This window comes from Ammodytes marinus (genome assembly GCF_949987685.1).
Source record: "Ammodytes marinus genome assembly, chromosome: 16".
Taxonomy (NCBI): domain Eukaryota; kingdom Metazoa; phylum Chordata; class Actinopteri; order Uranoscopiformes; family Ammodytidae; genus Ammodytes; species Ammodytes marinus.
In genome coordinates, this window is record NC_137220.1 from 11,983,089 (window position 1) to 12,127,267 (window position 144,179).

At 40.6% G+C, this 144,179-nt stretch overlaps 6 protein-coding genes across 11 annotated transcripts; 5 read left to right on the plus strand and 1 right to left on the minus strand.

The window, feature by feature from the left end:
* The first annotated feature begins 2,557 nt into the window (after window positions 1-2,557).
* On the plus strand, window positions 2,558-23,767 carry plcd3a (phospholipase C, delta 3a). Its single transcript, XM_080043587.1, has 15 exons — window positions 2,558-2,808; window positions 10,152-10,319; window positions 15,084-15,312; window positions 16,687-16,816; window positions 17,482-17,707; window positions 18,461-18,662; window positions 19,040-19,184; window positions 19,410-19,562; window positions 19,951-20,103; window positions 20,560-20,710; window positions 20,862-20,978; window positions 21,225-21,403; window positions 21,790-21,925; window positions 22,192-22,341; window positions 22,434-23,767. The coding sequence occupies exons 1-15, from the start codon at window positions 2,709-2,711 to the stop codon at window positions 22,574-22,576; spliced, it is 2,382 nt and encodes a 793-aa protein (XP_079899713.1). The 5' UTR covers window positions 2,558-2,708; the 3' UTR covers window positions 22,577-23,767.
* A 1,466-nt stretch (window positions 23,768-25,233) lies between these two features.
* On the plus strand, window positions 25,234-44,081 carry nmt1a (N-myristoyltransferase 1a). The gene is made up of 12 exons (XM_080044198.1): window positions 25,234-25,347; window positions 35,345-35,453; window positions 35,891-36,035; window positions 36,439-36,557; window positions 37,074-37,165; window positions 37,353-37,469; window positions 38,954-39,124; window positions 39,234-39,342; window positions 40,807-40,977; window positions 41,411-41,575; window positions 41,685-41,822; window positions 42,380-44,081. Exons 1-12 carry the CDS (start codon window positions 25,244-25,246, stop codon window positions 42,398-42,400), a joined length of 1,461 nt encoding a protein of 486 aa, XP_079900324.1. The 5' UTR covers window positions 25,234-25,243; the 3' UTR covers window positions 42,401-44,081.
* Window positions 44,082-45,093: 1,012 nt separating this feature from the next.
* retsat.2 (retinol saturase, tandem duplicate 2) lies at window positions 45,094-53,652 on the plus strand. 2 transcript variants are annotated; one of them, XR_013845241.1, is made up of 12 exons: window positions 45,094-45,328; window positions 46,212-46,394; window positions 46,813-47,054; window positions 48,346-48,547; window positions 48,748-48,945; window positions 49,024-49,143; window positions 49,984-50,122; window positions 50,253-50,362; window positions 50,451-50,620; window positions 51,069-51,228; window positions 51,551-52,166; window positions 52,214-53,652. XR_013845241.1 is itself a non-coding variant. In XM_080043177.1 (11 exons), exons 1-11 carry the CDS (start codon window positions 45,169-45,171, stop codon window positions 51,697-51,699), a joined length of 1,833 nt encoding a protein of 610 aa, XP_079899303.1. In that variant the 5' UTR covers window positions 45,094-45,168; the 3' UTR covers window positions 51,700-53,652. The 2 variants fall into 2 exon arrangements, 1 of the variants encoding a protein (XP_079899303.1); XM_080043177.1 differs by having other exon boundaries at window positions 51,551-53,652.
* A 959-nt stretch (window positions 53,653-54,611) lies between these two features.
* cdk21 (cyclin-dependent kinase 21) lies at window positions 54,612-60,618 on the plus strand. Its single transcript, XM_080044196.1, has 8 exons — window positions 54,612-54,680; window positions 54,985-55,217; window positions 55,997-56,129; window positions 56,498-56,665; window positions 57,235-57,344; window positions 57,483-57,533; window positions 59,281-59,413; window positions 60,344-60,618. The coding sequence occupies exons 2-8, from the start codon at window positions 54,988-54,990 to the stop codon at window positions 60,419-60,421; spliced, it is 903 nt and encodes a 300-aa protein (XP_079900322.1). The 5' UTR covers window positions 54,612-54,680; window positions 54,985-54,987; the 3' UTR covers window positions 60,422-60,618.
* A 1,226-nt stretch (window positions 60,619-61,844) lies between these two features.
* svilc (supervillin c) lies at window positions 61,845-93,697 on the plus strand. 5 transcript variants are annotated; one of them, XM_080044752.1, is made up of 33 exons: window positions 61,845-61,917; window positions 65,014-65,484; window positions 66,754-66,912; window positions 67,282-67,449; window positions 68,308-68,342; window positions 71,756-71,817; window positions 74,170-74,315; window positions 74,796-75,024; window positions 75,351-75,889; window positions 76,837-76,939; window positions 78,515-78,562; window positions 78,726-78,788; window positions 79,794-79,886; window positions 79,996-80,089; window positions 80,392-80,469; window positions 81,042-81,240; window positions 81,663-81,829; window positions 82,439-82,540; window positions 82,624-82,760; window positions 83,436-83,583; window positions 83,789-83,934; window positions 84,601-84,776; window positions 86,018-86,162; window positions 86,367-86,685; window positions 87,348-87,490; window positions 87,812-87,914; window positions 88,440-88,644; window positions 89,061-89,194; window positions 89,518-89,673; window positions 90,238-90,381; window positions 90,778-90,890; window positions 92,001-92,159; window positions 92,383-93,697. In XM_080044752.1, exons 2-33 carry the CDS (start codon window positions 65,201-65,203, stop codon window positions 92,470-92,472), a joined length of 4,887 nt encoding a protein of 1,628 aa, XP_079900878.1. In that variant the 5' UTR covers window positions 61,845-61,917; window positions 65,014-65,200; the 3' UTR covers window positions 92,473-93,697. The 5 variants fall into 5 exon arrangements, with proteins under 5 accessions (XP_079900878.1, XP_079900880.1, XP_079900879.1 ...); XM_080044754.1 differs by lacking the exon at window positions 80,392-80,469; XM_080044753.1 differs by lacking the exon at window positions 78,726-78,788.
* Window positions 93,698-94,633: 936 nt separating this feature from the next.
* tmem98 (transmembrane protein 98) lies at window positions 94,634-99,320 on the minus strand (the record flags this gene model as incomplete). Its single annotated transcript, XM_080043684.1, has 7 exons — window positions 99,275-99,320; window positions 96,762-97,020; window positions 95,919-96,050; window positions 95,795-95,828; window positions 95,590-95,705; window positions 95,429-95,488; window positions 94,634-94,835 (listed from the first exon to the last, which is right to left on the minus strand). The coding sequence occupies exons 2-7, from the start codon at window positions 96,890-96,892 to the stop codon at window positions 94,634-94,636; spliced, it is 675 nt and encodes a 224-aa protein (XP_079899810.1). The 5' UTR covers window positions 96,893-97,020; window positions 99,275-99,320.
* Window positions 99,321-144,179: the final 44,859 nt, after the last annotated feature.

Consider the following 144,179-nt stretch of genomic DNA (forward strand, 5'->3'; position numbering starts at 1 on the left):
TGGTTGGTTTCTGTTCAATAAACTGGTGGAATTAGTTATTGTTTATGTAGGCTCAAAATAAATACACATAGGCTAAACCTTTTAATGGAGTATAGCCTATACCCATAGACCTACATCATTGCTTTTTTATTGTTTTATTGCACTTTTTTTAAAACATACTATTGGAATGAATACTCCCAGTTAACTATACAAGTAACTCAATGCACTGAATTCATATTTGCATGTTTCACTATAGGCTGCTACCACATAGCATGTAGCTTGTTTCTCCACAGTTCACACAAAGCATTTTATTTGTACTAATGTAAAAGATTCAGTCTGTTGCCTCTTATGGTGTGTGGGTCTCTCCTCACACTGCTGGTAAAGACTTGGGAGTCCAAGGGTTGCAAACAACACAGGCCTACTGTTACTACTAATAGAAGCAAGGCAGGCAGAGTTTCAGCTCTGGGCAAAGAGGCAAGCTGAGCTGGGAATCCTTTGAGGAAGAGGTGACACGTTCGGGTTAATATGAAACCTAATGACCACAGAGATTGAGAAATCCTACCAAGGGGTTCCTGTATTCTCCAATGGAGGAGCGTTGCAGCCACAGAACCAAAGCTGTCTCCTGCATAGATCACAGCTTGCGAGGATTAGTAGGCATGCCTTAATCTCTCACCCTGTCTAACATGGTTGTGGCTCCAATTGAAAGGAGATGAAAGATAGAAATTGTTATAGGCCTATGCAAGGGGCCTTGGAAGTGTAAATGGAAAGCAATGACTGATGTTGTCCATCTTGTCCCAGCACAGGGGGGTTGTGCTTTTTTAGATTTTGTACGAGAACAGAAAGTCCAGATTGGTGGTTTTAATATTATTATTATTATTTTCAAGAGTGTGACGGACACATTAGGCCTAAACTGCATGAAATTACTGAGTGAAATAAAAATAGTACATTAAATGCCACCCCCGACCATCAAACCTGCTTGTCTGTATGTGTGTGTGTGTATGTTTGTAGGGTCACATTTTCTCTGCTCATCCTGTACTATCTATCCCATACTATCTATGATCCTGATAGGACCAGCAGCCCATAGCTCTGTCCCTATGCTCTTTGTTATAACTCCATTACAAAGACTTAATTAAGTTTACAGCCAGTGTTGTGCTACTGTGGGCACCTTTCCTTCCATTCATAAGATCCTTTACACAGCACTTCACCGTTTAGATACAACTGCAGTTTAGATTAACTGCATGCCCATATAGCCTATCTGGCAGCATATGGTTCATTTGACTTCAACCGAATTTATTGTTGTTTTTGAGAGTTTTGCAGTTTCATTTCATGGCCAACAGGGGGCGCTGCACTATAGCTGATTGGCATAGAGAATTGGAAGAAAGGGGAGTACACATCTCTCGAAATTCCAAATGTTCGATGTCTCTCGTTTTACTATTTATAGGCATATGTTTGAATAGAATGAACATTTTGGTTTTATTCTACAAACTACTGACAATATTTCTACCAAATTCCCCCCAAAAATATTGTCATTAAGAGCATTTCCATTAAGTTATGTGTAGAGCTGTATTTTTGCCATAAGTGTCCGTTTAATTTGATCCATCATCCCTGCAAAAAAAAATATTTCTTATGATAGGCCTATAATGTGAAGCCTACTTTCTACCACACATTTCTCATGCGTCGTCCTATGAACCTCACCTGTAAAAATATAAAATAATTAAGTAAAATATCCACGGATGCTGTGGCATATGAATAAACCCACGAGGCAGTGGTCATATACACACAACCATACAAAGTTTGTATAAGGATGACCACTGTCTGGTGGGTACAAATCATAGATTGTATATAAAAGTTACAAATACAGTTAGGTCCATGTATATCATATATAGCCAATATATATATATATATATATATATATATATATATATATATATATATATATATATATATATATATATATATATATATATATATATATATATATATATATATATATATATATATATATATATATATATTAATTCATTGATGTTCCACTTAAGCTAGTGTCCTTACTGCACAAAATTGATGGAAATGACCATATATTTCAGTTTCAATACTTTGGTGAACACTTCTTTTTCTATAAAAAGTTAGAAAACAAAGTTTTGATATGTTTATTCTTTAATATTGGGGAAGATTAAAACTTTCTATTAACTTAACGTCATAAAGTCAAAGATGATGTGTGGCTTTGACCCATGATGTTGGTGAAAAGACTCAATTGTTTTTAAATTAAAATATACATATATATAATAATGATAATGATATTAAAAATATGCTACAAAGGTTTAATGAAGGGTGAACAGAGATGGCAAAATGAATATTCAATAATTTATGAATAATCAGAATTTCATATTTGTCAAATATCGATATGCATTATGGGAACTTTAAAAAGTTATCATTCGTGTGCAGAGTGTGGTTCATGGAAGGAGGTGAGGGCGTGCGTAAAGCGCGTCGGGGAGGGACTTTTTTTTTTTAACATGTGGAAGAGGAATAACTGTTGCGCTTGGCTGTCTCTATCTGTCTCACTCGCTCTCTTCTGAGCTCCAGGCCCCTTTTTCGGGACAGTACAAATCGTGCGCTTGCGGGAAGACACCTGCACCCATCAGACGGACCATTTAACGGTCCAGTCTCGTTGGTTTAAGTTGTAGCGTGCAGTAAGTGTTTTCGCTGCAGCTTTCCATAAGTTTTCAGAAATGTTGGGAAGCGGTAAGTCACCGGCCAACGCCAGTCCTATCCCCAAGGAGCGGAGGAGGAAAGGGACAGAGAAGACGGTGGACCCCGGCAAGAGGCGCGGTAAGGAAACCTCCAAACTTCTGCTTCCATAAAGTTAACTGTCTGCTCCAGCCTGAGATAAACCCACCATAAAAAAGGCAGTATAAGGACCTTCAAACGTGTGTGGAAATATAGTGTTTTTATCCTGCATGTGCTATCCCCATGACCATCGTAATATTAATTTGTGTGTAGATACTGTGAGTTTGGCCAAACTAATGGTATTATTTGTGAAGTTCATATTTGAGCAAGGGGTTAGAGTGATATACTGTATGTTGTACTTTATCGTGGCATTTTCTACATTTCACCATAGCTATAAAGTTATTTGAGTTGGCTCCTGGTGTTTATTAAATTTGCATCCTTTCAAAATTCTATGATTACTGGCTTTCCTTGCTGACTCAAGACATAGGCCTACTTACCACTTACTCTTGTAGTTTAGTATAAGTAAATTTAATTGTTAATTGTTTACGGTCTGTGACTTAGTTGCCTGGTTGCAGCCCAAGTTCAAAACTTGAGTAGCAGTGTGGATTTAATCAGAGGAATCAGTAGGAATTGTATATAGATAGCTTTGAAAATTATATCCTTTGTTATCAGGAGATAATAACTGCTTGATGACATGTCAAACACAGCTGAAATGGACAATGTGGTGTGTGTGTGTGTGTGTGTGTATCCTCACTAGCCCCTGCTGTGAATTAGGCTCTACACACCATCTTCCCTCCCTCTCAGTTTGTGGCCACACCTCGCCTAGAAATAGACACCTGCTGAGCACCTGTCTGCAGAATGCAGGCCAACCGAAGATGCTCTGCATGCCCCTTTGACATATTTATACAACACAAATTTAAAATGCTCTCCTTAAAAAAGTCCTTAAATTTTTTTTTCTCCATGTTCTCTGGTAGGTTTCCTAAGTTAAAAGCATACCAACAACAGTTGAAAAGTTATTTTTCGGTAAATATAGGTACTGGACATTTTATACATGCATTATAATGAACCAACATTTCAAAGTAAAGATATGCAGTATTTTCCCAGTGATGTTCTAAAAGAATCCTTTAAGTAATAACCTGTCAATTTAGTATGTGTGTGTGTGTGTGTGTGTGTGTGTGTGTGTGTGTGTGTGTGTGTGTGTGTGTGTGTGTGTGTGTGTGTGTGTGTGTGTGTGTGTGTGTGTGTGTGTGTGTGTGTGTGTGTGTGGATCCAGGCCGTGGCATTGACACAGTGGACATGTTGAAACTCTAACACTTGTTTCTGCATTAATGATGTTTTGGTTATGAAACTAGACCCCTGTGCCTGAAAATGCATCGCCCAACTGTCTGTCAACGCTTTATTTGAATGTAACGCTAATACTGAATAAAGAAGTCAGTGAGGTCAATCCCCATCCCCCCATAACCCTGACCCCTCTCCGCAATCTGTCAACATAAATCAGTCAGGTGGCACCTTGACCCACAAACTCTTAAGATGGTATGAATCCTTTACATTTTACTTCCTACAGAGTAGTTTGCAGAGTGTGGGTCGTGACGTTAGTTGAAATGGTTTTGCATCATGTGCTCTCTAAGGACTACTTGTTTGTTCATTCCCTCTGAGCCTTTTCCTGCAGATAAAGTGGTGAATGTGGCCCTGAAGAATCTATGTTTTAATAAAACAACTGCGATTGTGTGGAAAAATACATTGAATGCCACAGACGTCCCAGTTGTATTTGATTTCAGTGAGGGTCCGAGGTCATCGGCGCTGTTGTGAACTGTGGAGTTTGGACTGGAGCTATGACCCTACAGCTCGCACCTTTATTGGCTGACTGTATTTGCAGTGCAGACTGTCAATAACAATTGTGTTGGTAAAGGGAAATAGTCCAGGGGGCTAACGGGACACCACAAATACACGTAAAACAACAAACAAAACTCAATTTGACCCTAATTCTTCGGCAACGTTTCATAAACATAATGACATTTTGAACTGATGTAATCTTTCAGAAGTGAGATAATGATGCATTGTTTCTGTTTCGTTTTGCTCTGTTTTCCATCTCAACATATCTTTTTAGTGAATAATTTAGTTATTTTTGAGTAATAACAATTCTCTATGTTGATTTGTTTATCTTTTGTCACCTTTGTCAAATGATCAGTCCAGTTTGCAGCAAAGGGAACTGTTACCCCTTTTACTTTACAATGTACAGGGTTTTAATAGGGTCAAAAGTAAAGAAGGAAATAGTTGTGTCTGCGGGACCTCATACAATGAGGAAGTAAAGCCAAGGTTAAGTCAGACTGGCCTTAATAATTCATAATAATTCACTGACAACAATCTCCTGTGTAATTACAAATATGGAGGGAAACCAGCAACTTAAGATATTGGCTTCTAGATAACCATGTTTGTTCTGTTCAAACACTGTTAAAGTAGCTTAAAGTTCAATCTTTTCATCTTTTTTAAAATGTACATTTTCCCCACAATCCATAATATTAAAGTTGTGATAGCTGATGAGAAAATAATCTATTTGGTGCACACAGCAATTACATTCTCACTGTGTTTATGGTCATATCTTGCATATTAATTAGCAAATTAATGATGCACCATTCATCTAGCCTGGTCAAACCAGACCATCGTACTTCAGTTCATTTGTACAGAAGGTCTGGAACTGCTGTAATTGGCAAACGTTCACTCACTTGGAGGCGGGTGTCTGTTGAAGTTTAAAACTATTGTATTTGCTCATTGCCACTCTGGATTAGCCAACCAATCGCATAACGTTTGGACGTGACGTATGTCATGAGCCGGCTTCTGACGTTGCGTTCCAGTTGTACAGGGAACTCGGAAATTTCCGACTTCACAACATATTGTAGTCTATGGATCTACCGGTACCTGGCAACGGTAACTTGCTAGAGCCTAACGTTTAGTTATTTGGATGAAAAAGGTTGTAGGCGTCCATACTTTCCCGAGCAGATGCACTGGAACACAGACAGGTCGGAACTCGGAACTACCAAGTCGGAAATTTCCGAGTTCTGAGTATAAAGGAACGCAGCATTCAACTGAAACTGGAGTGCGACTTTGACGTCATCGTTCTCAGCCACTCGCTCTGTTCGCTGATTGGATAACCAAAAATCTGGACGAGCAGGATTCTATGAACACACCCCAGCCCCAGACTGACTACTGAAGTGAAATGAAAATTGAGTGGAAGTAGGTAGGTGGGCGGAGCCAGGCTACCATTCATTAGGAAAGACAAAGAGAATGTGGGAAGTGATTTCTGCCCATTTTTCTCAGCTGAATACACTAAGATAGACTGAGATGGTTAACATGCTTTCATCTTCACTTCAACTGTATGGTGTCCAAAAAAAAGAAAAGAAAAAATCTTGCAATTCTGCATTGGAAGCTTGTTTGAAATAATTTTTCTAGAGAATCTTTCCCCAGATCAGACGATTCCACAGAAAGCCACTCCTCCAGAAGTCGAGCCCTCTTTTTCTTTTTTTTTGTCAAGCTGTTCCCAGGGCATCATTTTCTTTAATGACTGGACCTGGCATAAGATACACAGCCAAGAGACGGCTGCCCTACTTGCAGCCTGAGCCGTTTCCTTCGGGGGTGAGGGGGCAGCTGTGGGAGTTCAGAAAATTTAATTGGGCCTCTACCACCAGTATCATATCCACAACGCCCCAACTCTATCTTTAAGCGAGTGTAGAATCAATCCTGGCCGGCTGGCTCTCGTGATGTGCCGTTATGCTGAGAGAAACGTGAACCGTGTCCCAGGAGGAGTTGGTATGTGGGGGCCTGAGTGAAGACGACTCATGCAAACTCAATCTATTACTGACCGGCTGATACGCTACTTTTTTTCTTTCTGATCCTCCTCTCAGTTTGGAGGCACAGTGTCGATAGATACACCCCCAGGGAAATATTCCTTATGGGATTGATTTAGAAAAAAAATTAAAAATGTATCGCTGTCTCACTGCTGATCCAGCAGGAGCATTTTTTCCTTTTTGCTTCAAGCCAGTTGTTCACACATGGAGCTCCAATTCAAAAGATGTATAGGCCTATACCCATGCTAGAAGCAATAGATATGGCAGAGTTTTTTTTCCACCCACTTTGTTCCAGTGAAAGTGAACTATTGGATGGATTGTCATGAAAGTCTCAGTTCATGACACTGGACATGGTCCTCAGAGGATTAACCAAACTGACCTTGGTGATCCTCTGACTTTTTTTCTACTAGTAGCATTATGAGGTGCATATTTGTGGTTTTAGTTACAAATGTCTCAACAACTGTCAGCATGAAATTTGGAACACATATCGTTTCCCCATAGGATTCATTGTAATCCCTGTGGAGATCTCTTTAGCTTTAACTATATTGTGTCATCTTAAGGGTTAGCGTTTCAGTTTGTCCAAGTTTTTAGTTTAAGACCAAAGTCTATGCAAGGGGCCTTGGAAGTGTAAATGGAAGCAATGACTGATGTGCATGCATATGAAAATGTTAGCATGCTAACATTCTAAACTAAGATGGTTAACATGCTGAACTTCAAACCTGTGAAATATCAGCAAGTTAACATCATCTCTGTGAGTGACAGCATGTTAAAGTTAGCATTTAGTACCAAAATGACGCTATGCTGTCCCACTGCTGCTAGCACCTTTGTCAGGTCAAAGCAGCTAGCATGGTTGTATACTTTCCTTTCACTCCGTCTTTTCTTATTCTACTGCTTTTTCTAATAACTCCTTGGTGCCTTGTTGAAATGCTTGCATGAGAATAAATCAGCACGGTTGCTAGCCAGTCGGCATGCAAGGCCTTTGGCCCAGAGCCCTAGAAAACAGGCTCTGCCTTGGCCATGTGACAAAGTGGATGTCAAGCAGATTTTCACCAGGAGACCATGAAAAGGAAAACACACGGTGAAGCCCTCAATAATTGTGCCCATCCCTCCATTTACAGTTTCGTGAATAGGCTTTCAGAAGCTTACAGTCTATCAAAATGTGAATGTGCTTCTGTTTGAATAAACCGTGCATTGAAATCAGTGCTGTGCCCGTTCCTGCAGACTTGTGCTAACTTGTTGTGGTTGGATGGTGAAACCATGCAGGTAGGCAAACAAGAATGCGGTCGAGGCTGGAGAGGCAATAACAAAAGGTGAAGTGGTGGGTCCAGGGCAGAGGCAGTTAAGGTTGATAGGGCAGCTTAGCGTGGTCAATGACCTGCAGTTAATCAGCTCCATGTGCTCTGCTCGTGGGAGTGCCTTGCATGTGGTAACGGCCTGGAAAACAGCCTTGTTATGGATGGAGGGCCTGGTAGGGGGATTCCTTTGTGTCCGACCGTGATGGGGAGAGAAATCCAAGGCTCCAGTTTCTGTTGCTACACAGATTGGGGGAGGGGGCTGAGAGCTATAGCTGTGGGGGCCCTCAGAGGAACTTTGTCAACCTTTCGGCACTGACAGTATGAGGACTGTGGTTAAAGGGGGGAAAATATAAGAAAGTATGCCAGCTGAGGACACATCTTTAGAGGAAAGCAGAGGTGACTAATTTGACAAGAGTGAGAGTTTGTTTGGAATTCTCCTCTGAGTGGTCCCTGAAAGAGAAAAGCCTCTCTGTGAGAGGTCCTGTTCATCCCTCCAAAAGGAGCAATGAAGCATAGCTGAATGTCCTTGTACACTTCGGAGTAGGCTACACGTGAACTGTAAAGCTGTCGTCTAATTAAACCATCAAAAACGTGTTTTCAGTACATTTTATGACAGATCTTGCACCTGTTTTGCAAAATTTAAATTTAAATCAAACCAGTTTACTGCATTGTCGATAGACTGATGGTTTTACTAATTTCTTCAACTGGTCCGCTCTACTTTGGTCCTTATTGAACCAAAACCAGCTTATGTAAAACAAATAATAATACCCTGTGCTATGTATTCAAAATGCTTTCTCATGTAAACATTTGTCTCTGTGGATAATTTATTTGTATTAATTACTACAAGATAAAGCACATGGATCAAACAGCACATGCTTTTCAATAATACATATGCTTTAGCTCTCAGCTTTTATTTACTTTTTCGTATGTGTGTTTCCTGCCTTCATCTTTTATTTTCTCCTTAAAACCGGCCCTGCTCCTTTCAGTGCTCACAACCGTTAATAATAATCCGCCCTGAAGCTCTGCTTTGGTTTTTAGCGTCTTGATGGCATTTCCATCGATAATAACTAGGGAGAACTAGAATGAACAGTTCAGCCAGGGAATCACTTTCCATACTCTATCCTTTTTGCTGCTGGCTTGCTACTGCCCCAAGAGAGAAATGAATCCACAAATAATCATGACTGATTCACTACAGGATTCGATTTTCTCTGAGCTTTATTCTGAATTGAAAGTATGTTGTTCATTTTTTAAGAAGTCTAGACCAGAAGTTTAAAAAAAGAGAATCATGACTTTACGAAAACATGAAAGTGAATTCACAAGACAATCACTCTGAAAACTCCTCTAGGACCAGTATGAATGCCTGTCATATAATCCAAGGTTTGTATATAAAACACAACCTTGGGTTTATGGTATAAGCAGAAGAGTGTTGACTATATTTTTTAAGGTCAGCTTGAGACATAAGTTAGCCTACAAAGTCTGTTTTCAGGGAAATATTAAGGCCCTTATGAGTTTCCCTCAGGATAAATTGTAACCTAATAACTGGTGATCTTCATAAACACATATCTGTCCAGCAGGCCTACTGAATACGAACTAATGGCATTCCCTGTAGCTTGGCTGCTGTAGGCTATTTGTTCCAAATTAATAAGCAAATATTAGCGCACTAATAACCAAACTAATAAGATGAACAACAGTGATCATTGACTAAACACCAGAATGTGAGAATTGTCATTTAGGGCATGTTAGGGCATGTCAGCATGCTGACTTTGCAATTTAGCTCAAAGCACAGCTGTGGCTAATCATAGCATCACATAGCTGCTAGCATGCTGTAGCTGTAGAAACAACACAACAATATGACTACAAAATGACTGAGATAAATAAAGATGTATCTGTGCTACCCTACTATACAGTACATAACTTTTTATAAACTTTATTGCGTAAATACTTTTATCATAAAGTAGTGATTTTTATGATTTAACAACAACGAACAAGATAGCCTATAATGAACGACAATGTGAACTTCTGATAAACTTTCCTATATTAAGCTTCTATGTCGTCACTGTAAAACACATACTGTGACACAACGTCAAACTGAGTCACAGTTTCTTTTTACATTGAAACTTCCTGTCTTGTTGTGTGTGTATAATTGTTTGTTTGTGTGTGTGTGTGTGTGTGTGTGTGTGTGTGTGTGTGTGTGTAAAATTATGTAATTGTGTGTGTGTGTGTGTGTGTGTGTGTGTGTGTGTGTGTGTGTGTGTGTGTGTGTGTGTGTGTGTGTGTGTGTGTGTGTGTGTTTCTGTTTGCAATATAGGGCTGCTGGACAACGAGGACATACACACGATGATGCAAGGTTGCAACATGGTGAAGGTTCGCTCTCAGAGGTGGCAGAAGAGCCGAAACCTGCGTCTGATGGAGGATGGACTCACCGTGTGGTGTGAGTCCGCCAAGACCTCCCGCAAAGCCAAAGCCCAGCAAACATGTGAGTGTTACTCATACCTTGCTTTTGTGAGGAGGGTTAGATGATTAGAGGTAAATAAGCTCGTAAAGTGAGAGAGTGAATAGGAATTGGACTTCTAAGAATGAAAAGAGAAGAACAAGTAATCTACATGTAGAATCAACCCAGCAGGCTTTCCAGCAGGGCTGGACTGGCCATCGGGCGTACCGGGCAATGCCGGTGGGCCGGCAGGCATTTTGGGCCGGGCCATTACTCATTATGATTGGTTTCAGGCTGGGCCTGGCCCAATCACACACACAGCAGAGGGCCGCCCATTCAGAGGCTGCATTGAATTGTATTATCACGCATTCAACTTCTACTTGGTAATTATGAGCATCTGACGATGGTCAGTTACGTTCAGGGCCGTCGGACTGTGGACAGGCTTGGGGGGGCCCAAGGCAGAGGGGGGTTGCACCCAAAAAAATAAAAATATATTTTTTTATTTTTTTTACTGCCTCAATATAGGCCCCTGATCTTTGAAGGCCCAGATAAATGTTATTTAGGGGAAAAAAAACAGATATCAGGGGCCTTTCATTCGTCAGTACATTTGTTATTTTTTAAATAACATTGTTCGGGGCTACGAAGATCAGGGGCCTGTATTGGGCCATTAAAAAATACAACCGAAGGGAAAAAATTCCCGAAGCTGACTGGATTTTTTAAACATGTACATTTCTTCTTTCTGCTTTTTGGTCATTCTGTGTCTATAAATTATTCCAGAAAATCGTACTAAATAGCTTACATAGGAAACAGTTGATTTAGCCTTAGTTTTCTCCTCAAAGTGCACCAGATTGATGAATTTTACTTTAACATTTAAAAAAAAATCTTACGGGGGAGCATTCCCCCGGACCCCCCTAGAAGGTCCAGGGTCCACGACACAGTCTACCAAATTCCTGTGAGAAACACTGTGTGTGTGCATGTTTATTAAAGAGGACCTATTATACTACTTTTCTGGTCTTAATTTCTTGTGTTACACTGCTATAGAGCAACCTGACACGAATCACATCACAAAAAACTATGTAGATTTTCGGGAAGCTCTTTCTCTTATTTTTCCGATCCAGCACGTCCTGTCAACACTTGAGTGTGTGTGCTTCGGCAATCTCCGCTCCCTCCGTCTGTGATCGGCCATCTCCGCTCCCCTCCCCCCTCCTGCAAACCCCACTCTGTTGTGATTGGTTACCTTCCTTCCGGAACACTTTCAGTGGCGGGAAGCGCGAGCATGGACCTATAAGGGCGCGAGGCAGACGCGAACAGGGACAGCATTACCATACATGGAAACATCCGCGTGGTGACTTCACAAAGTTACATGCGACGTCACAAAGTTACGGAAGGGTAGACCGCTTTGAACACGTGACTTCTCGACTGGCTAGAATAGTGTTTAGTGCTCTGCACAGACACCCCAGACGGTCAGCAGGGAATACGTCGAAATGCATGTAAGTCATTATTTGATAATTTAGTATGGTTAAGCATGACTATGAATCATCATAACAACGTTTATAGGTCATAAAAGTCAAAAAGCATCATAGGTCCGCTTTAAGAGTCATTTGACCAGGGGTTGTGTTCAAGTACGCGTAATGATTTGGTCATTCATCAATAGAAACATTGTGTTGTTATCTGGCTCAGAGAGGGACCAGTCACTCATACGTTTATAGACAAACATAGCTTTTACGTGTTTGTATTGTAAGACCGCCTCTCAGAGGGCCCATCAGGACTTCCAAAATTTGGTGCAACGCCCCTGCCTCCGCATATCGTATAAAAAATCATGGTGAGCTGCCATGGCCAAAAATGCCACGGCCGATTTTTTGTCCCAGTCCAGCCCTGCTTTCCTGTACAAGGTGGACTGGGATGTGAGTCATTTAACCAGTTTATTGTTCATGGCTGTTTTATCTTGGCTCTATCTCACGCCCTTTCCTTAACTTCGCCTAAAGAGGTTTTTTGTTTCCTATGACTAATCATGCGCTCCAGAACCCCGCTAAATAAGAAACAGGACAAAATGTACTTAAACAGGAAAAAAACATGAGAATACTGTAGAGTTAGAGTATAGGTTCACTCACTACGCTCTTAGTTCTAGCTAAAGAACAGAAGATGTTGGGGGTCTGTTTAGTGTCTGCATATGTTAATAATTGAAGACTTTTTGGATCATCTTCACATTTTGCTCAACTCAGATCTTCTCCCAGCTGGAGTTTGGTGATTAGAATGTCCACTTACCCTGAAGTTATAAAGCCATGCATAGTGTCAGTGAGTGTCAAATTGTATTTGCTTAAAGCTTCACAAAACTATGACTGCTGTATGTTTGAGGTGGTGGTCGGAGGGGCCGTAGGCGCTGAATGGCAGCCACGCTTCCGTCAGTCTGCCCCAGGGCAGCTGTGGCTACTATGGTAGTTTACCACCACCAGTATGACTGTGTGTGAATGAATGGAACCTGGAACCCTGTAAAGCGTCTTTGAGTGCCTTGAAAAGCGCTATATAAATCCAATCCATTATTATTATTATTAAAGTGGATCATATTCTGGTTATGAAAGAAATACATCTGGTGATTATTGGAAGACGCCTTATCTCAGCCAAAGGGTATAGGAGTAATCAGTGACCTTTAAGTCGGAAGAAAAAGGGGAAACAAAACAAAACTGAAAAATGAAGTGAGATTTATGGTTTACAGCACAGCAGATAAAAGGAAACAAACAAATAAAATTCAGGCAGAAAACCAATTTCTGGCAGGTTGGGTTTGAATGCATTTTACTGTGCCAGTGGTTTGGCTTGCGGTCAGCTGAATAAACACAGTAAAAGAAAAATAAGGGGATTCAAACAAGTTCTTAAAGTCTGCAGAGAATGCTATCACACAGAGCTATTTATTGAACATTAAAGTTTCTTTACATAACAGTCTTTTGGACCTCGTTTTGAAAGGTATCATCTGACACAAATAACATACAATCTCTCCCCCTCTCTCTTTCTAATTTTCTTCTTCATTGCTTGACCTTTAGCTCTCTCCCAGCACTCCTGTGTTTGTGCTGTCCATCCTGATGTTGGAATGCAGTAAAGTGCTAACCCTGCTTGCCTTACGTGGGCCCTGCATGCTGGTTTTTCTGGTCGGGGGGGGGGGAGGAGGCGTCTTGATTGCGCTGCAGTTGCAACATAAAAATAGACACAAGAGTGGTCAAGTTGCAGTTTGTTTGTGACACTCCTTACAATGATGGCAACCAGTGGTGTGAAAGCAGGGCAGGCTGCTGCTGTGGTGGGGACCGTATCTGTCTGTGTTTTAAGTGCGTGTCTGTGCAAATCCAGGGATGAGCTGTTGGCTTGGTTCCCCTTTTCCGTGCTCCAGGCGGTTCTTCAGGTCCGGTGTGATCTGACGCCTGCAGTTCAGCGCTATGTATCTCTGAAAGCACTTGGCATAGAAGTAAACGCTTAGCACTCCTGCTGCTTTTGAAACCACAACGACCACACACCGAATGCACACGCACACACACACACACACACACACACACACACACACACACACACACACACACACACACACACACACTAACCCTAACCCTAACCCCACACAGCTTCACTTGTGAGGACACTCATTGACATGTGCATTTCCTAGCCCCTTATCCTAACCATCAAAACTTAATGCCTAACCCCAACTCTTACACTAACCCTTACTTACACCCAATTCATATCTGAACCTTAATAAAACCTGGTCTGAACCCCTCAAACCGCCCTATAAAGGCCTGTTCCGAGGTGAAAACTAGCCAAAATGTCCTTACTTTCCAAAAATGTCCTCACTCAAGTTCTAAAACTCAAATTGGTTCTCACAAAGATAAACACACACTCTCGGACACACGCACATGCATGCCACTTTTGCCATGTTTCTGGGAGGACCACAGTGGAGGAATGTGGAGTAATTTTGAAGAGGTGGACGACAGAGGCTTTGTGACCTCCAGCAAGAGAATAAGTCTATTGTCAGGGGCAGACACTGCTTAGTACCCAACTGAGTGATCACCATGCTGCAGGCATCCCAGCGCAGAACATAGAGGAACTTCTGTGCTGAATAAAGTTGTTGTGTTAGGGATCCGTAGGTGTTTGTGTGTGCCTTGTGTGTTCTTTTCTGGCCAGCAAAGCGTTGCCCTGGACACATCAAAGCTCTGAAAATACGAGATAAACAGATCGTATGAAGTTGTAAATCAGAAAGCTTTTGGCTACTACAACAAAGTCACACCTAGATAAGGACTTGGTCTGCCTATTATATGTATGATAATAATAATATGCCTGTATATTTTAAGAATGGTGAACAATCCAACCAAAGAACGAAGCAGAAGCTGTAAATATATCACTTTTCAAAAACAGAAACACCTAAAATGTTAAAATTAAAAACATGAAAACATTTCTTAAGTACAATTATTTTTTTAAGTCATGCCACTAGGAATATAAAGGTAAACCTCCAGATTATCCTGAGTGCAGCGGCCACTGCATAGAGATAATAACTATCATAACACCATTAGCACAGCCCCCCCCCCCCCGCTCTTTGACTGGCAGGGCACACACTGTGCCGCTAAGAGTCATGAAGTTGCAGGTTAAAATTAACCTGTTCGAGAATGTTATAGTTTGCAATCACGTTGCTGTGTCACTCTGTGCTGCTTGGTTGGGATTTATGAATCTCTAAAAAAAAAAAACCTTGACCTTCGGCTGCACTTGACAAAACACCAACTTTTATTGATTTATATATATATATTTTTTTGCCTCTTTCCTTTCCCTTTTCTCTTATATTAGTCGCAGTGACGGAGGTGGAGTGTGTGCGTGAAGGCTGCCAGTCCGAGGCTCTGAGGCGTCTGTCAGGCTCCGTACCAGAGAACCAGTGTTTCACCGTGGTCTTCAGAGGGGCCCGCAAGAGCCTGGATCTGCTGTGCCCCTGTGCGGACGAGGCTCGCCGCTGGGTGCGAGGGCTCCGCGCTCTCAAAGACCACGTGGCCAACATGAGTCAGAAGGAAAAACTGGACCAATATCCTGATTCCATCCTGCACCAATTTTTCCAAAACGCTACAGTAAAATTGACAGTGTCGCTTTGCCAGGGACTGACTGTGCTGCTGCTGTCACATGTGTTGCGTAACCCCACGTCCACACAGCATAGCTAAGGTGGACAGTAATGACTAGAAAAAAAAGCCCCGTCTAAATATAGTGAGACTATATCACAATCCCTCATAGCCAGAGGATAATATATGAGTGTAGGCATCAGGTCGTTTATAACTTTAAACTGTTCATTTCTGCCTCGTTCTGTAATGATATATTTGTAGTTTTGAGAACCTGTAAATCGTCAGGGTAATTAACAGGCTTTCGTCGTCTTGTTAATTATGTTTCATACTGAAGACTCACAGCAGCCTCTGTGATGTTTGTCATCAGTGCGATGTGCATATGTGGGATCCCTGTGTTGATGGTTGGCACAACTGCTCGCGCAGGTGACAATGGACTAAAATTAGTCTCTTGTTGCTATTGTTTTATGCAGTTACATTACATTATATCCATTTGGCAAAGCTTGCAGTAATTGCATTCTTCCTGCATAGAAACAAGAGCTGGATGACATAAATAATTGCCAACAAACAATAGCCTTGTCAGTGGTGTTTAAAATTACATTCATGCACAAGAGATTTTTAGGCAACAGATGAATTAACTTGTCTGCCAATTGATCACAATGTCAAACAATTTTGGCATCACCGTTCACTACTGTGCATATAATCATGATCAGGTGCTCGTTTATTAGTTACACCTTGCTAACACTAAAGCATTCAAATACAGCAGCCCTGCAGTCAATTCTACCTTCACGAAGGTTGTAGTGCTTAGGTTTTTTTTAAACTGTTTCAGAGAGGTGTTGATTTCATTTTGTCATGAAGTCATGTTTGAGGCTTGTTTTCAAGATAACTTGTTGACTCAGACCGGCCTCAGAGCTCCTATTAGCTATCAGCTGAACTCCAAAATGCATTTTTTTTCCATTGGCAAGGGATCACTTTAAAATAATGGAGAAATTATTACTGCGTTGCATTGTGTGCTTTTGAGGAAGTTTTTTTTCCTCAAATGGGCAGGGAAGGTAAAGAAATTAAGGAAGAAAGCTTGGGTGGGACCAGAAAGAGCACAGGGCAAACAATGTGTGCTGAGTGGTGTATTGACATGTAAAAAAGCTGCGATATGAAAGACGCTTAGTAGAGAGACCCTTTGATGTCGCTCTTTCCACACCGGGAGACATACTCCAGTTAAGTGTAAGATTTGAGTGTATATCTCCACATTATAGGCATCTACTGTATAATCCAAAGCCTGCCGTAACTGCTAGGCTGTTAGTCTTTAGGTTCAAATTTGTTTTTTAAAATTCCTTAACCGTCCACACTTGGATCCGAGGCTACCTGAGGCGAGCGGATCAAAACCAGGACGGCAAGATGAGCTACGACGAGGTGAAGCGGCTTCTCCAGATGATCAACATCGACCTGAGCGAGCAATACGCACGCTCTCTATTCAAGGTCAGGCTCCCTCCCCGCGCATTATACGTGTGTTTAAAAGGCCTGTAAAATATCCTCCACTCATGGTCAGTGGATGTAATCTATATAAGATTTAGCTTTTCTTTGAAACCCCAGGGTCTGGACTGGAGTCTGTGTTCAATTCACCAATCCAGCTGGAAGCCAACCACATGCCACGCGCACACACACACACACACACACACACACACACACACACACACACACACACACACACACACACACACACACACACACATGCATGCATGCACAGACACACACACACACACACACACACACACACTCTTTATCCCTTCCCACAACAAATCAAGAGCCAGTTATTTCTTTATTGTAGGGGGATTACTGCTGCCTGCTATGTCCCTCAGCGCTCTATTACAGGCTGAATTGTCGGTTTATAAAGCTCCTTCCTCCGATGCAATTTCCAAAACCGGCCTTTTTTCAACAGAATCCTATTTTGAATGTGTTTTTTTACTCAACTGGGTTGAATTAATATGGAGATTCTTTTCTTCACCCATAAGGAATTTGAAGCACACCTTAAAAAAAATAAAAGCTTATCGTGTTTGAAAGGTGTTTTTCTTTCTCAGTGTGCGGTCCATTGTGTTGTGTGTTTTTTTTAACCCATCCCCTGAATCCCCTTGTAACCCATGAAGAGGGCTGACCGCTCCGGCGATGGCCGTCTGGATCACATAGAGATTGAGGAGTTCTGCAGGGAGCTGCTGCGCCGGCCCGAGCTGGACGCAGTGTTCAGACACTACTCCGGTAACGGCTGTGTGCTCGCCACCGCCGAGCTGAGAGACTTCCTGGGAGACCAGGGAGAAGACGCCTCGCTGAATCACGCTCAGAGCCTCATACTCACCTATGAGCTCAATGACTGGGGTAGGCAGCTATTAAAGGCTCTGCATAAACACTTATACACAAAACACCTGACTGACTGACAAAACAGTGATTTAACCGTGTGAAATGCTGTTCTGAACACTGAGGCAAAATGACCCTGCTGCTGTTAGAATGAGCAATAAGCTGCTATAGTTGAAATACAAATTAATACAATGCCAGAATATATCTTTGGGAATGGATCAGATAATGAGTTAAAGTTGTATTTATTTGCGTAAGTTCAAGCTCCTTAAGCTTATTAATTTCCATTAGCTACAGTGAATACTAAAAAAACACAATTTACAATGTCAATGATGTGTGGTTTGATACAGGATAGCTTATTGGTCATACCAGACCAAGCAAGGCTATAGCAGCTATAAGCAAAACAGTGTGTTTAATTGAGCAATGGCGTGTTTTGTTTATGGTCAATTTAAACTTTTTTATTTGAAAGTAGAAGAATTATTTTTTTCTTCTCACATATTTCACATTTTCTCACTTTAAGGAAACTACAAAAAAAAACTATCATTGAATTGAGTAAGACAAGAAAGGTTCTGCATGATTTCCTTACATTCTATCGTGTAGATATTATTTACAAATAATTTCTATAAATTATAAAAAAAAAAAAAAATTGTGTTCATAAGGTGTCTTCCCATGTAACCCAGTCCTACTATTTGTTGTTTGAACCCTTTAACTAAACTCTTAACTACACTGTTAATCATTAACACAGTAGAAGATAAGCGACTTTGCCATTATTTACAGCTCAGAAGAATCGCTTCATGACCCAGAACGGTTTCACCATGTACATGCTGTCCCAGGAGAACGACGTGATGAACCCGGACCACTCCAGAGTCCATCAGGACATGAGCCACCCGCTGGCACACTACTTCATCTCCTCTTCACACAACACTTACCTCACCAAGGACCAAGTTACCAGCGCCAGCAGCACCGAGCCTTACATCAAGTAATTCAGACACCTACACACATCTAATTGCTCTTAGGATGTTCCAGGTCCACACCAGAAATGTAATGTAAGATTAAACTTCTGTCGCCCCCATGAGGAATTCTAAGTAATTACAACAACACTGTCAGCGCATCTAAATGTTGTAAGCCTTCGGTGATCGCTCATGGATCTAAAAAACCTTCTGCTTTACGTCCAGGTCCAGGGGGGCGACACCAGTTTGTATATGCTTCCATACTGAGAAATACTGAGAGAGTTTTAGGCAAGCTGATAGGCTTATTCAACATTCTGTCAACTCTTTTGTCCATGGCTTAAATGGAACCCACATTATACGAAAAGGTTACTCACTGTAGCTTTAATATGTGTTTTCCTTTTGCCAGGGCTCTGAATCAGGGCTGCCGCTGTGTAGAGCTGGACTGCTGGGATGGAGATAAAGGTGAACCTGTCATTTACCACGGCCACACTCTCACCTCCAAGGTGCCTTTCAAGGAAGTCATTGAAACCATCGCACAGTATGGCTTCAAGGTAATACGAACTTGATTTGATTGTGTGAATCCTCTTTAAGCTTGTTGCTCCTCGTCACTGCTAATGAAATAAGCGAGCAGTCAGTCAGTAAACAAAATTACCCTGTGGGATTTTGGATTTGACATATTATAGCATTACAGTATCAAGGCCTGCATTTCTTTAATGGGATCTAATTGCATTTTAATGGCTAAGCGTTCAAGTTTCCCCTGTATTTTCTCACTACAGGCATCCCCGTACCCTCTAATCCTGTCCTTGGAGAATCACTGTTCTGTGGAGCAGCAGGCTGTCATGGCCAAACACCTCCGCAGCATCCTGGGCAGCAAACTACTCACCAAGCCCCTCGGTGAGCAGCTGCTGAAGGATCTACCTTCTCCTGAGGTACAGTGCATACACACACGCGCACACACACACACACACACACACACACACACACACACACACACACACACACACACACACACACACACACACACACACACACACACACATACACATACGTATGCACACACACACACACGCATACGCACACACACACTTGTACTTTTGTGAAGATTTCCCCTAGTGCCTTACCCAAACCTAATTCTTACATTAACCTTAAAAAAACATAATCTAAATCCCCACTATGATGGTTAAAAGCTAAAACTGACCCCTCACGGAAGATGCCTGTACAAGTATACACACACAGCTGGAACCTTTGTTTTTTTTATTTTTAAGCCTGTCTGGTTTTTCTAATGAAGTAATATGTTCTGATGCCCTTTCGTTGCAGGAGCTGAAATGGCGTATTCTGGTAAAAGGGAAGAAGCATTCTCCTCACCTGGGCCAGCTGGGCAAGAACAGCAGCTGTGCCAGCTTCTCCTCTAGCTCTGATGACGAATCAGTCAGCAGCACTAAGAACACACCCAAGAAGGATCCTGCAAAGGTCAGCACAGGGTTAGGGGACAAACAAAAATGTATATGCTTAGAGCTCGTTTATTAATAGCCAATCAAATTAAAACAAAAAGTGTCTTATAGCTCATCCCCCTTCCTTGAAACAATGGAACCAAAGACTTTACAATGTGAACTGGATGGGAAACCTAACCTCCTACAACTTCTGACCGACATTTATTAAAAATGGTCCTAGTATAATGTACCTATTGAAATGAACCTATTGTAATTATTAAACTGGATTAAATGGTTCAAGGTGTAACAGCTTATGCCACTGTATATTATGTATTCTTAATATCAATACTCTTTGTGTGACTTCATGTCAAGGGAAAAAAAATAGTAAAAAGTTAGTTTAGGAACATTGTAATTAGGCCAGAGACGCTGTTACAGTTAGTTGACTTTGTTAATAATCAACTCATTATCTTTTTTGTTTGCCTTTTGTCTTGCTCAGGTCTGTTCTAAACTGAGCCAGGAGCTGTCAGATCTGGTGGTGTACTGCAAGAGTGTCCCCTTCCGTGGCTTTGAAAATGCCTCTCAAAAACCTTCGAATGAAATGTCCTCCTTCTCCGAAAGCGATGCTCTCAAGCTCATTAAAGACACAGGTATAGTGTCAGTGGAAATAAGTGCATCTTGACATGTAATAATATTTTACGAAATTTCATTACTGCAGCTGATGCTACAACAAATGTAATTGGCCTCCAATGCGGCATGTGTTTCTTTTTTCTCTCTCTTTCAATATATTTTCATTTTCAGGAAAGCTTTTTGTGAGACACAACAGCAGGCAGCTGAGCCGGATCTACCCCTCAGGCCAGCGTCTCCAATCATCCAACTATGATCCTCAGGAAATGTGGAACGGAGGCTCCCAGATGGGTTAGTATACAGTATATACAGACTGCAAGCGTACAGATGCCTGCTTAGATGGCAGCAACATTTAGGCAATTCATTTGAAAAGAACATCAAGTGGTCAGTAAGTGCCAAAGGAAGTCATTTCTGCAAATTGCTGCTACATTACAACACATGGATTTCACCGGCTTGTACTGATTAATTGACTGTAATTTCACCTTTCAATGAGGCTGAAAGGGTTTTGACTGCACTCTCTCTCTCTGTGCTGTGCAGTGGCTCTTAACTTCCAGACACCAGGGGAGCAGATGGACCTAAACCAGGGTCGCTTCCTGCCCAACGGTCGCTGTGGATACATCCTCAAACCCAGCTTCATGTGCAGCCCAACCTCCAACTTTAACCCAGAGATCACAGGAGGGGGCCCCGGGCACATCCCCACACAGCTGACTATACGAGTGCGTGGAAACATATTTTCAAATAGACTTAAATCCAACTTTAAATGAGTCACAATTGTGATGAGTCATTTGAGAGCATATGATATGGTCTGACACAGAGTTTTTGTCTATTGACCAGTCACAGTGCAATGCAATTTTGACATAGTTTGTTTAGTAAAATCAGGTATCTTTATAGGTGTGAGCACTTTACTTAATATTGTCGTTTTGTTCCTCCATATTGTATGTTTTTTGTTTCTTTTTTTAATGTCTTCCTTTGTTTTTTACTCTTTGAAGAACATTTGTGATTTTTTAAAGTCCCATACAAATAAGTTTGACTTGACTATTATCTTGATAGATTTCCAAACGGAATGGAATTCAAAAAAGACTGATTACATCTTGCTTTTCAGATAATATCTGCACAGCAGCTGCCAAAAATCAACACCGACAAGGCAAGCTCCATTGTAGACCCTCAAGTGTGGGTGGAAATTCATGGGGTCGATATTGATAACGCAAGAAACAAAACCCAACGCATTGACAACAATGGTAACTCTAAGAATGTGTTATTTTATTTTACAAACATATGACAACCTATCTTTTAAGTCGTGAGCTAATAACGTATGATTGCTTTAATGTTATGCTGTAATGCTGTTCTTTCTTATAGTCTTATTTGAATATATTGTGTAAATGCCAAAAGCAAAAGAGGCAATTAAGCTGCACATATCTTTGATATACAATCCAATGCCATGATTACATTGTTTGAAAGACTACGGACTGGTTCATATATTAAAGCTCTTGTGCGCCCTCTGCAGGCTTTAACCCACACTGGGACTGCACTCTGAGCTTCCAACTGCAGGTCCCTGAGCTGGCTCTGGTGCGATTTGTAGTGGAAGACCACGATCACACTGCCAAAAATGACTTTGTGGGGCAGTACACGGTGCCTTTCACAAGCCTACGAACAGGTGAGCATTATGAATCCCCCCGTACATTTAATAAAACAGCTAATTATGTGGCATGTTGTGTGTAATGTGTGTTATTCACTCCTTCCTATTAGGTTATCGACATGTTCATTTATTGAAGGCGGATGGTTCCAGTCTATCCCCCGCCACACTCTTCATCCACGTCAAAGTGAAGCGCAAGGGAGTTCCCATCAAAACAGTGTCCGAGCGCATGGCCACCGCCAAAGGCAAGGCATGACACGCATCAGACGGATACAGGAAGCTGCATTTCCTGACAAAGGGCTTTGGAAAAATGGGAGCTCTGAGTGAGAGGAGAAATAAATAGAAGACAGTGCTGCTGCAGCTGAGGCCAACTGGGTCTCCCGTTCCAGACCTTAAGTGGTCCAATTTACAAAGAGCAACTTCCCCAGTGCAGGGAGAAGAGATGACGTTTATTAGAGATGGATAAGCGCACTTAACTCTTAGCGAATGAAACGCCTCGGGCTGGATGCACTGTGGGGAGAATCTGGTCTTATCAGTGCCGAGTGCTCTGGAAACAGGGCACAGAGGATTGTGGTTTATGAACACACTGATAAAGGGCATTTGTTACAAAGTATTAATTTGAATGTCGTTAACCCACACAGTGTAGGTTATCACTTAATCTGTCAGACAGAGTGAAGGTGTGTCGTTTCATCACTTTGAATGTTTGATTAGAGAAATATTTTAACACTTGAGTATTATGCTAACACTTAAAAGAATGACGGTAGTTTTAACAAAGAACAGCACTTACTTAAGCACTCATAAGTGCTGTTAAGTAGGAGAAGCAAGCATGACAAGCTGTGATTAAAATAATCTTAAATATTACTTAATAATAATATATATTGTGTATATAAACTGTCATAGGTTATATTGTCCATGAAGGTCGAACAACATATTCAGTATTACTTGCTGCTTCAGACACCAGGCACTTTCAATTTCTCTCAGGAGAACGTTTTTTTATTTTCTGGAACAAATGACAACATATTTCCACGACTGGTGTATTAACGTGAAATATAAACAGTATTAACTTCCAGATAGATGTTTACTTGTGCTCTTAAAACAATAATTTGCCTAATTATCATTTCACTCCTCAGAATAAGGTGATCAGTCTAATTGTGTTTGACTAAAATGCCAACATTCAGATCAAGATAATTGTGGTTTAACACTAATTGCCACCATTTAATACAAACAGCAATTACTGTAGGCTTTAGGGGGAATTGTTTAACTCCCTTTTAAGGAGGTTCCATGATATTAAAGTGCTGCAGTAATGAAGGGTGCTGCACATGCATTGTTGTAATTACAGTGTATATGATCAGGATAGGCTTCAGTGGCATGTTACATGGTGAGTGTTGTATGACTTTGCAGTTTTAAAGCTTATAGCCAGTGTTGTGAGAATGGCAGGTGCTATTATGTGTACAAGAGAAAATTCTGTTTTCATAAAAGAACTAATAACACATCGCTGTGTGAGCTCTTTTCTTGCTGTTTTTGCATATGCCATGAATAAAGACATAGGGTGGATAAACTCTAAGCTGCAGGAGATCCAGAAGACTGCATGTGGGCCAAGGCTATTCATGCAAGATGCTATTTGTACACCATGCTTTAATTAGCGAACAGTTTCAGCCATCTCGTCTTTATCAGAGCGACCTTCTCATTATTCCAAAAGGAATAGAAGGTTTTTGATGAACTCACTATGTTTGAGGACCCTTGAAGTCATAGGCCCACAAATTTCTAATAAAGCATTTTTTATTTATTGTCAGTAAATTATGTACTACTACACTAAATCAGTGACACATCCTTAATCATTAATTTTGTTGGATAGTGTTTATAATTTGTATAAGGTAATAAAGCAGTAATAGCATTCTAGATGTTGATGAACCATTGTTGGCACCATGATGACTGGTCACTTCCTAACAACTATTTACCTAAAGAATCAATCAATTCAGCTGTAGTACTTAAGTTATGTACTTTGGTCCAGATCAGCTGCCCCTTTTCAGAAGAAAGGTAATCAAACAGTGCAATCAGTCAAAGGGACCTCGTACAACCTGGAAAGTTGTTCTTAATATAGTACTCCTGCTGTAGCCTATGGGCCTATGCACACCCACAACAAAGCTGAAGGAGCCTCCCACTCAAAACACTGCTGTCTGACCGGAAGGTTATTGCTGTCCATTATCTTCAGCAGCTTGCACCATCCTTCTCTCCACAACCTACACCAGGAGCTGCAGAGCAATACAGAGCCTTATCTGTTTGATTGATGCTGCTGCCCCAACAGATTTAGCAATGGCACTGTCCACAATAGCTTTTAATAAGATATGCAACATTTGACACACATCGAAGGGATCTAATTATTCCTGACAAACTAAAGTCTGCTCTGTCTCTTCTAGTAGACAGCAACCTCCATGTTACATTTCCAGTCCAGGCTGTTATTCAAGTGGCTAGCTCTATCAGCCCCCATCACATGCCTCCTGTCAAAAGCTTCAATGTTTGAATCTATCTTGAGGCAAAATGTAGATCACAAGGTGTTTGTGTGCATTCATGAGAATTAGACATTTAATCTACCATAACTTTTTATTAGGGTCATGTGAAATCAAAGCACCACCACTCCCTTATTAAGCAAGTGGTGCGTTTGATTTGATTGATTGATTTTATTTTATTTGTGTATGGACATGACAATGACATTGGACGAACCAGATGCAATGTTTTCAGTGTGTTAGCATAAATGCTAGTTTACAACACCTGTCCACAGGACAATTATGCATGGACAATTATATATTGTATTACATTGAAGCAGCTACTTCAAGACAAATCAATCACAGCTCTCAGCCAATAGCGTCGAGGCAGGTTTAAAGCCGTCGGTGGCACGCGGTGGCTCCTCACTTCCTGGTTGAAGATGGCGGATGAGAATGAGACAGCACCGCTGCCGGAGAAAGAAGATGTAGAGGACCACGGACACTGCAGCGACTGTGAAAATGAAGAGCACCACTCTGACGATGGGTAAGAAGCCGTGTTTAAGCAGCGTGGCGGGGTAAACATAAATATGTCACGAGGCTGCACGTTTTACCAAAGGCGTGCGCGAGCTAAATGTCTCGGCGAGCAGTCGGGGGATAGACAGCCGTCGAAGGAGGTTGTCCCGCCCACTTGCTTTAAGTCATTGGCTGGAAGCGGCATTTGTTTGCCTGTCCTGTGATGTGATTGGCTGAGAGCGCGTTATGTTCCCTCATTTGGGCGGGTCTAAGCGTCGCTCTCCTTCAGCCCTCTCTTAGCAAGGCGTAGTATGGCAGCAAAAAAGACAAATTGAGCTTCAAATATATAAAATAATCAAATGCTACATTCACTGTCACACCTTGAACTTGCACAGAAGGTCCAATCGTTTCATTGAGTGTATGCTTTATCATTCTTACGCCGTTGCTGACTGCCTGTAACTGATGCAAATCATGGCAACCTCAGTTGACATTTAGCTAGTTAGCTTTCGTGCTAACGTAGCTGTCAAACCCCTATTGTCTGTAAGAAGATATCGGTGCAGACAGTTAGCCGAAGCAAAAGTGAAACCTGCATTTTGTTACACATGCATCTTGGTGATGATGTGTGTCCATGCTTTTTATTTCCTTTTATTTAAATCACAGAAATGTGCAAGATCCGGCCTAAAATCAACCCAACTCTTACTTAAAACAGGCTTTGATGGAGACCATTTGATTCTTTGCATGGCCTTGGCTTCTGTTAATATTTACCAAGCAGTGACACACTCGCACTCATAGAATAAATGGAGCTTGCTTATATTAAGGCGTGTCCTGCTCACTGCAAGTGCGTTTTGTGTATTTGGGGACACATGGAGAGAGAGTAAGTACAAGTGATGCTGTAAGGAAACCTCTTCAAAGAAACTAGTGCCTATGTGTGACCTCATTACGTTATGGCCTTAGTGTGTTTATGACTTTGAGCAGTTTTCCTTTCCAGACTGTCTTAATCAGTGGTGGACTCAGACTGTTTGAAGGGCAGGGGCGAAAAAATAAAAAGGGCACCATGTGGACACACAGTGGCGTTTGTAACTCGATGGTGTTTTGTTCCCCCAGCGGAGCCTTAAAGGCAGCGCTGCCTGGAAGGCCCCGTTCGGGGCACTTGTTACATCTCCATGTAGCACTTACTTGTGGCACTTTGTAGTTTGGTTTATTTGCAGCTATAGTACTGACGTGATTCTTGTTGTTCTGAGTTTGTACCCTCATTGTTGAATGCACTTAATGGAAGTTGCTTTGGATAAAAGCGTCAGCTAAATAGAATGTAATGTAACGAAACACCAAACACTGTGTTTGTAGATGTTAAAAAAAACTGTTGGCCTCATACAATTAAACGGGGGGTCTGGGGTCCCCCCCCCCAGAAAAAAATGTGCTTCAAAGACACTGTTTCCCCTAATTCTAGTGACTTTATAAACACTAAAATTAGTTGTTCACATCATTGTGCACTTTCACATTTTAGCCTAAGAAGGGAGCATGCCTTGCTGCTTTCATCTTTACTAACATTTAAGTAAATTAGACTGAAGAAAAATCAATGTGCCACTACCATACAGTCTTTGACCGCTGACATGAAATGACCTACACTTGAATGAGGACCGGATCTTGACATTCAAAAAATGTATATACATTTTAAATGGATTATGCAAACTGAAAATATTAAGTTTTTCTAACTTGGCATCTAATTGCGCTTTTCCACTATGGGTACGGACGGACATACTCTTAATCCGCTTTTTGCTTTGTTATCCAGTAGAGATTTAAATACCACTCGATGTAGCTGTTTGTCATAGCGACGCCACATGAAAGCAACGCCTCTTTCGCATTCCCCGTTCGTCGGTTACCAAAGAGAGGAACGTCTGAACCTCATTAGAGTACCGCAACATATCTTTTCGGTTTGCCGTATTCTTGCTCCAGAGGGCTCATCATCATCATTTAGGCCTATTGTATGGAGGGGTAACCTAGGGCACTCAATAATTTTTGTTCACATGTAAAGGGAAGCCAATAAGGCACTTTCTCTCATTTTCACCACCATAGAGGGCACTTTAGCAACACTTTTTCAACCATGGTGGCACCAGATGGGGATCAGGGCACTAGAAGGACCAGACGGGCAGAAGGGCACTAGAACGGCACTATCAGGGCACCAGAAGGGCACTAGAAGGGCACTATCGGGGCACTAGAAGGACCAGACGGGCAGAAGGGCACTATCGGGGTACTAGAAGGGCACCAGACGGGCAGAAGGGGACTATAAGGGCACTCATTAAGGCACGTCATTGAATTTTCTTGTTCTAGAGGGCACATCATCATCATTTATTGTATGAAGGGGCATCCTAGAGGGCACCCAATCATGTTGTTGGAGCTATTCAGTTGTCCGATTTAATCATAAAAACATTTGTGTAGTTTGTTGGCCTGATATAGATTAATTTGATTATTTAATGTTTAATTTCTTGTTTGCATTATTAGTTGAAGTTAATTTGAGTTTATTTATGCTTTTGTTTGTAATTAGTGGCCAGCTGTGGCGCACCAGGTGCCTATATATAGAGGGAGGCGGGCATGTGTTAGATAGGCACTGGGTAGGGTCATGGTTTTTTACCAGATACAGGAGAGAGACAAATGTGCTTTGTTTGCTTGTAACATCCAGACAATAAACCATCAAAAACACAAAGTTCCCGACTGGACAGTGGACTCTTTTTCCTACCCTGCGTACGATTCGTCCCCCCAGTGCCTCAGTGGCCATTTTTATTACGTTGTTTTGTTTGATTTCTTTATTTTCAAGTTATTGTTTTATAGAGGACAAATGGCCAATACAGTAAAAAACCTTCCCTAAAGTATTCCCCCCGACGAAAGCCCCCTCAAAGTGGACATCGGACAGTGAAGTTGTTTGGATCGCTCACCCTTTGATGCGGAAAAGACACCTCGCAACCTGGAGCCGCTGGCCGGCGAACATCCCTCAAAGCCAACTGATTGGTATGTGAAAAGATTCCCTCTGGAAGCCGTATTGGAACACAGTAACACTATTGGAGTGCTCGAGGCATTGTTTCACACTGTAGGAGAGTTGATTTGTAAATAAATCGAAAAGTTTGCAGGCCAGCAGGTTGCGTACGGTGACGCCCACTACGTCATCACCATATACGCTCATTCATTAGAGCGTTCATTCATAAAAGTGCTGATGCAAACCAGATGTCTGATGTGTGACAATATTCTGTGTTAAAAGCAAAAAGCGACACTATGTCCGTGTCCGCTGCATCACGAGACGTAACGCTTACATACAAAGGCTTGGAATCCCACCTCGGAACGAGACAAAAGGATATGGAAATGTCCGACACTGCGTTAAAAGCAAAAAGTGACATTTTGCCCGTGTCTGCTGCACAACGGAACGTAAAGTTTACAGCCAAAGGCTTGGCATTCCACATCGAAATGAGTCAAAAAAAGAGGTCTCTAAAATGCAAACAAGCAAAAAAGTACATGGAACAAATGTCTGTCTTGATGGAATCAACTGACGATGTGAATGCAGTGCAATATCAGCTGGGTCAGTTCATTCAATGCTACGAGGAAGCAAATGCAACACATGAATCTTTCGTGAATGTAAACCTGCCAAAGAGTGAAGTTGAAAGACAAGATAATTATTTCCATGCAAAAATGAAAACGTTTTGTGATTTTACAGAAGAAGCCAAGAAGTGGTTATCTGATGCTGGTCACCCATATGTGCAAACTAAAGAAAGGGTTAATGAACCCCCAGACAACCAAGGTGTTGCTTCTGATGGGATTAATCCAGAGGACAGTGTTTCAAACATTTCATATCCTAAGGGGTCTCATTACAAAGCCAGTTCTCATGTATCCAAAGCATCATCAACCACTTCCTCTGTAAGAATACAAGTTGAAGCTGATAAAGCAGCACTAACAGAGCGACTGGCTGCATTAACAAGGAAACATTATCTGGAAGCCAAGGAAGAGGAGCTAAGAAAAGAAAAAGAAAGGCTAAGAAAAGAAAAAGAAAGGCATGCTCTGGAAACCGAACTGGCAGCAGCCAATGCAAAACTTCATGTGCTGGAAGTAAACTTAAAGTGTGGTTCAAAAGCATCCAATGGAATGAGCTCTTATTTTGAAAGGAACGCTGCTCAAATAACAAGCCAATTTAATCCACATGCACAGTTTTTTGTACCAAAAGATGCAAATAAAAGTGAAATGTTGGGTGAACCACAGTCTCCAGGGTTGGTTGTCAGGCCTAAACACACAGCTGTGACACAAATTGACTTCAGACCTGCAACAAATATTCAAGCACAAGGCACACAAATGGTTCATGATGCTCAACAGTTTGGATGTGAATCCTATCTCAATCTAGGCGGCAACCATAACACCCAAAATGATATTGTTAACATCATGCAGCGTCAGAATGATATCACAACATTGCTGGTTCAGCAAAATTTAGCATCTGCTCTGCCAATAAGAGATATTCATGTGTTTGATGGTGATCCGCTGCAGTTTCAATCCTTTATCAGAGCTTTTGAAGTTGGCGTAGAAGGAAAAACAAATAATTGGAGTGATCGCCTGCACTTTTTGGAACAGTACACCAGGGGCCAGCCCAGGGACCTGGTGAAGAGCTGTCATCATCTCCCCCCTGCTCAGGGCTATCAAACAGCTAAATCCCTTCTCACCGAGCATTTTGGAAATGAACATAAAATTGCTTCAGCATATATGGACAAAATTCACAACTGGCCACCCATTAAAACAGAACATGTGGAAGCATTGCAATCGTTTTCACTCTTTCTTCGAGGTTGTGCAAATTTAACACAGCAAATTGTGTACATGAAGGAGTTGGATATGCCATCCAACCTCAGAAGCATTATCTTGAAACTGCCCTATAAGCTAAGGGAAAGATGGAGGACGGTGGCATGTGATCTGCAGGAGCAAAGAGGACAAGTTGTGTTCACTGACCTTGTGACCTTTTTGGAGAAACAAGTCAAGATTGTTTCTCACCCCCTTTTTGGCAACATTCAAGATTCACAACCTACCAGCCACAATAAAGCCCCCAACACAGATTATGCAAATCAAAGGAAAGAAAGAAGCACATTTGCCACCAGCATCACTGCAGTGAATGAAGGAGATAGAAGCTATGAGGCCAACGAAAGCATATCCTCTTCTACTGAAGGTAACATCAAATGCTGTTTATTTTGCCAACAAACAACTCACTCGATGGAGAAATGCTCACTATTTAAGAAGAAGATGCATCAGGACAAGATATGTTTCATAAAGGAAAAGGGAATTTGTTTTGGTTGCCTAAAGCCTGGCCACATAAGTAAAGACTGCAGGAGTCGCTTGGATTGCAATGTGTGTCAGATGAAGCATCCCTCAGTACTTCACATTGAGACAAAGGATAGAGGTACATCCTTTAAAGAATTACAAGCATCTGTGAGTTCTTCGTTAAGCGTTTCACCTGGGCAGCCTCAGACATGTGGGCATATAGGAGTCGGTGATGAGGACAATACTGTCTTTTCCATTGTTGCAGTCAAAGTTAAAGCCTACATGAGTAACACAATTGTGCAGACGTATGCATTTCTGGACCCAGGGAGTTCTGGTACATTCTGTACAGTCAGTTTGGCAGAGAAGTTGGGCTTGAATGGCAAGCCAGCCAACATCCTACTAAGCACAATGGGCCAACAAAGGATTGTGGGCACCACCATATTGACTGGTTTGGAAGTGTCTGGTATGGATGCCAATGATTTTATTGAGTTGCCTAATACCTTAACTCAAAATACTATGCCGGTGTCCAGGCTGAACATTCCACGTCAAGAAGATGTTGAAAAGTGGTCTTATCTGAGGAATGTAAAGCTTCATGATATTAATGCAGAAGTGGATTTGCTCATCGGCACTGATGCAGCTAAAGTGATGGAACCCTGGGAGCTGATCAACAGCCCCGGCGAAGGACCATATGCTGTCCGAACAAGAGTCGGCTGGGTCATTAATGGACCACTTCGTGGTGGAAATAATACCCAAGTGAAGACTGGCTGCTCTGTTACAACAAACTGTATCTCTGTGACACACCTGGAGGAACTGCCCAGCAAACAATACAACCACGACTTTAAAGAGAACGCATTAGAGGAGCAGTTGGAGTTGTCAAGAGAGGACATTACATTTACGGGGATTACGAAAAGTACAACAGAGATGAAAAATGCTCATAACTGCATAGGCTTGCCCTTCAGAAAAGAAGACCCTGTGCTATCAAATAATCACTGTGTGACTGAACAGCAGCACCAGGGTTTGAAGAGGAAATTTGAAAAATGGATAAAGTTTGGGCAGGAGTGGCCTGTAGCTGACATGGATCCAGCTGTGCTTCCTGCTGATGACCCCGAGGTCAAAAGAGAAACAAGAGTGAATACCATTGTCAAATATGCAGATAAGGCCACAAACCACATTCATCCGCAACTTGGACATGATGGTAGAAACCGTATGCTGTATAGACTTAGACAGAAATACTGGATCACAAGTGCCAATTCTACATGCAAGAAAGACAATACTTGGCTTATCAAAGAAGAAACTTCTCACAAGGAAAACGTGTCATCATTGCTGATGCTACAGCCCCAAGAGGATCACGGTTGATTGGCAAAGTTCTGAGTACAAAGTCGGATTCCATAGGAGTGGTCCGCTCCTTCTGCATCCAAACCAAGACCAGCATGTTGGAAAGACCTGTGACCAAGAGATGCCTGCTCCTGGAGGCTACGGCATAAGACAATGGACAATATTCTTTCTTTTTCTCCATCTGTCCTGTCTTCCATCTTTATTGTTCTCTTTCAGCACTACCCATCCAGCTATCGGGAAGAAGACAATAGAATATAGTCTAAGACTTAGGGGCAGATAGAGAGAATAGCTCCCCTTATGTATTTAAGTAATTGGGTGTTTACACTTTCCCCAATTAGGGGCCAGAATGTTGGAGCTATTCAGTTGTCCGATTTAATCATAAAAACATTTGTGTAGTTTGTTGGCCTGATATAGATTAATTTGATTATTTAATGTTTAATTTCTTGTTTGCATTATTAGTTGAAGTTAATTTGAGTTTATTTATGCTTTTGTTTGTAATTAGTGGCCAGCTGTGGCGCACCAGGTGCCTATATATAGAGGGAGGCGGGCATGTGTTAGATAGGCACTGGGTAGGGTCATGGTTTTTTACCAGATACAGGAGAGAGACAAATGTGCTTTGTTTGCTTGTAACATCCAGACAATAAACCATCAAAAACACAAAGTTCCCGACTGGACAGTGGACTCTTTTTCCTACCCTGCGTACGATTCGTCCCCCCAGTGCCTCAGTGGCCATTTTTATTACGTTGTTTTGTTTGATTTCTTTATTTTCAAGTTATTGTTTTATAGAGGACAAATGGCCAATACACATGTTTTGCTCGTGAAAAGGGCAGCAAATAAGGCATTTCCTCTCATTTTCACCACTCTTGGGGGCACTTTAGCGCGCTTTTTCAACCATAGAGCCACGAGGCCCCCCCCCCATGGTCCGCCACTGGTCTTAATTGACTTATTTTGAGGGAGCTGATCAGGTAAAAGCCTCAAGTATTTCACAAATATAGAAATACAAAACAATTGTGCAACAGAAAAGGAGAAAGTGATGACCCAGTTTTATAAATTCAAATGTACCAAATGTTCCCTTTGCTTTTCCTCTTTTCCAGCAATTTGTGTAACTCCCTCTGACACACACACACACACACACACACACAGAAACAAAGAGTGTTTCTGGCTGTTAGCCTCTCTTCTATGTTGAAAATGGAAGCCTGTGGAACAAACTATTGAATGTTTTGTTGTCCATTGTGCCACTCACTGACCATACATGTGTACACATGCACACACACACACATGCGTAGATGCCACACACTCCTCTCCCAGTGGTCATGTGATTCACCATCTGTGCTGGTGTTACGAATACAGGCCAGTGCTTGCTTGACCTCTCTCCTCACTTGGACACTAATGAGATTATCCTCTGTAAGTATAAGGCCTCTTTATTGGGTCAAAGGAGGGGATAGTTGGGTGGGTTGTTAAGACACACATGCTTTGTAAGGGGGGTTGCGTGTTTACCTATGAATGCTAGTTTATACTGGCATCCCAGATCCCTTTGCAACACCTGAATCGGCTGACATGGATGATGGAGAGGGACGCAATCCATATTTTCTTTAGCTCTGTGCCTTGTCCTGCCAGTTTCTTCTGTGTTGTTTGTCTGCCAGGGTTAACACACGGCTATGTGAATGTGTCACCTAGAAATGGTGTTGGAACTAGGGGTGGGCATTTTAAGAAATTTCATTGATCGATCATCGGGAAAATTAACAATCAATTATCGATTTAATCGTTCTCTTTTTACATATTAAAAAATGCCAACAGAACATCCACAATACAGCCTTTTTACCATAGACTGTATACAAGAGGTTTTTACTCAATTACATCTTTATTCCAAGATCTTCTAGGCAAACAACAATCCATTAAGACTTTATGGACAACTTTTAAAAATAAAATAATAATAAAATGCGAAACTGGTTAAAGCCCGAGGCTATGAGCCAACAAGGAGCCAATGCTACGATACCTTTAAATACATATGCGCCTCCTAAGATGCTGCGAAAGACTGCATAAGGGCACGGCACGCTTCTCTGAGTGATAAAGGACCTAACGTTACTTCATCTAATAAACAAAATGTGCAAATTAGTTCCCTGATGAAGGAGAAGTAGGAAAGCATAGACGCTAAAGTTAGTCGCTAATGCTAGCGGCGCAAACGTGACACGTTAAATAGGGTCGGATGTAGGCTTCAATGTACAAGTGGTACATAATTTGGTTTGTTTAGGTTTTGCGCTTATACAAGGCTTCATAATGTTTAATGAACTTAGTTATTTTCGGTTCTAAAGCTGTCCGATGCCAAACTTCGCCTTGACTTCTTCATGTTTATGTCTTGACAGATACGGCAGCCGCAGGCTGCTGCCTGAGCATGTTCTTGTACCTATAGCCCATTCCAGAGACGGACGCGGTCTACGCGGTCTATGAAGGCCGATTCGAAGGCCGAACGAGCGTTGTTAAACGAGACGGTCTCCGTTTACGAGCATTTCCGGTTTGCGTAACAACATTGCTGCCAACAGAAACAGCCTTGTCAACGGAGGAAAAAATAAAAAGAAGTTGCCTACAAGACGAAAACAAAAAAAAGTACAAGAAGAAATAAAAGAAAAGACGAGACAAAAAAAAGGAAGTAAAAGTTAAGAAGATGGAGCAACACGTTGCTGTTTTGTTATTTTTAATTTAATTTTATGCCATCTCTGGAAAAAAAAACGCATATTGGGATATGTTGGGCCGCGAAGGATACAGATCTGTTGGACCCTTCAAAACCGTGAAACGAAGGCTGTATTTCTCGGCCGCATATGAAGGAGCCTTCCAAATGGAACAAGCCTTTGCGTGCCGCTATGACGCAATCGGTCTTCAAATGCAGCCTTCCTAGGCTGCGACCCCTGAATCGAGATTCACCCTTTTGTCTCCTACTACTAGTTGAGTATCTCCCCCTGCTGGTAGGATGTATAATTGCTGCCCATACAGTCTATGGTGCTGCCACATAGCAAAATTCATTGCTGTGCTGCGGGACTCGCACTGCGCAACTCAACGGCTATATGATCGATAACAATTTCATGTGATCAACAAAATTCTTAACGATCAATGATCGATCATCGATTAATTATGCCCATCCTTAGTTGGAACTAACTAGTAGTCAAGCTAACCTTCATTTTAAATATGTTCTATTACCCAACATTCAAGTATGAAGAGCTGAAATCATGTGTTGATGAAAGAAAATCACCCAAGTATTTAAACTTTTTTTTGCGGAAAAATATCCAGATATCTGCTGTCACCAGCTCCTCCACTCTACTTAATTGTGCTGATTTGAAATAACAACAAGTTTTCACCAGGACATGTCTTTCCTCTGGAACAGTGGAGTAATATGGATGCCTTGTATTTGTGTCCCGTTTCAGTGACGGGGGTCTGGGTGACGACACCGGCGCCAAGAAGAAGAAAAGGAAGCAGAAAAAGAAAAAGAAAGCTGCTGGTGCCCCAGAAGCAGCTCAGGACCCCCTCGCCAAGGCAGGAATTCCTTTAGTTTAAAGTATCATGTTTTAAATTTAAGGGTCAGATTAACTGAAATTAAAAAAAAAAGGCCAACAAAAAATAGGCAAGTTCAGATGGGATTTACCAGTTTAGAGTTAAAGTTCTACTGCAGTGAGGTGCACAAGGAGTTAGGATCAAAGAAATCATGACACAGTTTCCTAAATAGTACTACAACCGCAGGTCTAAGTTGTTTTAGTTTAATGTTTTACTGATGTATGGCTGTTTATTCATTGATTGTAAGGTAAACATTCTTGTGAGGACTGACATGTAAGAGATATACATTCGCATCATTTAATGTCATTACTTTAGTCGTCACAACTCTCACCAAAACCTTTTAAGGTGAATTTAAAAATGTATTTCTGTATGTACCTCCCTTTTTTATTTAAATTAACTTATCTGTAATTTCCAAACAGGTGAATTCGTTGCCAGCTGATAAGCTCCAGGAGATCCAAAAGGCCATTGAACTGTTCTCTGTTGGCCAAGGCCCTGCCAAAACCATGGAGGAGGCCACTCGCAGGAGTTACCAGTTCTGGGACACGCAGCCTGTGCCCAAACTAGGTACGCCCATTTATCATGGCGTTCACTTCAGCTCTGATACTTAAAGGTTGAGTCGGCGAACTTCTCGAGAAAAACTTGTTGTCCAACTCAGTGAAAATCTCCTCAATCTGCTACCTATCCGTACTATGTGTGCACTGAATTTTTTTTTTCTTAATAAGACACTTGTTATCTAAACAAGGGGGCCCCACCTTAGCTTGCAACATTCTTGTTTAGAGAGCATAGGCTGTGTATTAAAACTGTATTGTCTCTCAGTGCAGACACAGTACGGACAAGTAGCCGATCGTGAGGAGATATTTACTGATTTTGACGACAATCATTCTCCAGAATAGCTGACTCCACCTTTTTTTTTTAAACTCACAATGAAGGGAATTTTCTGTGCTCAAACGGTTCTGTTTTCCTTCAGGAGAGACGGTGACATCGCACGGCTCTATCGAACCTGACAAAGACAACATTCGCGAGGAGTCCTACAGCCTGCCACAGGGCTTCAGCTGGGACACCCTGGATCTGGGGGACCCTGCTGTGGTAAGACAGATAGCTGCAATCCATCCATTAGTTATATGGATTATCCTTTAGAGGGTCGCAGGAGGAGGTCTAGAGCGATCCCTGCTGACGGTGGGGAAGAGGCGTTATGTCTCCATAGCAGCAATATACTGTGCATGGAAAAAAATTGTCTTTTAGTAAATATTTAAGTTAATTTAGATTTTTATTAAATGCCCCTTAAAACCCAAATCCACAAATTATTATCATTCTAAATGAAATATATTGTAATTTTTTTCTATATTTTTGTCCGAAACTTTAATATTATAGTATAATTGATGCTGAACAAGAGGGGTTGGCAGAGTATTATCATGTGTGTTTTGGACAAACACAGATGTATAGAAAATGGTATGTGTTCTTAAATATTGTTTATTTTTTCTATTCTCATCTCCTAGTGCAAACTCTCGTTTGATAAAATTTTTTTTGTTTTGCATTACCCTCCTGTGTTTGAAAAAGTCAGTTCTCAAAATCCATTTTCTGTCATTCTTTTTGTAAATCCAGCTCAAGGAGCTTTACACCCTTCTCAATGAGAATTATGTTGAAGATGATGACAACATGTTTCGATTTGACTACTCCCCCGAGTTCCTGCTCTGGTAATTATTTTCTAAACTGATTTCCTCTCATTTTACTGCTGGCAAATTTGTATATATGGTATACCAGGATACGTAATACTTTTTTATAAGAATACTTTTCTTGTATAAGGCACTTTAATATATATTTGTATAAAATATTAGTGTAGGTGATGGAAATATACATTTAATGACTAAACTCTTCCCTCAGGGCGCTGCGGCCCCCTGGCTGGTTGCCCCAGTGGCATTGTGGGGTAAGGGTTGACTCCAACCAGAAGCTAGTAGGCTTCATCAGTGCCATTCCTGCCAACATAGCTATTTACGACATGTAAGTGAACACAACAGATCCAATGGCTGGAATGAATTACATCACATGCTACATGAAATAATAGAATTAACTTTTTGCCGTATTGTTATCTCACTCTCTGCCACATTACACACACTCAGTGGCCTATTCATTAGTTTCAACTGTACAATCTAATTCAACTGTTCTTCCATGAAGTCTACTTTTTTAATGCTGAAAATGTTCAGTTATTCACACCATTTCATAAATGCTTTTAAATAAATCATGTTTTAATCATTGAGGTCTTACTTGGTAACGATGTGGTATTATACTGCATTTTGTAGAGCTTATACTGGCTTTATATTCTGCACTGCTCATTTGTGTAAATGTAAAGGACAGCTCAACATATATATGTATTCCAGTAATACATCACCTTAACCCAGTGCTTCTCAATTATTTTCTGTCATGCCCCCCCTAGGGGACAGAAATTTTTACGCGCCCCCCCTAAATTGAAATACTATTGAGAACCTGCTAATATTTATTTATTTATCTGTACAAAACCACTGTATGAGTTTCTGGCACGAGCATTCTGCATACAATCACCTTATTATCAAATTAGATAACAAAAATGAGCTGAGATAACTTCTGCAGCAAAAACATTCAAAGTTCAGTTTATTAGCTCAATTTGTAACATTTAAACAAGACTACTCAGTCTGTGTGAATCTCAGGACAGAGAAACAAGAGCAAATGATTCACTGAGGTTTGCATTTCATTCAACACATTTTTAAACTGTAAACATAGTTAAGGTGGTGTTTTTTTATTATTATAGGCCTTCTGTCATGCGATAACCAATAATTCATTAACGTTATTATTAGTCTACTTGCTTGATTTCTTTTTAAATAACCTACAGAGACACTTGGAGACACATGTGGACATTTATTTACTGCAATCGCGGCCTTTCGCGCGGATATGACCATACGCAAGCACACATAGCGCTTGCTAGCACTTAAAAAAAACAAATTTTTATTTTTTTTTGTCAGTTGGAAATCAAGGCAGCCCGCGCCCCTCCTGACAACTCACGGCGCCCCCCCAGGGGGGCGCGCCCCACCATTTGAGAAGCACTGCCTTAACCTATGACCTAAATATAATTATAGATGTATAACAGTTTAATCAAAAACTGATTGTTATAATCTTTGTAAAGGAAAAATGAATGGCGGAGCTGCCATAATGAATTGCAATAGAGTCTACAGGTGTACCTGATAAAGTGGCCACTTAATCTTGTGGGCTGAATGTACCTTATGCAGAAAAAGTATATTCACACTGAAAAAAAAAAATGGAGTCATAGAAACAGTATGTATATTGTGTTCTTCCGATATAAGACTCTTATTGTTAATTTGTGCATGTGCAACACGTGATAGATTATTCCTTCTAATGCTTTCATCATATTCATGTTTCTCCCAAGTTCACTGAAGAGTTTCTTGCAGAGTATCTCATTCACTGAAATGTTTTCCTTTTTTTTATATTTTTAGAGAAAAGAAAATGGTTGAGATCAATTTCCTCTGCGTCCACAAGAAGCTGCGCTCCAAACGAGTGGCTCCGGTCCTGATCAGAGAAATCACCAGACGGGTCAACCTGCAGGGCATCTTCCAGGCTGTTTACACTGCCGGCGTGGTGCTGCCCAAACCTGTCGGCACATGCAGGTGGGTCTGACACAGCAGCTCTCCACATACAAACACACACACACACACACTCGCACTCTTCTCTTTCAATGTGTCACTGATTACATTAACATCTGATCCCTCTACACAGGTACTGGCATCGCTCTTTGAACCCACGCAAGCTAATCGAAGTGAAGTTCTCCCACCTGAGCAGGAACATGACCATGCAGCGCACCATGAAGTTGTACCGCCTGCCCGACGTGAGTGAAAACACACATTTGACAAAGACAAATTTTAGATATCATTGCTCTTGGCTGAGAGCAAACAGGAGTTACCGTACTCTGCTCTTGCTCAGAATCACCATTTATTTAATAATTCTCAAATAGTGTTTCAGTCAGTCGTTTTTTTTTTACAGTGGTCTTAAAGGTGGAGTCAGTGATTCTGCGGAACACTTGTTGTTAAAATCCATTTGTCAACAAGCGATTCTGGAACAAGCATCTCCAGCATCACTGACTTCACCTTTTTAGGTAGGAATTACTCCACCTAAGGCACATGTGTCAAACTCAAGGCCCGCGGGCCACATGTGGCCCTCGACACGTTTTGATGTGGCCCGCGAATCAATTCGGCCGATTTGAATCAATTCTGAAAAAAAATAAAATTATTATTTTTTTTTTTTTTTCATGGAGCCTGTGCCATATCCGCACGTTGCATACGCTCCCAACTGTTAGGAAACTTACGTGGCTTACAGCTAGGAATGTCTGCTGAAAGTTCTACAGCTCAGGATTTTAAGCCATGAATTGATGAACTTGCATCTAAGAAGAGCTGTCAGTTTTCTGAGGGCTGTAAATAGGCCAATATATGTGGCTAAATAGCATGCTAATATTGATGATTGATTGTGTCAAGTGTCTAAGGCAGTGGTATCAAACATCCTGCCCGCGACTTGTAGAGCACACATTTCTGAGCATTTAAAAAAAAAAATTAAGTTAAATTAAAATTAAATTAAATTGGGAAAAACGTATTCCAAAACAACAAATAACCTCTGTATTTAAAAATAAATCAAAACAGTAGAAGTTGCACTTTTATTTAATTGTATTTTGTACTGTCTGCATGTTTGCACAAAATGTGTCCCTGTACATATAGTAAACAAAATTGGACAACTGTAAGGTCAGTGCCTGTTGTATTTGTGTATTCAAATAAACAGTTGTTTATTTCATTAGTGCGTATTGGCATCTTTGAGCAAAATACCCCCACAATTTTTGCTGCGGCGCTAATGCGCCGCACCTCCTATTCCCATGGCCAGCAGCAACCTTTACTAAGACATTTCCTGGGAGCTACAGAGATCCCTTGTGATCCGTGATAATGTAGGTTACATATGTAGGCTGAGATATAAAGCATATAACTGAAAAACAAAGCTAAAGATTTGGATTTGACATATGTACGTTATTTTGCCATTATTTTACTGGTCCGGCCCACTTGAGATCAGAGAGGCTGTATGTGGCCCTCGGACCAAAATGAGTTTGACACCCCTGACCAAAGGTGTGTGTATTGCTATCCCATGAGAGTGATACTCAGCAAGAGCAGAGTACGGAATGTACTTTTTTCATCCAAATGCATTTTTATCCTACGCACCTGCATCCAAGTTTGCTCGATGTGCAAATACTCCTGTTTTAAAATATATAATTTCTCTGCCATGGCTTTTCATTCTTCTGTCTTCCTTCTTTCAGACCCCAAAGACTTCAGGTTTGAGGGTGATGACAAAGAAGGATGTGCCGCTGGTGCATCGCCTCCTCCGCGGCTATCTGAACGGGTTCAACCTGGTGCCCGCCATGACCCCGGAAGAAGTAGAACACTGGCTGTTGCCCAGGGAGAATATTATCGACACTTACTTGGTGGAGGTAAACAAATATTTACCTGTTTGTTTAAAGCTGTACTATGTAAGATTTTCAATTTTAAAAGAATTTTTTTTTGTAATTTTTTCAATGGCATTTTGTCCACAATTCCACTTAAATTGGACTGTGACGAGACTTCTTCTTTCAATATTAATCATCAATATATTTCAGTCTCTACTGTCTGCCCCCCACATGCGCGCCAGAATCACGCAGGCACTCGGGAAGTGGTAACGTGAAATCGGAAATGTATTAATTTCTTCAAAAATAATAACAAACACGCTTTGGATAACTATTCGGCTAATTATTTAGACATGTCAGAGCAGTCAAAAAAGAGACCCCAAATTCTTGTTACATAGTTACGTAATACAGCTTTGAAATAATTCTGTTTTTTAAACCCTTTCTTTTGAGGCTTCATATAAAATGTGTGTTCTCTTGACAGAACAATGGCAAAGTGACAGATTTCCTGAGCTTCTACACACTGCCCTCTACCATTATGAACCACCCCGTGCACCGCAGTCTAAAAGCGGCGTACTCTTTCTACAACGTGCACACCACCACCCCTCTGCTCGACCTGATGTCTGATGCCCTCATCCTGGCCAAATCGGTGCGGCTTCCTCTTCAATCCATGTTTGTGTCACTACTGAATGTTATTTACTTCTTAGGCACTCATGAGATATTCTTTTCTTTCCTCTTCTTCTCATATGGTCATGCAGAAAGGGTTTGATGTCTTCAATGCACTGGATCTAATGGAAAACAAGACTTTCTTGGAGAAGCTTAAGTTTGGTATCGGCGACGGGAATCTACAGTATTATCTGTACAATTGGAAGTGTCCCAGCATGGGGTCGGAAAAGGTACACTTTCTCCAATGACATATTTTTATAAGAGCAATAAGATAACCTTTTTTAGTTTCCCCATAAAAAGGCTATAAATATGTTCTATTGCCTGCTGTTGATGGTAATTCTAGTTATAAACTGTTGTATCAGATCACGGCTAGAGATGTTTTACACACACAAGTGAGATTATTGTCACGGTGGCAGAAGGCTCTTAAATCCTTTTTTTTTTTCTTTTTTTTTTTTTTAGTCTGTGCTGAAACAATTGCTCTCACTAGTGCTATCTACAACAGCCAAGAAGCCCATTAAATCATAATGGGATGTGTCAATTTAAGCAAAAGCCTAAATTAATTGGAATTAAATCATGTTTTATTGCTTATAACCCATTCATCTATTTCTGCTGCTTATCTTGATCCAGGTTGTGTTATATACTGATGAGAGGTTAACATACAGGAGACTATAATAAAACATATAATTGCATTCTTGGCAGTATTAAAAATATATTTAAATTGAACGCAAACTCATTAGAAACACTATAAACCAAAATATTTTCCTAATATCTCCTCCCCTTCTCTCAGGTTGGGTTGGTATTGCAGTGACATCTCTTTGCACCATAAACAAGTGTCACCAACAGGCCAGGAGAATGCACCATCACACTGACCACCTGACAGATGGACTTCCTGCTTCACACAAGGAAACGACACCACCGCCCATTTTTACTTTTTGAACCTTCTGAACTTTTGACCTGCACTACCGCTGCCAGGCGGGGAGGCACGGGGACTCCCTCCCTCTCTCCCTCCTCCCCTCGTTCACACGGACTTTAAGCCATTGTAGTTACCATACCAAGCAACTGTATTCCATCTGAACGCTGTCTTGATTGTACCAAACACGCATACACACAAGATGGGTCTGCACGGATGACTGTAATTCCAACACTGTTGGTCATAGCTACGAAAACGTACAATACATGTAAATAATATCAAAAACATTACTGCGGAATATGCTCTAACACACACACAGACTAGAACCAATGGTTTTGTTTTATTCCTAAATGTTGGAAGTGCGTTTTCCTAGTGAAATAAATCTGTTATCCTTCAGTTTTAGAGATAAAAAAAGAAAATAAAAAATATCAAAATTATTTAAAAAAAAACATTTTAAAGAGGAAAAGGCTCAAAGGTGAGGTAATAAATACCAAAAGTGGACACCAGATAAGGGCTTCTGTTAAGATTTCTTTTTTCTTTTTCTCATCAAACCATCTGTTCTGCTGCCAATCTTTAGGGAGTTGTATCAGCATTGCTTGAAGAAAATGTTTATATCAGCATTGGCATTCACCTTCTGGAATTCTTCTTCTCCTTTTGTATTAACTTTTCATGACCCTCCTCCACAGCTTACTGCACTAACAAAACAAGCCTTGAGACACACACTGAAGCCAAAGGAGAACGCTCAGTTGGAGATAAAAAGACAAATCATTGTTGTTGTGGATACAGGTTGGATTGCCAGACAGAGAGAGGTTGATGGCATTTTGACAGGATTTACTCAACACATTAATGAGCAGGGATCAGCTTTGTTATGACACCTGTTGATTTAATTGTGCCCCGGTTGCAATGTCCAAGAAATCTGACATTGGAACTGCATGAGGGGTAATTTTGACGGCTTTTTGAGCTTGTTTTATGCAGCCTTTTTACCTGAGGGATTCACACAGGAAGTCTTAAAAATAGTCTTTAAAAATCCACGTACAAGAAAAGTTGTAAGATCTGGTAACAACTTTACATGCACATAGCACGTTCTGTGTTTAGTTATTTGCTGTAGAAAGGCATAATGGTATGTTTTTATCTACCTTGATGAATCACTCGTTTGTTTTTAATAGCCTTATTTAGAAACCGATGACAAATAATACAGTAGTATTAATCTACATGTTAAGAAATATCAGCAATGCAGGTAGCATTTGAATTCCAGTATTTGGAGCTCTGCATTGTTCATTGGTGGTTGAGCTCAGTAAAGGTGTGTGTGTGTGTGTGTGAGGATTTAGGTTTGTACGCTGGGCCAATGCATGAACAGCAGCAGGACATCCAGGACATTGTGCAGTGCGGATGGTGACGATGATCATGGCTGGGGAGATGCCCCGACTTTTAAAGTGTTTCTTATGAACAAAAATTTTCAACTATAACAGATGTAAAAGAATAATGGGTCTCCTGGTGTCACAATGCAGGAAAAGACTGAATATGCAGGTGATTTTTTTTTGTTAGCAAAAAATGAATAAAATAAAAATCTTGCTGTGAGGTACATGCATTTTTTTTTTAAATCTTCAGTGTCCTACATCTTACATTAAACTGTGCTTGCTTAGACGCAATAAACAAATTAAGACATTTCTATCTCAAGGTCCACCTGCTATCTTTTGCTAGAGATGACCAAGATTAAGCATGACCTTTAATGCTAACTGCAGCAGAATTATTTTCTACTTTTTGAACATGTATTTATTCATGGGAACTTGGGGTTTAACTTGCAATTTATGTCAGCAGTTTTACCAGTGACTATCAACTGACAATGTTTGGAAAGGCAGGCAATTAAATGATTCTTAATCGGATGCATCAAATTCCATTAACTTCTTAATCAGATGCACAAACAAAAGAAACAAGTAATGCTGGTTAGAGTACTAGCACCACACTATGATGCACCTAAACAGCCCTCTTCATGACTTTCACTACAGTTGTTTAATACAATGTTAACCCTTTCACTTAATGTGGTCACTGCAGTGGACAGCTAATCGAACGCTGATTTCATGTAAATGAATTGGTTTTATCGGTTAGCCGCTCATGAGCCACAACTATGAATTTTATTTGAATTATAATAGGCCTATTTGTTATTAGTAGTTTATAGTGAAACACATTACTTAATTTGGAAACTCAAACGCATGCTGTCCACTAGAATGGATGTAGATTCATTTTATAAAAATGAAATATGGCAAATTATCATTAATAGGCCTACTTTGCAATAGTTATAGGTATTTTTACTATTCATTAATATGCATAGATTTTTAATGCATTTATATTTAATACATCTTGTTAATTACGATTCTATGTATCAGATGAACGAGGTCAAGCAGACCTTTGTGTAAAATTATGTAACTGCTTGGGCGTGACCTTTGACTCGATTCTTTTCATTTTAAAGGAGGCGTATCCAGCCCACTGAACTTGACTATGATTGGTCAAGACAGCCTGACGCTTCCCAAATGACGGCTCTGGTTGGTTGGCATCATTACCTGTCAGTTCTTTTTCAGGGGTCTAACGCGGAAGTGAACCTGCGTTGAACGCATGAACGGAGTGGTTCTGCTGGTTGCCGACATCCACCTGCCTGATAAAGTGCAACAATGTGGATCAGCGTCGCTGTAGTTAGTGTGGCTTTGGTCATATTTATTTATAAATATGTCTTCGGAAGCTCCGGGCCGAACCCCTTCGAGAAGGACACCCGTGAACCGCTGAAAAAGATGGTTCACGACAAGAAGGAGAAAAATAAAGTTTTGAAACAGGGTGAGTTCAACTCAGCAAAGTCGTTATGTGTATGTTGAACTTCAGGTTTCCAGCTGCAAAACTGGAATTACTTCAAATCATGTAGTTAGTCATTGCAGCCTGAGGTGGATTTCACTTTGTGCAGAAATGTCTTGCAACATTCTCAGTGGTACCAAGGGCATGGCTATGATTTTAACTAGACACTCAAATGTTACACTATATAATTCTATTCATTATTCAGAGGTTGTTTTTCTAGAATAAAGTGAAAAAATAAAATATAGAATACAAAAATATAGAGCTTATATAGCCTAATATGATTCCTTGTTTCTTGCTTTATTAATTGTAATAAATGTAATATGTTTTAGTTGTTGAACTGTTTGAATATTCTTATGGGCGTTTTTCTGACATATTATACATACATTTAAAGAATTGAAAGTTACGAACATAAGTTAGTACGAGCTGTAACTTATTGCATGCACGTCTTCATCCAAAAATGTATTTGAAAAACTAAATTACATGAGTTTTCTGGGCTAAAAGAAGAAAGCTACAGTATAGTGTATATATATAGTACAAGGGAAAATTGTAAAGGTGTGATTGCCTCATGACTCATCCTGGTGCAACACAGCTGCAACAACATGTTATAATTAGTCTTATGATGATGATTTATTCTTTAATCTATAAAATTGCAAAAGTCCATCCAATCCTCACTTATGTCTTTCAATTAGCTGTCCAAAAACCCAAATAAACAGTTTACAGAAGACATAAAACAGTAAATCAGTAAATTTTTCAAACATGCAACCCAGTAATGTTTGGTCAAGTCTCTCAGATTTAGCGATTCCGTGTCATTTGCTGCTGTTCGAATGTTGTTGTTTGAATGTTGTTTTTTTTGTCTTTTTCCTTTTAGGTTTTCTTGCCAGTAAAGTACCGGACAACCTGGATGCCATCATCATCGGCAGTGGGATCGGTGGTCTCGGTCTTGGGGTGCTGCTGGCCAAAGTTGGCAAGAAAGTGCTGGTCCTGGAGCAGCACGATCGTGCCGGTGGATGCTGCCACACGTTCACTGAGAAGGGCTTTGAGTTTGATGTTGGTAAGGATGATGGCACGTTACTTTTTGTGAATATTGTCATTTTACACTTTGTGCAGAGCTGTTTCTTTTTTTTTTTTAATCAAAAGTGACTTTACAGAGGGCGCTCGTGGTGTAGTGTTTAGAATGTCCCCTCATGAGGCTCAGTCCTCCTCGCAGCAGACGCGGATTCGAATCCGGCCCGTGGTCGTTCTCTGCTTGCCATGCCCCCTCTCTGCCCCATTTCATCTCTGTCTCTCCAAACTGTCATTAAAGCATGAAAAATACTTTAATGATGGTGTTTACTCAACACCATCATTTGGGTAATTTTAAGCTGTGCAAATATGTCTCCAGTCAAGCCTGATGAAATGGGAGTATTTCAGGACAACATTTTTTAAACTTGAAACCACACATTTTCTGCCTTACTTTTCCTTCTTTTTAGGAATCCACTACATCGGAGACCTGCAGGACCACAAGCCGTTCCGCTGCATGCTGGACCAGATGACCAACGGACAGCTGCAGTGGGAGCCTCTGGACAATCCCTTTGACCAAGTAGTGCTGGGACCTCCAGAAAACCGCCGGCAGTACCCCATCTACAGCGGCCGCAACCGCTTCCCAGAGGAACTGAAGAAGTGCTTCCCTGGAGAGGAGGAGGCCATCGACGAGTACATGAGGCTGGTCAAGGTGGGGGGGCGGGTAGCTTTTCATTGCATATGTGGCTCTGGTGGTTTTAAACATCAGGAAAAAAAATATTTGCTATCTGCAGCTTTAATAGCTACATGTTCCAAGTGCTAGGTAAAATATTAGTTCAGTGATAATTACGCCACTACGTGCAGTAGTATGAAGGTTGAAGTGCGGGGCATTAACTGTACTTTAGCACAGGATAGGCTTCATTATCCAGATTTTTGCCTGTGTTGTCATTTATATTGGTCAACGGTTCAAGGGTTGGGAAATCAAAGGTCGGGGAAATTGGCTTGGTCTCTTTTTAAGCCGAGATATTACATAATTCTACCCCAGACTTAAGTTGCAACACACAGATAAAGGAATGTCATTTTCTGGATATCTCTTGTGGAGCTTTAGTCAGCTGTTCATATATTTTAAGCTGCTGGAATGAAACAAAACAAAGACAAAATTAAATAAAAAAATAAGGCAGAGAGATGAAAGTGGAGTAGATAATAGGAGTGGATGGATTGATAATAACAGAGTTGCATTATGATGAATTAACGTTCACTTAATTTTTTTCCTTATGTTTGTGTCTGTACTTTGTAGTTTCCATTTTTATCTGTGTCGGATGCATCCTCACACAGCCAGTGTCCACCATACGTGTTCTTTCTGTTACAGATTATTTATATAATAAGTAAGAACAGTGCCATGTAAGTTAACAATAGTTGGAACATCCGTCCGTCCATCTCTCATACAATAGTACAGCTTTGGCTCCTTTTGAAGGAGACAGTGAGGTCAACTGTACAGATAAAGTCTCCTCTCCATAGACACCAAGGTTGTATTGTTCACTGTGTTCAGCCTCAGAGGCTCAGCTCCAAAACATTGCGATGCCATGGCACCCAAGCCTGGCCTTTAGAGATCGCAGAGAGTGTTTGCTGGGGACAGATTCTAATAGTTAGGTAATCATAGTTACTCGTTTATGATGAAATATCCAATAGAATGTTCACACAAGCTTATAATAACCTTATTTGGTTAGCCTTTGGCTTGTGCTGCCGTCCTGTTCTATTCGATCGAGCTTCAATAAATATTCCTGTTTATGACATCCGAGTCTCCCCCCAAAACTTCTTCAAGGCAGAGTTGACCAGCTTCAGAAAATTCTTAAACACCAGCAACATTTAAAATGGAAGCATAAGTGCCAAAGTCATGTGTCAGTGTATCATATCCGTCATGTAATCAGTGAGTATGTTATGTCCATCATGTGTGAGTGTATTGTATCCATCGTCTGCGTCTTGTGTTTGTATATTGTCTTCAGAAAGTGGGGCGTGGGCTTTGGCTCCTGGTTCTGTTGAAGCTTTGCTCCATGCCCGTAGCCAAGTTCCTGATCTACACGGGCCTGGCAGAGCGTCTTTCTTTCTTCTTCAAAATGGCGCCACGCAGCCTGACGGAGGTGGTCAATGGGCTGACGGAGAACAAGGACCTCAGGGCCGTCTTCACCTACATCTTTGGCACCTACGGTACATATGCAGGCTAAATCCCTCCATATCTGAAATTCTCTAGAAACTTTCATAATAACCATACCAAAGCCCTCCTCATCTAAATCGAAATGCTTACGTTGCTTACTATCATGCAACTATCTACCAAAATTACATAAAGGACTTTGTGGATTTAGTTTTTGCTCTGCTAATAGTTTCTGTCTCCATCTGTTGATGCACAGGTAACATGCCCAAAGAGGCCAGTTTTTCGATGCACAGCTTGCTGGTCACTCACTACCTGAACGGCGCCTGGTACCCGAAAGGCGGAGCCACGGAAATCGCCTACCACATGATCCCCATCATAGAGAAGGCCGGCGGCGCTTGTCTAGTGCGAGCCCCGGTCAACCGCATCTTGTTCAATGACGCCAAGGAAGCTTATGGTGAGTGGAATGTTCCTTTTTTGAAAAGCATATAGTTCGTATATATTATATTTAGTTTGTCCGTGTTGATGGTTTCAGGTGTGAGCGTGATGAAGGGCCAAGAAGAAGTTCACATCCGAGCCCCCATGGTCATCTCTAACGCCGGCATCTTCAACACCTACCAGAAGCTGCTGCCCAAAGAGCTCCAGGCCGTGCCAGGTGAGGAATGCTGCAACTATATAGATAGACTAGAAATTGCCCGAGGTCACAACTAAATCACAATTTTTTTTTTGTCTGACAAGCAAGCATCCCAAACATTTAAAAGTGTATATATAAATCAAAGTAAAGTTGAAAACCTTGACACTTGAGATGCTGGGGACTGGAGATGTTTGGCATATTTCCTTGACAGAAAAATTCAATATTTATCAAATGTTAAATAGGAGTGGATGGGTTCATTGGTCCGCTCTAGAGGGAACTTTAAAGATTAAATGATTTACGCTGTCATTGTATATCTTCTGTGTATAAGTTATATGTTATTAGATAAGATAGAACTTTATTCATCCTAAAGGAAATTATTTTGTCAGGTTGCTCTGAAATGACAGAAACAAAAACAAAGAATAAAAAATAAAATAGACAAAGTGTTATTAAAAAAAATAGGTGTAAAGTAAATGCAAATGAACAGCCCCTCATGAAAATAATAGATAACCTGTGATAGTGGCAAGTCATACTGCACATTGAAGCACTAGTATTAGAAGTGACGGTCACCATAACATCAGATTTAAACATATGACATTATAATGACATTAACCTATTACAAACCTAGAGTTTAAGTAAGTGTGCGAAAATGTCCTTGTTGCTGTTTTATCTGCAAGTTATTGTGTTTTTTGCGATGTGACGACACAACATGCAGTTATCCAGCAGCAGCAGCAGCTCTAGAGGGAATTGCGAAGTGTACATTTTTCTTGTGTGTATACGTAAGTGTGTGTACGTTTCTATGTTGCTGTTTATCTGTGAGCTGTTGCTAAAGTCGTTGTGTGTTTGCGATGTGGCGACATGCAGGTATCAAGCAGCAGCTGAGTATGATGAAGAACGGTCACGGTGGGCTGAGCATCTTTCTGGGTCTGAACGGCACCAAGGAGGACCTGGGTCTGAAGGCAGACAACTACTGGATCTTCACAGAGAACAACTTTGATGAACTGTACGTCTGTCTTTGCCATCTAATGTTATTTCACTGTTTTAAGATTCACATTTGGATGGGGGTGCCCGTGGCGCAGTGAGTAGGGCATTTGTGAATTCACCAGAATGACATTGTTTTGCTTTTCACACAGTGTTGATACCTACATTAAAGGAGAGAGTGAGGAGTCTGCTAAGAGTGTACCTCTCCTGTTCGTGGCCTCTCCGTCCGCTAAAGATTCCACCTGGGAGGAAAGATCTCCAGGTACAGATATTACCCACACATGAAGCTAGATTAATGCATGAGCCTAAAACAGTTTGTAATTGTCTACATTTCTTCTTTTTTACAATAGGGAAGTCCACCTTGAGTCTGGTCAGTTTTGCCAACTACGAGTGGTTCGAGGAGTGGAAGGACGATAAGGTGACCAACCGATCGCCCGAATACAAAGATCTGAAACAGGCTTTCATTGATTCTATCGTGGAAGTAGTTATGGGCGTCTTCCCCAAGATAACCAGAGACAAGGTGAGCTTTCTGTTTCTGCTCATTAGCTCTGGATACTGTATATTATGCAATATTACTACTATATTATTGTCATGCTTCCTCTGTCTGCAACAGCATTTAAAAACTGCTAAATTTGGTCCCTCTCTGAATTCAAATCATTTTATGGCTGCTGATGATTGGGGTGTTTTTAAGTTTTAAATGTTTACGTCTCATTAATGAATTGTTTTGGTTGTGGAAGAATTTGGTCTTATTTATTTATGGGGACAATTTAGACTGTTTAAGTATAATCACGTTTTATTTGTGGTTTTGTGACATTATTTATTACTCAATATTATGTTTTTTCTCTAAGCGAAACATTCCTCTAGCCTGTGAGTGAATTGCCATTTTCTTTTCCTGCTGACCATAAGTGTGCAAATTGTTGGGAGAAAAAAGGGATATTCACATGCCTGCTTTTTGTGTGCTGGTGTAGATTGAGTATGTTGATGCTGGCACCCCCATCACAAACACACACTATATCGGAGCACCCAAAGGTGAGATCTACGGAGCGGATCACGGCTTCGCCCGGTTCAGCCCTGAAGTCAGCGCCACAGTCAGACCTCAGACTCCACTGAAGAACCTCTACCTGACAGGTGGGTCTGTGTGTGCCTTATAAATTGTCACCTGTAATCCCCAACATAGCTACATTTATCTATATACATCTGTTTATACCACCTGTGCATAGTATGATTCTACTGTTAAGTATTTTAGTCTAAAAATTATTTTAGATAAAGTTATTTTTTTAATGTTTTATATTCGCTTGCCTACTTTCTACTTTTTGGATGTTGCATTGTAGGTAACCATAAAATTTGGGAATTAAACTGCAAACTACTGTATTTATTGTGTGTATGATAAATAACCTTGAACAGGACAAAATGATCTTAATTCTCTACATGTGGTGTTTCTGTGTTGCAGGTCAGGATGTGTTTTTGTGCGGCTTCGCCGGCGGTCTCGCTGGCGCTCTCACATGCGGCTCGGTTATCCTCAACCGCAACATCCACATGGACGCCATCGCCTTGGCAAAGAGAACCAAATTTATGAAATCCAAATTGAAAGGAGAGTAACTGCTTGACAACTTCTACTTGGGGACCTTTCATTTACTTCAAATAATCACTACTGGAGGCTTCAACCACATGCAAAACAAACAAACAGCGCAGACTTAAAGATCTCATATACAGTCCCCTCCATAAGTATGGCCAAGTCAATCTCCAGACTTAAACCCTATAGAGCAGGGCTATTCAATTAGTTTTGAATGGGGGCCGGTTGGTGGAAATGATCCAAAATGAGGGGCCAGAAAAAAATGCCTAAAATTGATGAGCATCACATTAATAGCTACATATACTGTAAAACACTACAACGACATAGGAGTGCATATATTGTCTTTATTTTATCAAATAGAGTTCACCAGCTTATCAAAAAAAATCCCTATTTGATTAACATAGGTTGCCTGTTGTTTAAGTGTTTAACAATCTTATCAGTTCAGGAAAACACAATAGGTTAACTCTTCAACAGTTTATCAAAATACATAAATGTATATAAATGTACTCTAAGTGCAACAGCTTATCAAAATACAGGTAGGCCTAGGTTTACTAAGAGTGCAACAGCTTATCAAAAAACATATAAATACATGTAGGCTACTCTAAGTGCAACACCTTACAGTGGTTCCCCCCAAAATGTGTTTGTCAAGGGGTCACTGTCCAGGGTAATGGGAGGCGCGGCGCAGCGCGCCGCGGCAAACATTTTGGCTGTATTTTGCTCAAAGATGCCAATGCACAGTACAGAAATAAACAACTGCTTATTTGAATACAAAAAAACTACAGACACTGACTTTACAGTTGTGCAATTTTGTTTGCTATGTGAAGGTACAAATTTTGTGCAAACATGCAAAGTTCTACTGGTGCAATATTATGCAGACACACTAAATACAAATAATGGACCATACACTTACACTGCGGTACAATCGCGCCCGCAAAGCTGCATACACAGAGCAGCTGATTGTGCACCACTAAAAAAAATATATATATATATTTTTTTTTTTTTTTTGGGGTCGGTCTGTAGTCAAGGCGGGGGCCAGTAAATATTCCTTCGCGGGCCGCACCTGGCCCGCGGGCCACCTATTGAATAGCCCTGCTATAGAGCATGCATTTTACCTGCTAAAGAGGAGACCAAAGGGTGTAACCCCCCAAAACAAACAGCAACTGAATGAGGCTGGGGTAAAGGCCTGGAAAAGCATCACAAAAGAAGAATGCAAAAGTTTAGTTATGTCAATGGGTCACATGCTTGATGCAGTTATTGCAAGCGAAGGATTTGCAACAAAATATAAAGTCTTATTCACTTTATTTTATTTTAAGTCTATCTGTTCCAATACTTTTGCTCACCTAAAAATGTGGTGTTCCTTTACAAAAAATGCTATCTTCTCAGTTGTGTATCAGATCCAGATATAAATACCTGGAAATGAAAGCTTAAATGTTGATCTATTGTCTCATATTCATATTTTGGTGTCGAACCCAAATGTTTCCAGTCTACAGCAAAAATAAAGTAATTGACCTCACTGTTCCGATACTTATGGAGGGGACTGTAACAAATGGAAAATGTTCCCAAACCAACTCACAGCACTTAACTGTAACTGCTCTAAGATTATGCAAACCTTCACTAATTCATCTCACAAATGAAATGAAAACGATTAATTTTTCCTCACATCACTTGACTCTATAAGATATGCAAACCTACATAAATTCATGTTTGAATAATTACATTTTGATAAATGGTGACGAATGTAAGAACAGTCCAACAGTCAACCTGCACTAATCCATGCTACCGTTCCCTCAACTCATGCAGATTATGCAGATTCTTTAAAAAACATTCACTGTGTTGACAGCCATATGCAGCTTTTTGTGTTGTTTTATTGTGAAATGCCTTTGCATATAACTCGTTTGCAGTGTGTAACAGATCTACAAAGATTGGTCCCTTTTTTTATATTAAAGGGGTACAAAAAACAAATTGGTCGCAGTTTGGTCATTTATTACCATGTTTATCTTTGTCACAATATTTGCTCAACAGGTTAATTTATTTTCTAACTACATTAGATTAGGGGTGACCTGATGGAAGGAGCCCAAATCAACCGGTTATGAAACAAGGATCATTCTATTCTGGCTATATGGGGGTGCTGATCGAATGTCTGATTTTACATGGAATGTTTCTCCCAATAAATGATGATACATCGCCTATTGTGGTACACATCGGCCTATAATTAGACTGTTAATAATTCATGAGCTTTTAATCAAATTACATTGGGAAGTCGCAGTAATTTGAATTATTATGCCATTTCAATAAAACAAATTGTTATTGGGTGTTTCAAACGCAGGATTCGACCTATCAGATTTGATTATGCAAATTCTTAGTCGTACACCCATTGGATAATCCCATGGACCTGAACAAAGACATGAAGAAATAATCCACCTACTCATATGGCACCACATGCATGGAACACATGTCTCTTTATAGGTCCATGGCGGTCCCAACCTCTTATAGGTCCATGCTCCCAACTGAAGCTTGATATCAACATGAGCAGGTATTGTTTATTCCTAAAATATCCTCAATATAATTAAACATACTCGCATTGATGCTTATTACTTAGATATACAGTCTTAATATGTAAACTGACTTTTGACTACAAAGCTACATTTTTATTATTTTCAGTAGAAATGGTTGTTTGTGAACCTCCCTCTTCTCAAACCCTTTGATGTTAATTTGTTTATTTGAATTGTACAAACAGTATGTGAAGGAGTGCCCTGAACTCAGTATGAATACAGCATATAAAATGGGTTGACAGTGACACTGACAGGGGAGCACGTGTACAAAAACTGGCCTTAGCAAGATTTTTAGCTTTCTGATTAGTTGGCGACTAAAAAGTGGGAGTGATTTTCTCTTCTTTTTTTTCCAAAGCGGCCTCGACTGGAGTTCTGCAGGGTTCAGTTCGGATTCAGTTGAGTTATGCAGCGACATTTTCCCGTAGGCAGCAGCAGCATGGAGCCCAAAGTCTGAGGTAAAGTAACACGAAAAACTCAAGATTCTTTAAGACAAAAAAAAAACGAAATTCGTCACTTGATAATTGTTTTAAAATGTTGTTATTACAGGTGGAGTCTTTGACATGTGCAAATTAGCTCTTAGCTAACCCGCAAACCTCACTTTACTGACAACCTCGTTTGCTAGCTAACCAAATGGCAACCTTTTTTTGAACAAGTTATTTATACATTTTTTATTTATGACAGTACAACAATGTCAACCCTTTATAAAGTACATTTATTTTTGAAACGTTTGACTTTATTTCTCCTGCTTTTATTCGCAAGAGGATGGACTCGTGCACGAAACCTTTGAGCTACGAGCTGCTGGCCGAAATAGGAGAAGGCTCCTACGGGAAAGTGTACAAAGCCAGAGAGCTGGGCGACAGACAGCGCCTCCTGGCGGTCAAGAAGTTCAACATTCCCCAAGACAATCTGGACACCGGGATCCCTCCCTTCATGATCCGCGAGGTGGCGCTGCTGCACAAGATGAAGTACTTCAACCACCCAAACATAGTAAAGTGAGTTATGTTCTTGCATGCAACCAGTTTCCAGTTTATAATGTTCAACCAGATTTGATTTGATTCAAATTATTTTTCGAACATTTAAAAGAAGAAGCAAAAATGCCATAGGCCAACAGAAAACATCAATATGATACAAATAAAGCACAATGCGGTCTACGATTGTCAAACACTTGATAATTTGGATTAAATATCCGAAAAGGAGTGGGAAGAAGTATTTAAAGGAATACTTCACCCATACGGAACTGGCGTTCTATCATTATAAAATCACTATTATAATATAATGAATGAGGTTTTTCTTCCCTCAGTCTACCCTTGGTCCAGCTGTCCTGTTATTCCTAACCCTACATGTTAGCTGAAGTGATGTCACATTAGTAAAATTTGTAGTAGTAAAACAGTGATACCATAAAACACTATTTCTGATGAACCGATTTAAAAAATGTTGGCACATTTTTACTACATAGGATCTCAGAGTTCAATACACCTTCATATTCCCACCGGTGAAGTAGGTCTTTAAAGGAAACCAAAGGAAGTAGTAAATATTCAGTATATTCAAATACTCAAATAGTATATGAAGTACCTTATAATTGCACCCTAAGTACAGTTGCTAGATGAGCTTAAAAAAAATTGCCTACACATACAGTACACACATTGATTTTTACAATATAATTTATCTGTAATAAAAAAAAGCAGTCAGTCACATAATCAGAGCTGCTCATATTCACTTGACAGTGCATGATGTGTGTTTTTCTGATCCTGTTACGGATTTAAACATGCAGGCTGCTGGATGCGTCTGCTGCACCGGTGGGTCGTAGCTTGGACCTCACTCTGGTGCTGGAGTACATAGACCAGGACCTGTCCACCTACCTCTCCAAGGTGCCTGCTTCTGGACTCAGCCAGGACTGTATTAAGGTGTGAACTCATCATAGTATTACAAGTGTTTACATTGGTCCAATTCATGTGATGTATTTTCCAATTACTTATGATAACCTCAATGTCACCATCTAGCACAAATGCTGTAATATAATAATTATATCTCGTGACATTATTTGTTTATGAGAATCCCCTTAATGTTAACAAATGGCAATGTGTGATGTCTTTGAGATACTAAGAGTGAGGACACATCAGCAGTGAGGGTCAATTTTCATTTTCTGCACTTTTTCAGTCCAACAATTGTCACACATTCAGTCACAAAAAATCCAATCTCCCAAGGATACAGGTCCCCATTTTGCTCTTGAGACAGAGTAGTTAATGCTGCTTTTTTCTGTGTGTGTATGCAGGATGTGATGCACCAGCTGCTGGAAGGATTAGACTTCCTCCATTCAAACATGGTGCTGCACCGCGACCTCAAGCCAGAAAACATCCTCGTCAGCAGCCGGGGAGAAGTCAAGATCGCCGACTTTGGACTCGCACGCATCTACACCTTCAATATCGCTCTCACTCCAGGTGTAAGTGAGGCCACACACACAAACACACACACTGGAACCTCATTGACCGATGAATAGTTAATTAGATGTTATTTGATGTGGACATCCCAATTACAGAACATTAAGCAAACCAAATGCATTGTTTAGTGCATTTCTTTTACATGTTAGTTTCTCAACACATGTCCACAGGAAGCTTTTTTTTTTTAAGATATTTTTGGGCATTTTTTCAAGCTTTATTTGACAGTACAGAGTTGAGATGGGGAGACAGAGAGAGAGGGGGGATGACCTGCAGTAAAGGTCCACGGGTCGGACTCGAACCCGTGACCACTGCAAAGAAGGCCGGAGCCAATATGGTACGCGCTCTATCCACTATGCCACCGGAGCGCCCCGACAGGAAGCTTTTTAAAGAAAACAATTAAAGTAGAAGTAATTAATCAGGGATAGAAAAAAAACTATTTAAGGCTGAAAAGGAATTCTAAACTGGTTGTAACACTTGCAGCGTGTTGGAGACGTTTCTTTCTTCTATATATTCTGCCTGTTCTTTGGCCTGGGGTGAACATTTCTGTGTATTTCTCACTGTTGTGGATCAGGTGGTGACACTGTGGTACAGAGCCCCCGAGGTGCTGCTCAACTCTGTTTACATGTCCTCGGTGGACATGTGGAGCGTTGGCTGCATCTTTGCCGAGCTTTTTCTACTGAGGTAAGGAGAGCTGAGTCTTGTGTGTTGAGATATTTGGCTCTAGAGAGAGTTTCAAGTCATTTGAGAGGCAAAAAAACATTCTCTGACGTTTTTCAAAAATAGAGGGAAAGTTTCCATCTGACAAGTATTTCCCTACAGACCAATGTTTCAGGGATACACAGAGGTGCAGCAGCTGCAGAGGATCTTTGAGTGAGTATTTATTTCTGTCTCTTGTGTCTATAATGTAGATTGGTATCATCACGATGATAACCTTTTGTCTCTCTGTGATTGGCTGCTTAGTCCATTGCTTTACTTCCATGGTTGCGTTCCGAATCGCATACTTTCTACTATATAGTATGTAGAAAGAAGATTTAGGATGTCCCGATTCTTGTGGCCAGATTTAGGATGGTTAGAAGTACCCGGATGTCTTACTTCATGTGGCCAAGATTGTTAGTGTTGAAAACTGCATCCTATTTGGGCAATTCTGACCCACAATCCAGTGCGCACGTGAAGTGACGTCACATCGACAAAGCCTCCATATGAAAACAAACGGGGATGCGACGGATATAAAAGCAAGAGGCAAGATCAAGGCGCAATGTTATGATGAAATAAGAGAGTAAAGTATGTCCCAATAGTATGCCTACTGCATCAGGGCTCAACGCTAAGGTTTTTTTTCACTTGCCCGGTCGGGCAAGTGGGTCTGAATTCTACTTGCCCGAAGTCAATTTTGACTGGCCCCTATAAAAAAAAAATTCTATTAGTCGTGTTCAAATAATTGTTATATTCGCTCTTTATTGACAATGTATAAACAAATCATGGGCAGTATTATAGATGAGTTAAGGGTCATACTGAAAGTGGAGGCTATTATTCAAATATTATTTGAGTTGGAACATTTGTAATCTTTTTTGTTTCTAAACCTACAATAACTGCAAACGAGACATGTTTTATGCAAACAAATCATGTAAAGAACTTTAACAGCACTTATTTTTATTTGTTTTACCTTATTCCTTTTACAACAGCAATTCTTTAAAACTTATTTCTTTTTTTTTACTATAGGCTATTATTTTAATGTGTGTATGAGTGATTTTGATTTGATTCAAAAAATGTTGGCTCAGGACAGGCCGTGTTTTGAACTCTTTTCCAGTAGCTTACTTTTAAGCTTCCACTGCCTGAAGTCAGACACCTCTGGCCCATTTATTGAGATCTATGCAGGCTGTAAAGATGCTCCTCTGATAACTGTTGCTGATGTTTGTGTTGAACTGCACATTAACTGGGAGTAGGCTACTAGCAGCAGAGCTAACGTTAGCATCCTCGCTACTACTAGATTCACGTTGGATGCATAATGCATTTAAAAAACGCGGATATTTTCGCTGCTTTTCAGACGGTCGGGGTCGACTTCACTCCATTTATAATTTACTTGTTGGCTTTTGGACTTTCTGTCACATCAACCTACTGCGTGTAGTTCTCTTCTCTACCTCTCTAACTGGGTGTGTGTGCTCACCGATGTTGTGCCGAGTCTGCGTGTGTATGTGTGTGTATCGGCGGTGGAGCCCCGCCCCCCCTTCACAAAACGGAGCAGAGAGGAGAGGAGAGATGCAACGTAGCAGACACTACGCGCACACAAATGAGCGTTAATGTAATAATTAGCACCAGTTAAATATGAAAATAAACCATAGATAGATTACTTGTATTTGGCGATTCAAAAAAATAAAATAAGAAATATGATTTTTTTTTTATTATTCAAGAATTTCAGCGGAACCTCCCAGTTGCCCGGTCGGGCATGCCAGTTGTCATAGTTACTGGCCCGACATGGCATTTTACTTGCCCCGGGACGTCGGGCAATCCTTATTGTTGAGCCCTGTGCATCCTAACTAGATTATTTTTATCGTCGGATGTAGTATGTAGAATAGAAAAAAGAAAGAGTATGCGATTCGGAACGCAACCCATGTTTCCCCAGGGTGATTGGTTTGCCCTGTGAAGAGGACTGGCCCAGAGACAGCCCTATCCAATACTCTGTCAGCTGGGGACCAAAAGGCTCCTGCACAAATCTGCTGCACAACCTGGGACCGGATGAGGAAGACCTACTTAATGTGAGCTGAGTAAATATTTAATTTAAAATTAAAAATGTAATTTTACTTTTTCAAAAAACATAAAAGCTTTGTTATCCATTCAATGCGAAATACTAACAAAGAAAAGTGCATTTTGCATTTTCCTCCCTCCAAATCCCCACCGCTGGAAAATAAATTATAATAACAAAAATATTAAAAAGATTATACAGAACATACAAAACAAACAACAAATAACCATAAACAAACTATATGAAACTAAAGTAATAGCAGTAATAGCATAACATAGGAAATGGAAAGTTTAAATTTCACATTGATGATTGAACAAAACAATAAATAATAGTAACGTACTGCAAATACAGTACAAATACACTTATTTTCTCCACATGCAAAAACCCCATATGTTCTGCAGTCCAAATATTTAAAGTTTTGATCTAATGATTTTACTAAATGAAAAAGACGATCAACAATTCTGCAATTCTTGTGATGGAGACATGACTGTCTGTGTCGGATTTCATGTCAGTTTATCCAAAAGCTGGATAATTCTGAATTTACAAAAATCTAAAATGTCAGAGGACCACGAAAGTCAGTAAGATCCATCCTCTGGAAAGCACGAATGTCGGGTCTAAATTTGAATGTCAATCCATCGAAACAGGTGCTGAGATATTCCAGGCTGCACCAAAGTGTGGACGGAGCAGAATTACTATCCCTAGAGCTCTGCTGATCGCACGTTTAAAAATAGCAAACGTTTGCCGGTTACACACAAATCTACAGCACATTGCATTTCTGAACCACTAGATGTTTGTGTTGTGTTCTTTGGTTCCCGGTCAGAGAAGGTTGGTTTAAGATGAGAGTTTTTTTATAGCAGGAAATTGTGATTTCAAACAACACAGATTTCAAACAGAAATTTTCTCAGAGTTGGTTCTAAAGTGTGACATCTTTTTTCACCTGCAGCAATGTTTGGCATTCAAACCGAGCAGTCGCATCTCCGCCGCCAAAGCCCTCGCTCATCCCTTCTTCATGAAGCACTGAAGATTTCAGCCGAATGCCGAGTGGAAGAAGAAGATAAAAAAAAAATACTCCCATTGCTGCTTTGTTCAGAACGTGGACTATGACAGTTCACCAGCATCATGAGAAACTGTGGTCGGCTTCATTAGCACACGGCTCTGATGGCACAAGAAAAAAAATCACAAAAAAAAAATGTATTTGATAAGCAAAACTTACATTTTGGAACGTTTTATAGTTTTATACATTTTTAGTTGCATTCATTTCTACACTTGACATGCTTTTCCTCTACATGTAGTGCTTCTTTTTCATTTTAGTGTTTTTGCTTTAAACTGCTGACAACACTATTATGAGCACCTTTTTGAGTTGATAAGTTGGTTTATGTTGCTTCACCGATGCTTTTTTTTCTTTCATTCTGGACTTTTGCACACACTGGAGGAAATTATTATTATTTATTTCTTTCTTTTTAATTTTGAGAAAATATTTATGGTGTAATCACTGAACCAGATTGCACCTGTATTAATGTATTAATGTTAGCATTGACAGAAGATTTTTTTTTACACTGAGTTACACTGTTCATTAAAGAAGCATTTCTATAAATATTTGTACCTTAAGCCCGCCTCTGCATTTGATGGTGACAACATGTTCTGTATTTTAATATTTTCTGCCTCTGTGCTTGTGTGAACAATTACTTTGAAACGCCACATTAGCAGTTAAGATAATGGCTGGATCAACAGTTCTGTTCCATTGCAACTGCATAGTCTGAACAGAAGGGGGCAGTATTGATAAAGTTAGGAAAGAGCCAGGAGCAAAGGCAAATACATGTATACTACGAAATAAACATTTTAATGGGACTATATTTTTTTGGTCCGCACTTAAACGGTCAGTTAACCAAACAAATAAAAAAACAATTCACCTCTAGGGATATCTGGCTGTGTTATCTATTTATTTTTAACATCGTACTAGCCTAGGTACATACAATAGGAGTTATGTTAAAGCAGGAGACAAAAGATGGAACATGACGGAAAGACATTGGTAAATTAATTTCAAAAAAGTCTTATTCGTTCTTAAATTTCGGTTATAGTCAATTTCTACGGACCGAATTACTAAATGTAATATATTTATGTTATCCATATATTAATTTGTGATCATTTAATTAGACACAACTTAGGAATTTGCATCCTAAGCAAAATGTAAAACTATATTTGAAATAAACCTATACAACCAAACTAGACTGTTTAGGTCTTGAGTGATGTATATATTCTTTTAAAGAAAAAAAGAAAACGGAAGTGAGGTGAACCTGATGTTTCTGAAATTCATGAGACAAAAGCGTGGCTGCTTCCTGGACAGTGGAAAGGACGTCCCGCAGTTCGTCTATCTATTTATACTCACCCTTCTTAATACGGAGAGCGCTCCACAGCTGCGACTGTGACTACATTTGGAGCGACCAGTGGGGAGGGACCGCCGGGTTGAGGAAGGGCAGTGGCACCACTCATGCCCACTTCACATGGCGTGCAGTGCACGTAAGTACACGTGTGACTTTATTCTACATTACTTATCTTTAATAACGAATGTACAGGTTAGACATCTGACTAGTCGGCGGTTGGGAGCAAGTCCTGAATATTTCATTACAAGTCACTTGTTTCGCTCACTCATCTGTTTTTCTGTTTCGTGCAGTGCGTTTGCCATGGAGGTTACGGTGTTCAGTTACTTAATGAGCCTTGTATGTACAACATTGTATCCAGCATTGTGTAAAGACAGTTACGAATTGGCAGTTGTCATGTTTTCCGGTGCCAGAAATATGTTTTACGCACAATTTACGCACAAATTACGCACGAATGAAACGGCTACAATCCATATCCATTTTTGTGAAAGCCTGTTGCTGTATTATTGCTTGTGTTGCTTATTTCCAAGTAGACTTAATTGTGAGTTGTGCCTTTTTGGTTGACTGCTTCATTTCTGTTTTCCATGGATGTCTATAAATAAGTAAAATGTACTCATTATCAAGTGTTTTAGTAGCCTAAACACGTTGGTTGTATGATATTCTATACAACCATGTGTCTGGACATTAACAAAGGGATTGTGATAGTTAAACTATTCGAAGTTTGACGCTCTGGGTGGAGTTTTCTCGTAACAAATGTAGGCTATGTGTGTCATTTGAAAAGTGCCATCACAGCAGGGGGTCGCACCCTGCTGGGAGCTAACAAGTGGATTATGTTGGTTACATGAGGAGAAAGCTTTTCTTGCTCTCTGCCCTGGTGCCACATTCCTTTTAATGTAGAGATCAGGCACAGGCATAACAGTGACTGTGCCAGCTGCTGATGTCAATTTCACACATTACTATTCTCAACCCTGGACAATAGGTGGTTATGTGAACCCATCCTTATTCACAATCATATGGCTACACACAGGCCTTTTGTACTCACATATTCAGTGGAAGTCTGAGAATTTGCCCTTAAATGGTGGTGCTCCATGGGGGACGTTTATGCAGGTGTATATAGCCCAGCCAGGACAGATGTAATTGGTCTGAGGCTTATTGTCCATGCGTTTAATCGGGTTTACTTTGCTGCGGCTGGAAGCTGACGCCCTCTTGTTATGATGCATCTAACATGTCAGCACTTTGAGTGAAATCACACTAGTACTAATACTAGTACACTATAACTATTCCACACACAGGTCTGTAATGCTGTGTTGAAAGTGTTGTTGGTGTTTTTGAACTAAGTGGAACATTTGAATTTATAGCCTCGGCTCAGCCTTTTGGTTAACCATCGGGACATTTTGATTTGAATGTGATACAATTTGATTTTTGAAACTTTCTATTTTATTTATGTTTATTTTGCGCACTGTCCACAATATACAAACTGGACAGAGAGCACAGTCAACAACACAAAAAAGGTAAACAATGTTACGTGACAAAAATAATGGCAAATTTTCCTATTAAGGTACAAATTTGCTCAAGGTGCAATGTTTATCACAGTCCCTCCAGCAGCATATAGCTGGGTGACTATCACACAATTGTTGAAGTTTAAGAATGGGTCCTGTGTGCTGCTCATCCGCCCGGCTTTATCTCCAAGCCGGTGTCAACAAGTGTCATTGGATTAGAAGCCCATGATCCCCGTTGAGCTTCGGCGGCGTTCGACAATCCTTCCGCTTGTCACGTGACTTTGACTTAAACAAAGTGTTTTGTCACTTTCGAGTACCCGTGTTCTGCTAGCGGGAAAAACAACATAAAGGAGCTGTGGAGTCAGTGGGGCCTGGGGGGATGCTTGTGGCTTGCTCTCTCTCTCTCTAGGAGGTGAGTTCTCCTGCATACATTTTTTTTTTGTTCAGCGCCGCAGACAGACACACATTCAAGTTCAACCCTTGAGCTCGTTGTCTCATGTCAGGATCACTGGAAGTAACAGCTCAGCTCATTAAAGCTCCCTGCGGTGTACTCATGTTGCACCTACACTCTTAGTTTATCCAATATGACTTTGTAGTATCTGTACATTTCCGTTCTTTCTGACGGATAAGTGACAAACCTTAACCTAGAATTTGACATACATGCTCTTTTGTGTCATATATTCACTCCAGATTTGGTCCCGGCAGTCTAAGAATAAACAATGAACATGTCAAAATAAACTTAAAAGTTGGATCTTTTACTTTGAAAAACTGTTGCCAGCCACCACCACCACCACCACCACCACCAGAAAGAAGCATTCAGCCCTGGTCTATCTGCTGCACTAAGTCTGTGGCTCTCGGCCCTTTTGTTCTGGTCCCTTTGTGCTTCCGGCTGCAGGAATGCTGACATCCACAGTTTTAGAAAGCACACACACTTACACACACACTCACACAAACACACGTTTAGGTTTGTCCATATTTGTTGTGAGCACACACGCAGTCTCGCCCATTTGTGAAAAGAGATGATGGTTAGCTGCTGTCTTCAAATGTAAATGGTGTCATATCAGTAGCTTACTATTTATATGTGGTTCACTGCCTCAGGCTTTGTTGCTGTTGTTTATTCCCTTCCAGGCAACCATGTAACCATCTGGGACTATTTTGGAGCATCTATGTGTGCACGTTGCCCGGGGGAACATGCCATAATTCAATTTATAACATAAAAATATATTTGAACAAATTTAGAAATGTCGCTAATTTTGATTTGACCTCTGTTTTTTTTTCAAACTGACAACATGCGCTACATTGACACACAACACACTGGTAAGGCGGCTTGTTGTATAACATTTGAGCAAGAAAACCGTGACTAGTACAGCTTAGGTTACATCCAGCTGCTTTGGAACAGACCAGTGAGGCTGTGCCATGGAGGCCTGCACCTCCGAATGGAGCTGAGCTGCTGCTGCTGAGGTGTTGAGTTTCGGTGCAAGGGGAGATTCCTGCATGGCCCTGCTGGCTGGCATAGGTCATCTTACATGGACTCAGGCGAGAGGATGAGAAGGGACTGAAATGAAGGATGCAAGATTAGAAGACTGTTAATATATATACTGAAGGTAGTAGCAGCTCATCCATGTTTTCGTGGACCTTTCTAGTAAGGCTAGGCTTGTACGGACTTCTTCAGGGTACACAAGTGATGTGAATGTGTTGTGTTCCTTACCTGATATTTGTTTGCTTATTATTTTCAGGGGCAATGTCTCCCTCACCAAAGAACGGATTGTTCTGCGACCCCTGATTGGTTGGACTCCCAGCGAAGAAAGCCTTTTTAGGAACCAAATGGAATATGATATTTTTTTCTGTAGGAAAGTTTGGCTCTCTTAGCTGAAAATCGCACTCATTGGAGTAGAATCGGCTGAATCCTTCTTAAAGGGAAACATGGACGCCGTGGAGAACCCGGCCCTGGAGCCCAGGTCGGAGCGGATCGCTCGCTACAAAGCGGAGAGGAGGCGAGAGCTGGCAGAGCGCTATGGCAACATGGAGGAGCTGCCTTCCAAGTGGGTAAGGAGGGACGGGAGAGAGGGCCACCACGAACCGGCCAGCCAGGCCCACAGAGGGACACTCAACTCAGACGACCTCGCTGAAAGGGTAAACGGGAGGACACCCGGGGTTACCAATGGATTAGAGGCAGATCCTCTGGCAGAGTCCAACCACTTGAGGAGGTGAGTGAGAGATGACTACAATGAATGAATGGGCTTTTTTTTTTATAAACAATGTTTTTTTTTTATAAGAATGAAGTATGCAAATTCCTCTGTTTACTGACGGTAAGCTGGAAACTCCACACATTCTGGGTGCATGGGGACATACAAAATGTCAAAGGATGTCAAAGGGAGCTTAAAGGTGGGGTTGGCGATTCTGGAGAATGCTTGTTATCAAAATCACTATTTTTGTCAATGTTAGTGAATTTCTCCTCCACAATCTGCTACCTGTATGTGTGCTAAAAACAAAGCTGGTGTTAATACACAGCCGAGGCTCTGAACTTGTGCATATTGGTAGCTACGGTGGGCCCCTTTTTTGTTTACCTACCCTTTGTTTACATACCAGTTTACAAAGCCTAGGATGTGTATTAATTAACACAACAGATTTTTCTGCGTACAATCAGTAGTGGATTGAGAGGAGATATTCACTGATTTTGAGTGTTAGAAGTGTTCTCCAGAATTGCTGACTCCACCTTTTGTCCAAATACCAATAAAGCAAGTATGCATCATATGCATACAGGTGGGTTTTGATCTCTTCTTCAGGAGCATGAAAAACAGTCTGTCTGACCCACTTCCAGATCCACCAGTTGCTCTGTGGCCTTTGCTGGCCTTTAAGGTCTAAATCAGTGGGTCCCAGCAGGGAGTTTTAAAGCCAGTCTGATTCTTCTTATGCATTTGGTTGCCACTCTCTCCCAGCCTGACACTTTCCTCCATGCCATGGTGTGTGTGGGTACTGTTTCTTGAGGCTTGGAGGATTTCTGGAACTTGAGACTGGCCTCCTGTTTACCGTCAGCAAAAAAAATAAAGAAAAAAACAACAACATTGGACCTTTCCTAGACCTGAGCGGCACGTTTTATTTGTCAGCTGTTGTTGATAGTAAAGTGGCTTAAGTGGATACGCCCCCGTTATTGGGCGTATAAAAGCACTGGATTTTTTAATGAGGCATCCTTAGGACCTAGTGAGGGATTTTAGCCTATATGAGCCCAGCAGGGATTTTGAGAAATCTGCATACAACAGTGCTAAAAAATTATCAGTTTTCTTGAGTCTTAAAAAAACATTGATGGTAGTTATGCCCTTTTTTAGCTCATAAATCAGCTTAATCTGATCTGTAATTTAACCAAGCCACCTGACTATGAGGGGAAAGGTTCAAGATTGTTATTTTTTAGATTTTTCAACGTGAGTGTTCCATCCTCACCCCCCCGTTCCACCCTCCACACTCCCGTCCCCCTCCAGGCAGGGTTGCCCGGACTCTGCCAGCATGCTGAGTGGGGAGGGGTGTCTCCTGGTCCCCCCTGGGCTCGACGGCCCACAGCTCCACACGCGGGTGTCGGTGGGCCAGTTGAGGAGTGCACTCCTGCGGCAGACGGGGAGCGGAGCGCAGCCAGAGAAAGCGTAGGGTCACCTGCATGCGTGTGTAACCTACCACATGTGTGACAAAATGGAAATGGAATGTCTGCATGGAATGAGCTGCCAACTGAGCTTAAAGGGGAAATGATATAGCAGGTGTATGTGCCTTGGATGTTTTTAATATGTATGTGTTTGTGTGTTTTTTTTTCTCAATGTAGCTATGTTTCATATGTGCTTGTTTAAAAGCCCTTCTAGGGACGAGCATTGGAAATTAGCAGTAGATATTAAATGCTGTGTGGCTGTACATCTGATATCTATTGTCTATGTGGTAGCATCTTTCCCTATCAAATAAACATGAAATGTTGGCCGTAACATCTTCTTATTCCCCTTTCCTATGTTTTGTGTGGATACCAGTTGCTTACCAGTTTCCTCTCTGGATCTGGCCATGAAGCCGGGCTCGGAGGTTGCTCGGCGACGCACCCGGCGCTACCTCCCTAATGGTGGGACAAGTGGCGGTCGCAAGAACAGCGAGCGCTTCAGGACCCAACCCATCACAGCCAATGAGATGGAGGAGAGCAGCGGGTAGGGAGCTGTGTATTGTAGTGAGTGAATGAATGATTTTTTATTAACGTGGCATGCCAATAGTGGTCCATCATCCCACATGGTATTGCATGACACAGCTTCCGGTCCAATATCCACAGACAAGATACTGTACTTGGCACAAAATAAGAATATAGGAAAAACATATTACAGCAGCCACAACATGACAGTCCAACCCCTAAACGCATAAACTGTCCTACTAGAGCCAAGCATTTTGTATATGAAACAAAACTGTTACCAGTAAACAACCATAAATAAATAAACAGAAAATGTCACATGACGTCACCATTATGCATGCTCTGCACATGTGGCACCTGGTTTGGTTTTTCCCAAAAGAAAATACAGTTTGCAGTGTTTTGCTGACTTAAAGTAGTGTGTATAGCTGTTAGTTTGATATTTGCTCTTCACGATTATACTGTATATAATCCTCATCTTAACAAATAGTCCTATTGAGATCGAGTTAGTTTTTTCAAGAGAGACCTGTGTACAATACAAGATATAAAAAACCCCACATACAATCAATCCAATTTACCACACAATACACACATGAGCAATTACAAGTGTGACTAATTACAGGTGCAGCACCTTTACATAAATGCCCACGGGTGGTGCGGTTTGCATGCGTTTGTCCTCGTCCTTGACTTCCACAGTGCAGAATGCAAATATATGACACCGTATCTTGATTGTTTGGGCTGCATGCTGGAGCACACAGACATGTATTATAAGCTTGAAGCAGGATCTGAAAGAGAACGCGCAGAAGCAGGATATCTTAAGTCCAAATCGCCTCCCCGTCCATGTTTCTCCTGGTGACATCATGTTTGCCTCTTTTCACTTTTCCAGGCTTTTGGACGCCGAGGAAGAAGACACCTCTAAAGGTAAAGCAACACAACCACTGACGACAGAATGATTTAAAGCAAGATAATGGTGACAGGAGGGACAAGGCTATATAGCATATCCTATGTGACATATTAAAGGTGCAGTCAACCATTCTGGAAAATGCTAGTTGTAAAAAAATAAATAAAAATCGTTGTCAAAATCAGTGAATACCTCCATCAGTGAATCCGCTACCTGTCTGTACTGTGTGAATGCTGGAAAGAGAACCATAGTTAATACACAGCCTAGGCTCTTTAAATGGGCATGTTGCTAGCTACAGTGGGCCCCCTTTGTTTACATACGCTCTGTTTACATGCCAGTTTACAGAACCAGTTTTCAGTGCATACACAGTACGGACAAGAAGCGGATCGTGAGGAGATTGTTACTAGAATTATTTCATCAAACTACCCAAGTATTTGAATAATTGAAACTGAGTCAGGCCTTCTTGGAAGCAGGTGAATTTACTTGCAAACAGCATGCAAGGGTCAGACAACATGTATCACAAATAAGCTTACATGATTGAATACATCGAATGAACAGTGTACATGGGATTATATGCAAGAGAAGTTGGTGTGTGCGCAAACACATACTAAGTTTGGTGTGTCCAGCCCTTATTTTGCTGGCGAAAGCAGAAATGTTTTTAATTGGCAGATATTCCCAGAAATTCATCTCAGCTGGTGTTATCCTTCATATAATGTCTGATAACAGAATATGGGGAGTGAAATTACTGTGCACATGAATGCGTCATACCTCTGTATGGGCCAAAATCTTATTAGGCAGTTTCTTTTTCAAGGCTAAACAACAAACTTGTAGCAAAACACTTTGGAGTTCTTAATCTACTGGGACAAAGTTCAACAGCCAGAAAGCATGTATTGTGCATTAAAATATTATACAATAAAGCAAACTAAATTCTGTTAACATTCCACCCTTTTTATAATATTTAATGCAACTTTTTGCAACACTTCAAAGCAAAAGGGCAAAGCATATGAGTAAATATATTTCATTCAAGCAGAATAATATCAAGTACATCAACATCACAGTTGTGAAAATGCAAGTGTGTGTACTGGTGCAACAGTCTATGTACAGTTTCAGAGAGGACAGTTTTTTGCAGAAGCCAGGGAACAGGAACCAAGATCGTCTTGATGGTCAACAAGTCCTTTTTGTGGCATTTTGACGCAAAGTGTCCTTCATATCACAGTCACTGGGGGAATGGTTATGTAGGATATTACCATAACCGATTCAGATTGTTCCTCAGTGTCCAATTGTCCTTATTGAAGCATGGTCAGCGTCGTCTTCTCCTTGCATCTGAAACAGAATGAATTTGAGCAGTAACATGTTCTCAAAAGAAATGCTCATCATTCTGCCAGGGTTGTTTCTAAAATATCATCCTATCCATTTTGCTTGCTCTAGATGTCACAATTAACGCACAACAACATTTTAGGATAGGTTTGATTTCATTCTTCCACATGGTTGTCTGTGTTTGGGCAGCATTCAAGCACACACAGGCAGGCAGTGAGACAGGCCCTCCCTTTTCTGCATGGGACTGAATCACACACACACCACATTCCTTCTAGATATGAGAAGCTCTCTACTTCTCCAAATCTGACATGGTGTTATAGTTTGTTCTTCAAATAACAAAAGTTAACATGTAGGTTAAGTATAGGTGTCTTTACAGTTAACCAGTTTTTGAATCAATTTATATCAACAATACACATTATGATCATATTTTCAGCATAAAAATCCCCTTTAACTTGTAATTCAAATCAAAAGCATTGAACAAGTCTTTTCAGTGAACATTTTCATAAAAAGAACACAAAAGGACGCTTTTTTGTAAGTTTATGCTGGAACTTCAAATGATTGACTGCACCTTTAATCTTTAAGGTTCACTATGGGGCTTGGATTGGTAAAGTCAGATATTTGATCATATGTAAGAGGGGCAGTTGCTTACAAGTAATTTAATTTTTTTTTTTAAATGTAAAATCTAATCAATTTAACAGGACGAACACCCCTATTCCCTCCAATTGATTAACAAAATTCACCAATTTAAAACTAGAACACCCTATGTGATGTATTCTAAACAAAACAAAACAAAATCAGCTGTTAATATTCACCTGATTTCAAGAAAGCCCCGACTCGCTCAGCTTCGGCTCCGGATTCCGTCACCCCCCCTCCGTCCAAGTCGAGTCTGCTGACGGCCTCTCCCTGTAGCAACAGGCTGGAGGTCTTCTGTGGAGAGTCCCAGACTCCCCCGTCTTCACGTGCAGGCTCTTCTTGTCCAGAGAAGAGGATGTCGGATCCGGCAACTCGAAACTGAAACTGAATCAGGCCTTCTTGGAAGCAGGTGAAATTTACTTGCAAACAGCATACAAGGGTCAAACAACAATGTACCTGGCTTGATACATGGTTGAATACATCGAATGAACAGTGTACATGGGATTATATGCAAGAGAAGTTGGTGTGTGCGCAAACACATACTAAGTTTGGTGTGTCCAGCCCTTATTTTGCTGGCGAAAGCAGAAATGTTTTTAATTGGCAGATATTCCCAGAAATTCATCTCAGCTGGTGTTATCCTTCATATAATGTCTGATAACAGAATATGGGGAGTGAAATTACTGTGCACATGAATGCGTCATACCTCTGTATGGGCCAAAATCTTATTAGGCAGTTTCTTTTTCAAGGCTAAACAACAAACTTGTAGCAAAACACTTTGGAGTTCTTAATCTACTGGGACAAAGTTCAACAGCCAGAAAGCATGTATTGTGCATTAAAATATTATACAATAAAGCAAACTAAATTCTGTTAACAGAGATATTCACTGATTTTGTCAAAGTGATCTTCATAACACACGTTCTTCAGAATCGTGACTTCCACATTTTAAATTTGAGTTTTACACCAAAGCTGCCCACTTTTCATTTGCATTTTTCCAACAAACATGCAGGGATGCGTTTTATCTTCAAACAGGCTGATGCTTCATAGATGTCAGTGCGTTTCTGCTTTTAAATGTCAGTTGTTACTTTCTTCATTGGCCAGTTATCTAAAGTACATCCCTGCGTCTTTAGCCTGCTTTTATTATAAGGCTTAAGTGTAAACGGCACTCAAATTGTGATGTGTAAAGATAGTGGATAAAAAATTTTGCTCAGAAAAGGTGTGTAATCAGTAATCGTACTCTTCCAGTGTTTTTTTTTGAGCAATTTTAACATGAAATGGAACTATGGTCACTATAAATTCACTAAGTTGAGTTCAATTAACTCAAAACTTCTTCACTGTAATCAGGTTACCAGCATTCACATTCTATCAGTGTTAATGTGAAAGCCTATAGTGTCAGATAGTGTCAGAAGTTCTCACAAACTGTCATCATGTTTATTTGCAAACCTTTATGGATTGTTTTATATCTATTTTTTTCCCCACCTCACAGCTGATGTGAAAACAGATGACAGAGCCAAGATGAGTGTGGCAGCCAAGATGTCTTTGTTTAAAGTAAGTATATGTTCTATGTTAGTCTCAGCTTTGAAACAGGATCTTTATTGCTGGTCATGACCTGCTTATTGTGTGCTGTATGTCCTAAAAATGAATCTGTCTGGAGATCTGGGGAGGGGGGGGGGGTGTCAGTCAGTCAGTCAGTCAGTCAGTCAGTCCGTCCGTCCGTGGCTTCTCCATCTAACATGATACCACACTGTGAAAATACTCCCCTGCAAGTAAAATATATTCTTCCAAAACATACTGACTTAAAAGTTTGAAAAGTATTGTTGCTGAACGATGTTCCATTTGGTGTGTTCCTATTATTTCTTATGTTTGTTGATGAATCTTTAGTGCTGAGCTCATTCTAACTAATTGTATGTACTATTGGGTAGTTTAATCTACTGCAATGCATTATGTTCTAACTTAACTTAACTTAACAAAAAAAGGGTGGTAGGATGGCATAAAGGAAAAGGGGCCGACTAGTAACCACAAGGTCGCTGGTTCGATCCCCGGCACCGGACAGGAGGGTGTTACTTGTAAAACTAGTGGTGGCTGGTATTGCATGTACGGTGCCCACCATCTCTACCATTGTGTCCTTGAGCAAGGCACTTAACACCAAAACTGATCTAATAATTAAGAAGACCAATGGGATGTCCCCAAGCTAGTATTTTGGACCGGCGGTAATTTGTCAAGAAATGTATTGAACAGCTACTGTGAGCTTCTCACCTTTCACTCAGCCAGAGCTGAGCACGCGGAACACAAGCTGACCATGTTGAGGGATATGAATGGTCCAACAGGTGCCAGGCCTCGATCCACAGTTAGGTTGGATGCTGCAGTGTGTCTGTCTGTACTTATAAAAAGAGACGCTATATTTATAGATTAAACAGAAAGCAGTCAGGAAAATGAACTTCTGGGGGGACTTCTCCTCTATAATGACAGTTCCATCTCCTTTCCTACCTTTCCTCTCCCGTACACTTTCAGTCGTTGAGCACCAGGTGAAAATGTGGCAGACACAGTATTGCCATTGGCAACCGTAGCAGCGCTGTTATAATTAGCCCAGCTGCTCCGTGGAAGGCAGGCGGCGAGGTAACTGAAGCCGGCAGAGCTCTGGTTACACTGTGACCTGTTGGGGCTGGCATTCTATCCACATAGCCAATGCGCTCCACCTTAACAGCTATAGTCTCTTTATTCAGCAGCTATCCAAAACCCTCCTCCTCCCCTCCCTCCATCTGTCCATACAAATAGAACAGGAGACATCAGGCGAGGGAGTTCTCACTAGCCATGTTTTTGTGGTCGCCCTTTAATGTATCAGGTGGAGGTCGTGGATTGAGACCGCTATTTGATCTTAAAGGTGGAGTCAGCAATTCTGGGAAAAAGTTTGTTGTCCAAAATCAGTGAATATCTACTCATAATTGTGTGTGTGTGTGTGTGTGTGTGTGTGTGTGTGTGTGTGTGTGTGTGTGTGTGTGTGTGTGTGTGTGTGTGTGTGTGTGTGTGTGTGTGTGTGTGTGTGTGTGTGTGTGTGTGTGTGTGTGTGTGTGTGTGTGTGTGTGTGTGTGTGTGTGTGTGTGTGTGTGTGTGTGTGTGTGTGTGTGTGTGTGTGTGTGTGTGTGTGTGTGTGTGTGTGTGTGTGTGTGTGTGTGTGTGTGTGTGTGTGTGTGTGTGTGTGTGTGTGTGTGTGTGTGTGTGTGTGTGTGTGTGTGTGTGTGTGTGTGTGTGTGTGTGTGTGTGTGGTAAAAAGAATCCAATATTTATACACTGCTTTATCATTGTTAACGAGCTACAGTGGGCCCCTTTTCTTTACATACCTTGTTTACATAGAAGTTTACAATGCCTATAACTAGATTTCTTTTCAGTGCACACACAGTATGGAAAGGTAGCAGATCATGAGGAGATATTCACTAATAAGGACAACAAGTGATTTTGACAGCAAAACATTCTCCAGAATCGCTGACTGCACCATTTAAACAATGGGATCTATAGTGAGAAAAATGGCTGAGCTGGTCAGATGTCATGTTTTGATGTTTTTCTTTTCAAGTATCTTTTTATTGAGCAATTCAATCAGACAAATATTCCACTTATACATTCAGGGAAAATTTTCTTTGTGGCCATTACTATTGTGCAAAGTGCATATAAAATTGGAATCATCATGGAATAAAATTGTATATTAAGTACAAAAGTAAAAAGGAAAGGAAAACAAAATGTGAAACGACTACATGTGAGAGAACATACACAATGATAAACACAAAGTGAAGGAAATAACAGTTAACAGTCTTAACAATTAAGAAAAGGGAAAAAAAATGAAAAGTTGACCATAATCCCTTTCATGTTTTGGTATTTATATGTTCCTTAACTGCGTTACCTCCGCAGGAGCTGGAGAAGTCTGCTGCCCCCGAGGCCTCTGCCTTCCTGAAGCCTCGCTCAGGAAGTGTCTGTCTGGAACGCAGGGCACGCCGTGGCAACGACCATCGCTTTCTCACTCAGCCAATCACCTGCGAGGAAATCGTGGCCATCAGGTGAGGTGGGGAAGACTGGTGGTCAGATGGCAGGATCATTTAGCACTAGAATACATATAAAGAAGCTTATTTCAATTACAAACTAATATTGGTATGGCATAGTTTTCTTCTTTAGCTTAGCCATTTTTGGTGTAGACATTCCGGTTGTTTAAACAGTAATGCTAGTATTAAACTGTCAACAAAACCAACATGAGAAAAATATTTAAAAGGTAAAAAAAAAATCTGCGGGATATAGTTTTTAACATAAAGTAATTCAAACTGGAATAAACTGAGAATTTGTTGATGGCTATTTCATGTTGTGGATTAATACACTTTTGGTGTGTAACAGGGTTTTAACTTGGAAAGTTGGACCACTTCATGAGAAATTGAACTTGTATCTAGAATACACAGCTTTTCTTCTTCTTGTCTTCCTCTTGTGAAATACTGGATAGATTTACTTCTTACGTTAAAAGCCAACTCCAAACCATGTTTCCCATGCAGCGCCTCCAAACCAGCACCACCAGTGGAGTCCCAGCCAGTACAGGCCGAGCCGGTGGAGGATTTGGATGAGAACTGTAAACTGAGCATGAGTGAGAAGCTGGCCCTCTTCAACAAACTGTCCCTGCCCGGGCAGGAGGAGGGTGGCCCTGCTGATGGGCCCCCAGAGAGACGCAGGGGGAAGGGGGCTCGCTACCGGACACAGCCCATCACTGTGGAGGAGGTCAGCATGGTGAGTCATATCAAACTGTGGTCATTGTTTCATGTTTCATATACTTAACGGTGTAGAATTGATTGGTATTTTACAGAAAAGACTTTGAATAAATGTGATATAATATTCATAATTGGTTTTTGAACGCTTGAAAATATAGTTATTTTTATTTGTATACGTTAGAATTAGCCCTTTATATTTACATAGGAGAGGGGTGCACCACCATGTTGCACCGCCAGTAGCACAGAACTTGAAGGCCTATGACGCGTTTCTAAATCCAGAACATTTTGAACAATTACCTACAGCCTACCTGTATCCCACACAGCTGTGCTTTATCCCTTGTTCAGTTACAGAAAGGCCCCGTGCAGCTCCCCGCCTTCAGCTTGTCCCCTCACCTGTGCGACAGACAGCAGGCCTCATCTGTCAATCTCAAACCCAGCGAGGTACGCCTTAAGCAGCCCAGACCTGACGCTGACACCGACGGTCCCGTACTTGGTGAAGCTGGTGGTGGTGGTGGTGGTGGTGGTTTTACCCAGCATGCCTTGCAGCGCCACGACTCGGAGCCAGCCTTGCGAGGGATCCTGAAGAAGAGCTGTGAGCAGAATGGTGGAGCTGTCTGTGAAGAGGCGGCGGTGAGGACGGTGGATGGCACTGACTGGCAGGAGGAGGTTCCTGTACCGCCCAGGAGAAGCAGAAGAGAGGCTTCCCGCTCGCAGGCAGCCGCTCCCTGGCGGCAAAGGGCTCGAGCCAGGAGGGAAACCATCGCCTGTCCACCCATGACCAGGGCCCTGCTGGTGGAGCAGGACGGTCATATGGAGGAGACTAAGCCCCAGGAACAGCTGCTCTCCTCTGTGGAACACAACTCGGACACTACCGGGAGAGTTCAGTAAGTAGAGGGGGATGAAACAAGCCTTTTATTGAAACAGAAAAAATCAGGAAAGTCTGATTCTCCTATGATATTATGAAATATGATCATTTGAGGGGACGCCTGCAGTTAGTTTACAAAACATATTTTCTCTACATGTATTGAATAATTCTATCATCATAAATTATTTTGAGGAACATGGAACCAAACGTAAGACTAGAATATGTTTGTAAACCAAACTGTGGACCCTGCTGCTGTAAACGACAACAGTGAAACAGTAACTATTTCAGGAAGCTTTCTAACTTCAAACAGTGTTCCAGGGGTCACATTTTCCTGTAAGAAACGTTTGTTTATTCAGTTATGAGAATAAACCTTAGAAAATGTTCTTCTCTGACACACCCAAAGTTACATAGTGCACCTTTTTAAGATATTTAAACCTCCTACAAGGAACTTTTAAATGTTGATGAAACGGTCTAATTGATTCTTATGATAATCATAAATGACCTCTAACAGCAAACGAGACCATCAGTGAAAAGCATCCTATTTTTATATAGTTATTATTATTGCCACTGCTCGGGTACAATCTCCCTGGAACCTGGACAAAACTATTAATGGCAGGCAGACCGGAACATCCTGTGTTTCCTGAACGGTACTAAATCAAATTTTAAATCTGCTACACCGTCGTCATATTACCATTATTAATCTTACATCGTCACATATAAATAAATACATTACCTCATCAACTCTGTAACTCGCTTTCTTAACAAATGCATGCACTTGGGCACTGATGTCGAAAAAACACTACTGCTTTTATCCAAAGGTGTGACTTGAATCCGAAAAAAAAACTCTTTGTAGCGAGCCTCTGTTAAGATATTATGGGGTTACAAAATTGATCAAATCACAAGTGCATACGGTGCCAAATGAACTGGGAGATTTATGGTTTCTATTCTATGTCATCTGTCCATAAGGAAACATGAAGAAGAAGAAAGCCCAGCTGTTGGATACTTTCAGGTCACCCTGGTAGAGGACGCTAACAAACTGCAGGAGACGACCAGCACCAGCAGAAGTAAGGTAAACAGAAACAGTTACTGTAAAAGGCCTGTGTTGCCTTCAGTGAGTACAATGAAACTCCTAGTGGAACAAATCAATCACAGAATCAGCAGCTGTTTGGTCAAATGTTCCCCCCCCCCCTTCTCTCGACCGTATAAGAGGGGAACCTCTATTCCCCCCCTCCAACATGGTTAATCCTTTGAGAACCCCGTTTGGAGCCAGTGGGGTTTCAGATTGGCAGCAGTTTGAAAGGGATACAGTTTGTAGTGCAGCAGCAGAGCCAACACATAACAGAGCCAGGCAATGGGGGTTTCCAGAGGTGCCTATACTGTATACACCTACCAAATGCCACCACTTAACTGCTGCCTACTTTTTGTGTAGGATTTAGTTTGATATAACCTTTAAACAAGAGGCTACCACTCTGCCCTCCTCTGATAGGGGGAGTTTATACATTCATATTCATATTCAGCTTCAGAGGAACACCTGCTGGTGCTACTCAGGGCTTTAAGAATTATGCAAACTGATAACTAATAAAGTTCACATCGCCTTCAATCACATATACTTTATATGAGAAACCAACTTTAAGAAAATGTAAAACACATCTGAGCAGTAACCAATTGTGATGTCTGTTTTACATCATAGGAAGACAGCAAAGATAGTGCAAATACAATATTGATCAATCATCATTCAGGTCTCTATCAATGGAAACTTTAGAGTTAGTGTATTGAATATAGTTTTTAAGTATACCATCATTTTGGAAACATTCGTACATTGATGTGCTGCCAGCATTACATGGAACCATGGACGTGCAAAACATTAGTTTAGTCACTTCAATGTGGTCGGTTACTTTTCCATCGTCTAAGCTTGTTTCCTCTAAATAGGGAATTATCTTTACACACAGGACTGTTTCATGTAATATACCCAATCATTGACTGCAAACAGACACTCTGTTACCTTGTTGATTGTGTGAAACAAAGACTGCAATTGTTATAAAGGAGGAGCCCATTACATCGGATTCAACACCATTCTTCCAACAGCTTTAATTGTTTTCATAAGCACAATGTCACAGACGTTTGCGGATATTTTGGTCTAAATTCTATGGAAATGCCCATGAAAGATTTGCGTGTAGAGGTTGTTGGGTTCACTCCATTACATCCCGAATGGGAAGAGAGGGCGCTGTGTATTTTAATCGTTGTATTTGTCATTCCACTGAAACCCGATATAGCATCTCTTAGCAACAGCACTGTGGATTTGCCATGTGCTAAATGTCTGGGGTTCAGACTAATGTTACTGTTAGAATATGGAGTATCCAAACTGAGTAAGACTTGTTTATGTAGTGAGGTGGGTTTCACTGTCTCAGAACAGGATCTGTAATGTAAACGCATAGTTGATTCTGGCCGTTAAATGTCAACCATTTTTATGGCCTCATGATCTCAGCTGCATCATTGTGACAGCACATGTGTGTATGTATAAGTATTAATTTTAAACCCCCCCGTTCTGTTACTTTCTCTTTTGAATTTTACACTACCGATAACATTTTTATATATATATTTAAATTGTCTATCCCCCCTGCTTTCCCCATACTGCCCTCTGTAGGAAGAGACCGAAATCCTTCCAGTGGAGAATGGCAACCCTCAGTGCTGGGTATGTCTTTGACTAATGCTTCAAAACGCATTTATCGTTCTTAATCTCCTTTTTCATCTCCATTCCTCAAATTTCACAATAGCTTTAGCTTGGCCCTCTCTCTCTCTCTCTCTCTCTCTCTCTCTCTCTCTCTCTCTCTCTCCTAATTCCCCTTCTCTCCCAGGAACCCGTCTTTGCCACCGTCTATTCTAGCAGCACGCCCCAATATATCATGTGTTTCAATCAGGTAACTGTTTCAAGCCGCTTGTAGCATGGAAAGATCGGTCGTTGCTTTTTGGTTTGCAGTGAAAAGTTCCCATGTGGCTGTGACTGGCTGAACATGTGTGAAGTTTCATTAACGATCAACTCTGTCACCTCCAGAGTGTTCTTGTTGTTGTTGTTGTTGTTGTTTGAGAATAACCCCTTGTTTTTTTAGTGAAACATTCGCGGCTCTCACTATCACAGAGTTTCAATGTTATTTCTGTTATTTTTAACTCTTACTGTTGTACTTTTCCTTTTACTTTATACACTTTTCTTTCTGTCATATATGTGTATGAATATGTATATTCCTCTTGGGAAATTATGATGTACCCTCACAACGAAACATTCAAATTTAGTTCTTAACCTGCAATGTACACAGTATTGGACAAGGAGATGATTTAAATGTTGTCAACATGAAACTCACATTTCTCATTAGGTGAAGTTAATCTTGCAGAGAAATGCACATTATTCAGTCATTTGTGTGATGGACTCAGCCAGAACCCCCAAAGATGTTAAATGACACTATAGACAAAATCAACATTCACAAAATAATACACCGATCATACGAAGCAGCCAAACATTGGTTCAATAATATAAACACGTCATCCACTATGCCATGTACTGTATATACAGTACATACTCATTCAGTACTATTCAAGTGAGCTATACTCTTAATAACATTTTGAACATGTTAGCCATGCGTAGCAGCTTTGAGCAATGAAACACAGATAAGGTCAAATGCTTATCAAACAATATGATTCATCTCTTAATATGATTTTTATAGAAACAGTGTGCACTTCAGGTATATGCCTTATTTGTTTTGCTGCCTGAACACGTTTTGCATCTCGTTCTCTTGATGGTTTATTTTTACCAAATCAATCAGGTTCAACAGGTTAATACACGCATGTCTGCCTCTGCTTTCTCACATTAAAGGACTCCTCCCTGTTACCTAATTGTCTTGTGTTATTTTCACGTTTCACTTCACCTTCAGATGAATCAGTCCTTTGAGGCGCAAGAAGTCGCCTCTCCCACCGAGAACCAGCCTCAACAACCTCAGTGGAGACAGAAGGTGTCGCAGGCAGAGGTTGCTTTTCTTTGAAATATTACATCATTCTTAGTAATACCTTTTTTTTTATAATGTTTTAATCTGCAGAAGAACTCAATTGTGTTTGTTTGTTCCTTTGACTTCGTAGACTAAGGGAGAAGAGGATGAGCTTCACATGGACCAGGAAGTGAACGGACGGCAGGAAATGAACGAGCAAGAGGCCGAACGTATGGCCAAGAGAGGTGAGTTTACTTTGCTCACATCATAAACTCTGCATCTTTTAAACTCAACCAGTAGCAATATTGTATATATTATATATATATATATATTTTGTTTCTAAAGTGCAGTTGCTTATTTGGGCTTGCTGCCAATGCATTACATAAAGTTTACATGTTTTTGTTATCTATCTTGTTATTTGGTTACATTAGCCTACTTTTTAGTGATAGGCCTGGTTGCTTGTTTCTTTGGCGAGATCTGGCAACACAGCCTGGTAGGTAGAACAATATGTGATTCTCTTGACCGTCTTGTGTATACCACCTGTCAGGTCTTGGATCTCCAACATCAGACGGAAACAATGCCTCTCATAACAAGTGCTCAATGCAGTCTGTGAGTCAGTGTGAGGGTAAGATCATGTAAAAAAGCTCTCTGAATTGAAGGTTGAGACAGCGATTCTGGAGACAACGCTTGTTGTCAAAATCACTTTTTGTCGGGTGCGCCCTTAGCTCAGTTGGTAGGGCGTCCCCCCCATGGGCCTCGGCCAACAGCGGACCCGGGTTCGATTCCAGCCCGCGGTCGTTCTCTGCACTCCCCTCTCTGCCCCATTTCAACTCTGTCTCTACACTATCAATAAAAGCATAAAAATGCCAAAAAAAACAAACAAAAAAAAAACACACTTTTTGTCTAAACCAGTGAATATCTCCTCTAGATCCACTTCCTGTCCATATTGTGTGTGTGCTCTCTTCACACACCCATTAACAGAACAAAGGCTATGTATTAACACTGGATTTTTTTTTGACAACAAGCTTTCACCAGAATTGCTGACATTCTGCTCCAACTGTTGGAAAAAGGCCTGGTTGGACCAAATACAATGGCCATATGACATGTGTTGATATATCCACAACTCCACTTTTAGGTCGTTCAAGTTAAAGTAGTACGTTTTAAGTTAACGTTTCCTGTTCCGTCTCCCCGCTGCAGGTCCACAGAGCTCTCCTCTCTCAGAGTCTCCACATGAGTTGAAGGAGGAGACGCCCGTGGATGAATCAAACATGCTTGACGGAGGTTTCTACGGCGATCGGTCTCCTCCCTCCGCCCGCACGCTCCCAGCCTGTGGAGACGTGGCTACTGCAGAGAGCGAGCAAGACCTGGATGTCCTTTGCCAGACCAACACACCCATGTGAGCCCAAGAAATGATCTCAAAGATGGTCCTAAAATGTAGGATTAATAAGGGACAAAGAACACATAATATTCTAAATGTCCATATGGACCGTTGAAGAGGACCTAAGTGCAATAGTGCTCAAAGATTGTGATAGTATTATTGAGAAGCTACATGTTGGTATTTGCAGGTGATCTTGTGTGTCAGTCTATGCATGGAGAGGAGAAGTATTACGCTTTGGATTTGTTGCAAGGTATAATACAGCCATCTGCTGGTGACTCCTGGCAGGGTTGGCAAACTTCCGGAGCTCTTTAAAAATGTACTAATGACCAACGTTGAGTCTGTAATCAATATGATTTGCATACATAATCATTAGCTATTAAATTAGATAACTTGTGTGTGTGTGTGTGTGTGTGTGTGTGTGTGTGCGTGTGTGCGTGCAGGTTGACCTCAGCAGTTGCGGAGCACAGGCGGTCAGTGCGTCCATCTCGTCGGACTCAGGGCTCCAGAAACCCTCTCCGGGCCCTGGCTGCCAGAGAGGACGTCAGGCAGGATTACATGGGAGAGAGAATAGACTCGGCTTCTGAACAGAGGATCCAAGCAGAGAACAGTGAGCGGGGAACACTGTCTCTTACTGTCTCTCTTATCTCTATTATAATATGTCTCTCTGTCAGTTTGTCCGTCCGGGCCATTCTTGTGATCGCAATATCTCATGAAAGCTTTGAGCGATTTACTTAAAAATTTTCACATATGGCTGACCACTCTATAAGAATGAACTGAATAGATTGTGTAGGTCAAAGTTCAAGTTTACTGTGACCTTATGCCTCAGGAACCCCATAAATCAAGAATGGTTTGAGGGATTTTTTCGTCAAATTTGCCACAAACTCAAACTTTGATTAGGGGATAAACTGATTACATTTAGTTGATTTCAAAGGTACTAGTGACACAATATCTCAAGAAAGCTATTAGGGATTTTCTTCAAAGTTTCCACAAATGTGGCTGAAAGATGAATTGTATAGACTTTGTCAAAGGTTACTGCAACATTAAATATTGTGAGGTCGCAGTGACCTTGTACCATATTGTAGCTTCTTAGGAGCTTTACCTTATTTAAAGCATTGCCTTTCACAAATGTACTTTTCACTGTTAGGCAACAGCCAGGTGGTATTTCTAGCTATTTTTCCTTTGTCTTTCTTTATCGATTGTCTTCGCCTCCCCACAGAGTCTAAGAACTGCTCCGTGACAGACTCGCATCTCACCAGATCAGAAGATTTGCTCGAGACGTATCCGCCCTTCAGCAGCCTGATGCTCGTTCACATCAAAGGTCAGAACAGATTTGGGTATATCTTTGTACTTGTGACTTTGGGTTTGTGTTTTTTTATTATTAACTGGCGCCTGTGTTGACAGGTAGGCGGCGTGTGCAGGTGCGTCTGGTGGAGCCGTCGGCGCGGTCGCTGAACAGCGGAGACTGCTACCTGCTGGTCACTCCAGAACATTGCATCCTGTGGAGCGGAGAGTTTGCCAATGAGCAAGAAAGAGCAAAGGTACCAACACACACACACACACACACACACACACACACACACACACACACACACACACACACACAGAGGACACTAACTTACTGTGATGTGTTCATTTTCCGAGGCGCTGATTTAAAACGGTGTGTTGTCAGCGTGAAATTACAGAATGTGAATGTGCTGCAAATTTGTAAAAAATAAAAATTAAATAGGAGCTTCGCTTCCAACAACAACAACCTCATTTACATATGCCCAGCATCACTTCATATGCAGCAGAAGGATCTCCTTCTGGGTGTTACAATTTAAAATTATATAATAACAACTTGATTCCTATTCCACATTCATATATTCCATTTCATGCTACAAAACGCATTAAAGAAATGGTACTCAATGCCCTAAGGAGCCTTTGTGAGCAGCATACACATGGGGTCAAATGCACTTATACTGTTTCTGGAGGTATTACTGGCAGTATTGATGCTCTGAGCTCTCAGGTTACATAATCATAACAACAGCCATGTTTATATTTGTTCTGCATTAATCACACAGGCTTATACGGAATTACCTAAGCAACACAATGTGAATGTTTTGATTCAGTTACTTTGTGATAATTTCACAAAGGTCACAACGTGTATTTTGTTACTACCTTATTGCATTTGGCCGCCCTGTGGTATTATAAACTGCTTATGTTTTGTTTTGCAGGCGTCTGAGCTGGCATCCTCCATCCTCAGTCAGAGGGACCTCGGCTGTCAGGCGTCCCAGATGGTGCATCTGGAGGAGGGGCTGAACTGTGACAGCAGTCTGGCTATAGATTTCTGGAGCCTTCTGGGAGGACGGACACAATACAGAGGTTAGAGGTCGATAGAAGTGTATCGAATACGTGGCTTGCAGCTATATTTGACGTGATACAGATATTGGATTGGAACGGTCCTTTACATAATTCACAATCATAATCATAATCATTCATAATCACAACTATGATGCAAATATATATCAAATCTGTGTACATATGGACTGTTTGGCAGTTTAAAAAACTGTTTTGCTTCTCTCCACAGGAGCCAGTGCAGAAGAGGAGGACGAGCTTTACGAGTGTGGCGTGGCAGAGTCTAACTGTGTGTACAGGCTGGTGGAGAACAGACTAGTGCCTCATGAACAGGCCTGGGCTTCCATCCCCACTGTCTCCCTGCTGGGCTCCACTGAGGTCTGAGCTCTACTCTCCTGTTGCTGGATTGGTGTTGGTTGTGTGTTGTTTCTAATTTGTTTAAGGTCTTTTATAAGTCTGTTTTAACCCGTTCAGATCCCCTGTCCATTCCAATGGACATACTTTACACATTTCCAGGATACTTGGACCGAGTAGATGCGGGTTGTAATTTCAACAACGATATTCAAACATTGTCATTGTATGGACCTTAAACAACTTTAACAAGTTTTAGTGCTGTGATAATAAGTCAATAAACTGAACATAGAAAAATAATAATAGAAAAAAAAGGAGACTCTGGACTGACTGTATTTCATTCTTTAATGACTAATTGTGATTTTTTTTGTAAATACAAATAAAATACATGCAATGTGCTTGAAAGCACCACTTAGTATTAAGTAAACATAAATATGAATTATCAATTGATATATTTCAAAAAGGGTTCAGAAAGAAAGAAAGTTTTACTTTTGGGTGGTGTCTTGTGTTAAGTTGTTTTCATTCATTCCATTGGATGTGAAAAAAGAACATATAATAAATGTTTTTTATTATTATTATTGCTTATGATTTTGGAGTGCAATTTGAGACATTTGTTTGGATCATAATTGGGTTCTGAATGGGTTATTAACTGTGTGTGTGTGTGTGTGTGTGTGTGTGTGTGTCTGTCTTTAGGCCTTCGTGTTTGATTTCGGCAGCGAGGTGTACCTGTGGCACGGCCAGGACGTTTCCCCAGGCAGGAGGAACGTTGCCCTGCAGCTGACTCACCAGTTGTGGGCCGGAGCTTACGACTACAGCAATTGTCGAGTCAATCCGCTGGATCCCACACAGAGCAACCCAAGCACACCGCTGTAAGTTCACACCGCAGGCAGGCAAGCTTTCAGTCTGGGCTTCACAACAAAGAATAACACAGCACATTAATATTGGGAAACAGTTCAGAAAACAGTGGAGTATGGCTTGGTAGTATTTACCACACGTATTGAGCTTTGCGGGTTTGGTTAACACAATAAAATCGATTGGTTGTAAATCCACACCACCCGAGAAGTCTGCAGGAGATGTTATTCCATACTGTGTGTAGAGGAACCGAAGCATAACGCATTTGGCCCACATGGCATGCTATGAAATCCACTCCAACAAGGCATCTGGTATAAGCAGCAGTTCATCGCTGTCTCTTCAAACTGTCTAATATTTCTTTTTTTAAATGCAACAAAAACATTTTTTTTAAAGAGAGAAAAAAAAGAAGCATGTGGATAGAAACACACAGCTACCTGCCACACACACAGAGATGGCGTTCGGGTCTACTCTGTCCCTACTCCCTACAATACACTCTGCAGCCTAATATACTACACGGCCAAAAGTATGCCTGAACAAAGCAAGTGGACATCTACAGTATATTATATTGCATATCGTTCCAAACCATGACTGCTATTTGTTTCTGTACATTGTCTGTCGGCGTGCGGCCCATAAATGTACCTGTGACGTGAAGAAGAATTTCCCCTTGGGGACAATAAAGTCTAAGTCTCGTCTGCTGCTCATACTCCTTAGATGTTGGACATGGTTGAGGTCAGGGCTCTGTGCAGGCCAAGCAATTTCCCTTCACAACATACTGGGGAAATAATTTATTTATTGATCTGGCTTTGTGCTCTGTGAAACAATAAAAGGGCCAAACAAAAACTACTGCAACACAGTTCAAAAGTTCTAAATAGCATTGGATGCTGTAGCAATACAATTTTTCTTATTGTAATTAAAGGATCCTGACCAGGTGAGCCATGGTAGCTGAATGTTTCCTGGCATGCCATATACAGTAACTGCATCTACGCCGGTCACGTAGTGTATTAATATAGCTGTAGGTTTATATACCAGAATGTACCAAAATGTGCAAAAGTACACGTAAAATATGATAAAATTGTGGCATAACATTATCATAAGTGCATTCACAAAACAAGACAGTAACCATTTCCTCTATTAATTAATATTAAAGCTTTTAAAAAGTTGATTTATTGCAAGTCATTATACTTTTGGATGGATTCCCTGTCAAATCTAGAGACTTGATTTATGGGTATTTTTGTAATAACTTTGTTTCCTTGTTCAGGAGGGGAGAGGGGCGACCCGGCTGGGCGTTGTTTGGCTGTGTGTCAGAGCACAAAGAGACAGCTCTGTTTAGGGAGAAGTTCCTGGACTGGACGGGCCAGAGAGGAGCCAGGGAGGAAGCTGCCCCGCTCAACCAGGAAACACAGGTTCATCTCACAGTTTTTTAAGTTAAAGGTGGAGTTTGCGATTCTGAAAAATTCACTGATTTTGACAAAAAAAATAAAATTTGACAACAAACATTCTCCAGAATTGTTGACTCCACCTTTTTTTATTTAAAAGTCACAATACGATACCATTGTGGAAAAATATCTAGATTTCTAAAAAAAATCCATTCATTCGTTCATTTACAGCCCGTCCTGGTCCAGTCTTCCCAGCCCGTGTCCCTATCACCGGACTGCCTGAGTGCGTGTGATGCCAAAGCTCTGGTATCGGGCGTGTCTCTGGAAGGGTACGGTTTGGTTCATAACGTGTTGGCCGGGGTGGACGTGCAGAGGGGCCACGGAGTTGTTACACTAGAGGAGGGACGTCAGGCGGAGCTGGACACTGTTGCCGTGGACACCTGGCACGTTCAGGAGTTTGGTGACAGCGAAACCCCTGTGGAGAGCACGGGGCAGCTCCACGAGGGAGACTCCTACGTCATCCGCTGGACCTACAGCGTCAACACTGTTGGTCAGTGCAGAATCTACAAACTACTCAATATGTACAACTTAACACCTTTGGACATACTTAAAAATAAGTGGGAGACAGATTTAGAAGAACCAATTTCATAGGAAATTTGGCACAAAATAATGATGAGAATTTTCCATATGTCTCAGACATGCCGTTATACAATTTAAAATCGTACATCGTCTGCACTGGTTTCTTCTGGATAGGAGACTGATACTTTTTAAATGGAAATACCCTATTCCAAACGACACATAGTTACTGGATCAGGGAGGTCATGTCCCATCTAAAGTTGGAGAAAATCGGATAACATTATACTGCACCTTTTGCATTTTGTATCTCCAACTGCTTGTATTTTTAGGAAGAGGGAATATCTATAGCTGTTGTATTTGGACTAAAGCATCAACTACAAGAATGCCTTAAAGCTATAGTGCGTAACTTTTCCTGAAAAAAAATAAATTTTGTTTTTATTCAAGCTATCGACAAACGAGTTGACAACGTTGATTAAGCCTATCATTCCACAAAACTCCGTATGGCAATGGCACGTTTGGCAATTTACAAATGTCGCCCCTCCCCGAAACTGGTGCAGGAGCTTAGAAAAATCCCAAAAGCGCCCAAGAAATGTTTCAGTTGTTGATTATATATATTGATTTTTTTCTGTGCTTCAGATAAGATGGACAGCTCTGATGAGTGTAGCAGACCTAGAGAAAACACAGCCTTGTTCCTGTGGAGGGGCCGTCAGTCCAGTGTCAGTGGGCGGGACACGGCTGCTTTCCTGTCCATTGGAATGAACAACCAGGAAGAGTCACAGGTATGGCCTTTAAAAATACATCACCTGCTCCTGTACACGACTGCATCCTAAAGTCAGCACATTTACTCAAGTGGCATATTGAAGTACACATTGGGTACTTCTCGACTTGGTGACTGTAGTTAATAGATAAAGTACAGTATAAGGCGTTACATGCAAAATACACATTACATTTGTATAGTACATCATACTTTTAACATGTCTCAAGGATGCAAAACTGTAAGTTGATAATACATTTCTTCTTAACTGCAACCAAATCTACAAATAAAGTTAAAAAATTTCAGCTCAAAGCCGTGTGTGTTGTGTTGTGTTGTGTGTGTGAAGGTGGTGGTTCCTCAGGGAAAGGAGCCTCCGTGTTTCCTGCAGCTTTTCCAGGGCGGCCTGGTCATTCACAAGGGCAAGAGAGAAGAGGCTTCCACCAATGCAGGTGCAGTAAGAACATATTTATGTTTTATTTTCTCTATTTTCCTTTTTTTGTCTGGTTATTTAAAGGTACAGTGTGAAGAATTCATTGGCATTATTCAGAAAATACTTTTGAATGAGCCTATTATGTTCACATAGGAGCGGGGCACCCTGCGATATTGCACTGCCATGTTTATACAGTAGCACAGAATGGACAAACTTTAGCCTTAAGCCTTTATATATATTAGCCAGAAATGCACCTGTTGGAAAACGAAGAAGTACTATATATTGAATAACTTAATACATTCTCACCTCAGTTCTTGATATTGTGGAAAGACTTGAGGCAATAATGGATGATGCCATCTTTAGTAGGCTAACTACTTTCTTGTCCTTGAAGGCCGCCGTAGCTTCTGTAAATTCTCCATACAGGAGTGGTAGAGACGGTGCATTGCAATCTAGAACTTTCACCACTAGTTGACGCCAAAAAACATGACACACTGCACCTTTTTATAAAAAAAACAAACATATTCTTGTGTGTCTGTTTAAGCAGAGTGGCGTCTGTTCTGTGTGCGAGGGGAGCTTCCAGAGGAGGGCTCTCTGTTAGAAGTGGATTGCGTCTGTGCCAGTCTGAGGTCCCGGGGCTGTGCTGTCCTGCTCAATAGCCAGCAGGGGGCGCTGTATCTGTGGACCGGCTGTAAAGCTCAAAGCAGCTCCAGAGAGGTCAGCAAGAGGGCAGTGGAGCGGCTTACTCACATGTAAGTCACACGTTCCACAGGATGGTAGGATCCAATGATGTTTTTAAAATAAAGGTTAAAATCATTCAATCTATTTTTTTATTTTAAAAAGGGACAGTGTATATTATATTACCATCATTTCACTGCCCATATTGTATGAGCATGTGACAAATAAAGCCTTTTGAATTTTTGAAACGTTATTAACATTCTTTAGAGAAAAGGTAAAATGCACCCGAGTAAGCTTAAAAGCTAGTTTTCATTGGCAGTTCCTAGGCATCCTTAAGTGAAAATAACATAAAAATACAAATACATGTAAATCAGATAAAAGCAAATGACATTATTGTCATTTGTAAGTTTAGATAAAAAAGAACGTTATAGTCTTAGGTGTATAGGTTGAAACCATTGTCCAACTTGTGAATTGTATGTGTTATCATCAGGTGTTCACCAGAGTTGGGACTGAGCAGAAGCAGCACTGTGAAGGTACATGCGGTGGAGGAGGGTTCAGAGCCCGCAGACTTCTGGACCGCACTGGGGCAGATGGACAGGAAGGCCTACGACTGCATGCTACAAGGTGGGGAATAGTTCAGTTTAAGTTTATTCGTCACATACACAATTACACAGGATAATGCGCAGTGCAATTCCTATGTACCTGTCCGGCTGTACACAAGTCATGATGGAGACAACACAGTAAAAACATAACTGTAACAGAAACATAACCATATCTATAATGCAACCAACAAATACCCAATTTCCAACTATATAAAGTGCAAGACTAAAATAATGGGTTGGGTGGTGGAATAACAACACTTCCTCTGGTTTTCAACACCCCCTGGAACATTTCTCTCATACGTTCACACTTTAAAATCATTCTTTTCTCTCTCCATCTTGTGTCAGATCCAGGGAAGTACACGTTCACACCTCGTCTCTTCCACCTGAGCGCCTCCTCGGGGAGTTTCCAGGGGGAGGAGCTACAGAGTCCCACACGCATGCCGGGGGTCGTCATGGCGATGCCCTTCGTCCAGGAGAGCCTGTATTCTGTGCCACAGCATGGTGAGAGCACACGCAAAACACTCTCACACAACACACAAAATGACACTTTAAAAAAAGTGGCTTAAAAGACCGAAAGCTGTTCTATATTTAATTACTGTACAGGGTCATTGCTATTCTTAATAAAATAAATATATTTTCACTGACTGTTTTTTAAATACATTTTGTATGTGTATAGGCCTACTGCACTTTATCAAGTTATTTTTATGGTGTTTTTCAGAAAATTTTCTGTAAATAATACATTCACATTGAGCTTGTAATTTCTTAATATATATTTTTCAGCTTAGAAATAATCATTTATTTTGTGGACATTTTCAAAAGCTTTAAACCCACATTCTTTTGGTTTCATCAGCCAGCAGCATTGTGGAGTTACTGTATGTTACTGTAAATGTCAAGGAGATGGTTCAGTTATCACATGATTTAAGTATGAAATATAGAGATACACAATATCCACTTTTATTACACATTTTATTTGCCCTGTTCTTATCTTTGTCTAAACTAAACCTGATATGATTCTGCTTTTTTTTTGTATCTAAAATATCGCCTATCTTTTGTGCTGTGTGCCAGCCTTGTTCCTGCTGGATAACCGACTGGAGGTGTATCTGTGGCAGAGGGGTCAGCCGGAGCAGACGGAGAGCTCGGCTTCAGCTTGGGGCTGCTGGCACCATGAGAGGAGGTGTGCCATGCAGACGGCCCTGCAGTACTGCAAAGGTAAAAGAGGGACCTGTTGTTGGAAATAAAGGCCTCGGAAATGATAAGTTGTGGATTCCCAGGGCGGCTGTGGCGAAGTGGGTAGGGTGTCCACTGGGTTGCAGGGACGGTGGTTCGATCCCCTGTCTCCCTGCCACATGTCCAAGTGTTCCTGGGCAAGACACTGAACCCTAAATTACTCCCGATATTTAGCTTGCACCATGCGTGGTAGCTGCTGCTAGCGGTGTATTAATGTGTGTGTGTGTGTGTGTGTGTGTGTGTGAATGGGTGCATTTGTAAAAAACAATGTAAAGCGCTTTGGGAGTGTGAAAACCCAGGGCAAAGCACTATATAAGTGGAGTTCATTTACCATTCTTGCTGTTGAGGTTAAAAAAAAAAATCTCCCCTCCCCCCCAGAGATGAACCCCAGACGCCCACCACAGGCCTACCTCATCTTTGACGGTTCAGAACCTCTGACCTTCACTAATGTGTTCCCCCGCTGGGAGAGGAGCCCGGGGCCACACACACAGGTACCAACACCATGCACTTATATATGATCAGGAGGGATGTATAGGTCTTCTTTGAGTCTTTAAAGAGAATGTCTTGACAATTTAAGCAAGAAAAAGAAAGGAGCTAATACATGGGCAACACTAAACATATACTGGAAGGGGTCTTTTAAAGTATATGTAATGATTTAGATCTTATAGGAACATGTACGTTGTCTATTTTTTCCAGCTTTTTACATATCGAATCGCTAACATCTTAGTCATAAGGTAAAGGTCAATTTTGTTGACGTTTGCCATCCATTCGTCCTTTGTTAGAAGCCATTCCGTGCTATGGTTTTCTTGCTTGAAGCCAAAAGTGTTTTCAATTTCTTTTTGGGCTTTACCAAGGTATGATGTGACAAGAGAGAACTCAGGTTCCCAAAAAAAAAACATCATCATTGCTTTTATATATCTCTTGCCTAAAAAACAAACAGAATTTGATTGTTTTTCTTACCACACTTCCTCCATTATTCATCCTGTCCCTGATAGCTCCATTGAATGCATTTCACTCTCACTATTGGCTCATAAAAATTGCTGCGGAGCATTTAAGTATAAAATGTCTGGTTGGAATAATAATATTTTTTTTTTGCATTATCTCTTTGAAATTTTAACGGTTATTACTCTAACTGATTAGACCGTTTGCTTTTATTTTGTCGATCCTCGTGATACTAAACGGCTGTTGAATTTTCCAATGAGTTGAGACTCCCTTGTGTGATTTTATGAAGTACATGGCATAAATCGGGAAAGAACCACACTTGTTCTTTAAATGACACCAACATATATACAGTATATATTTTTTAAAGCTATGACTTGACTACATTCAGATAAAACTGTTTATTTCTGTCTACACATTTTCACAAATGCGCTTCTTTCAAGACATAATACAAGAGAGAACTCAACTAGGCTCTCCATTTATAACAGTGTCAATTAATTTGAATAATTCACAATTCAGGGGAACAAATGAGTGAAGCAATGAAGTATTTCATCCCCGACTCACTGTCCTTAAAGTATAGTTCCTATTTGGTTGTCCAGCTATTAATAAAGTAATTTGCTGGCAGTCACAGTCACATCTCTTTCCCTGTGTGTGTATTTAAGGGCGACGCGGCGGGGCGGGTGAAGCTGACCTTGGTGCAGGACGCCCTGGCCCAGCTCATGAAGACCCAGTACCCTCTGGAGGAGCTGCTGCAGAGCCCCTTACCTGAGGGAGTGGACCCCCAGCACCTAGAGCTCTACCTGTCTGATCAAGACTTTCAGGTAAACCAAGCAGGGCCCAGATAATAATTGTAAACTGTGCAATGACGTCTGTCAACCACCATGAGGCAGTGTTCACCATTATCTTCCAAAAATGAAAATAAAACACCCTCATATTTGTAACATGATGATAAATCCTAGGAGGGAGTTATACAGTCTTAACGTTAACATTGATATATTTCAATATAAGAATGGATTTAAATAAATCACCACAATTGTGTTTCAGACTATTTTGGAAATGAAGAGAGATGACTACGACTCCCTGCCGAGCTGGAAGCAAATTGATCTCAAGAAAAGCAAAGGGCTGCTTTGCTAGAGGGAGGAAAAAACTAGTGGAGGCCGACTGACGCTCCACAAAACAGGGACGATGGCCTTGTGTAAGGGGGGGGGTTTATCAGCACCATGTTGCTGTACAAAGGACTGCTCACAACGTGATAAAATGAGGAAAGATATTCACTTTTATTTATGTCGAATTGGTATGAGTGTGTGGACATGGATTTCTCCGTAGCTTTTGTTCAGAGCAACAAAAAAAAACACAAAACACATTTTGTTTTCTTTTCTTCAATGAAACTTCATCTCATCTGTAAAAATCAATGAAAAAGAAAGAGGTGTGTGGTAGTGAGGGGAAAGGACATCAGTAACAAAATGTGGGGTAAGGATGAGACAACAGAGTGCTTAAAAAAAGATCAATGCTAATAAACAATGTAAACAAGAAAAACAAAAATAAAAAGGCTTACCACTTTCTAATGTTTCCTTCTCGACTGATAACTTTTTGTCAAAATTCCCTGCATGCACAGAGAGACATTTCTTTGCTTACGTTAAAAAAACTTCTTCTTTCCTGCCGGATTGTCACCAAAATATGTCATACAATGCATTGATGTGTTCATTTGTCTACCAGCCCTGTTTGCGTGTGTGTGTGTGTGCGCAAAGGTTTGTGCCATTTGTATTGTAGCCTAAGCCTATGTGTTCACTGCGGATGTGGGTAAAGCCTTATTAAGGCTCCTTGGGGTTTCACTATTAGCTATGCATGGACGAGCAGGTAGACGTGCTCCAATAACATCCCCCTGGTCCAAAACAACACACTAATTCTGCTTCACCACAGTCCACACACTGTTCTTAACATCCTCACGACACGGCAACACACAATGATATACTGTTTCACTGAATAATGTGTGGAGGTTCAATGTTTCCGTGTTAACAGTTACACTTTGAACCGCTAATTTTGATGGGCCTAATGTCTTGGTCTACTGTGATAATTGGGTTATATCCTGGCTACATGTAAATAGAAACAGCTGCTACAGTTGACATTTTGTCGGAATTAAAGAACAAGTGCCTCTTGACCCTCTGTCTTACACTGACTTACATAAACTATACAGGGAAAAAACACAAGACTTCTTCACACTTGTTAGCAGCTCTGTGAGGCTGCACTTAGGCACTGTGGTGCTTTAAGCTAAATGCTAGCATCAGCCTGCTAACATTCTCTTGATGACAACGTTAAAATGCTGATGTGTAGCCGGTACAATGTTTAGCATCTACGTTTAGTTTGTGGTAGCACATGCTAATTACCACTAAACACAACAGACATACTGATGGGTTTGTCTTTAGATAGACCCCAGAGTATTGGACTAATGAAACTTATCTGGTGCAATGTTAAAGTGGGACATCAAAGTGATTGGAATTCAACCTCTGGGAATCATTACATGTTAAAAAAATCTTTGAGAGAAAGAGAAATCAGATTCTCCATCAATAACAGTCTCGATCAAACGCAATACAATGCATCCATTGATAATAGAAGGGCAGTACACAACTAACTGCTGTCTGTGTCTGAAAACTTCAAACCGGGTGGTTTTGGACAGCTAAACAAGTCCACAAATTATAAGCGAGTCAGGTTGGTCTTCTACTGGTCCACTGAGTTGGAGCTCCCTTTGGGTTCACTGGCTAACTGGGTGTTATTCTCCTCAGAATGGATTAGCTGACTAAGCCTCCATGTGACGGCGAGATTGGATTTAGGCCCACCGCTGGGTGATGGGGCATTTGAGAAGAAATTTCCAAAAGGCCTTTTTTACTTGCAGGGAGCTTACACCTCCAACAAACCAGCACTAAAAAGATTACATAAAAAAACCCACCTGTATCTGAATGTGTATCTACTAGAGAGCTGTAGCTGCAGTGAATGGGAGGTAGCCTAATCTCCAGCACTTTTTGGCGCAAATAAGGCAGTTTTTTGTGTGAAATGTGAAAATTAGGGTTGTGTTCATATGTTTGCATCCATCAGCACAGCCTGTTAACCACTTGAAAGTGTCCATTATACAGTGAATTACGAGTTTGGAAAGTGTGCATTTTGAACCCAACCTTATCGCATGTAAAGGTTGAATAGGGTATACAAATTTAGAAAACAGGCACCTCAAGGTTAAAATGGAAATATGTTCACGCCATACTGCTGCTGGTTGTTTGTATGTGAGTATATCTGTGTTTTTTCTCTAGATAGCCTGTTCTCTCTGCATGTCAGCCCCAGGTATGCATCGCTCCGGCTCTGAGGCCAGCGCCGCCTCGCGCAGAACCACCATGTGATCTTCAGCGGCGTTGAGTGACTGGTCGATCCAGTCCATACTGCCCGACATGTGACACGCGTTGCGGGTGACCAGCACCAGGTGGCTGACTGAAAGGAGGAGAGCAGTGGCCCTGAGGTAGAAGAAGAAAAACATTAACATACTGTATAGATTTGATTCATCAGGCTCTTTAAAAAAAAATGTATAAGCTACTTTACTGAAAGCAGTGAAAAGTGGCTATACGTGGATCTGAACACACATGGAAATAACACATCACATAAAACAGTGAACAACATTTCAAATCAATTTGAGGAAAAGATGAAAAAAAAACACCCACCCAATTTGGAATGATGTTTTCCTGGTAACATCATTTGTATTACTGTCACTATCTCAATCAACTATCTATTTGTCTAAAGACATTATCTATCTATCTATCTATCTATCTATCTATCTATCTATCTATCTATCTATCTATCTATCTATCTATCTATCTATCTATCTATCTATCTATCTATCTATCTATCTATCTATCTATCTATCTATCTATCTCAACTATTTCCTCTTTATCAACAGTTATTACATTATGGATAAGTCAAGTGGTCGCTCATCTCCAGCTCTTACAGATGACAAATCAATCAACTTAGAAGTCGAAGGTCTTTTCCATTGAGATGTCAAAGTCAATCACCAACAAGCCCCTTCAAGTGATGTAACAACCAATGTGTTTACCTGGCGTCCAGGAGGATTGGATCCAGAGGCGGGTACATGGATCTGACCACGTCGTCCACCCTACGATAAGGGACAGTGAGTGATTAACATGAGGAGGCAGGTTAGCCCCTGTCAGTAATGTGTTAACACTGAGTCGTGGTGAAATAGAAGGGCAAACTTACCTCGGGCTGATGCGTTTGGCCACGCTGATGATGTCACTCAGGCTGGCCGGTGCTTTGACCTTTGCCCCAGAACCCATCGTCAAGGCGACCAGCTTTTCAGTCAAAGTGTGGCAAATCTGCGTGATGAAGCACTACTAGTTAGTATCATCAGCCAATCAGTGAATACAAATATCGACAAGGAAGTAGAAGAAAAAAATCCAGTTACCTTTAAGATGGAGATGCAGTGAGAGACCAATCCACTGTTAGGTAAAAATAAAGAAAACAGAATTAGTTGCGATCAATGACAAAGTACAGGAACCTAAAACCATAAGGCTACCATTGAGACTTACGAGGCGTCCTCTATCCAGTCCTCATTCTCCAAGATGGCCTCGATGTGAGGGTTGGTTATGACCACATCGTCCAGCTCCAGGTCAGACAGCTCGCTCTGGGTCTCCATGGCACCGATCAGATCCACCGTGGGTCTGTAACAGGAAGCAAGGATGACGTCATTGTAAAAGAGGGTCACCCCTCAATTGATCTTTCGAGGTTAAATAAAGGTTACAAACAAACATTACCATGCAGACACTCTCCCAAATTCACAGTCCCATAATTACATTTAAATTAGCTGTGGTGAATTGATAAACGGCAAGGTCATTTTGGACGGAATTTGCATGAGCACAGCAGGGATAAGTGGAGATAGCTTTAACTTGTTGCCGTGTTTTATAATCCTGTGCCTCTGGGAACCGCAACAAAGTCGTACTTAAAGTGGCGGGCCGGAGAAAGGGAGACTAAATTGAGATTGAATTTATAAAGGATATCAGGAAGGTTGTGAAAATGATTAGGATAAGTTTTAATTTAGAAAAACAATTCAAAACCCCCGTGACCCTCAAGGATAAGCCGGTATTGCTTGAGGTTTTTGGAATTTGAAAGTGTAAAAAGGCACCAACCGAATGAAAAGGCAAGAAGAATGACTTTATCAGGTAAATCAGACTAAAAAGTACATAAATGAAGTGCCCCTGTGGGTTTCCTGGCTACTCTCCACTATTGCTAATTAACAAAGGTACAAAATGCCCCAAAAAACATAATCAATATCTGAGACGTTACATAACATTTTAAACCCTTAGTTAAAACTTTAATACAAGTTTGGCTGTGTTCTTCCACAGATTTAAGAGGCTTTGTGTTGAGTCACTGACTTTGAGTCGAAGGGGTACAGCAAGTGGTGAGGGTGGCAGTAGCGGTGTCTGCACACCACCACCAGGGCAACGAAGGAGGCCAGGAAAATGGTGGCCAACACCCCGATGGCCACGATCACCACTGTCTCCATGGTGACTCCGGCGGCTCCCACCGTGGCTGCTGCAGGCGACGTTGTGTCACAAGAGAGTGGAACCAGTCCAATCAGGCGTTTTTAGGCTTGATTTGTCCCGAGCTCGATCAGGGACGGGCGCCGCTCATCTGTAGAACAGAGAATATACTGTAATTGGAGCTCTCAGTCTGATTGGGTGACATCAAAAACCCAGGAGAAGAAGGAAAAAAAACAAACATTATCTGGCACTATTTCCCTGATTTTCATTTTTTTGTTGGAACACAAACACAATGCGCTTCTAAAAGGCGGTGGAGAGAGGGCAATACAATCAGTGGTGATTTGTGGGATTCTAAAAGTGGCACACACCTAAAAAGCACACATAAAAGCCGATCTTTATCTGGAGTGCACTTTACCTATTGTGCACTTTTCATACAGCGTAATGAATCAAAGTGTTGCCATACAGAGAAGTCTGCTTAAATTAGGTTACCCACACAGACCAACACCAAACATTATAGCCTATTAATTCTATTCAACTTTAACAAGCAGCAGCAAAGTCAACAGCACCTTAGAAAATTTCCTTTTAGATTTCCTGTTTTGAGCTCCAGCGGTATACACACACACACACACACACACACACACACACACACACACACACACACACACACACACACACACACACACACACACACACACACACACACACACCTAAACCTGTAGTCAACAAAGAACAAAACCTGAGAACTAAACTCACATGCCCTCTTACCTTCTGCTGGTTTATTCAGGCCCTGGCTCAAGTTCTTTTTGAATATCTGCAGTTAAATTTAGGTGACATTGTTCCCACATTTAGCCTCCCCTCTGAAAGTGTAAAGTGTACCTGAACCTCTGCCCGGTCTAGTCACTCATTAACCCGTCCTGCCCCACCTGATTGCTTGTGTGCAAACTCCTTGGAGGAAAAGAAGCCGTCATTGGCTCCCCAGACAGGCTGTCTAAGTATGGTATCATTGATTAGTAATTAGGTGTGACATTTATAAAGCAGAGAGACACAGCTTCTTATACTGTTACTAGACCAAGCGACCACAGCAGGGCAGCTGGACTTTCAACATTACAACATTGTAAAGCTGCATTTTTTCCCGGATGATTATGTGAGATTCTGCCCATGGAATGCTATAATTCTTTAATCTGATTAATTTGTGTTACGCTCCAAGTATCGTACAGGGCTTTCTTCCAGTCTTTCTCTCCTGTCCCAAAGCTTCTGAATCCTTCTCTATTCCGATGGAGGCCTGTCTAATGGAAAAGATTTGAAAAAAAGCCCTCGGCTAAAAGCAGAATGAAAGTTAACGTAAGAAAAACTGCACAGGCTTTAAATGTGTTTCACTCATTCCACGGTGCCATGTGTGATGATTACGAGACTAACTCCACAGCTGTCTTTAAAGTTCTTCCCTTATCTCTATTTTCATTTAAAACCATCTTTAGGAAATTCTGTTATTGAAAATTAAACAAAGGTTGATTTTAGAGACCCCGATTCAAATTTAACCAAGATGATTTCACAGCACAATTGAGAACAAACTGTTGTGGGAAAAAACTTTGAGGAACTTGTAGTTGAGTATTTCCCCTCTATGCTCCTTTACTCCTCTACTTAAACTCTTTTACTCCACTTCATCTATATTTACAGTGAGCCAGATTGTAAAAACGGATCTGCTTACATGTAACATTTCTGTAGATAAGACAAAGTAACAGTAGGCTATATAAGGTAGTACAAATTAATCATGTGGATACAACTTTTGTTCTTTAACTTTAGCAGTAGTAGGCCTAAAGTACTACTGTATATCTACCCTGTAGTATGAGAACTTTTAGGCTACTGCAGTAAAGGAATTGAACCCTTATTCTACCAATGTACACACTAGTTTATGACTAGAATCCCTTTTCAACAGCCAAATAAGACATACAAAAGAAAAAGGTTGGTGACACTTACATAATAACTAGGCTTTGTCTGTAAAATACACTTACATAATTATGTGGTTTGACACACACCGAAGCTCATCAAAAGAGGACCAGGGAAACTATTTACGAAGTCCTCTGAATAGATGTTAAATGTGGCGGAGATAGGCAAAGGAAGACAATAGATGAAACTTAGACAACTATACTTAATATTTCACTATGCTCATTATTCCCCCCTCAAGTAATAGAAACAAACATGCGCACGCAGTAAAGCACGGAGAACAGCAACATATTGCCATTTCGCTCCAATTCGCAAATACAGACATTATCGACACTTTAACGTCACACTCGTAATATGTTTCAGTTTAACTAAAGTCTAGTGACTAGGACTATCTAAATTGACTTCTAAATCAACAAACACGTTGGACTCGAATGCAACACAACAATTTATTCCCGGTCACTTACCTTAACATTTTTCCCTTTTAGTTGGTTTTCTTTGAGACAAATTACTTTTCACCCCTTCAGCAGGCGTGCGGAGACGGCACCGACATCTCCAAATCTGGGGCGTGCACGCCCACCAAAACTGTCGGTGGGTGATGGATGATGGGGGGAGCAAAACCTTTCCAGCGCGCGCGCCCAGAGCCAATACCTGCGCGTGCGTAAATTAAGCCACACAACTCTCTGGTGTGACGTGAGGTGAGAGTGTGTTAAGTGCGCGCGCTCGCTGCCATGTTATGGTTATAATAATGTGTGTTTAAACTATAGCGGAGCAAATACACACCTACACCCAAGTCGATACAGTCAACGCTAGGTGGCGCACGCTAACCACTGTAATGTTCACAACACATACGCGAGACGGTAAAGTTTTTGTTTCTGGTTACTGAAGTATGCTAATGCAGGCCGTTGCAAAGTCTAATGCTAAATTAGCAAAATAGAGCTAATGCTAAAGGCTACATGGCCTCTATGATATTTGCACTCTACCTGTTTGCTTATTAGCCACTTTTTACTTGGTTTTAAAAGTTCTGTTTGGAAATACATAGTGTGTGTTGGCGCTGCATAAGTGGTATTGGGTTCTGTGGCATACCTATTTAATTATTGCTTATTTGAATTATGTTCTATATTATTTATTTCCTAATATGCCTCTTAATCTGTAGCCTACTTAATTGTGCTGCTATAACACCTGCAGTTCCTCTCTGTGGACCAATATTGATCCTATCTTAAATTTCGATTTCTCTCTTGTGGCTGTCATAGTTTGGGCCTTTTTACATGGCACTCACCATACATAATTTTGACTTGTCTAAGCAAGAAAAGCACAGTGTTAATAATAGCATCGATTAATTAAAGTAATTAATTCCCACCTGTGCTCCTCCTGCCATGACATGTCAACAAGAGGAGTTTTCAGTGCGTCACAGCGAGTCAATGTAGGCAAATTTAAGACGGCCAGTCACACTGTTGTCACTCATAGAAATTGTTATACCTAGTCGAAGTGTAAGAACGATAACTGCTTACAAACTAATTTTGAATTTCAAAGTTTATTCTTGAACTTTGGAAACAACAGTTGAGGAGAAAAAATACAATATTAACAATGGATATTTTTACATCCACATCCAGTATGACATCATCCTTAGTGATTGAACTGCAGTTGTATGACGATATCCCCTGACGAAGTATAAATCAGCATGATAGAAGCCTGATTGAAATGTTAAAAAATGCAACCCCTAAAAAAAAAAAAATTAAATTAATGTATTTTGGCTGGAATGCGTGGAGCTTTTTCAATATTTCCTATCAGCCTTGGGTCAATATAATTTTCCTTCGGCTTTGCAGAGCTTTGAAGCGTCAGTTCACAGATGGACGAGGTGCTGAGGGCGGCTGGCAGGCTTCCCATCACAAATAGGCAGGAGAGCTGATGATACGATACAACTTCAAAGAGGTATGACCACCTCTTTTCACTCTGTGGGCACTTTGTCATCTCATCCAACATTCAACCAGGTCAGAGTGTAAAGTTGCAGCATCCTCTTTGTTGTCCATCCATACCTGTCTCACTATCCATGCTGCCAGCAGAGATAATTATCCCCTTCTACTAAACCCAGGATCAAGCATAAAAGCGTAGTACCTCATAGCACATAGCTGGAGAAATACTAGTTAATGTTATGGCAGTCCTGTCAATCACGGCGATGAATCATTAGGTGTGTCTGTGCTGCCTTCTGGTACAGGCACACGTCTTTTAAAGTTTTACTCGGCACAAAAATGGAAAAGTTTCAGTTTAAATATGTATTATTTCAACACCACTAGGATAGAACTACACATTCTCATTATAATCTCATCTCTCTCTCTCTCACACACACAGACGCACACACACACATCCTTTCATCAACGTTTCTTGATGCTAGTCAATTATCTTTCCTCCCATGTAACTGGAGTGCTGGAGAGAGGCTTTATTTAGTTTCCTCAACTGGACTGTACTCAGCCATGTATCTCTTATTATTCATCATCGGCGAGCGAGTTTCGCAGTGGAGCCAGTTAACAAGCAGGTGAGTGTTAGCCAGTAGCCGTATTGAGCTAATCAGAAGGTTACAGTCGATGATAACCCCTTGAGAATCGACCTGCCAGGCTGTAATTGCCCTATTAACTGTCCTTGATGCTGCAATGGTGGATGTTGGGAGTCCAGGAACTGTACGGAGAGTGTCTTAACATTATCCAGAGCTATAGGAAATACAACCCAAGTTTATTCGTAGTAGAATTGCTGGTAACACTTTACAATAAGGTACACAAAATTGTAGTAGCTACTACATACCTACTACATAGTTTTTTTTTTTTGTGCTACCTATGTGTTAGGTAGCACAAAAAAAAAAAACCCTATGTAGTAGGTAGCACATAGGGGTTTTTTTTTTGTGCTACCTATGTGTTAGGTAGCACAAAAAAAAAAAACCCTATGTGTTACCTACTACATAGTTTTTTTTTTTTTGCGCTACCTATGTGTTAGGTAGCACAAAAAAAAAAACCCCGATGTGTTAGGTAGCACATTGGGTTTTTTTTTTTTTGTGCTACCTATGTGTTAGGTAGCACAAAAAAAAAACCCCTATGTGTTACCTACTACATAGTTTTTTTTTTGTGCTACCTATGTGTTAGGTAGCACAAAAAAAAAAAAACCCAATGTGTTACCTACTACATAGTTTTTTTTTTTTGTGCTACCTATGTGTTAGGTAGCACAAAAAAAAAACCCCTATGTGTTACCTACTACATAGTTTTTTTTTTGTGCTACCTATGTGTTAGGTAGCACAAAAAAAACCCCCGATGTGTTAGGTAGCACATTGGGTTTTTTTTTTTTTGTGCTACCTATGTGTTAGGTAGCACAAAAAAAAAAACCCCTATGTGTTACCTACTACATAGTTTTTTTTTTGTGCTACCTATGTGTTAGGTAGCACAAAAAAAAAAACCCCAATGTGTTACCTACTACATAGTTTTTTTTTTTTGTGCTACCTATGTGTTAGGTAGCACAAAAAAAAAAAAACCCTATGTGTTACCTACTACATAGTTTTTTTTTTTTTGCGCTACCTATGTGTTAGGTAGCACAAAAAAAAAAAACCCTATGTGTTAGGTAGCACATAGGGGTTTTTTTTTTGTGCTACCTATGTGTTAGGTAGCACAAAAAAAAAACCCTATGTGTTACCTACTACATAGTTTTTTTTTTTTGTGCTACCTATGTGTTAGGTAGCGCAAAAAAAAAAACTATGTAGTAGGTAACACATAGGGGTTTTTTTTTTTGTGCTACCTAACACATAGGTAGCACAAAAAAAAAAAACCCTATGTGCTACCTACTACATAGGGTTTTTTTTTTTTGTGCTACCTAACACATAGGTAGCACAAAAAAAAAAAAACTATGTAGTAGGTATGTAGTAGCTACTACAATTTTGTGTACCTTATTGTAAAGTGTTACCGAATTGCTGTAGTATTCAACGATTTATCTTCAAAATATAAACTCGCTTTTCTTTTATAACTGGCGCTATTACATTAACAAAGACTTTTTTCGAGAGTAGAAGTCCGACAAATCGACATGGAGGAAGTGATGCGTTCCACGTCTGGCAAGAGCAACAGTTTGGACCATCATCTTTGAGGACTTGATAATGATAAGCATGAATGAATGGCTAACAAATGCTTGGAAATGCATAGGAGAATCATCAAAACAATGCATGTGAAGCAAGCACCATAGCTTTCACTAAAACATTATTTTGCCCTGTATACAACCAACAGAGATTTCTAGACATATGGACTGAATTATTAATCGACGGAGTGAATTTAATAAATCAAAGTAAGCAGCAGTTTTTTGCTACTAAGAACTGTCCTTTCAGCTTCTCAATTGTGCGGATTTGCTGCCTTTCTTTGTGTGATGTGATCGAAAAATATATGTCCTTGGGAACTGTTTGATCAAACAATTGTTATAAAGAAGTCACCCGGGGCTTTGTGATTGGAGAATTGAGATTTGAACTACTTCCTGACGTTATACAGACCAAAAGATTAGATTGAGAGGTTAACTGTCGTATTGATCCGTAATGGAAAATAGTTGTTAGCTGCATTTGTACTTTTAAGTTGTTAGCATAACATTTCTTCTACATCTTTTTCTCAAATAACTTCATGGTCTTACCACTGAGTGGCAGTAATATAAGTATTGCTAAAGGACAAGAAGCAAGTGGAGTTTCAAATGCCTGAAGTTACCTCTTAAATTTTTGTTGTTTCCCCATCGAGAAGGTGTATGCTGCAGATTTACAGAAGCCTTTAGTTTTTGGGCAGGTTCATTCCCCATCCATAATTAGAGCCCATGGATTGTATAGCGACCGCTATCTCCAGCAAGCAGTTGTCTCCTCCACAACCTGTGATTCGCAAACTGTTGTGCCAGCTGTTGAGTCCTGCAGTCAACAGGAGGTAGTAAATGATGCATAGTCTCCCTACAACTCCTCTATGTCATTTTTGTGTCATTTCTCATTGTCCAAGACTTGCTCCTCACAGCATGGATCGCTTCATGACAAAAGACATCGACTGAGTTAGACGATATATCTCTTGTTGTTTTTTTTGCCAATTTCTAAGATTTTTCAAAGCCATCGTAAAAGAGACGCTCATCACTGCTGTTTTGAACTAGCTGCCTTTAAGTGATCAATGTAGCGGTAGGAACTAGAAAGTGGGTTTGTTTGCAGTCCCTGTGGCCTTTTGTGACATGTGTGGCCCTGTGCAACCCTGCAAACAACAGGGGAGAGGTTTTAAGTGTGTATGAGTGAAGAGGGGGGTCCTTCTTTGACAGATGGCGTTTGAGAAGCTGTGGATCTAGACCAGCATTCTGATGATTTATCTGTTGCCTTGCGTCTCCTAATCAGAACCTGTGGGACTCGGCTGTCATCGCTCGACAACAGTCTTTGTGTTTGGTGCCTGTTGTTTACAGATCGGCAGGCTGCTCAAATACATTTCCTGCGGCCCTCCCGGCAGGTGTGGTCTTTTGAGCGGAAAATCAATCAACTTTGGCAATTTCTTGCTGTATTATTTTACATTCATTTTGTTGACTAGGATAATAATTGAATTCTATTTCACAAACAACTATATATATAGGCCATTACAGCAATGTTCTCAGCCGTGCGATGTAATCAGGTTTTTTACTATTTTTTTCTTTGCCAAGATTTACTTCATATTTCCCTGTGTGAGTTACTTCATCAGAGCCGAGATTGAAAAATAGAACACGTTCGCTTGAAAATAAAAATGTTAAAGAAGTTGTTTCCATCCCTAACAATATATTATACAACAATAGTGGTCAGTTTGCAAAGTTAATTGTTGTTGAAAAAGCCAATGTACCCCTTATTGTATTCTCTATGCACATCTTATGTGTTTTGTGGGGGTGGTAATGCTTCCCACATAAAACACTTACTGTGAAGCTGGAGGCAAATCATGACAATAGAATCCTTATCACAGAAGCACAGAGAAAATTTAGAACAGAAAATGTTGGTTAAGTGGCTCTCCTCCAAAATATATTTTCCAATGCAAAGTGAGGATACAAGTACAACACCAATTAATAGAAATTCTTATTAAAATGGTTTTTACCTTTTTGGGTATGTTATATGTCTGGTATGTTTTAGACCTAAACTCAGACACCATCATTATGACCTGATGTGGTCCCAGAGTGGATTGTTTTGGCATGCTGTGACATTGATTTGTGTATTTGAATCACCCCCTTGTTTTCTTTACATTATTATACAGTTCTACACCTTGAGGTTTGTTAATTATTGATTTTCTGCAGAGGCATTATGCGTGAATGAGCACACACACATGGCTGCCACAGAGGGTTGCAGTATCATTAATCAGTTTCCTAATAATCCAATATGTAATGATTCAAGTGCAGTGTGAGTTGAGTTGTGTGAGAAATGAGTCGTGATTGCATCAGTGACCAGAAAGACAGTCCAACTGCTTTTGTAGGAGGCGGTTAATTATCTCAATCAGGGGTTCTGGGTTCCAAATCAAAATCAGATCAAATAATCTTTATTCATATAGCCTAATATTACAAATAGCAATCTTCCCTTTTTATGTGGAGGTATAGAGGAGACTTGTCCAACTGTAGGAAGAACCAGAGCAGGTTCGGGAGTGGGAGAAAGTTGGGCATTTTGTCAGCCTGTTGCCAATGAAACAACAGTATCTTACAAGCCACCAGAGTACTTGTGATCCTGATGTGTCCACAAACGATTTGCAGCTTTTAATGGGAAACACAACACATTTAGCCTGGGTGTAACCAAAGGTTATTTATCACTAAAAGCATTAGGGAACAGATGTAAAGAGGGACATCTATTGTGTGGACACATATATATAAAAGAAATATACAACTTTCAATCTGCGGATGTGTCCAATGACAGTCTTTTCAGACTATTCGCTTGACATCACATGCATTGTAGAGATTTCACTTGGTGCAGATGGGGAGACGAAGATATAGTAGAAAGTGCCTGTTGTTTAATTCCTAGCATGTCTGTTGGCCATGGTTGAATGGGCCTCTTAAGATGAATAGATTCAATGGTCTGTTCGTTTTGCGTTTCCTGCATGTGGCAACAATAAAAGAGCCAGCACAATTGTTTTGTATAACAATATCTCGAAGAGCTCATGACGTAAACTATGAAAGGCTAGGACTGAATCACAGATGTGTCTGAAAAGATCAGTCGAGGAATGACCCTCTGTAGGGGAGACCGGGGTAAGTAGGCACACTTCTTACTCTAGTGAGAATTGCTCATCACCTAAACATCTTTCAATAGTCATCCATACATTAAATTGAAGCTTAAGGTGTTGGCTTGAAATGTGAACCCCTCACTTTTTCTAACTTATTGTAATAAAGAAGAAATTTACCATCAAAGACACTCTAACACATTGTGACAACCAACCCCATCAAGGGGTCGGTTGTCACACACTATGGTGTTGTTTGTCATAATGTTATCATTATGGGAAAAATCTTCAAAAGAAGGCAAGAAAGCAGAACTACATTTGAAAGTTTAATTTCATTGTCAAGTTGAAAAATAGGCCTACATAACTGTATGCATCTTAACACAAAATGAGCAAGGAATTAACAAAAAGGAAATCCATATTAAGACCAACCTACTGTATGTAACAACATAAAGAACAAAACAAATAGTTCTAACAATAATAGCCTACTCAACTAGGATACACACATTCACTATCTTAGTTACAGTGATGGCAAATGTAGGGTCTGCTCACTCTAACTAAGCAGAGATTGTGTGCCCACTAGTTGCACATACAACACTTCTCCCTTACCTCCCCTGAACGGGTGCTGCAGAACATTTCCATACAAACCAAACACAAACTATCCTCTTCATCTGATGAAGATTCCTCCTCCTGTCTCTTTCTCTTCTGTTTCTTATTCCCCAGCTGCGGTGGAGTGCACTGGGGTGCAGTAGCCTTGGCGACCGGTCTAGTTTGGGATGCACTGGGTCGTTTTGATTTTGTTGCCCTTTTTCTCTTTTGCATGCTAGCTGCCTTTCTTGCTCAATTCTCTCCTTCTCTGGGGTGTCAGTGAGGATACAGCTTGACATTTTCTTTTGTTATTGGGTTCCTTTCCTGGCTGCACCCTTTGGATAACATGTGACAACCAACCCCCCCAAAAAAGTGACGACCAACCCCAACTGGAATTTCTTGCTAGCATCATGGCCAACAACCATCTGACAACTAATTAGCTTGCTAAAAACAATCTAAACTATAGCTTACCCTTCACACTTTTTTAGGGTATCAAGTGTTTTGTAATAAACCCATTGTGTAAAAGCCTAGAAGAAAAATACTGAGGAGCTAAATATTTTCAATTTGACATGAAAAACACTAACAGTCCTCTCACCTCAAATGCAGCTGTCTAACTCCAAGGAAGACTATGTAGGTGACCTCTGATCCCAGTTGTGGATATTTACATACCAAAATTTAACAGACAGCGCCTTCTGGTTCCGAGATATAACGATTGTGACAACCTACCCGTGTGACAAATGACCCCGTTCTCCCCTACCTGCTGAATTTCCAATTTTTAAGTGCCATTTATGATTTTTTCCATAAGACCTGGGGCCGTATTCACAAAACATTTTATCTTAGCGCTAAGAGTACTCCTAAGGAGCACTAAAAGTTCTTAGTAAGGAGTAATTTCTTAAAACCTATTCACAAAGCTGATAAGACCAACTTTTACTAAGGAATGGGAGGGACTCCTAAGCTAAGACTAGAGGGTGTGGTTGACACTGTTGCATACCTTCTATGCCCACAGTGATTGGCTGAGAGGGAATGAGAGCTAAGAGTGAGTTTATGATAGAAACACTGTGGGAGATATCCATATTGTGTCGCTGTATTAAAGTAAAGAGTTTTTATGTACAATTAATGACAAGTGACACTGATTTAACATGAAACCAAAATACTGCAGGGTTTCCCACACATTCGTTCACAATTCACCTACAATAGCGCCACATAGGTCTTTTCATTTTAAATTTTACAATGATTTGAATCGGAAAAAATATCCTCATTGAACAACTGCACGCCATGCACTCTCACTGTATTTCCCTCAACCGCGGCCTATGCAGCAATAGTCAGAGAGCGACAAACCAGGAAATTCACAATTTAGAAACAACAGCCGGCAAAATCGTAAAGTGAATGCGGAAGGAAAAAGGCGAGACGTGCAACTATACAGTAGCGAACCTGTGGAATGGAGGAGATGGAAGAGCCACATATGGGCCTACTCTAGTAACAAATTAAACCCAAACGTGACACCAACAGTAACTTTCAGTAAACCCAAAGCAACTGCAGGAAAAGGAACTTAATAAATAATTTTTTATATAAATATAATAAATACAAATGTGTCTATACTTTCTAAACATAGCTTTACTAAGATCATTAAACCCTTACAGCTATTAAGGTACCTTTTGTAAAGCTCACTAGCATTACATCTCTCCAAAATGCCATCAAATGAATGTCTGTGATTTACTCTTAGTGACTTAGGAGTCCTCTCGAGGACTCCTAGCTTTTCATAGATTTAGGAGCTAGTTTTAGCGCTAAAATGCTTTGTGAATTACACTTATCTTAAAAAGTTAGGAGTCCTAAAATTAGGAGTGAAACGCCCCTTATTTTTGAGAGTTACTCCTAAATCAGCACGTTAGGATCTTAAATAGCCTTAAAATGTTTTATGAATACGGCCCCTGAACTGCTCATAAGGTTCTCTGGCCTTTTAACCCTTGTGTGACCTTAACTTTTGTGTTACACTCATTACCTTAGAGGACAAAATCATCCTCTCCCTATAAACTGCCATAAAAACATTATACAGTAATATTTTTTTCTACTTTTTTTTTTACAAACCTTTTATCCCACTTGACCTCTGCACATACATATCAAATATTAATTCATTTGTAATTGCTTTTAACCCTTTACATGCAAGCTTATGCGATGACGTGAGCCATTTTTATAGCCTGGAAATCCAGACCCTGATATCTTGAACGATAGAGGGTCTGGCGACGATCAATAGTAATTTCCAACTGAAGGGGCGGCTCCTACTCGTGCATTTCAAATGCCACTGCACGCAGTTGGGTAGCACTACAACCAATCAGAGCGATGCACAAGGCGACGTAAGCCCCTTTCGTTTAGCGAACAGCTGTTAAACTGTTAAATTAAACGTTTGCCGTTGTCGGTCGGCAAAATAGAACATTCCACTTACTTGCTAATGAAAGATTTGAGTGCCGTCTTCCAAATCGTTAAAGGGGTAGTTCAGGATTTTAGACATAGGGCCTTATTCCCAAGTTAGCCTTGGTGTTCTTTATCAGTGGAGACCGTTTTCAACACATTTAATTCAGTCCTTCTAGTTGCAGAGTGCGCTCGTGCTAAGCTAGCGCACGGCATCGGGGGATACCAGCCTGCTACTAAAACAGTCTTACCCACTCCACAGTACACCCGAGGCCAATCAATTATAACGCCAGACTATCGATGTAAATGTCTGTGTTGATAGAATAATTTTAGAAATAAAACCAACCTCGCATCGCATGAATTATGGCATTTTGAGGGACTACTTTCTTAGCAGCAGCGGACTTTTACTTTGCTGTGTAACCGAATCACTACAGCAGAAAGTAAACAGAGCAGCGTGGGACAGAAACTGAAACTGCACTGCCACCAGTCTACCGTCATTCTGTCCCGGTTCTCTGCTGCAGCTCCAGCGGGGGCTGTCTCTACAGACGCTCTTTCTCTTTCTGCCCTTTGAGCATCCCTCTCAATTCTTCATCAGTGTATTCCGGCTCGTACAGGTACGGGCAGCAGCAGGTAAACAAACTATTATAGAGCCTGTAACCTAGGTATTAGTCCGCCGCTGCCGCAGCCTACAAGGAATAAAGTCCCTCAAAATGCAATATGCGAGGTTGGTCTTATTTCTAAAATTATTCTATCAACACAGACATTTACATCGATAGTCTGGCGTTATAATTGATTGGCCTCGGGTGTACTGTGGAGTGGGTAAGACTGTTTTAGTAGCAGGCTGGTATCCCCCCGATGCCGTGCGCTAGCTTAGCACGAGCGCACTCTGCAACTAGAAGGACTGAATTAAATGTGTTGAAAACTGTCTCCACTGATAAAGAACACCAAGGCTAACTTGGGAATAAGGCCCTATGTCTAAAATCCTGAACTACCCCTTTAAGGGTCGAGGCCAAAGCAGTCTCAAACTCACACAACATATCCGCAGCCATCTCTGATGTTTACTATCACGGCTTCGACGTCGCATGCACGTCACTGTCGTCATCCGGTTACGTCCTCCCCAGAGTACCATATAAGGGGCTCTGGCGCGCCCGCCAGATTTATGGCTTTCTTGATAAAGCTTCAACGGAGCGTGTCCAGACCAACACACGCAGCAAATTTAATTTGCCAGCGCCTAGTGGCAGGTCTTGGAATGCCAGGCTACCATTTTTATTAAAAAAAACACAATAATTTAAAATGTTCTCATATAGTAGCAAAGTGGATTTTTTTTGAGTGGGATAATTAAACTCTAGGATATGTTAATGATTTGCAATAAAATAGATTTTGATACATGTTTAGTATTTGTGTACTCACACTCAGCTCCCTAAGGACAAAAATGTCCCCTCCCTATAAACTGCCCTAAAAACATTGTACAGTAATATTTTTTTCTACTTTTTTTTTGAAAACCTTTTATCCCACTTGACCTCTTTACATACATATCAAATATTCATTCATTGTCAGTTGCTTTTGACCCTTTTAATTCCAGTTTCTTTGATGATGTCAACAAAGTACTGTGAACCTGCAGCCGCCTGAAAACCCACAAATTGCACCTTATAGCTGCACACATATGCATGCGCACAAAGACACACACACACACACACACACACACACACACACACACACACACACACACACACACACACACACACACACACACACACACACACACACACACACACACACACACACACACACACACACACAGTAATTTCACAACACACACACACACAGACACAACCCTAAGGTATCCATATAGATCCACACTTTCCATACATTTCTCATATTTCTTATGTTTAGGCCTGCAACTCTAAAAAATTACAGAAAAGTACCAAAATGGTTTTAGGGAGCATATTTGATCCTCAGAAAAAACAGGAGGAAATAAATGATTGGGCTAGATAGGGCTAAAAAAGCAATTTGTTGTCTTAAGTTTTGGATTATTGCCTAATATCATCAAATTCACATGTGTTTGTCATCATGGCTGTGGTTTGAAAAAACTAAGTTTTGACAGGATTTAATGCTTTCCAATTGGGCCATTTTTTCCATACAAGTTTGAGTTTGTAAAGTTCGGCTGTGTGTACACAAACACACACACTATATTTTCTGAATACATACATATGCACCACACACTAGCATCCCTACCAACACACTCACACCATTTAGGTTGATTTTTTTTCTATTGCACTGTGGGGGTATTCAGTTAACATAAGCACAGCCAAAGTTATACACAAAAAAGAGCGTTAAAAAAGTGCGAAAGGACAAAAACTTCCCCAAGAGCACCTAAGGGTTAACCATATTAAAAAGCCAACTTTCGGTGAAGAGCGACTTAAAACTGTGGAGCTCAGGAAAATAGTTCCAAAGTAAGTCCAAAGTAGAGAGTTTTTCTGAATGTTCCCGGCTTTTACCCACCAGAGATCTCCAATCCCTGCAGCTCCAAAGGCTTACATGACATCCTATTTTATAAGCAGCCGAGTTGGGATTGTGGAGAAAAAGCATTCTGCAACTGAGAATGTTACAATTGGGTTGGGTGCGGTGGTGGGCCTCAGATAAAGGGTTAGGAGACTGAGTGGAGAACAGGACATAGAACATGTCCTTGAGAATCAAAAGAATCCTCAAGGCTTTTAGCCAAACAGCTCTGTTCCTCTATTTAGCTCATTCTCATCTCTTCAGTGCTGCTGAAATCCCTTTCCTGGCAAGCAAACAGAGAAAAAACATTTAGTCTTTTGTTGCTTTTTGCAGGAGATTATAGGATGGTGTATGCTAGTACAGCATCCAAGTTTGTGTGCTGCTGGTATTTGTAGATTATGCATATTATGTTATTATGTTCATTTAGCAGTCATCCAAGCATGGTAACAATACAGAAATGTATGTGTATCGTCTCTTATGTAATTCTACTTGAGTGACAATTAGATTATAATATTTGACCACAATATGTGATATCTTTGTACTATAATCTTTCTGCACTGCTACAAAGTCTCTCGTTGTTTCCTCATTTGTTGATGAGATGAATAAATGCAATAAAACTGAAATCTATTATCCAAATGATCGATTATAACTTTAGGTCTATTAAGCTTCTTGATAAATGAATTAAAAAAACTTATCAAATCTCTTTTCCTCCTTTCCCCCGCCATCTAGGTTGCTAATTATCTTCCATTCAACAATATTTTGGCACACGCCTTCTAAGCATGATTACCTTCAAGCTTGTAAACCTCTTCTAAATGTCTCTAATATAAGTTTCTGTTTAACTTGCTACACATCATATCAAATCCCAATATATGTTTTAAAAATAAGCTATTAAAAATGTTACTGAAATCGTTCAGCCCTACTCTCTAGTGGAGACTACACAAATCTTTAAATCGTTATTACCTGAATAACTGGACAATTAAAAAAAATACAACATTGTCATATGGCTTTACAGCAGGCATGTATTTTTCGCCAACTAGATGTTTTTGTTACCCTTTCATTGGGGAACCAAGCTGTGCCAAAGAGTCCCTCAAGACAGGTGGAGCTTCAAACTGCAGTCCGTTGATTTTTCGAAAGAACCGTTGTTTCTATGCGGGAGAAAAATCGCTGTGTATAATATCCTGGGCAAGAGTGAAGAATCTTGTGTTTTTGAGAAAATGTTTGCGGCGCTTTCTATCTTTTTCCTGTTTCAAATTCTTCCTCTTCATTTAATGTATTGGTGAGCTAAACTTTGTTCCACTGTTATGTTATTTACGTCCGTCCGACACATAGCCTACCCTACAAGTAAAGCTTAATTTAAGGGTACTGTTGGGCAGTGGAATCGCAAACCGAACTGTACTACTCAGTGGAAACGTGGCATAACTGTCCCTGTTAGCTCAGCAGGTAGTGTGCAGTGAGTTTTTCAGGTGACAGTGAACCAAAGCAATAGAGTAGCAGCCTGACAGCTTAACAATGAGCTGAAACTCTACTTTAAATATAAACCCTGTGTAAAGCCGAGGGGAGCTGCAGATTCAGGTGATAGTTCTCACGGCGACAGTCACTTGACATAACCTTCTACACAGCTTACGTACCAGATAATTTCCTTGTCGGAACAGATTTCTTTGAATTAGCACTTGATTAAGATTCCCTTCCACATTATCACACTGTTTCCATGAGCCAGAGGCAAGACAGTCGAGATGTTGTTTTGAGATCGGCTTCAAGATCCAATATCCTTCATATCTTTTATTTAAGGCAGAGACATTGTAGAGTGTAGTCACCCTGAAAATTAACTTTTGTTCAGCGTCACACGGAGCCTCTGGCTGTTTTGAGCCACCCCTGTGCATGGTGTACTGCTGACTTTACACAAGCATGCACGCTGGCAGGAATACGTATTGTCATGTTAACAAGCAGATACTCTTTTTTTTCACTTGGAGAATAATTTTTATAAATACTAGCATTTTTCAACATGTATTGTTAGACATTGTAAAGATGCACCATGTAGCTTCATGGTAGGGGGATTTTTTTACATTTGCAGACCCTGCAGGTAGTTTGATATTCTTACTCTTCTTAGTATTGAATAATTACATCACCACAAGTCAAAACATAATCATTTTGAGGCACCTGGAACCGAATGTAAGACTAGAATATGATGTACACAAAGCTGTAGGCCCTGTTGCTTGAATAGAAAATGATCACTTTTCTGACAAACCCAAAGTCTCTACATACATAGTGCACCTTTAAACAAATACATATTCTTCACTTTTATCTTAACTCTTCTCCTCAATTTGCATCTATTTGCCTTCTGCTCCAGTTTCTCCATCCACTAATCATAACTGATGATATTTCCTTTATTTTGTATTCATCACGACTTTTCTAACTCTGTTTAATTGAATCAACCTTGATTTGAGTGGTTACGCAGCTCTCGATTTCTCATCACCGCACCATAGAGCTGAGTTTTTTCTTTCTCGTAGGTAAATTGAAAGGTCCATCCCCCACTACTCTTACTGAGCTCTTACTGCAAGATGGACTGGATGGCTATCTCACACAGAAAGCTGAATTACACTAAATTCACCTCAGCATGGTATATCTCTTTAAACAATAATTAATTACCACGGTTTTTCCAACTGAGTCGAATACAGTGCTATGAGAGGTGAATGGTCAAGAAGGGAGAAAATACAAAAGCAGTTTTAGTAAGAAATCAAAATATCAAAGCTAGAAAGTGAAGCAGGTCTGTATGCTTCTTCAGAAGTGCTTGTCACATGGTTGAGAGGCTGCAGACACTCCAACCTCACACCTTTCTGAAAAGTCAATTATCCTTTGAAGATGCTTTCTGGAAATGTATAGCATTTGACTCGTATTTAACTTTATTGGGAACTAACTAGTTCTGTTTGAGCGTTATCCCCACCTTTTTTCTTCTTCTCGGTCAACTTACTATAATAACATTGCCCCATGCATGTTTGATATTTATGCAGGTAAGGAAGTGACAAAGCCATTTGGAATTTTGTTATGCGAAAATGGATCAAATGAGTCAGTGATTTGAATGCTTTTATTTATGTTTTTGACCAGAGTTCCTCCTTTTTTACGTTCAAATTTGAATGTAAAAATGTTTCACTGGCTCTGGCCGTTGAGGTTAACTTCAAACCACATGTCATTGTACTTAAAATGTTGTTCTGTCTCTCTAGAAACTTTATTTTAATTTTTTTGCATTTTTTTCAAGCTTTATTAGACAGTACAGAGTTGAAATGGGGAGACAGAGAGAGGGGGGGTGACCTGCAGTAAAGGTCCACGGGTCAGATTCGAACCCGCGACCACTGCAACGAAGGCTGGAGCCAATATGGTACACGCTCTATCCACTATGCCACCGGAGCGCCCCTCTAGAAACTTTTGTATAAATAAAACTACAATCTTCAAATTGTCAAGTGATAGAAGAAAACGCTGATAATGTGTCAACGCTTGTCCTTGTGGTTTATTTGTCAACGTTCCATTAGTCTTTGTCGCATGGCAACTTTACCCTCTGTCCATGTGTGTGTTTGTATGTGTGTATGGGTGTTACCTTGTGCATGTGGCTTTCTTGGAAAGACTGACGTTAAATTGTTTTGTAATGGCACTGGGGGACAGTCCCAGTCAGCTGTGTTTCTGATGAGGATTAAGGTCCACAGTGACCTCATTATTTAGTAAAATGATTGGAATCAATGATGGTGCATGACGGCTGTGGTGTCGCTCTGACTGACTAACTATCGGACGTCTTAATCAACCATGTGGGGTCATTCAGTCCTGCGTAGAGGACACACACGACACTGTCATAAACACTCCCCAATCTCTTTAATCACATTCTATTAACGGACAGACCTGCCTTTATTATATTACTGTGCTGCTGGTCGACTGCACCGGCTTTAAAGACGTAGTCACTTTTTGTCAATACAGTGAATATATCCTCAAGGTACACCAACTGTGCATATTGTGTGTGTGCTGAAAAAAAAGCCAGTGACGATAATACAAGCATTCTCCAGTATCACTGACTCCACCTTTAACCTGAAAGCTTCAGTGTGGATATTGGTTGAGGTGAAAGGCTGCTTGACAAGCTGCCCGGGCGTAACCAAAAGCCTGTTCAACAGCGCTTGTGAAATCCACTCTGTGCTCTTTTGATCTGGCCTGCACTTTGATTGATGCCGTCTTTAAAAATTCATTAGTCTGAGGTATGGGGGAGCTGCAGGGCGGCAGGCGATCCTGATGGGCATATTTGTCTATGTTTACAGAACCAGAGGCATTCAGTCAGCAGCAACGAGAAATAGGGTCCTGACAGACAGGGCCAACCAGGGTTCAATGAGTCACACCGCCACTCTGTACCAGACACACACACGGTCCCACAAGGTGAGAAAAAGAGGCTAATGTTTTACACCATCTTATGCACCTACAGTACATATCAAACTGTGGTTATTATTGATTGCCTTGTGTGAAGCACCTCATCCTTAACACTCTGCTTCTTGCAGAGTGAAAAGTTACAGCCTGCCTCTGTGCAGGCTATAGGCCTCCACAAATCATTCAAGATGTGAAATACAGTAAATACATTTCATTTAAAGCTGCTGTGGTTGTTCATTTACCTAGCACACAAATCAGCCCTATCATAGGAGGATAATGGGATGCTATCAATGATGTATTGTGGCAGAAACGCTACTGCTAATATTCAACATATTTAATTATATTTGAATAATCCCTGGAACTTTTCAAAAAGGTGATAATCAGACAGTGTGAAATACAACAGTTTCCATGTTTGTCTAAACTTTGCTGTTGCAGAACTTTTCTAATTAGCCCTGGAATGTGACAAACATTTCTTCAGCCCGCAGCTTTGAAAACATGTTTATGAGGCATCATAATAAGTGTGCTGCCAAGAGCATCTTTATGCCCCACTTCTTAACACTTACATTTGTACTCTGAGTAATTGCACCTCACCTATAAACAATTGAAGTATGTGTCACTGCCTTTTAAAAAAAAACTATACTGATAAATACCATTGTTTATGTATAAATAAACCTATTTGTAATCAATCTAGTTTGTCATTTAGTTTATCATCCAGATGAATATCTATGTATATATTTCCTTATTAACATGTTCAGGTTTCTTAGTGGCAGGTCAGATGGAGTGAGGTTTAAATGTGAATTGACAATATGTCGGGAGTGAAGCTTTGCACTTAATGAGCCTGAAGCTGACAGCAAGAGACAGTGAAGTTAACTAAAGACCTACGATAGGGCTTATTGAACAGTTCTCTTGTAAATACTGTTCACAAGCTGATGTTATGTTGGCACAGTTTCTCCCCTATTCTACATATCAGTGACACACTATATGTATTTTCTGTGTCTAGATTTGCACAACTCACTGAACTGTCAGACACTGGCTTTCAAGATAGTCACCATTGCTTCTCGTGTTTATATTCGTATTAAAGCATACACTTTTAACACTTTTCACTGTATTGATTTTACTGTACATTGAAGACACATATCTCCAAGCCTTGATGTCCCAAATTTCTCTAATATGGTTATTGATTCCTCTGTGTCCTTTTTGACTGTGCAGTTCATAACCGTGACCGTAAATAATGTAGGTCCTACAGGCGATAAGACAAATCGATGTGTGTATATTCTTGTGCGTGGGAGGCGACGACAGCGGTGGTGAAACGGTGTGTGAAGGGTTAATCGGCTGAGGAACATCACAGGCTGTTGGAAAAAAATCCCCTGACTTGATCAGCGAGGCCATTAAGATCTGCCAGTTAAAGCTTGTTGTCAATTATAGCCGTGTTCTTTGATTAGTGCTGATTGGAGGCAGGTCCAGTCACTACTTAATGATGAACAATTGGTCAGCTGGAAAGAGCTCTCATAGAGATAACAAGAGAGGTGAGGATGGTGAGTAGCTGCTGGGTATATTGATACAGAAATCGATACCTTGAATTCGTTGGAGGTGCCTGCATGATAGTTTTTTCGATACCAATTTTATGAAATCCTTTAAAACAAGATGATTTTGGTAAAGAATAAATTAATTCTTAAGTTTTATATTCCCGCTCCTTGGGATTTTAACAAAATATCAATTAATACAACTTTAAATGAGAAGAAAACCGACCTAACTGCCTTTAGATTAGCACACATCTCCTGAACCACTGCAGCTACAACAATATATACGAGTAAAAAGAAACAAAGTGTGCCTTGGATGCCTTACACACAGCCAATTAACACCACTTTTCGATTTTGGCACGTCAAGCATGCTGCATGCTTATTGGCTCACTGAAGTTGAAAGACAAGACATTTTTCGATACTCAACATTTCCATATTGAGGCCTTTTGGTCGGTGCCAAAAAAGTATTAAACTTCGATACCCAGCCCTAATGGTGAGTAATGGATACCCTGATGGAGACATTAATGTCGACAGAGCGGATGAAAAGGAGTAAAAGAGGCAGAGAGAAGTGATATAGGGAATAAAAAGGATATGGTCTCATCTTCCTGCTACTGTAATTGTACCTGTTCTGGAAATCTCTCTGAAACCCTTCACCCACTCAGCTACAGCCACACAGACAAACGCCACACACACACACTCTACACTTCCACTTCCACAGTGAAAGCAGAGGCTGAACAGAAGGCGAACCCCGCAGTCCATACTCACAGATCCCCCGCAGTGGATTGTGGGTCAGGTTGTAATCACCGGCAAAGCAGAGGGAAAGCCTCGACTGCCAGGACGTAAAAAAAGCACTTTAGAGCTGCCAGCTTTTTGAAGCTGGGAAAGTAGAGTTTGCCTCTCCTGGAGCTTGAATCACCCAATGCTGCTTCGCCCTCTCTGACGATAGAGTGGGGGGAAAGTTCAGACTCTTCTCGTCGGGCTCTTTCAGCACAGTCCAGAGCCCACGCTGTGTTCTCTATATGTTTTTTGGATGTGTGAGAGATAGACATGTCGTTTTTTAATGTAGAACTACACCACAGAGGATGTGCAGTTCATTTGTTTTGTGTCGCTCTGCTGACAAACTATATCACGGATATGTGCTTGTTGAAATGATGAATTTGCCTCCATGTGCATGTGTGTGTAATTTGTGAGAATCTGCCCTAGGCTCACCTCATCACAACACTCTCCCCATCCCCATGACTCAGTTGGATAAAGTAGCCCTTCAGTCATCAATTTGTTACGCAAGAGGCTTGAGTGTGAGCACAGGAATGTAATGACTTCTCTCTTCTCCAAATAGAAATCATACTCTCAAAGGTAACACATGAGTCCTGAGTCTGAATCATGTACATGTATAAACACTGATTAGTTTTTTTGAAGGGGCAGAATCTGTGACGGTGGCTTCTCACACAGGATTAGGTTAGAATATTGATCAATTCAAGTCTTCACTATTATCTTTATGTTACTTTGAGTGCTGATTCATTTTTTCTCTCATGGTAAATAGATCCACGAATAGATCGATTACAAGACAAACTGAAAGCTTGAAAATGAAAGTCCACTTATAAAACTAATTATGTGTGGACCCATGCAACCCTGACACATGATGACACACTTTCCTATCGCTGGTTTCACACTCTTCCACTGATGGACAGTTTTTGGAAAAATAACACACATAGAATTCGAGTTGTGTGCCTAATATGACTGAAGAAGATTGCAAGCTAGTAAACATAGAGTTAAACAATTAAAGATTTAAATGATTTAAATCTATATTATGCTGAAGGAAATGTTAGTTGGATCTCAAGGACAAAATGCAGAATATAACAACTTTTGTTTGTTAACGGCCAGGCACCTTGTAAGTAAAAGTAGAGAAAACCTTTTCATCGTTTTTACCATGTTTGTTATACAGCACTTCAAAACTGTTCAAGGATACACACATCCTGAACCTTCTTTCTTTCTCTGGTTGTATGTAAACCAATGACGCAAAAGCTATTCCATCTTTATTCTCTTATTCTTTCACCTTGTGACTTTGTGTCCTCTGTAAGAACATTCACTGCACAGTAGTAAGTGGTTTTGTGTTTCATCGACGTATCTAAATTAAAAAGCCAGATACTTTGCCAAACGTAGACAAGGAGGAACGTTTAGGGTTCGTTCATTGATTCCCAGAAAAACACTCAAGGGCGACTAGCTGAGAGCGTCACAGAAGCCTGAGCTCTTTGTTTCTGAAGAGCTGAATAAAATTACTTCAATCGCTTCCATGTTTATTCGCATATTTATTTTGTCTGTGTTTCAAGCACCTTCTAAATATCTGTTGGTGCTATAGATCTTTTAACAGCTCACAGTCTTTGTTTCCCCTTAACCTTTCCCTTTGTGTTGATTCTTTAAAGGCTGAGAACATAAATGTATGATGTTTCTCACGCTAGCGCTTTAGCATCAGAGTGATGGCAGCCCTCGAGCAATATCCGAAAAAGTTAGAACTTTTTATTAATACACTTTTTTTTCTAACATGAACTGTTGTTTATGAAACACTATTATCCAGTGAAGGAGAAGATAAAAATACTCCATTACCCAATATGCTGCTGCTGTACTGTTTGGCCACCAATCTCCGAAACCTCAGAAATTGGTGTCACTTCCCTAATATCGACTGGTGCATCTCGGAAGCCAACTCCAGAACTATTTTTTGCTCCACTGAAATGTAGTGGAGGTCTGGGTAGAATTATAAAGTTGCAGAGCGAAAAAAACAAACAACTCAACATAAGTTACATAACGAAAATCATATGCTCTTTTCTTTGTATGTGTTTGTACAAATCACCTTGTTTCATTTCACAGTGCTCTCCAAACATATTGTATTTTTTTTGTTTTTCTATGGATGTGGTTAGAGGTTAGTTGTTGTTGTTTGAGTATCAAACCCTGCAGAGTGCGTCTCCTCAGGCGAGTGTGTCTATGTTCCCACTGCCCTTTGGTCCCACATTTCTAAGTAATCCAAGAATATAATAGAGGATAATATTTCTGTGTGTGAGGTGGGGTGTGTCCCTCCTTTTCTAACTTCTCCCTGTTCCCTTACACTCACCCTAACCACCCAGCTGTGATGCCTGAACGTAATCGCCAAGTTCAGGAAACATAGGGCTGTGGGAACACAGGGATGACCCCCCTCCTCAGACAGAGATGCTGCCGTGGGAAGGCGGAGCTGGGTGGGCTGCTGGAGAGACGGGCGCTCTGATGAATCACATCTGTTCTGCAGACGCGAGCCCGATGCCTGAACTGAAGCGTGACCGAGAGGTGAGCGAGGGTAGAGCTGATCAAAAGAGGAGAAAACGGAGGCGGGAAAAATCGAGACTTGGGATACCCTTTTCCCAGTCCTCCATTTTCTTCCTCTTCAAGGTAAAAAAAGTGAAACATGAACGTACTCCAGGGATAGAGGAGGTGTGCTTTTTTCACACTGTTCAAACATTGTAATCAGCCACTCAAATATCGACATCGTGTGAAAGCTAAGGTAAATATGCATTATACACCTCAACAAGACATTCACAGCAGTTTCAATCTAACACCTGTGTAATGATGCTGTCTTCACAGGGAACCCCTTTTAACATCTTCTCTGAAAAAGCCACCAAGGGTTTTAAGTATTAGGCTTTCTGGGATATTGTCGTATGTGTTAGTCGCTGGTAGTGATCCCAGTGTTAAATTACCATACTGCAGAACTCCCTGGGCCAGAACGCCTCAATTACCAGAATAACCCGCCTGTGGTGTCGCATTAATTGTGAGGCACAACACCTGTCATTATAAAACACAATTTAAAAGAAATAACCTTTTTGAATTATAAAGAGGAGTAGGAGGGAGTGCTTGGATTCAAGAGGGGGCACTGTGCACGGGACTGTTGCTGGCCCACGAGTGTTAAATGTGCCTGAACACATTAATGGTGCCGCCGCCGTCGTGCATCGAATTTCTAATCAGGCTTCCAACAAAGAGGCGTGCTGTTTGTGTAAGCAGGTGAGCCTCCGTGCCTGCTGCTTTATTTTGTAAATTTTGTTCAGAGACAAAGCACATTCATCAACATCACATTAAATGTGCCAGTGTTAGTCACCTGGGCAATTGTTGTCACTTGTCCAGATGTTAAATTACCCATTTTAAAATATAAACCAGGAATATGTAATGTTAAATCAGCACAGGAGAGGTAGGAAAATAAGACACCTAAAAATGGATGAGTTACTCAAACAATAGATTCACTATTTGGTCTATTAAACGTCTTGTGTCTCAAAACACCATTTTTCTTGTCAGACCAACAGTTCAAAATCCAATTTGTTTTAGTTAACAATGTTATAAAACACAGAAAAGCAGCAATTTCTCAGATTGGAGAAGCTTTTCAGTTTGAAAAATGTTTGAAAGATGGCTTGTACAGTAATCTATTTGTCGATGGATTATTCTATGAATCCTTTCAACTCTACAAACAACATACATAGTGGAAGCTGTGCAATGCAATCAAGTGTACATTTCTGTAAATGCAGTGAAGCCAAAAAGCAAGACAGAAGCAGGATGTATAGCTTTAGAGACAGGAGAGATGTGCAGTGTAAGATGGAGTGTGTCGTATCCTTCACGGTGACTGTGTAGTACTGTGCACTCCACCGTGATAATTAAAAGACTCCATCCCCTCATCCCCCAGAGTGCTCACTGTTGCCACACAATGAAAGAACAACTTCTCTGCATTACCTAACATCCAGAGTCAGACGTGGAGGAGAGGAAAGCCATGAAATCCTGTTGCAAAAGCAATGAAATCCACTTTAATTAAAAATTAAATGATTGTAATACACCCACGACTGCTGCAGGGCCGCTCCTCATTGAGGGGTTTTTAACCTTTCAAAAGTAAGTTATTACAGACGCTATTTTCTAATCACGAATTTGAGAGTCGTGACTTAAAAGTATGACTCGTACAAAGATTTTATTAAACTTTTCATATTAAACTTTGAATTATTTATTCAACTTTTCCAGCTGAAACTAATGATAATTAGTGAGTTCTTCAGGGACTATTGGAAGAAAAAAAACGTTAAAGTGTAAAAGGTTGTTCCCACTCCTGTTACAGCACATTTTATCCATCTGTTGCAGTTGCATACATTTAAGTCTCAAGCTATATATTTTTGTATCCGGGGTTATCATTTGTGGACACCCAGCGACTATAACACAGTTCACTTAAAGGTGGAGTCAGCGATTCTGAAGATTGTGGTTTTCAAAATCACTTTTTGTCAAAATCTGTGAATAAAATCTGGTGTTAATACACAGCTTATGCTCTGTAAACTGTCATGTAAACAAAGGGGACCCACTGTAGCTAACAACATGCCCGTTTAGAGAGCCCTGGCTGTGTATTAAGACCAGATTTTTTTTCAGCACACGCACAGTAAGGACAGGTAACGGAACGTGAGGATATATTCACTGATTTTGACTAAACATTTTTTTTAAACAGACATTCTTCAGATTCACTGACTCCACCTTTAATATCTAGTAGACGTTATCAGCTTATTCTACTAACTACATTTACCTGCTGTCCCGGTTAAACAAAAGGTCATGTCCGTCTCTCATTATTATTGAATCAGCAAACTGTATGACTTACATGATTGTGATCCAGGATGGTTTCCCTTGTTTATTCAGATTGGCTCTGACTGATGTCCTTGTATGTTTTACACATGTGGTGCCTCGGCGGGACGCAGCATTTTCATTTACCAAATAAAAAAATTATTTATTCAGCTTCTCTTGGAAGGACGGCTGATATTGGACGATATCTGACCTTGTGCGGTGAAGTGGAAGCTGAAACTTATTTACCTTATTTTAAGCATAATGCATATTACTGTGTGAGACCCCCCCCCCCCCCCCCCCATGTGGCATGCATCCAGCAAATCTAGTTCTATGTATGGAAATGTCCTTGCTGTTCGTTTAGGTGTAAAGCGATCTGTTCCTTTGGGGAATTGAAACCTAGTTCATATTCATAAAGCAATAAACAAATGTTGTATAAGAAAGACAGTGGAGGTGAGTGACAGAAAGGCAGGCGAGAAAAACGCTACGCTGCAGTGTTTTTCTCTTGCGTGAGGATGATTATCCGGACGTTTATCTCCACGTAGCTTTCTCATGCCAATTTATCAGACCTCTGATGGTTCCGCGCACATGTCAAGTGTAGTTAACGTCTGCTGCTCTGTGTGCAGAGAGACAGGAGAGAGCTAGAGGTGTTCAAAGACACAGCGCGCCGCATTTACAAACAAATCCCCTTGTCGTCATTAAAAATGCATCCTGGTTTTAGTCTGTCATATCACTTCCATTTATCTGCCCCTCAAAGTCTCCTGTTGACTTCCAATATGGGCCTAGTGCACATCTTTAACATAAAAAAATTAATAATTGAAAGGCCAGGGATATTTCAAAATGAAGAAACTCGAGTGGTTTCAATCACACATTGCGCTTAATGTTTTACAAACAACAACCTTGGATATGTTGATTGCTAGCAGAATACACTGGCTGATTCACATGTAAGCCTAATATACTAATCTACTGGAGAATTCTGTCATTTGAATTCAGTACAACCAGTTTCCGGGGCTTTTATGTATTCTCTCCAGGTCTCTCAGTGGTGGCTGGCATGGACAAGTAAACAAACATATTGATGCATTTGAAAAAAATGCATAAAAAATAAATAAACAAGGAAGATCAATATACACAGGCAGCCTTCCTCTATTCATATTATTGCAGTCATCTTTACAAAATACATCCACAAATACTAAATAGAAAACGCATTAAGACACATTACACAGCGCAGAATCCCACAGTGATTTGAGGGGTGACTCATGCTTGCCACGGTATTGAGTGAGACGCCACATAAACAGAAAGAGGAAAACACGCGGGCCGCTCTCAGCCGTCCTCAGGCTTGTCCTCTGCTCAGCACGAATAATTAAGCCCTCTAACTTATTGCTTGTGTTGGTGGGAGATAAGTGGTTGTGACACAAACCTGAAGATGAAGCCTAGCAGTCATATTCAATGTCAGGACAGGGGGAATGTTTTAAGCACATGATGATGTGGTATCCGTATGCATAAGAAGTCCTTAGATTATCAGTGATGTCTCTTAGTAAGAGAAACAGCTGATTGCTGTTTTGATTGTAATGCATGGTTAAGGGCAGACACTGCAGGCAAAAACATAATTAATTTGTCAATCTTTGTCTATTTTGCTTACATAACAACACTTTGTCTTCTTTCTTACTAGTATAAATAAGTAAGTGTTTGTTTTACTCAACATGTCAGTTTTTGTTCTCCTTGACAAACATCTTAAACAGCGGTTATCTCAACATTAGTTTTTGTTCAATTCTCTGAAACAAAAATCAACAAAACTTTCCACAAATCATACTTAGCACTGTTCTGAAAGTTATTACAGGAGAGTTGTTCATGTGTGTGTTCAATTGTTACCCTGAAAATCCAGTCTCTGCGGCAGTAAATAAAAAATTCGCTCCGAAGCTTACTCTGGGCTGGAACCATTGGAACTCATTAACTATGTCGGAAGAGTCTCCAATCAAATCATCCGGTTACGCCCACTTCTTGGCGTAAATTGTTTTTTTGAATTTATAAAATGAAAAAAGGCTATATGCAAAATCTGTTCCGTAAACATTTTGGACACTAATATGTTGTCAACTCTGGCTTAAATACAACATCTAGATGAAATCTACAAGATAAGGTGTTACCCTATTCACCTGCATTGTATTGCCTTTAGCCTGCGGGAAAGGCCGGGTCTGAGTCTTGAGACCCTGCATAGCGGTGTCACTCTGTCTCTTGTGTTGTTGTCAATATGTGGGCAGAGTAACAGAGGTAATAAAAGGGAGATCATCAGACCCACTTCCCCCCTCAGAGGGATGAGCGATCTGATTTTACTGCAGCTTTTTCCTGGAAGATCCATCTCTCCACTGGAGCATTCAGGCGTGAGGCCCGAGACTCAGGTGCACAGTGTCCAGTGAAGCAGACGGTAGCTTTGCCTGTTTGTCACTTTGACAGGAATTTTCAGTTTATGGCTGTGTGTGTGTGTGTGTGTGTGTGCGCGCGTGTGCGTGTATATGAATGTATGTGTTTGTGTGTGGATGTGTGGCTATATGTGTGTAGTTCAGAGACTCCCCCCCGCCCCCCACAATTGTTTTCACTAGCTACAACAACAGTCTCTGCACCATGGTCAGAAGTGTTCTTTTTGTAGTAATGCTGTGCTGTCTAAAGGCTCACACGTGCTCAGTTTGGCACGGCACAGTTCACTTGTGAGTGAAAGTGTCCCAGTGAGGAGGACGTTTCTCTGGGGGATTCCCGCTCTCACAGTAGGTTGCTCTTGCAAGCTGAGCCCAGAGACCCGTGGGAAATGGAGAGGGCTTTTTGAAGTCTCCTGAGGGTCCATGACATAAAGTGGTATTGAATAAGGATTGTAAAGGAAAGGGGTGATGCATTAAAGTAGGTGGTTTACACGGTGAAAACACAACCGTATTCCCCTTAGCGGTTTCAAAAGTTTCCAAATTCAGACACAATTGATTTGAAAACTTCACACACATGCTTTCGGAGAAAAAAGACCAAAATCGTACGCATGCCAAGCCATTAGTCGGCGGTGACACTTGGCCTAGTATATAGCTCTTCCGGTACAATTTGATGCATAAAACCTTACTCTGACCGAAAAGTAATGCCACTAACTATCAACTAAGTGAGGGACAACGGGCGGAAAGCTGTCACTCAAGAGATCGCGGCAATACATTTTAACCTCCGATAAAATAAAAACTAGCGTGGTCCAAAAAAATTCACCCACCCTCAGTGTTGTCATGGAGATATGACCTAAACACACAGACTAAAATGGTTTTGTGGACCAGAATGTAAATAGGTTTAATAAGACTTTGAAAACGGCCTGTCTAACAAGTGAGTCAAAGAAAAACTGCTCGCACTTCCGGGTTACTACAGTTGTGGTCACTTCCTTATTGGATGCTGGTAAAAATCGCTGAGGTTGGGGCTTGTGTAAAGCCAATGAAATGCTTTTAATCTGAAGCCGTAGCCTTAATGCTCTTTTTGTTTGAACAGTAACTTAACTGCTGCTGCGCGCTGATCTATAGATAGTGTTTTTTATGTAGAAAGCCGTGTCCCTGGCATTACAGGTGGTGACACAAGTTCATTTTGCTAGAAAAACCGGCAGAGCACAAATCTGTCCCCAGCCAAAGTGGTGGGTGGTCTCAATAGTTTACTAATCGCTTGGACTAAATTGGCGACTGTTATATTTGAGCCCTGCACGACACTCTCCGCTGATCAAAGTGATGGTGCCGTGGAGACACTGTGCATGTTATGTTGTCTTCTAACTTTATAACTCTCGTGTGGGTATTTTGACAGCAAATGTAATAGACTACGCATGTGTGAAGTGGAGCCGTGACGTCAGCGTTACCAGAGGAACTGGTTTCGCCAGTTTACAAGATTCCAAAAAAGTTGCGGTTTCAAAAAATTTCACCAATCAATTAGAAGTATATAATTCTACTTTGGATAATCCATATACTTCACTGTAAACAATTTCTACAGTGTTGGGATAAATTCAAGTCGGAAAAGAGGTAATTTGACCTCAAGCAATTTTTCCTGGTAAAATAAAGGTAAAATAAAAAAATTAAAAAAATGAACTGTACATAGGGAAGGCTGAATTTTCCCCAGGGGCGATTTTATAAGCATGGAGCAATAGGAAACATTTATCATGTATCTCATATCACAGTTATAACAAAAATCGTAATTAGATAAATTGTAGTTAATTTAAGTAGCTACGAGGAACATTCAGTTTTTGTGAATTCTAGCGGCACATTTGGACAAAAGTGGGAAAGTTTTCACGACACAAGCACCTTAACAGGTGGCTACCGTGCATGCATTTGTTTAGGAAGCAAGTGTAAGACAGAGAGACAGGCAGACCACAGGGTGCATCAAGATAAGGTGTTATTGTGGTCGACTCTGAAGCTAGGGGGCTCTCGATCAATACAATAAATAAAGATGGAGTTTGATGACGTCATGAAGTTGCACAGGATGATGTGAGATTGCTTCGGCCCTGGCACATGTTTTTTTTCTTTTTGCCAAAGAGGAAAGACAAAAACAGAAGTAAGAGGGAGGAAAAGTAGAATATAATGATGACGCATAAGAGCTTTTTGTGTCATCGAGCCTAAAGACCAATTCAACAAGTCATTTTTGGATTTCGCGAATGAATAGAAATGTATTTCCTCAGCTGTGCATCTCTCCATCCCTGGCTGTGCGGTTGAATAAAGGTTATGATTATAGTGTTGGCTCAATCTCTCTTTAATGCCTTATAGTTACACTGACAGTCCAGACAGTCTGCTCTTAGCTGGTATAGCTTAACGCTAAACTCTGAGTCAAATTCTCAGATTTGTGCTCGGTATGAATCCCTTCGATGATTGCGCATTTGGACGATCACGGCACAAAGCACACACAGCTATGCCAAGCGTCACACTATTTAGATTTGGATGAGGGAGAGAAATTCCCCATAGTGCAGGACTAATTAGACAAGTGTGTATTAGTAGACAGCTTTGTTGACTGGTGGTATAAACACCGCAATGAGTTGAGGACTGTTGTTTGCCGTCACGACTGCTCAGACCAGAAGGGATGAGACAGATTCACCCTGTATAACTGGCACAAATGACTCTCCATCAGACGCTGTGTCGTTAGTCGAGATGAGATTTGCAAAATGTTTCATATAAAATGCCAGTTATAATCAAGAGAGCGACTAACTGAACTGGCAGGCACAGACACGCATCAGCTTGCTGTTTCAATTTCCACAGCAATTATATGGTTTTCTTCCAGGAGCCGGAGCCAGGTTCATCCAACACTGAATCATCACAGGAACAACATACACCAATGTCTGTATTTAAGCGCAGCCACGGAAAACTACTCAGTATAATGCGTTTGAAGCGTGCACGCACAAAAAGAACATAATCGAATACATTTATTTCTGTTCTGCCCGTTGTAGTTGGATATGTCTAGGTAACATATCAAAATGACAAACCTCAGCTCATCAACAGTCAAATTCTCTTATTCCCTCTAAACACCATCTGACACACAGGATTTATCATGGGCAAAAAACACGCCTATGAACATTTTAAGTATTCTAGTCAGTTACATTGCAGATACAGTCATATGAAAAAGTTTGGGAACCCCTCTCAGCCGGCATTATAATTGACTCTGCTTTCACAAAAAAAATATAAAAGTGGTATGTCTTTAATTTACCAGGAACAGCTAAGTACTGGGATGATTTCCAAACAAAGATTTTTTGAAAAACAGTATTTAGTTTTATGAAATAAAATAAAATGTGAAAAACTGGCTGTGCAAAAATATAGGAACCCTTGTGGTTTTGTTGATTTTAATGCCTGTAACATCATGTAAAACTGATGACTTTAAACACAAAGTTGGTTGGATTATGTTGTTAAGCCTTGAACCTCATAGAAATGTCTGTTTAATCATGATAAAATGTATTTTAGGTGCCTAAATGCAAGTTGCACTTCTCTTTGACTCCCTGCTGAAGTGAGACAGAATGGGATCATCAAAACAGCTCCCAAAAGATCTGAAAAACAAAGATTGTTCATTGTCATGGTTTAGGGGAAGGCTACAAGAAGCTTTTCCAAAGGTTTCAATTGTCAATTTCGACTGTAGGGAACGTTGTCAGGAAATGGAAGGACACAGGCATAGTGGCAGTTAAACCCAGGCATGGCAGACCAAGAAAAAAACAGGAGCGGCATAGGTGGAGGATTGTGAGAATGGTTGCACACAACCCACAGATCACCTCCAAAGACCTGCAAGAACATCTGGCTGCAGATTGTGTATCTGTACATCGTTCAACAATTCAGCGCAATTTGCACCAAAATATCTGCTTTTTATAAAGACCAAACAACTTCATTTTTGTCTCATCAGTCCAAAGCATTTTCTTCCAATATGAAGCTGGCTTGTCTAAATGAGCTTTTGCATACTCCATGCAACTGTATCTGTGGCGTGGGCGCAGAAAGGGCTTCCTTCTCATCACCCGGCCATACAGATGTTTTGGTGCAAATTGCACTGAATTGTAGAACCATGTACAGATACACAATCTGCAGCCAGATGTTCTTGCAGGTCTTTGGAGGTGATCTTTGGGTTGTGTGCAACCATTCTCACAATCCGCCGCATATGCCGCTCTTGTACTTTTCTTGGTCTGCTAGACCTGGGTTTAACTGCAACTGTGCCTGTGTCCTTCCATTCCCTGACAACGTTCCTTACGCGCCCCACACACATCCTACCTCTACTGCGCGTCTACCTCGCGTCTGACTTTTGGTCACAGACTGTGAAATCAACGTAGAGCGAGCACACATCCAACCTCAGACGCACTGCTGAGGCGCGTCGGAGGCACGTCTGCAGCGACGCTCCCCTTCACCTCAGGAGGCTCGCCTATTTTTTTCTGAGAGCAGCGCGTCTCTCTCGCGTCTCTGTGCTTTAACTGATAGAGAAATACTCTGCTGACAGTCATACCAGCAGCATTCACTCTAGTTACACGTTTACCCGGTGTGTTTATTTCAAAATAAAACATCCCTCAGTCGTATACGCAAATAATCCCTTTATTTCACGATTTAATTGTGCAATCAAAATCCGAGGGATTTAAAACCTAATTTTCAATTAGTTCTGGCATTTCATTTTTGGATAAATTACACATATAGAGATCCAATATAGTGAAGAAATAAAAAAGATCATGATGAGCGCAACAGTTTTCCGTTGCTCTGTGTCTACGGCCTTCTACTTCCCCGACCACACCCCCCCCCCTCTCTCTCTCCCGTATAAATCAGTAAAGTGATTTTTGAAATACTGGCTGAGAGTCATATTGACTTCATACTGGCAGCTTTCGCTGTAGTTTCACCATTTCCTGGTGTGTCCCCTTCAAAATAAAACTTCCAACAAGCGAAAATATGGCAAAAAAAAAGAAAAAAAATGGCAACAGGGCGCACGGATTACTGTCCAGACTCAATATAAATCATATGCATCATAGATGACATGAAAGAACTTCATTTTTAATGGGAATTATCTATGAAAACTCTATGTAGAAAGATAGGGCTTTTAGAAGCAGCGCTGCAGCAGCAGCTGCTGAGACGTTGCATGTGTGTCCGAGAAAAGTCCGAGAGAGGCAGCAGTAAGGTAACGCGACGCGCTCCAGAGGTAGACGCAGGATGTGTGTGGGGCGCGTTACAGTAGAAATTGACAATTGAAACCTTTGGGAAAGCTTCTTGTAGCCTTCCCCTAAACCATGACAATGAATAATCTTTGTTTTTAAGATCTTTTGGGAGCTGTTTTGATGATCGCATTCTGTCTCACTTCTGCAGAGAGTCAAAGAGAAGTGGAACTTGCATTTAGGCACCTAAAATACCTTTTATCATGATTAAACAGACCTTTATATGAGGTTCAAGACTTAACAACATAATCCAACCAATTTTGTGTTTAAAGTCCTCAGTTTTACATGCTGTTACATGCATTAAAATCAGCAAGACCACAAGGGTTCCCATATTTTTGCACAGCCAGTTTTTCACATTTTATTTAATTTCATAAAACTAAATACTGTTTTTCAAAAAATCTTTGTTTGGAAAACATCCCAGTACTTAGCTGTTCCTGGTAAATTAAAGACATACCACTTTTATCTTTTTTGTGTGAAAGCAGAGTCAATTATAATGCCGGCTGAGAGGGGTTCCCAAACTTTTTCATATGACTGTATATACACACAAGAAGATATACTACATGGATAATCTGTGTTCAGTAATGTGAGGGCAGCTTGACTGAGGGTGTAGGCTATGATCTTTTATCCAACATTCAGAGTATTTTAAACCCATATTCTTTAACGAGGTAGCGTGTAAATTCTACTTTACCTCACAGTGCCTTCCTGACCTCTTTTCATATGGAGTTACAGCTGCACACAACTCTGAAATATAGTAGCTTCCTTATGTGTCACTACTTACACTTGACCTTTTAGCTGTACAAACCTCAGCAGACACCATTTTTCAGAACCACAACATTTTATTGACACATACACAGTCGCCTTGGGCCACTTCTGATTGGTGAGCATTGAGCATGCATGAGTGGAACCTCAGGAGGATGTCATGAATTTGTAAAACCATTAACATGGCTATTTGAACCCATGGCCAGACGCCGCATCTTGTAGATCCTAATTGTACTCTCTGCGCTTTGGTAATTGCGTTGTTTAATTTTGATTTGAAATCGAATAATCATCTTACCCTCCTTCTAACAGAGTAGTATTTTCACAGTATTGTATTTCTTCTTTTGCTTCATTAAAGAACCGCAATTCTTCTTCCTTCACCGATTCCATTGAACAGTTTCTATTTGAAGTTGCTTATTGCTTTTCTGGCACTCTTAAACTTTCCAAATAAAACTTAATCCTTTCCACAAATGTGCAATAAACTTTGCCCGCCCTCTCTTATCTCTGAGTTTTGAATGGTTATTTTTTATCGTGTCATTCATGGATGATGACACAATATATTCATGATATAATTTTTCAATGGTATTTTCCGATTTTCTTATTAATTGATAGCATGATAATGGAGTTTCATTTCGTGTTGCCTCAAGACAAAGCTCTTTCAGAGGATGTTAAATTGTGTTGGGTGTGAATGTCTCCTCACGGATGAATAGTGGCTTTAATTTAACTAAGCTTTAGTTTTATTCACATTTCTCAATTTCTCATTTGCCACCACCAAGTTTAGTTTGGGGCATTCATTTCAGGAAGTACAAGAACAAACAAAAAAAAGCGGATTCAGAATGGAGTCTATGGATGTATATTTACGGTGAGACCAAGTCAATTCCCGAGCCGCGTCTTTTGTTATGAATGTAGAATGTACGAGAAAAATGGAGGAGGATGAAGTTTCTGTGACAGATGCTGTCTCATATTGTTTCACATGGGACTTAACACATTTAGAACCCCTGCGGGACTCCCAACAAACAAACAAAACCTTCTCTACAAACACAGAACAGAAGCACATCCCTCAGCTGCTCGATATAAGGCAGAGTTTTGATTTGATTTTTGATTTTTTTTGTTGTGTTTGGGATATTTTAAGAGGATGGATGCCTGACTGTGCACCGTCGAGCGCTACCCTGCTGGCTTTCCGGATGCTTGGAGCCAGTGAGCGGTGCGGTCTATTTCCAGTCCCGCTGCACCATGAAGCTGCCCCTACCAGCTGGTGGAGCTGGGTAGCTGTGGGCCGCCTTGGACTCCGATCAAGTATTGATGTCTGGCTCTCTTTGTTGGCTGACTCACCAAAGAAGAGCTCCTCTAGACAGAGAGAAAGAGAATACAAGCGAGAGAGAGAGTGAGCTGGAGAGAGAGAAAGAGAGAAAGGGAGAGAAAAAGCTCCTGAGAGGACGGTATACCTTCAAAGGGAATCTTGCATAAAAATTGAACAGCTAATTGCACTGTTTTGAGCCAACATTTCCTACTACATGCATATTTAAAGAGAAGCTTTATCTTTACTTCCTAAACCACATTCAAAAAAATCCCTGCTGGTTCTTTGCCACCATTCATTTACTTTATATCTTAAGTTCGTATTAACTGCAAACAAGGGATCAATGCCATCTGGATTGTGGAAGATTTAAAGCTACAGTGCATAACTTTTTCATATAAACGAGTGTCGGTTACGTTCAAGCCGTTGCCAAATGAGTTGATACAAAATTGTTTAAGCCTATCAGCTCCCCAACACTCAACACCCGACACTTGTGCAGGAGCCCATGAAATGTTTCAGTTGTTAATTCTACTGCCGAGAAGAAACCTGGACGTACAGCAGAATATATCATCATCATGGGGGCAACAGAAGTTACACAATATAGCTTTAACAATAGAAAATAAACAGCATGCCTCTGTGTGTGCAGACTGACACGTCCGGCCTCATCAGTGGCAGGTGCTTTGGCGAAGAAGTGTGAGAAACTAATCATAGTTGCTGACCTTTTCCAGTTCCGTCATGCTGTGTGGTGGAAAATCTCCGTGCAGGCTGTCGGTATGCATGGCTCACACCGGGAAGCCAACACAACGGTCCACAGCTCCCAAACTCAATACAGTTTGATAGTTTCTGTGGTATAATCGCTGCTCACTGGTCTGTGCAGTTGGCCAACCACAGCCTGCTATCTAATTGTGTGAATTTGATGCATGTATTTCTGAAGGAAATTGCTTTTTTGTGTGTGTGTGTGTGTGTGTGTGTGTGTGTGTGTGTGTGTGTGTGTGTGTGTGTGTGTGTGTGTGTGTGTGTGTGTGTGTGTGTGTGTGTGTGTGTGTGTGAGTGTGTGAGTGTGTGAGTGAGTGAGTGAGTGAGTGAGTGAGTGAGTGAGTGAGTGAGTGAGTGAGTGAGTGAGTGAGTGAGTGAGTGAGTGAGTGAGTGAGTGAGTGAGTGAGTGAGTGAGTGAGTGAGTGAGTGAGTGTGAAGGCACAAAATGAGAGAAGTAAATGCCTGTGATTTGTTGTGGCCAAATATCATGACACTGTTTTGCTTATATCTCTTAGCACTTTTAAAGTTGGCATCTAAGAACAAGTCCATAGGCTTGGGTTACAGTACGCTAGGAAAAAACTGGGTGTTCCGAAACCAATTCTTATGTCTGAAAAGGTGTAGGTTGATGGGGTCTTCGGAAACTGTTCATGCTATGTATAAGAGCATACCGGCCCTTTAAGAGTTTGGACAATGCTAAAATGCAGCGATAATCTTTACTATGTTTTCTATGATAATAAACTAGTTTATTTTACATAATTTCATCATCATTTTTGTGATTTGTTCATATTCTCTTTTTATGGAATTCCTTATCCTGTCATTGCAGTGTATAGCACGATGTATCTTGTTTTTATTTATTATTTACTCATGTATCAAAGTAAACTCTCTACCTTTATTCAAAAAGGCTGTGAATATTTTTCACACTTTTACAATTATGTGTACTTTCATCCTACTGCTGTGATATAGTTTGCATTTTAAATAAATTCTTATGATGTCATATATTTTCTTTTCTGTTATCATTTTGCTGCAGCAACAGCCCAGTTTGCTCAAGGGTAATCATTAAATTTTCCTCTAAGTGTGCCACAATTTTTTTTTTATTTCTCTGAAATATATCTCAGGTCTTTCTTTACACATTATCTAAAATAAATAAATAAATAAATAACTTAATTAGCCTAACGCTTGGCTGGTCATACAAAGGAGGACTCTACCAAAGTGTTTGCAACTAATTAAAATAAACACAGTTCAATTAGTCATGGTTTATTACTTCACTAGTATTCTGGTAACAGCCAATGAACATGGCGGATTGTTTTGCATTTTATATATTGAATAAGATTAACATTTAGATTAGATTTACTGAAATCGTGCATTATGTTAGGCACTAGTTATTTGTGTCCAGTGTGCCCATTCTCTCACCCAATGCATGCTGGGATACGCTCCAGCCCTTTATTAGCAAACCTTTCTCGCTGACAGAGGGACAAAAAATTAAGTATTGATTGCTACAATGAATAACCATGCTATAGTTTCCTCTTTAAAATAGACATCCCAGAAGCAAGGAGCAGCCTTTGACCACCTGACTCAAACAAAAGCAAAAGATGGATGAAACAACTAAAATAGTGAGTGAGAAAGAAATGCATGTGGCACTGGCAACCATAGATAGTATATAATACCAACGTGAGAGGAATAAATAGTTTGATCATGTTCTCAGCATAGAGGCAATTGTTGCCAAATGACGAAAAAGGCTTAAAAGCTTAACCGCCACTTCATTGTTCACATTTCCATTCAGATTGTTGCATAAATTAGATGTTTTTTCTCTCAGTTGCTGAAAGTGTGTGAGTGTGTGTACGGGGCAGAAGCAGACTCTTGAATTATCCAGGTGATCGTATACCGACACTTAAAGGCATGACTCATCAGATATAAAATATGCACGATGAAGACAAACAAAAGATGCCGGGGTGAAACTGTCAGGCTTTGATCTTGTTAAAAAACTCCCTGCTGGGTGAAAATGTTTCCACGACCAAACAGATAATCCTTTGGTTTGCAATTATTAAAGCAGCAGGAGAGAGTGAGAGAATATCCACATGGATAAGTGTTATGTGTTACCCACATGGCAACAGAATCATCCCTCTTTCCTCGGACTGACTGACCCCAGCAGTCAACAGCTTATTGGCTACATTTATGGAAGCACTTTATGTAATACTGTTTTTCATGCAGTGCAAAGGCCAACTTGTTATTGTACTTTAGTGTCTGTGTCTCATGTAATTGCCAACAAACACATTACATTTCCTGCACATCTACCTGTATGTTATTGTGCTTTTTTGGGTTATTTCAAATATTTAAAAAAAATATACTAATATTAGGTTATGAAGTTTATGTAAGATCAGTGATCTAATGTATAATCCATCATTAGACTAGATTGTTTTCATTTAATAGAGAGGTGACGCCATCATACAGCATAGCTTTAATAAATAACTTTGACAAAAAAAGACAGAATGCATGTGATCTGTAAGTCACTGTGAAATAAGAGGATTTAAAACACTTTAAACCTGCATAGCTTGATCCAGGGCCGCTTGACGAAACTATGTTTAGTCACTAAAAAAAAATCCAATGGTTATATACAGCCTACACTCTGTAAACCTGCATGTTACTAGCCAAGGTGGGTCCTTTTTGTTTGCATACACTTTGTTTACTTACTAGTTTACAGATGCTAAGCGGTGTATTAACACCAGATTTTCTTTTCAGTGCACAGTTGGGATACAGCACTCTAAACCTGCATAGCTGGTTGGGCCGCTTGACAAAACTATGTTTAGTGACAAAACAAAATCCAATGGTTATACACAGGCTAGGTTCTGTAAACATGTTTTTAGTGACTAAACGCTCAGTGTTTAGCATACTCATCTTGATTGAAATCAGTTTTTCTGGGGAGGGTGCTAGGGGATTCATTTGTCAGTTTTCACATTCTAATGTTGTCCCCTCCATTCCCAATGTGTTTGTTTATGCAGTTCCTCAGGCGAAACATTTGTTATTTAATTATCCCAGCTTACCTTAAATATGATTTCAAGGAAAACGATATGCATACCTGAGTGTGTTTCCTATTAACATAATGATACTATGTAATTTAATGGATCTGCCATTTGCTGAAAGTATCAGCAAAATGTTAAAAATATACTTTTTTGCTCAAAGTGACCTCTAGATTATTATAATTATTATGCCCTCTCTTGGCACTTGGTTATACTTTGATAAAGGAAAAGTCCTCAGTGACTTCAATAATTTTTTTTTACATTCACTGAAATATGTTTACCCTAAATGTAACTACAGACAGGACCCAGACTTCGAGCAAGTCCCCTTGATTTTGGGGCACTAGTTAAATAGCACTTAACCTAAAAAATTAACCCCCTTTCCTCAAAAACAGCAAAAGCACTGCATACAAACATAATACAGCCAGTTACGTATACAATTTCTGGGCCAGCAATTTACTAATATATTGTAATAAGAAGCAGAGTTGCTGCTGTTTACACATCCAGGGGCAATGGAGAATAGTATTATTCATTTAAAGTTGTGTTGCTGGCAACCTGACAATGTAAATCCAATACTCACTCTTTTCTTTTTGTTATCCACCCCCCCCCCCCCCCCCACACTGACTCCTGAGGGAAATATCTGGTTCTTTAGCTGCTCCTCTTTGTTCACCAGCCATAGTCTCAAACTTTGTTTGTTTGCCGTTTGGTGCCAAGCATGTCGTCTAAAGGGGATTTTACACTGAAAGTAGTTGCATGCCACTGTGGGAAAGCTTATCCAAACCGGTCTTTTAGCCAAAATGAATTGGCTAAAAGAGGTAAAAAGCTGAAAATAATTTGTCTCCGGGCGACACTTTAAAAAAAAAATATATATTGATTATTGCAGCTTTAAAGCTACCAAGCTGGAAATGAAAGAGAACTATGTTTGGGTTAAAAGCATTGGCTTCAAAGAAGATTCCACAATGGAGATTCTCTTTTACTTGAGTACAGTATTTTTTTTTCTTTCCTGCATGTATGATCCAAGCGTGACGTAAATGGCTTTTACTTTTTTTCACTACAATTCTTTTCATTCCTCATTCTTTGCATTGATAATCAACTCTTCCCGTTCTTTACGCAATGCTTTTGAAAAAAAAGCTCCTCTTCGCACCGCTCACACAGAACAAAGAGAAAATTCTTACCGTATTCAGAGGAAGACGTTAACATTTTAATGTACCATGACCATGAACTTTGCTGATGATTGTTGCTCTGATAGCACCATGTAAGCTTAAAAGAGTCTTACAAGGATTTCCTGTGTTATCAGCTCAGAGATGATCCTGCAGGCTTTGTGTGTGTCTTTCTCTTTCTCTTTCTCTCTCTCTCTCTCTCTCTCTCTCTCTCTCTCTCTGTGTTACAGTTACCATAAATACACATTTCACATGATGGCAAAGATTTGTCACAGTTGTAAAAGATATGAGATACATGAGTTCAGAGTTCTGCATGTAAATGAGCCCCTTTTAACGTACAACACATATTGCAATATTTATATCTTAGCTCTAAGTTGTTTATTTTTATTAATATTTTGAACAAACTGCTGTCTGTCTTTTCCGCTTTATATGATTAACTCTGTTTCATTTCACTAAAATCTCTGGGGCGCCTTTAGCTCAGTTGGTAGGGTGTCCCCCCCCCTCCCCCGGGCCGGGCCCAGCAGCAGACCCGGGTTCGATTCCCGCCCGCGGTCGTTCTCTGCATGTCACTCCCCTCTCTGCCCCATTTCACCTCTGTCTCTCTGCACTATCAATAAAGCATAAAAATGACAAAAAAAAATCTTTCAAAAAATAAAATAAAATCATCTCTCTTAGCCTGATAATTGCAGTTTTGTTTATTTTTCAGTCTATTCATGAACGCCGTTTTGTGTTTGGGAAGAGGGATTAATTAGCCCTGAACCAATTAGCAGCTACTGTATATTATCACCAATATAGTTTTGTCGCAGTCGTCCTGGGGCCTGTTGCATAAAACTGAGATAAGGGATTAACCTAGGATATTTCGGTTATCCTGGCTTGCGTTAGCCATGATTATTCCATGATCTTCTGTGTACTGCTTAATTTTCATTAGCATGTAAAGTAGGCCTACCACATAAAAGACTGCGTTGTCATTTAGTTAAAGGCACTACGAGTAAGATGGCACGTTGGCGTCCCCTTTGGACAAAAGCGGTAGTATTTTTACGACGCCCGCTGTCGCAAATGCTCGTGCCAGGCGCGTGAGCGTGGACTGAGAAGGGCGCAATATAGTGCATGTTCGTGTGTTGAAAGTGTGAGGACTCTTTTCGGCTCCGTGAGAGTGGTTTTGACACTGCATCAACTAATGCCAGTCAGTACACACACCTGCTTGCAATGAGTTGATTCAGCAGCGTCACCTAACTACTCTCTCTCTCACGGAGCTGTGTCCTCACAGAAAGCGAATGAATGAGAGACGGCAGTTAGTAGACTATGGATCACGATGAGGTAATGTGTTTGTGTTGTTGATGTAAATAATGACTATTTCAGATAATGGTTATCTGATGATGGTGAAGCAAAGCAAACTTTGTGTTAGTACCAACCGCTCATTCATTTAGCAGTCTAGTTTCGCTCTCGTGAAATTGTATACACGTTGCTTGGCAACGTCCTCCCGCCCGCCTATCACTCACTCTCCCTTTTCGCTTTTCTTCATTGCATTCTCTTTTTTTTCTTTGATGGTTCAGCCCCGTTATCAGTCATTTATGACGACAAATAACTGTCTCAAACAAGGCTCCCGCTCCCCTTCCCTCACCTGGAGGGATAGGCTTCTCAAATCGCGTTGCAGCGCCACACTGAAATCTGCAACCAATACGGATATGTGACCATAGAGCCTGCACGAGCGAACCGAAAATCGGACTGGGTGTGCGACCAGACCAAAAGCAGTAATAAAAACTATATAAAAACGTCTTTCTTTGCACTGATGGTCTCGTTTGCTGTTAAAGGTAATTTATGATTATCAGAGGAAACATGAGGTTGTTTAAAAGATATTTAAATGTTACTCGTATCCGCTTTAAATAGTTCTTATTTTTTTATTTATTTAACCTGAACCATTTATAATGAACTTAATTATAATTAGATTAAGATGAAATTATATAAATTATAATAATGTATGTGATAGTCTGTTCATATTGCAGGCTATATATATACAATTGGTAATCGATGGCAGATGACGTTGCAAATGTGGGTCAAATAAATTCACTTTGTACTTATAACTATATCGAGGTTTATCTAAAACACAATTCAAATATCAATGAAAATTTCCTTTTTTCTGTAATTTAATTCAAAAAGTGAAATTTAAATATATTCTAGATTCATTACACATGAAGTGAAATTCATCTAGAATAAACATACTTTTCAGAAGGTCAACATTTCTGTATAGGGCAAAACCCCTTTTTTTTAAAACAGACATGGAGCGTTGTAAAAGGTTGTTCACCAGAAATGATATCCAGGACCTTCCAGGATCCCAACCTGGGTGGACAACCTGGTCAACTAGCTGCTGGAAAGCTACAGCGGGCCGATAAAATAAGATAAGATAAGATAATCCTTTATTAGTCCCTCAGTGGGGAAATTGCGGGAATACAATAGTAAATTGATAGTCAATCAATCAGAACCACTGTTTAAGCGAATGGGGGTGGGCTAATAGGGATTTTTTATAGATATCATTATGAAACTTTGCAAGTTGATTACTGACATTAAAACAACAACTTTTTGTATTACAGTATTTTCCAAAAAGTTTGAATAAATATGAAAAATCATCAATATCTTACTAATGATGCTTAAATTTGCATATCTGCAAAGCCCCAAAATCTAGATGTTGGACAAAAGCAGAGTCAATTTGTTTTTAAATTTTGAAAACAAAACAAGTGTCCAACTGCCTGAAGCCTTTCCTAATCACAGTTAAAATTTGATCAATAACCCATAGAAAACACGTTTTTTACACAGTTTTCAGTTTCCTAAAATACCAGCTGGAGACTCCAAAAGGACACTTTTGGTCCATGGCACATGAAATGTAACTGTGTAAAAAATGTATTTTCTATGGGTTACTGATCAAATTTGAACTGTGATTAGGAAAGGCTTCAGGCAGTTGGACACTTGTTTTGTTTTCAAAATTTAAAAACAAATTGACTTTGTTTTCTTCCAACATCTAGATGTTGGGGCTTTGCAGATATGCAAATGTACCCATCATTAGTAAGATATTGATGATTTTTCATATTTATTTAAACATTTTATAAAATACTGTAATACAAAAAGTTGTTGTTTTAATGTCAGTAATCAACTGGCAAAGTTTCATAATGATATCTATAAGTTAAAAAAATTCCCCATTAGCCCATCCCCATTCACCCCCATTCACTTAAACAGTGGTTCTGATTTGCTATGTCGGCCCGCTGTATCTTTCCAGCAGCTAGTTGACCAGGTTGTCCACCCAGGTTGTGATCGTGGAAGGTCCTAGATGTCATTTTTGGTGAACAACCTTTTACAACGCTCCATGTCCATAAAATCACTTTGCCCCCTGGGTAGTATTCCTTTTTCTGATTGGTTGTATGTAATATTCTAATATTTTGAGATACTGGATTTTTTATTCCATGATCAATCAATCATCCAAAAAAAGGCCTCACATATTTCACTTTGTGTAATGAATCTATGAAAGTTTCACTTTTTGAATGGACTTTCCATCATATTCTGTTTTTTAGATGCACCTTCAGACTGCTCACTCACTGTCAACTATTTTATCACTGCAGGGCCATCAAATTCAGTTGGCAGAGAATACGGTTGCGTTCCGAATCGCATACTCTTTCTTTTTTCTATTCTACATACTACATCCAACGATAAAAAGAATCTAGTTAGGATGCATACTTTTGGGACATACTTTACTCTCTTATTTCATCATAACATTGCGTTTTGATCTTGCCTCTTGCTTTTATATCCGTCGCATCCCTGTTTGTTTTCATATGGAGGCTTCGTCGATGTGACGTCACTTCACGTGCGCACTGGATCAGTGGGTCAGAATCGCCCAAATAGGATGCAGTTTTCAACACTAACAATCTTGGCCGCATGAAGTAGGACATCCGGGTACTTCTAACCATCCTAAATCTGGCCACAAGAATCGGGACATCCTAAATCTTTTTTCTACATACTACTGTATATAGTAGAAAGTATGCGATTCAGAACGCAACCTACATTTTCTGTATGAAATGAACTGCCCCCTCACTTACGGTTTAAACTAGCAAGGCATTGTGGGAAAATGGGCCGTCTTTTCCATTTTTACATCAGTAAATCTGTGTTCGATCTCTGGGTCTACTTCTGAAAGCTGTGGGCTGGCACTCAACAGAATTACTTACACCTGGCTTGACAAAGCGGCCCCTTTTCATCCTGGATTGGCGTTTATGCAATTGACTAATCCAAAGTGCCCAGGCTAGACTTTGTCAAGGCTGGCTTTATCAATCATCCTGGATATCTTAATTCCACTTTTATGCAATAGGCCCCTGTTCAATAGGAGCAGTTTACTTTTTCTCACTTAGAAAGCTCCTACCTTTGGCAGCATCCAGAAAATATCTTTTACTATCTACATGTAATCATTTTGTCATCGTTTATCTGTTTTCTACTGTTGCATCTATTGCATGTCTATTCAGAGGCCTGTTTCAGGTAGCTGGTTTTGAGGCAACCCAGAGTTTGTTCGCTCTGGGTTAGTGGAAACTTTCGGTTTTCCGTTTCAAGAAGCAGGTTCAGCGCAACCGAGAGTCAGTTACTGCGGCAACATACGCCATGGGTCTAACCTGCTCGGTAGGTGGTTAGACCTACCCTGAGTTTGTTTTCACTTTACGCTGCAGCTCCGACTGAAGAAAGAGTCACTGTCACAACGCAACCCTGTACAGTTTAAATCAAAATCACTCCATAGAAATCTCCATCGGGATGTTTTTATAATTTCCTGATGATTTTACGTTTGATCGATCATTTATCTGATCAGTAGCCTTGTTCTCAGCCCTCGTGCCGTTCATATAGGCGGCCACCTTACACATCGTGAACATGCTTTACATTCAGATTAATAAACCTATTGTATTGTATGTATCTCGTTATTTATTTTTATCATTATCAGGAGTTTTGAAATGTCAGGTTGAAATGTAATTCTGCGGCTGCACGCGATCGTTACTGTTCACTTGTGTCATCCCAAAGTCACAGACAAGCCTCGTTAAATAGCCCAATATGAATATAGAAATTATATAATAATTTAAACTGTGATCACTAGAGGTCAAGGGATCTGTTAATAAATCAATCAGGCTCTACAATGGAAACTGTCACCTAATGTGTCTGACGTTAATGTCTTTCATTCCCCATTTAAAAGAAGAGCCAGTCTGTTTACTGCACAGTAGGCTATAGCTTGCCTACATAATACAGTGAATATAAAACACTGTCAGCAATGCTGTGCAGCGCCAGCTTAATACTTTTGTTGCTGCTGATATACGTAACTTAATTCTTAAAATAGACTTGCTTCTCATACGTAAGCAATGATGCTCTTGACAAAAAACTTTTGCACCGTTTTTTTTCTGAATTGCCGAGGTGATTAGATCAGAGTTATGAGACAATATCCCCGTTCATTCTTCTCCATAAGCTCATTCGTTAATATTTCTTACTCTAGTGGGAGGAGCGGAGAAGTTTTCTTTTTTTTTTCTTTTTTGAGAAGTGGAGAAGTGGGAGGATCAAGCATTTGTTTCTTCTGTTTCCATGGTGAATCATGTTATCAGCAATCCATTGACGATGGCTTTTATGCACACGCTCCACCCAGAGTGAACACGCTCAGAGTTGATTAACCCAACGCTGATCCACTGTTCTGAAACCGAAAACCCAGAGTTGCTCGTCAACCCTGCGCTCTGAGTTGACCAACTTAGAGTGCAGGATTAAACTCAGAGTATGTAAAACCAGCTACCTGAAACAGGCCTCTGCTGCTCTTCCTCAGTTGTTGTTGTTGTTGTTTTTGGTTCCTTTAGTCAATTGTACAGATTGTAAAGCCCCTTGAGGCAAATTGCTATTCGTGACACTGGGTTATACAAATACAAATTGATTTGACACACGACACCAGCTTATAACATGCAAACACCCCGGCTTATGTCTTATGTATTTGTATCCACTTAAATCATCTCCCTATGACCGCTGTACCGTAAAAACAGTTTTCCCCCCCTGGACTAGAAATAGTTTTTTCCAGTAAACACACAACATGCAACATTCATGTTTCATCCAAAATAGAGGTATGACAACCCTTAAGTAGTAAAATAAATGTAATAATTTCAAGTGAAAATGAGCACAATATGCATGCATTTGAATCGCTAAATATTGTTATTAGAGTTGTGGACCCAGGTTACATCTTTTTAACAATACAAACAAATTATATTGTGTATTATGAATATGAATAAATAAACATATCTATATTGTATCACATGTTGAACTAAAATATAGTCTCCATGTGTTGCAGACAAGACAGATGGAAAGACAAGCGAACAAAACAAGAAGCAGAGAGGACAGAGAAAGGCAGCAATAACTGCAGTCGATTGTTGACGTCTCTATAAATAGTAGTCTACTCATTAGCTTTTATGTTGGTGGGTTTATGAAACTGCCACCGTTAAGTGTCTACCTCTTTCTCATTCATGTGAAGGCTTATACTGTACCTGCCCAGTTATGTTTTGATGAGTGACAAGCTGACAACCACAAAG

Coding starts and splice junctions, on each gene's coding strand:
- nmt1a (XM_080044198.1), top strand. CDS start 25,244: ATGGCGGATGAGAATGAGACAGCACCGCTGCCGGAGAAAGAAGATGTA. Junction 37,166..37,352: donor TCCCCCGAGTTCCTGCTCTG/GTAATTATTTTC, acceptor CTCTTCCCTCAG/GGCGCTGCGGCCCCCTGGCT. Junction 39,125..39,233: donor AAACCTGTCGGCACATGCAG/GTGGGTCTGACA, acceptor CCCTCTACACAG/GTACTGGCATCGCTCTTTGA.
- svilc (XM_080044752.1), top strand. CDS start 65,201: ATGGACGCCGTGGAGAACCCGGCCCTGGAGCCCAGGTCGGAGCGGATC. Junction 80,470..81,041: donor GTCTGTGAGTCAGTGTGAGG/GTAAGATCATGT, acceptor TCCCCGCTGCAG/GTCCACAGAGCTCTCCTCTC. Junction 87,915..88,439: donor AGAGGCTTCCACCAATGCAG/GTGCAGTAAGAA, acceptor CTGTTTAAGCAG/AGTGGCGTCTGTTCTGTGTG.
- plcd3a (XM_080043587.1), top strand. CDS start 2,709: ATGTTGGGAAGCGGTAAGTCACCGGCCAACGCCAGTCCTATCCCCAAG. Junction 20,104..20,559: donor CCAAGAAGGATCCTGCAAAG/GTCAGCACAGGG, acceptor TGTCTTGCTCAG/GTCTGTTCTAAACTGAGCCA. Junction 20,979..21,224: donor GAACGGAGGCTCCCAGATGG/GTTAGTATACAG, acceptor TGTGCTGTGCAG/TGGCTCTTAACTTCCAGACA.
- retsat.2 (XM_080043177.1), top strand. CDS start 45,169: ATGTGGATCAGCGTCGCTGTAGTTAGTGTGGCTTTGGTCATATTTATT. Junction 45,329..46,211: donor AAATAAAGTTTTGAAACAGG/GTGAGTTCAACT, acceptor TTTTCCTTTTAG/GTTTTCTTGCCAGTAAAGTA. Junction 47,055..48,345: donor AGTACATGAGGCTGGTCAAG/GTGGGGGGGCGG, acceptor TATTGTCTTCAG/AAAGTGGGGCGTGGGCTTTG.
- cdk21 (XM_080044196.1), top strand. CDS start 54,988: ATGGACTCGTGCACGAAACCTTTGAGCTACGAGCTGCTGGCCGAAATA. Junction 57,534..59,280: donor CAGCTGCAGAGGATCTTTGA/GTGAGTATTTAT, acceptor ATGTTTCCCCAG/GGTGATTGGTTTGCCCTGTG. Junction 59,414..60,343: donor ATGAGGAAGACCTACTTAAT/GTGAGCTGAGTA, acceptor TTTCACCTGCAG/CAATGTTTGGCATTCAAACC.